The 144179-nt window shown below is 36.7% G+C and overlaps 1 protein-coding gene across 1 annotated transcript; it reads right to left on the minus strand.

The window, feature by feature from the left end:
• Nucleotides 1-23207: 23207 nt before the first annotated feature.
• On the minus strand, nucleotides 23208-113661 carry MTX2 (metaxin 2). The gene is made up of 10 exons (XM_027866065.1): nucleotides 113557-113661; nucleotides 74513-74560; nucleotides 73461-73507; nucleotides 43422-43494; nucleotides 39737-39813; nucleotides 38524-38616; nucleotides 37296-37334; nucleotides 36752-36877; nucleotides 35367-35443; nucleotides 23208-26862 (listed from the first exon to the last, which is right to left on the minus strand). Exons 1-10 carry the CDS (start codon nucleotides 113594-113596, stop codon nucleotides 26679-26681), a joined length of 804 nt encoding a protein of 267 aa, XP_027721866.1. The 5' UTR covers nucleotides 113597-113661; the 3' UTR covers nucleotides 23208-26678.
• Nucleotides 113662-144179: the final 30518 nt, after the last annotated feature.

Consider the following 144179-nt stretch of genomic DNA (forward strand, 5'->3'; position numbering starts at 1 on the left):
AAGTGTGTATAAATCTATACTTTATAATGAAAAGTATGCACACACATTTTAATTAGTTATCTATGTACATGTTGTATCCCTATCAAGAAAAAAATAACCTCAAGGGGAAGGACTATCATTTTTTGCAGTATTTTTATCCTTAGTACCTAGGTGCAATATCAGATGTTTATGGCTTGTTGAATTGAATTAAGGAGGGTAACTCCACACTTTCTCCTGCCCCTCCCCACCAAAACCAAACAACAACAATGATGACATTCAAAGGTTCTCTGTCCTCAAAGCTTTATGAAGTTTAAGACATGGTGATTCTAATAAGGTATCCTGTAAAATGGGAGAAAAGTGTGACTTTAAAATGTTTGACCAAACTACTGGAAGAACATTTTTTCATTCAATTAAAAGTCCCTAGATTCTCCAGATCAGACTTAAAGAAAACTCCAGTATTTTTCTCTTTTACTTTTATTTCTCTCAAAATATGGCTCTCTTTTTATGAAGATTGGGAGAGTCAAAAGAGGAGGGTGAACGAAAAAAACCTTCTCGATAGTCTCAAGAGGGTGTATTGGAACATCAAATAGCTCTTAGAAAACCACATTGTGATGAATTAAGCATAAACAAATCAGAAACATATGAATTTATTGTCCCATAAAATACACATGGCCTTATATAGCTCCCCATCCCGCTTCTCTTTTAATGACAGGAGCAGGGGAAACAAAAGAGGAGACATCAGTTTATTTTGTTCTTGTCCTCTACCATTAGCCATTTTTGGTCACTTGTAAAATATTTTACAAAGAAAGACATAGAAAATTCAACTTAAGGCATGCAATTTTAAAGGGAAGCAAAGTCAGTTTATAAAGCAAAGAGCTGTACATAGACTAACCTGAAGACATTTTTTTACTTGAGTTTAAATGTAAACTGACTTATAGTTTTGCATAAGGGAATAATGAACCTAAGTCAACAAGACAGTATATTGGTGGCCCAACATAAGTTAATTTCTAAAACTGAAGGGCCCTCCAATGTCTGAGAATAGCTGACAGTTAAAGGAACTGCATCTTTATTTGCCACTTCTGATTACCTGTGTGTCCTTCAATTAACAGTAGGATGGTAAGAGAGATGAAAATGGAAGCATACATGTTAATAATTATATAATTATAGAAAGCAAGTATCATGGAGTTTGTGAGTTTATATTTGTGGGTTTTTTGAGATGTGACAACCAGACACATGGGGGCTTTTCCTGCCAATTTGAATTTCCATGTTTAAAATGGATGATGTCAAGATTGGTAGAGCTGAACTGAACACAATTTCCCCCCTTTTTTGCTTTTTGCTGGTCACGTAACCTAAAATTATTGGGGACATGGATATTCAAGGAAGGACCATATGTCATGTCAAAGAAATAAAGAGAGCATTATGAATTGGCATCATGGAAATAAAGTCTGTTTTCCAAATATCTTGGAGTCTTTTCTAGGTGGCCACCCCACTGTCACCTCAAGATCAATATGTTTAAAATCAAACTCTTCAGTCCCTCCCAATAGTTCCCGCTTGGTACTTTTCTTTTTCTGTCATCAAGGATCAAAGCTTCAGAATCATCTTTATCTTATCCATCTTCCTTAATCTCATACGCCTCTTTCATTTCTTTACCATATTCACCACCCTAGTCCCAACTCTCATCTGCTCTTGTATGTTCTCCCTAACAGTAGTCTAAACCCACTGCAATCTATCCAAGCACCAATGGTATAGCTAATGCAATCTTGGGCCACATTAATAAAGGTCTAGTAGCCAGAATGAGGGAAGCCAGGGCCCTACATACCTTACACTGGTCAGACCACACAGTGTATACTTTGTGAAAGCTTTTAAGAGCTATTGACAAACTGTAGGACATCCAGAGGGAGGTGGGCTAGATGGCAATGGGACTGTGCACCATGCCATATGAGGATCAGGAAGGTGAACTGGAAATATTTTCACAAAGAAAAGAGAAAACCTAGGGGAAATATGATGATACATCTTCAACATTTGAAATCGTCATATGGAATAAGAATTGGATTTGTTTTGCTTGGCCCCAGAGACAGATCTGGGAACAAAAGGTTGGAGAGAGGCAGCTTTAGACTGCCTTGGGAGGCAGTGGGTTCTTTCTTACTGAGAGTCTTCAAGCAGAGGTCATTTGTAGAGATTTCCATTTAGGTATGGACTGGTCTTGAAAAATGACATCAGAGATCCCTTCTAACTCTAAAATTCTATGATAACTTAAGGCAGGGTATATTTCATATTGGCACAGTGTATAGAGCAGTGGGCTTGGAATCAGGAACTTCCTGAGTTCAAATCTGGCTTCAGACACTTACTAGCTGTGTGACCCTGGGCAAGTCACTTAACCCTGTTTGCCTCAGTTTCCTCATCTGTAAAAAGAGCTGGAGAAGGAAATGGCAAACCACTCCGGTATCTTTGCCAAGAAAAGCCTAAATGGGGTCACAAAGAGTTGGACCCAACTGAACCAACTGAACAACAGCAACAACAATCCCTACAGAATCTTGCACAGGATGGGGAGTCAAAAAAAAAAACAAAAAACAAAATTGTGTTGAGTGAGGAACTTTGATAATTCAGGTCTTTATATTTAGAAACTTTTTTAAGCTTTTCATTATAACCCCAATATGAAGTATTTAAAAACCCAAATGTCCAGATGTTTTTATTAAGCTATATTTTATTCTCTTCATATAATCATATGTTTACTTTGTGCTTTGGCCTCTAACCTCTATAAGGTTTCCAACTTTATATAGGGAAGTCTAGCTGACAAAAGAGCTAAATGCTTCTGGACTTATGAATTTAACCACTGAAGTTAAATTGAGCCTTCCTTGGACTTACAAATCAAATTTTGACTCAGGATTATTTTATTCCTTGGCCAGTTGAGTTAGTTTGGGTAAAGAGTAGACAGTGATCATTCCCATAAGGTAACCATAATTCAGTATGGTATGGTGGAAAAAATGATTGACTTGGAGTCAAAAGTCCTTCAGTGGAGTTCTGGCCAGTTTTATTACCTTAACCAAGGGTAGGTCATTTTACTTCTCAATCTCAGTGGTAAAATGAAAATAATAATCTTTATATTACCTGAGAGAGGAGTTTTAGTAAACTTCACCATACTATTTAAATGGGTGCTGTTATCTACTCACAATTAAAATATAATATTATCAATTATTTAACTGTTATGACTTTAAGTAACAGGAAAATAGTTATGGAAATGGTTCTGAAATCTTTTTTATTCCTATAATACATAATCACAGTATCTTTACATTTTTTTAAAATGCTTTCTTTAAAAGAATACTAGGATGAATAAGCATAGACAAGTCTGACATTTTGTTTTGTCACTGAGTGGTTTTCATCTCCTATTCTTCAAAAAAATAAATACAAAAATGAACAAACTAACTTTTCTGTACTCACTGATTTGCATCTTTTGGAAAGTTAAAAACTCTCTCTCACTCTTTCTTTCTCTCTCTCTCTCTCAAATTTAGGGAGTCTTTGGCAAAGAGCATGGTACCATGGACAGAGCACCAGGCATGGAGTCAGGGAGACCTAGATTCAAATCCCAACATAGAAGCTTGCTAGTTGTGTGACCTGGAGTGAGTCACTTAACTCTCTGTGCCTTAGTTTTCTCATCTGTGAAGGTGAGGGAATTGGACTCGATGACCTTTGACAGTCCTTTTCAGCTCTAAATTCGATGTTGTGATGTTCTACAATCCCTAGCATCATCTGTATACTTAGAACAATGTCCATTCAAAACAAGGTGCAGAGAAGTTTAAAAAAATACTTCGGATCATAAAATCACAGAGTCAGCAAAATAATTCATAAAAAATACCACCCCCCGCTCCCCCACCCCACCCCTGCCCTTCTCTGAAAGGGGAATTGACTCCTTTTTAAATGATAGCTTCCACCATGGTAGTAATTTTGAAGTTCAAAAAGTACATGATGATCATTGGTGTTGAACCATACATTAATGTGTCAGTTATACCTTATGTACCTACTTGGAAACTTTAATTCAACATCTTAAAGGTAATTTTAGAGCTCTTTAGAGAGGTGTCCAGACCTGAAATTTAATCAACACAGTGATCTCTTGGGGTAGAAACCCTCCACTAAAGCATATGGGCAACTTGTCAAATTAACAAGTATTTATTAAGTGCCTACTATGTGCCAGGTGCTATGCTAAGAATTGGAGGTACAAAGAAAAACAAAAGACAGTTCCTACCTTTAGTTACTCACAATTGGATGGAGAGGATAACACACAAACAACTAGGTACAAATAAGATGTAGATGGGATAAATCAGAGATAATCTCAGAGGGAAAGCCCTAGTATTGAGGGGGATCCAGAAAGGCTTTTTACTTTTGTAATTTATAGTCTTAGACCAGGGAAGTGAAAGGTCAAGTGACTTTACCAGGTTCATTCAGGTTCTACAAGTCAGAGAAGAGACAAACCCAGATCTTTCTGAAATTAAGGCCTACCCTCCATCCACTGCATTAAATAAAAGAAATGGAGTTTTTTTTTTCCATAAAATCTTTTTATGGGACACAAATACCTTTGGCAAAGCCTAATGTTTTGTCTAACACAGCTTCAAAATGCAGGAAACTTTTCCATTCCTGTCCTTTAGAACTGGAATTAAAAATACAACGAAATGTCAGAGTGACATTGTATCCTTTCAGAGATGGAGAAAGAATAAAGAATGAAGAGAAGAATGATATGCATAGAAATATTGGACAGAGAGAGCTGGTACTTTTTTTCTTACAAGTCCCTCTTTGTATTGGTAGGACCAGATAATGAGTAGCACTTTTTCTTTGTAACAATTCATTAATCAGAGAAATGATCCTTGCTAGTGTTTAGATGTTTTACTTAATTTGGTACCTCTGGCCTGCTGCCCCACTAGTGCCAAAATTATTATTTCTCACCCAGCAAGTGATAAATAACAACTTCAGTCATGATTAATACCATGAATCCGTCAACTTGACTAATGCAAAAAAAAAAAAAGAAGAAGAAGAAGAAGAAAGAAAAAAAAAAGAAAAAACTTGAATCCTCCAGAACAAGTGGGTGATAATTGTTATGGGAGCCTTTGGAGCTCTGCTCGGCTTACAGGGGAAGGAATCTACAGGAAATGAAGCGTTCGCTAGCAGTCCAGCTGATCCTAGGAGGCTTCATTAAGCCCATCTCAGCAACATTTTCCATTGGTACCCCAGTGTTAAGCTTGCTCCCTCCCAACGCTGAGTTTTAAGTATCTTCAAAAAGAATCAACCACCAACTTATTTTTTGTCCATAATAGCAAAACACAGAATAAAGAAACATTAGCCAAGCAATTGCAATACCATATATACTTTAAAATTTTCAAATATATTAACTCACTTAACTTCATAAGGGTGGAGACCACTTCATTTTCATCTTCGTGCCCCCTTTGTGCAGAGCCTTGCACATAGCAAGCACTTAATAAATGCTTGTTGAACTGAACTGAACCCAGTGAGATAGTCAAGGCAGGAATTATTAACCAGATTTTAAAGAGGAAGAAACTGAGGTACAGAGAGAGAAAACCAAGAAGTGGCAAGGCTAGTACAGGAACCCACATCTTATTCCAAATTTAGGACTTTCCTCCACTATATCACATCATTTACTTCTATTCAATACAACAAACATCACTACATATAAAACACTGTAATGCTGGTAGCCTGATACACATAGGGAAAAGTGTCATCTTCTACATTAAGGAAAAGATCATATCCTTAATAATGCATACAGAAAGGAATTGTCCTGAAGCCCACAGCAAAATTACCCCCTCTCTGTGAACATAAAGAAAATGAGTATGTTAACAGTGGCCAGCAAGTAAGCCATATGGTGCCATCAACTCAATTATTATCATTTAGCATTAGAGGCCAACGCTGCGCAGGCTGCTCTGTAAAACAGAATTAAACTATTGCCCAGTGGACTGAGGGTCTATACTGACAAGCCATGGACATAACTAATAGGTAAAAATACACCTGAGATTAGGATAAAACCCAGCACTGATCTCATGACAGTAGGAATCCAAAGGCAGTCAAAGGAGTAGCTTTATGAAATAACCAGACTTTTAAAAAATCTTAAAAGGAGTCTGAATCTATATTTAAAAGTGAAGAAAGAACTACAATAAGGGAAGAATCCTTTCCCCCTTCACTCCTCCTAATAGTGTAACTATCTTGACTACCCATCTCCCTTCACCTGTAAAATGAGGAAACTGAACTAGAACAGGGGTTTGTAAGCTTGTGTGTGTGTGTGTGTGTGTGTGTGTGTAAGGGAGCCTTTTGGCAGTCTGGTGAAGTCTAGGGATCCCTTTTCAGAATGTTTTTTTCAATGCATAAGATAAAATAAATAGGATTGACTATGGAGGAAACCAACTGTATTGAAACAGTTATCAAAATATTTTAAAATCAAGTTAATGGATCCCAGGTTTAGAACTCCTAGCCTAAGTGACTTCTAAGGTTCCTTTAAGTTATAAATCCCGAGATCTGATCTCTGTACTGACAATAAATCCCACCATTCTCCCATGTTAATATGGAGGTAGAAAAAAAGAAAAGAAAGGGAAATAGTAAAAGAGAATTACATCTTGGGATATTTCAGCATTAAAAATTGACAGGAAGGATTCAGGTCCTCAAAATATAAGATAAAATATAACAGCCTCTCAACTAAACTTCTACCCTAAATAATGACCATCAAGGCTTTAAGGGTTTAGAGGTTAGAGTTAAGTAGACATTAGTTTATTCTGTCTATACTGAGGGGTACATATCCAAGCAGATGGAAAAGGTTGGAGCAATAAAGGTGAAGGAAGAGATGGGAAAGAAGGAGTAGTTCTTATATATTATCTGAATGGTAGTAGGCTGTATAGATCATCGAATTTAAGTTTAGTGAGTTTGAGGTACTTTAGGAATCCAAATTTCATTTATGTAGACCTATGAGCTCTTGAATATTAGTACTAGATGCTCTGCCTCTCAAAACATTTCTTGTTTAAAAGTCCAAGGTACCCAACTATTTTTAAAAACCTTTAACTGAAGTTTGGAATTGAACTTTGGCTTAAATGACCAATGAGTCACTAACAAATAAAAACAAAAACAAAAACAAAAACAACACCATACTTCTTACTCTCTTACTAATGTGCTTTTCCTAGGAAACATTTTCTTCTCTCAATACTTCTCATTTACTATTTATAATTTTTACAAATTTACAATGTCTTGTTTACTAAATAGCTATTGTTAATACATTAGATGGAAAGATGATGAGTGACAGATAAAACAGGTGTTCAAGCTTGGTCGCTGCTACTTGTTTGCCTCAAAAAATCTAAGGGCTGTATTTCTGTTACATCCCAGTTATAGTGACTGAAAATATGGATGGATAAATGAATGAATGAATGAAATGCATTTTAAGTGCTTGCTATGTGTCAAGCATTGCTAAGTACTGAGGAGACAAACAGAAAAGACAGTTTCTGCTCTCAAGGGGTTCACCATCTAACTGGAGAATACAAAACACACAGGAGAATTCAACTGCAGGTCAGATGAAAAGGTCCGAAGGTTATTAAGTGTGCAGCTAAAAGGCTGAAGTCCTTAGGATATATCAAGGTATATGTCCCACAGGAGTAGCCGACCACCATTGGGAATGGGGTAGTACATCCCAGGGTCATAATGAAGAGGGGATTCTTGGGATGCATAGCAGAATTTCATTCAAACACACTCGAAGATTTAAGGGAACCAATTAACTATCACCTTCATTAAGTGGCTGCAACCTCATGCTTAGACTACCGGGACATTGCTCTAACTGATCTTTTTGCCATAAGACTTTTTTTTGCTTGTTTTTTTTTTATTGTTGTTGTTTGTTTGTTTGTTTTGTTTTGTTTTTGGCTAGGCAATAGGGTTAAGTGACTTGCTCAGGGTCACACAGCTAGTAAGTGTCAAGTGTCTGAGGCTGGATTTGAACTCAGGTCCTTCTGACTCCAGGGCCTGTGCTTTATCCACTGTGCCACCCAGCTGCCCCTCACAGGATGTTTTAAGGGAGAGATTGATTATAGCTAAAAAAAGGCCATCTAAAATGCTAGGATATCATTTCCCTCAGTTTCTTCATCTATAAAATGGGATTTATTAAATTATTATTAAATCTATAAAAAGGGCTATTCTGAGGCTCAAATGAGAAAACTTTAAAATGCTATGGAGATGTAGTTGTCATCACTGATAAGGATATTGGAAGTAAGACAAAGCATCGTGAACCTGCATCCAGAACATTCTGTGAGCCTCAAGATGGACATAACCAAAGCTAGAAAAAGTCTACTACGGTGACCAAGGCAATGGAGGCTTTTGAATATGAAGATAATCTAAAAAGAAAATGACCATGCAGTCTGGAAAGATATATACATATATATTATCATGAAGCTTATTGATAGGACAATCCAATCAACCAATCAATAGGTCTTTATTTAGTGCCTACTATGTGCCAGGCACATGACTAGATTCTAGGTATACAATAAAAAAAATGGAATAGTTCCTGCTCTCAAAAAGCTTAGCTGAGATCTCTAACTGGGGAGACAACATGTGTGCATATAAGGAGAATACACATTTATTAAGCACCTACTATATGCCAGGCACTATGCTAAGTCCTTTACAAATATTATCTCATTTGAGCCTCATAACAACCTTGTGAAGTAGATGTTATTATTATCTCCATTTTGCAGATAGGAAACTGAGAAAGATAAAGGTTAAGTAACTCATCCAGGGTCACACAGCTAGTAAGTATCTGAGGTCGAATTTGAACTCAGGTCATCTTGATTCCAGGGCTAATGCTCTATTTATTGCACAACCTAGCTGAAATATAAAGTAAATACATAGCAGTTTTGAGGAAGGAGAGGAGCATGAGTAGCTTGAGGGGAATCAGAAATGGCTTCATGTAGCAAGTGGCATTTAAGCTGAGATTTTAATGAAATTGGAGATTCTAAAGGCAAAAGTATAGGACTGCCCTCCCAGCAAAGGGGACAGACAGCCTGTGTGAAGACCATCTTATGTGTGAAACCTTAAGAAGTCATTCTGGCTACCCTAAAGAATGAGTGAAGGTAATGTCTAGGATAGAAACAGTTACAGTAGGTTGGAGCCAGGCTATAAAGAGCTTTAAATGCCAAACAAAAAAGTTTGCATTTTATCCTAGAAGCAAAAGGGAGACTCTAGAGCTTTCTGAGGATGGGAGGAGGATGCCTTAAGGTAGAAGACCAATTAGGAAGCCATTGTAATAGTTCAGGAGATAGGCAATGATGGCCAAATCGTGATGTAAATGGAGAGAAGGGAATGGTGCAAAAAATATTTATGGAGGTTGAGTCAATACTTGGCAAGTAAACCCATGAGATGGGGGAGAATGGAGTTTTTCAAAAGTAACTGCCACCAGGGACTATCCATTCCAGTTCCCTTCTATTTGTAGGTAATAATGGACTGCAGAGTGCCATTTTGCACATAGGAGGCCAATGTTTTATCCACAACTTTTGTGAAATAAGGAGGTTGAACAGTTGGTCTTCAATTTCTCCACCAACTCAAACATTAAGAATCTGTTTGAAGAAGATGCTATTAATGACCTGGCTATACAGTGTCTAGGAACATAACTAAAACCAGCAGTGTTCTTTCCACTGCAAACAAGAGGGGCCAATCTTCAGGTCTGAGGCTGGATTGGCTGCTGAAGTTGTTCAATCCTGAGATGTTTAGTCTTGCCTGTGATACCTCCCAGTGCTCTAGTGCCTTCTCTCACACATACCCAAGGATGGAACCTCGTATTCCCTTGTCATGAACCTTTCTTCCTTCTGCCTTGGTTTTCACTCCCTCAGATTTACCCCTGTAAAAAGGAGTAATAAATCAACAAACACTGACTATGCACCTGCTATGTGGTCCTATGGTTGTGGCAAAACTCAAATAAGACAGTGTATATAAAATGATAAGTAAATGTGAACTATTATTATTATAGAAAAATCAATTTCATCTTTTTTTCAATGGAGTTGAGGGAGAAACAGCCTTTGGACAAATCCTTATCTGATTATTCTTTTATTTTTAATGATCTTTGGACAATTGCATAGGTGGCTAAGAATAATTCCTTTTAGTAGTTGTGGGCTTACTAGAGGGAACCTTTGTTCAACTGCAGCAGCAGAGAGGATGATGGGGATGATGTCTACACCTCATCCTGTCTTCATGATTTTGATTTCTTCTGTTATGTCTCTAGGTTTTGAAAGCTCATTCTATGAAGTTTGGAGTCATTGAGCATTTTTTTATGGTGGCATCAATCTAATGTCCAGGAATTTGCAGGCAATAATTTGGTCTGTGATAATGCTTCAATTCCAGTACAGTTTATTGGTTGAGTTCTCAAGGGATATTTTGAGATCCTTATTTGTAGTATTGAGATTTGTTCTCTTGTCAATCCATGGAAGATAATGTGCTTCTGATGTAGAATGCATCAAGTTATATCTTGTGCAGATATTAAACTTTCACAGCTTTCAGTGATGTGCCGCCCCATTTCTACCTTTTCCCTGCATAATTTGCTTTAACCCCTACATTCAGGCTCTTTAATAAGAACTCCTATGTAATTTTGGTGGCCATGACCGAGCCCTAAATTGTCATTATTATTAAGGCAGAATGAAGAATCTCTAGTTGTTTTTTTTTCTTTTCATCCTCCCTCTTCTCTCAGACCTTGGAAAACAAGAGAATAACCAAAAACTACAGTGTTAGATTATGAGCTTGTACAGAGGACTCACTTCGTTCATTTATAGTCATTTCAATTTAATCAATAAACATTTATTAAATGTATACCATGGACAAGGCATTATATCAAGGGTGGGGATTAGGAGATGGCTCCCCGTTCTAAAAGAGCTAAAAGTTTAACTGAAAGAAACTCATGCTAGGCATGACAACCTCAGAGTCCAGTTCACTCTATATAGCAAAGACAGCCTTAGATAATTTCCTCATCTCCACAGGGAGAGGGAATAGCCTAAGCAAAAGCAGGGAAGCAGGAAAGAAAGGTATGCTGCACATACAGTGATACTGCATGTAAAAGAGTACTGGAAGATAAGGCAGGAAAGATTTGATGGGGGGATGGTATATTGAGGAAGGCACTGAATGCCAGAATGACTAATCAACAGAGCTGATCACATGTTTATAAGAGAATTTATACAGCACAAGCCTGTTAAGCCACTTATACTTTATTCAAAGAACACATAATTCTCAGAAAATTGTTATTTCCCCTGACAACTAAATGCCTCATTGTGCTTTAATAAAAATAGACCTGCTTAATTCAAAGTCTATTTTTTCCAATCCCTTGTGTTTCAAATTATTGAGATAATATAACTTAATATAAATAAAGCTACATATATTTGAATAGGAATTTACATCTAAAGAACATTAATTCTACTTTGAAGTAATCAACTAACCAATAAATTAATCATTCATTGTCATTTCTCATACCAAATGTAAAATAGCAATTTTGAAAACTTAAGATGTGTTAAAGCTATACTAAGAATTTACCTATTAAGAAAGGGCAATGAACTCAAGACAATATACAGCAACTCTAGAAGAGCTAAGTTCTACTTCACCAATAACTATGTCAAAAGCTTACATACGCATGGGCTCCCAAGTATATATTTACATGAAAGACCAGTTACAGTCTGTCACATCAATGACCCACAAGCTGAATGGTCCCGAAGTACACAGCAATTATGGTATTGCTTTCACTTCCATAGCCTCCAAGGAGGAAACTTCTTTGAATCTGAGTATTGCAGAGGGATTCAAAACCACTTTTGTGTAAAATAAGCAAATCAGAGTGAGTTGATAATAGTGTTTGCCAGTACTTTAAATGTTTCTAAGTTAGGAATATGAGGCCTTCCCCTTTAGAAAGATGAATATTTTGGAGTAACAACTTTTGGAGTCAGAAAAAATAAAATGGAATGATATTATCAAAATAAAAAATGAGTGACAAAATATGAAAGAATATTCCAAATCATTAAGGATAAGAGAAATATAAATCAAAACAACTAGAGATTTCAACTCCTACCAGTATCCTGACAAGATGATGACAGATGGAAATAGTCAATGTTGGAGAGGTTGTGGAAGGACAGGCACACTAAAAATGCATTGTTAGTGGAGCTGTGAATTGTGTAAAGAAATTAAGAATTATACAAAGAAAGTGACTAAAATGTCCATTATTCAACCCAAAAGTTCTACCACTAGACATAAGGAGGTCAGTGACAAAAAAAGTCACATATGCGTGAGCGCACACACACACACACACACACACACACGGTAACAATGTTTTGTTTTGTGGGAACAAAGAACTGGAAACAAATAGATGCCCACTGATTAAGGAATGGCTAAATAAATGGTGGTACCCAGATGTAATGGAATCTTTCTCTGCTGTAAAAAAGTAATGAACATGATAAATACAGAGAAGCATGGAAAAACATTATAAAGTGATGCAAAGTGAAGTAAGAATTAGGAAAATAATGTCTATAATGACTACAACAATGTAATCTAAAACAATATAAACAGAATATGATTTGGCGATTGAGAGGGTAGCTCCAATTAAAACTTCAGGTTATAAACCAAATAGCAGAAAATTTTGAAGAGAAAGAAGTGGAGACATTGACTAGACATGGATTTTTCAGCTTAGCTGAGAAGGGGAGGAGATAAGGTAAGAGTAAATAAATGTTAAGATCTAGTGATTTTTTTGTTTGTTTTTTAACAATGGAGACTTGGGAATGTTTGCAGGCATCAGGGAAAGGGCTAGCAGATAGGAAGAGACTGAAAACTAAAAAGAGAGAGAGGGGACATAAGAAATAAATTGACCAACCAACAAAAATTTATTAAGCAATGTACCTGGCACTGTGAAAGGCACTGAGGATACAAGCATAACGAATGAAACAATCTCTGCTCATGAGTATACATTCTAATGTAGGAAATAATAAGTATCTACATAAGCATATACCGAATAAATATAATGTGAATAAACACAAAATTATTTTTTGTATTTGTATGAAAAAAGTAGTTAAACACAAGTAGTTTGGGAGGGAGGGCACTAGTATTTGGGGGGAGATCAGAAAAGGCTGCATGCAAAAGATGGTGCTCCAGCTGTATCTTAAAGGAAGAGAGAAACTCTTATGAGTCAGCAAGAGGCAAGGAGAGATTGCATTCCAGGCACGGGAGGGTGCCAGTGAAAGGCCCACTGTGGGCTGGGTACAAGATGAGGAATAATGTCCAAATGGGTCTGGAAAGGGGTTGGGTCAGATTGTGAAGAACTTAACAAGTTAAGAAAAAGAGTTCATTCTGATTTAGGAAATCCTGATTTAGGAAATCTTGATTTAGGAAAATCAGTTTGGCAGCAATATGGGATGGACTGAGGTGGAGAGAGACTTGAAGGAGGGAGACCAATTAGAAAGGTATTAAAGTAATCTAGGTAAGAGGTCAAGAAGGTCTGAACTAAGGAGGTGACTGAGAATAAAGGGGCCAGATGGGAGAAATGCTTTGAAGGTAGAAACAGCAAGATTTGCAACTGATTAGCTACGTAGGGTGAAGGAGAATGAGGGGTCAAAGAAAATGCCAAGACTATGAAACTGGGAGACTGGAAGGATAGTGGTATCTTCAACATAAATAGGAAAATTTGGAATATGGGATGCCTTAGTGAGAAACAGGGTTCAGTTTTGGACATGCTGAATTTGAGTTATGTTCAGACAATGATCCATGACAATTCCAAAGGACTCATAATGAAAAACGTTAGCCACCTCTGGAGGGAGAATTGATGAAATCAGTGTAGAATGAAACATATTTTTTGGTCAATTTTTAAATTCTTGATTTTTTTGCAACATGGCTAATATGGAAAAATGTTTTGCATGACTTCACATGTATAATAGGTATCACATTGCTTACCTTCTCAATGGGTGGCAGGAAGGCTAGAAGGAGGAAGAAAATTTGGAACTCAAAATTTTAAAAATGTCTTTAAAAAAAGAGAAATGTCTTCAAGACGTCCAATTTTAAATGTTTAATAGGTGATGAAGGATTGAAGCTCAGAGAAGAGAATGGGCAGGCCTAGACATACAGATCTAAGGATTCATCTTTATAGAGATGATAGTTAAATCCATTAAGATTTGATGACTTTATAAAGAGAGAGTATAAAGACAAAAGAAGGCCTAGGACAGAACTCTGCGGAACACCCAGTTAGATGGCATGACTGAAGTGATAAGCCAGCAAAGGAAACTGAGACATGGAGGAGAATTTGGAGAGAGAGTAATAACATGAAAACCCAGAGAGAAGTGGGTATCAGGAGGACAGAGTGGTTAAATGCAGCAGATAGCTTGAATAAAATAAGTACTGAAAAGACCATCAGATTTGGCGATTATGAAATCATTAGTAACTTCAGAGAGAAGTTTCAGTTAAGTGATGAGGTTGGAAGCAAGATTGCAAAAGGTTTTCAGGAGAAAGGAAGTAGAGGCAGTGATTATAGATAGCTTTATCAAGGAATTTGGCTAAGAAGTGAAGATACAAGAAAGATAGCTTGAAGGGATAGTGGGGTCTAGGGACAGTTGGAGATGGATGAGTTGTAGGCATGTTTGAAGTAAGTAGGGAAGGAACCATATGATAGGGAGAGGTTGAAGTTGAGAGGGAAAAAGTGAAGTTGAGAGGGAGGGTGAAACAAGAGAGAGAGCACACAGAGAGAGAGAGAGAGAGAGAGAGCACACAGAGAGAGAGAGAGAGAGAGAGAGAGAGAAGGTCTTGATAAGGGCCAAGAGGTATAGGAGAAATGAGACATGTGGAAAGATAGGAAGTTATGCTTAGAGAGAGAAATGTTAAGAGTTTCTAGTAAGTGAATGGGACAATAATGGATGAAGAGAAAGAGAGAACAGACAGCTAGAGTTGGGTTGTGGGGCATTCTTTGCCTGTCAAGGGTTCAGTATCATTGGGATAGAGAGAAGAAGAATTTGTAGAAGTATGAAGCAAGGCAGCGTCCAATGGATAACTCAAACAATCAAGTATTTATGAATCATTTACTATGTACCAGGCACTGACTACATGCTGAGGATTGAAGATACAAAGAAAAAGCAAGAAAAAACAACAGCAAAAATAGTGTGGCGGTGGCTCAATCAATCAATCAATACTTGTTAAGTGTCTACTATGTGCTAGGCACTGTACTACACTCTGGGGATACAAAAAGAGGCAAAAGGCAGCCCCTGCCCTCAAGGAATGTACAATACAATGGAGGAGAAAACAAGCAAACAAATACAGATGAAGCAAGCCATCTACAGGACAAATAGGAGATGATTAATAGAGGAAAGGCACTGGAATTAAGAGGGGTTGGGGAAGGCTTTCTGTAGATGGCAGGATTTTAGTTGGGGCTTAAGGAAGCCAGGAAGGTCAACACTCAGAGAAAAAGAGGGAGAGCATTCCAGGCATGAGAGACAGCCAGACAAAATGCCCAGAGCTGAGAGATGCAGTGTCTTGTTTGTAAAACAGCCAGGGGGCCAGTGTCATTGGATGGAAGAGTATAAGTCAGTAAGAAGGCTGGAAAGGGGGAAAGGGATAGGTCCTGAAGAGTGTTGAATGCCTAACACAACGTTTTGTATTTGCGCTTGAAGGCATTAATACAAAGCTACTGGAGTTTATTGAGAAGTGGGGGCAGGAGGCTGAGGGGAGGATGACATGGTTGGATATACACTTTAAGAAAATCACTTTGGTGGCTGAATGGAGAATGGATCGGAGCGGGGAACAACTTGAGACAGGCAGACCACCAGCAGGCTATCACAGTAAACGAGGTGATGAGGGGTGAGAGTGTCAGAGATGAGGCACTGGAGTGACATTAGGAAGGTGAAATCAAAAAGCCCTTATCCACGGTTTGGATATGGGGAGCAAGAGACAGTAATCTAGAAAGAAAGACTCCTGAGAAAACTTAGGAGCCTGAGGGAGTGGAAAGATGGTGTTGCCTTCTATAGTATTAGGGAAGATAGGATGCAGGGAAGTTTACAGGGAAAGAAACTAAGTTCTATTTTGACCATATTGAGTTTAAAATGTCCGCTGTTCATCCAGTCTAGAGATGTCTAAAAAAGGCTTTTGGAGATGGGACATTGGAGGTCAGCAGAGGCTGGGGTAGGAAAGGTAGATTGAGAATTATCAGCATAGAGATGGTAATTAAATCTGTGGAGATGATGAGATCTCCAAGTAAAGCAGTACAGAGGGAGAAGTGGGCTCAGGACAGAGCCCTGACAGGCACCCATGGTTAGAAGGTGTGATCCAGAAGAGGATCCAGCAAAGGAGACAGAGAAGGCAGGGTGAGAAAACCACCCAAAAACCTACAGAAAAGAGTATTGAGGAAGAGAGAGTGATCAACACCGTCAGAGGATGATTCAAAGGTCCAAGGTCTTGTGTGGCGCCCTGACCTTGAAAAGGCAAGGGAAAATGTTGCTGCCGAGGAAGGTGGTGGTGGGAAGGACCAGCAAGGACAAGTATTGATTGGAAGAATGCTAAAGAAATAGTGCTACATAAATGTAATGGAATACTGCTGTGTTGTAAGAAACAAGAAATAAGGGGAAGCTAGGGGGCGCAGTGGATAGAGCTCAGGCCTTGGAGTTAGGAGGACCTGAGTTCAAATCCAGAGAAAGGAAGGAAGGAAGGAAGGAAGGAAGGAAGGAAAGAAGAAAGGAAGGAAGGAAGGAAACAACAAATATGAAGAATTCAGTGAAGCAAGGCTGACTTCTATGAACTGATACACAGCGTAGTAGGAAACTGGGAAAACACCCACACTGGCAACGTAAATAAACAGAAAGAACATCAATAAAAAAGAAACTGGGGAGAGGATTCTGGGAAGATGGCGGAGTAGGTCAGAAAACTTTCAGCTCTCTAAATTTCCTCCACAAAAAAAAAAAGACAGAACATCCATCTCAGCGTCACAGAAATAAACTCGATTGGTAAAGCAGTAGTCCTCCTGAGACAACCTGAGAAGTCTCAGGGGAAAAACTTGACCTCCAGTGGCAGAGGGTCAGCCAGAACAAAGTGCAAACACCCCCAGGCCGATTCTGTGGAATCAACAAACAACAAGTCCTGGGGGCACCTGGGCGGGAGAGGCAGCCTCAGCCTTAGAAACTTTCATTTTGCAGGGTGGGGAGTGAGGCCTGAAGGACCTTCCACTGCCCAGACCCGTCCCGGGCTGTGGCTGCGAGGGGAAGAGTTACCACACACCTGGTGAGGGCAATAGCAGAGGGTCAGGGACCCTGTGGGCTGTAGGCCCTTGCAGGGGGGCAGAGTCCCTGGTTTCTGCTCCAGGGCAGAAAGGACAGATGTAGTTTGCAACCATTGGAGGGATCCCATTTGCCGGACAATGTGGTCGGGGGCCTTAGCTGTGGTTTAAGTGTGGAGAGGAGGGCCTAAAATTGGGCCCCAAGATCTCAGAAAAGAACAGTAAGAAGCACCAAGAAGGCTTGGGGCATCATTACCCATATCTTGAGACTACAACTTGATGATACTAATAGCTGCTAAAAATAAAACAAAAAATAAGTGAAAATGAGTAGGTAAAGAAGAAAGAACCCAACCATAGATAGTAACTATTGGGATGGAGAAGATCTGGGCTCATATTCAGAGAAAGATAATGAAGCTAAAAAAAAAGTCACTCTTTTCACTGAGGAAGGTAGAAGGGTCTCCAGCACAAAATGACACTGTGTCAGCAATATTATTCAATATAGCTTGGAACCATATAAAACACCTAGACAGTATAAAATATCTGAATATATACCTGCCAAAACAGACACAGGAACTATATGGACATAAATATAAAACAGCTTTTATTCAAATAAACTCAGATCTAAATAATTGAGGCAATATTTATTGTTCAAGGTTAGGTAAAACTAATATAATTTTTAAAATGACAATTTTACCTAACTAATCGATTTATTCAATGTCATCCCTATTAAATTACTAAAAAATTATTTTACTGAGTTAGAAAAAATAATAATAAGTTCATCTGGAAGAGCATAAGGTCAGGAACTTCAAAGAAACCAGGAAAAAAGATGTAAAGGAAGTAGATTCAGCCCTTAAACTATATCATAAAGGAGAGCATTGTTGAAGTGTAAAAAAGGATAATTTCAATTATTTTAAATTAAAATTTTCTTGTGTAAATAAAACCTATGTAGCCAAGAATAGAGGAATAGAGAAAATTAGAGGAAAAAGCTTTCATAGACAATTTCTCAGATAGGATGTGACTGGATTGGAATACTGCTGTGCTGTAGGAAATGATGGGCTGGTTGATTTAGAAAAACATGGAAAGACTTGGGACCTATGAAGGAAGATGCTATCCACCCTCAGAGAAACAGATGGCAAGTGGAAATAAGTATAGTACAGTCTTACATATATGTGTATGAATATAATGCATATATATTTATATGTTTATAGATACCTGCATTTATATAAAAAATTATCACTACACTTAATTGTAGCCTTCTTTGGGGAGGGGTCGGGGGGAATAAAGTAAAAAGTGCATAGCAGAGAACAAAAGAAAACCAACAAGGAAGCAAAGAAAAGCTGGCAGCTTTGAGAATGATTTTATTATATAGGTTCTCTTGAAATGGAAATTTACTGTTTTATATTGAATCTTCTCATGTTCTCCTCATTTTGTATTTAAGTTTAAAACAAAAAAAGTCTATATTAAAAAAAAAAACTCTACACACTGTAATTATAATGACCATGCTTGGGCCCTGAAGAATTGAGAAAATCAGCTTCCTCCCTTCATGGCAGGGGATTTGGTGTGGAATATTTGTCAGACACAATTGACATGGTTTTGTGAACTGCTTTTTCTTTTGTTTCAGAAATGGATGATGTAAAAATAGAATATTCTTTTAAAATACTTGGGGTTCTGAGAAGTTAAGTGAATTGCTTATGGGCACACAAGTCAGTACTTGAATCTGGAACTCTAAACCACCTACTGTATTGTGCTGACAGCTAAAATAAAGCAACAATAATCAATAGTTCCCTATCTTATTCATTGTTAACTATTATTCAGTTGCCAGAAGTGGGATTATTAGGGTATTTCAGACAATCCTGGCACCACAGACGATGCTAGAAATTATTGCCCCTCTGAACCTCAGTTCAATTCTATTACACTGAGTGAGAACTCTACAAAAGAGCCATTCTTAGCCATATTACAACTTATATCAATAATTTTCTTCCTCCACAGCTCACTAAAGATAATTCAGGCATCAACAGGAATGTTACAGAATGAATTTTCATTAGGAAATCTTGGTCCAAGAACATCACCTCAGTACTTTTGTTCTATGTCCAGGTCCCACATATTACAAGTTAAGCTCTTGACCTACCACCCTGTTATTTCTGGGTATTCACGTACATTGGGCATAACTGTTGTCACTAAAGGAACGTCACAGAGAAATGAGATGAGCCAATCTGACTGAAAGTATTAGGCACTTTTATTTGGTGCCTAAGTGAAGGCCAGGGAACTTCATTGGAGACACCCAACTCAGTATGGGGAAGGTGTGTGTGTGTATGGTTGTAGAGTACTGGGGCAGTCCAATTACCATACATCCCAGAATCCTCCAAAGCAGAATAGGAAAAGGCATGGAAAGGATATAACCAAGAATGTAACTAGGATGTTTCTAACAAGATGGTGCTATTCAGGTCCAGGAATGAGGAAGAGGAGTCCACAATGATATTTAGATTGCTCCCAGGATTTGGCATATGGTTCCACCAAGTTCTTGCTGGTAACTTCTAGACCCATCTCCCCTCCATGCTTCAGGGGGTTAGGGTTAGCACAGGGGTTTAGTGTTAGGGTACTGTTCAGGAAAGTCTGACTGGTTTCTTGCCTCTAAGAACACAGATAAGAAGGCATCAATAATCCAGGAAACTGGAAGTTCCTGTATTGTAAGTTTCCTGGTATAGAACATCCAGATTGGGTGATGGGGGGACAGAGAGGTACAGCAACAGGACAGGCAGGAGGGATTGTGGCTACTCCACAGAACTTGTTGGACAAAAACTCGATCACCCAAACCAGTGTTTATCCCACATAAGCAACAAAGCAAGTAGAAGAGTATCAACCTTTCTCATTATTATTCAAGCTCCACCTTCATTTTGACTCCACAGCCAAGGACCTTGAAAGAATTAGGCTCTAAGAAATTTTAAAGAAACTGAAAATGGAAGCCAAACCATGCTGTTGGTATGCCCCCACATCAGATGCCATCTCTCTAACTGTGAAACTAGAACAGACCAGTAGTTCTTAATCTAAGTACTACGTACTAAGCAGGTTCGTGAACTTGGATGAGAAAATATTACATCTTCATTTCAATATAATTGGCTTCCTTTGTAATGTTATATATTTTATTCCTCAAAAATATTGTTTTGTGAAGGGGTCCATAGATTAAACCAGACTCCCAAAGTGGTCCATGTCATTTAAAAAAAAACAAACTATTAACTAGAAAAAGTTTTGTAGGGTAATAAAATAGTTATGTGGTCATACAAAAGGGAAACCTGCCTTCAAAAATACTTTAAAATGTTAGACAACCAACTCTACTTTACCATGACTGATCTCTAGACCAGTGTTCCAGGATACAAACAGATCCTTTCTCAACTTAAATAGGAGGGACAGGATCTTCACTCTCAGTAAACTGCTTAGTTATCATCCAATTTGCCTTTGTATGCTCAGATACATTATCCCCACTGTAGACTCTATACAATGTCTGTTTAGACCTTGTCTGGGATTTTAAGAGTCCAGCTCAAAGTTCTATTCTATTTTCAGCTGGCTTTCTGATTGTTCTGCCCTTTGTGGAAAAAAATTTACAAAGATATTCACAAACGAGTGAAAAACTTGCTTATTCTATCACGGAAACTATCAGTTTTTAAATTGGCTAAAACAAGTGTTTCAAATCATATGCATTTAAGTGTTATGCACAGATGGCAACTCATGAGACAAATTATCTTTTCTTTCAAACTAACACACCAACAATAAGCTGAATAATAATATCCTTAACATTTTATTTGTTTCTCTTTTCAATTCTCTCTGGTTTTATGGAAATGCCAGCTGTATCCATCTACCTATCTACCCACCTATCTATCTGTCTATCTGTATGATGCTGTATTTCATTAATGTCAATTTTGTTGTATTGAGAACTACATTTAATACAGATTGAACACCATTATAACAAACCACTAAAATGTATTCCAGGAAAAAGATTTTAGAGATATAAAATCTAGAATAAGCAAGCAAATGGTGTCTGGTGTCCCAAAAGTCTTAGCACAAGTTCAAACTATTAAGGCTTATTTAAAATTCAAAAAATCTGCATAAAATGTATTAATTTTTCCAGCTCTAGTAAGTTATAACATAAAACTGGTACTTTAAAAAAAAAACTTAAAAAATAACTATTAAATTAGTTTCAAAATGTATACTAGCTGGAAGACCATATTTCAAATAATTAAATTATAAGCATACAATCTAAATGTTTTGTCATGGCAATGACCAATATTATTGTACTATATGAGAAGCCTGCCTCATCAAAACCAAAAATTGAGTCTTTAAGTCTTAATAACCAGAATATCTCACCATTTAAATTAATAAAATAATCATTTCCTACGCTTATCAAAAGTTTTAAAAAATACTTAGGTACAATCACTCTATTGAGAAAAAAGTTTCCTTGTCTCATTAAGGAAGAAAGCAAATGAGTTTTCTAGTTTTTTGCTAACTGGAGTCAACAGTTTTTGCTATAATTGGTTAAATGTTTCAAAATAGGGCATGTCTATTATTAAATTAATATGTAGAACAATTCTTGCTTAAATGTAAGAATACCACTTTACATTTTTATCATGTGTTATAATTTTCTGCCAATATATCTTCTCTGTCCCCCAATAAAATCCACCATTAGACAAAGGTGAAGCACAGCCCAAATGAAAAATCCCATCACTGACTGTGTCTGCATACACACCACATTCTGCATTGTTAATCTCCCACCTCTCCACTGAGAAGAAAGAAACATGTGCTTCATCTGTCTGTCCTCTAGAATCAAGATCCAATGCATTTAACCAGAATTCAGCTACCTTACAGTGTTACTTGCATTTACATTATTGCAAGCCATTGTCTATACCATCCTCCTGGTTCTGATTATTGTGCATTAACTCAGCCAAATGTTTGTTTCTCCGAATTCCCCTTATCTGTCTTTTCTTACAGTACAAGAATACTCACAGACCACAATTTGTTCAGCAATTCCCTCAAATCGCAGGATCAGAGATTTAAAGCTGGAAGGCACCTTAGAGGCAAACCCCATCATTTTACAGATGAGGAGAACGAGACTTGGAACACTTTGGGTAACTGGTCCATGATTATACAAACACTTATTGTCAGAGGCTGAACGTGAACTTAGGTCTTCCTGACTCCAAAAGCAGCAAATTAAACATTATACAACACTGCCAATCATTGGATACACACACACACACACACACACACAGAGTATCTAGCAGGTATGCATATATGTGTATATATACATAATAGATATATAAAAGTTTTTAGTATATATACACATATGTATGTGTATATGTATGTATGTATGTACATATTTGTATTATAACTTGTTATTTAACCAGAATATTCAATCAACCAATACATCCTAAACAGGGATCCCAAAATCTTTGCACAGGTTTAAGCTTTAAAGCTTTGGGGTCACCCTGTATACACTATTTGGCAAAGTAAAATTTAAAAAATTATCACATATATGGTTTCACAGTGAAGCACACTGCCTTCCACTCAGAGGAAGGTGCAAGTTTACTTAAGAGAATGTTAAACATATAAAATGTCAAACCTATCTGTATAGAGTAGATGCCACACCAAAAGAAACAGAAGTTATATGCCTATTATTGGGCAGTCCAAGATTTACAAAATCATTTTGAGGTTATTCTGTAACATGGTGAAAGTGAGTATTACAAAACCTTGTAACAAATTAGGAATGCCACTGGCAGACTTCATGAAGTGTTAAAAAACAGGTGGAATATGTGTGCAACCCTTTGAATCAGTGACAATCTATCTCAGCAGCTGGTTTCTGTAAAAACTAAAATCATTAAGCAAGACATTCCTGTGGTTTAACCTGTAACAAGAGGCTCAAACCTCTCCTATAAAATGATGATAACTATATACAACAGATGGCAAAAAAGTTTTAAATTATTACATGAATGACACACAAAATCCTTCTCAAGAATCATGGAAAAGGCATTTTATTCTTAGTTATTTATTTTCATCTCAAAAATGACAGTTAATGCCCAATAAAAAGCAGGTATTCAGCAATATCATTTGCTCATTACAGATTTTTTTTAAAAGTTCACACACTGCTATTCTGATTTTTTTAATATTGATATCTGCATTTTTGGTAAGCATGATAAAGATCTGGGTAGTGAATATAATTATGCTCTCAGAAAAGACTTTCGCTCATGTCCCTATTGATGTGACTTTTAAGGATACCAATCCTCCCCAAGGAAGTCATAGCAATTTCCAAACATCATTCTTAAAAAAACAAACAAACAAACAAACAAACAAACAAACAAACCTCTTAGGAAATAAGTCGGTCACAAATATTATCCATATTTTATAGATAGATTGGGCATAGGCAAATTATAATAACTCAAGTTACATGGCTGTATGGAAGATTATCCACTAACAGAATAGACTTTTCGATTCTGTTTGGTGCTATAGCTACTTCATTAAACCTTAAAAAAATAAAAAGAAAAATTACAGCAAAAAACACATTCAGAAGGAAAATAAGTTAAATTATACAAAAGCAAGACACCCTACACTAGGAGACATAGAGATTTTCATCCAATTACACTATAGCTCTAGTTACCACCTTTAGTAGGACAAGAAAGTATTATATGAACAGGGCTCCAGACCAAATGACTAAGAGTACACAGGGTTAAATGTCAATTTAACATAAAGCCTACATAAAGAATGATCCAAACACTTGGGAACTTAAATAGGATGGATGGATCATGTATGTAATTCTAAATATTATTAAGCACTTCCTTTTGGGAATCCATATAATAATTTACAAGCCATAACATATAAACATGTATATGAAAAGTCAGAGAAGCCAAAACACGAAACAATTGAGTATGCACTGACCTGTTACTTTTAAAATACTGTGTAACTACAAATATTTTAAAATGCTAACATTCCAATCATAAGGTATCTTCTAGTATCGAATAAATTTGAAGAATTCAAATCACCCGTCACTTATTAACAACAAATAGTAGGTGCTTACCATGCTAAGAAATATTCCATTAACCATCAGTCAATTAACATTATCAGGAACAAAAAGTCATAAATGAACTTGCACATTTCCCATCTATTTTCCCCAAATTTTGGGTATCTAAAGAAGTATTAACTAATAATTTGGCTTTTATTACTACTAGATGATCTTAGATGAGTCACCTAATCTCCCTGGGCTGCAGTTTCCTCATTTGCAAAATGAAGGAATTGAGTCGATGACTCCTAAGGTCCTGCTCCATTCAAAAGCCATGCTGCTCATCCAAAAGTTTACAGCAATCAAAAGGCCACCAGATAAGACTTTTAAAGGAAAAAACCTTCACAGAAATAATTTGTATTTGGTCAAATAAGAGGGAGGAATGAACTTAGAAAAGAAAGAAGTTAAAAAGTTAGGAAATCATTAAGTCGGAAGGAAGGAATTTTTTATCATCTACTATGTGCCAGGCACTATGCACTAAGGTCTTCACAAATGCCATTTCATTCATATAAGAAACCCAAAGTACATTAACAACGTTGTGTGTATAGTATCTCTTGACTACAATAATTCTTTTCCTTAGTGTTCTACTCAGTATCCTAATGAGCCACTATGTAAAATCACAAGTTAAAATTCATAAAATAGGGCAGTATGCTACTTTTAGAGTGTATTTCAGAGTAACCTCAAACATTTGACAGGGAGGGAAAAAAAAACCCAACCGAACACACGTCTAGCTTTTTTTTGTCAGCAACCAGAATGGGAACAAGCAGCGCTGACTTTTCAGTGGTAATTTTTAGCTACTGTGACTTGGCTTTAAATGCTCCAATTTAAAAGGTAAAGGCGGAAACTGAATCACCACAATGGGATGTCAAGGTTTCCATTTTCTAATGCATTTTGCCTTGATGGTGATTCACCTTGACAGAGGACAGCCACAAGACCTAAAGTGATCCATAGATAGTAAGTCTTAAATAAGAGCAGAAATCTCAGCTTAGAATAAACAGCCACTGTCTCCAAAAGCTTTTTATCTTACACGAGAAAAAAGAGAGCAAACTGTAATGATAATGATAAAAATGCATCTTGTGCTAATATTGGTGCCTTTCTACCCAAAAAGCATCAAGAAAAAGCCTAGGTTTCACATACTACACGATACAGAAAGAATATCAAAAGTACAAAAGTACAAAAGATAAAAGATTATCAAATTAATAACATGGTGAAATTCAAAAAAATCCTTAAAGAATAAGGATTTGTAAAAAAAAAGAATTAGACAAAATAGGTTTTAAAGAAAAGTCAGCATAAACCAAAGTAACTGAGGATTGGAAACTTTTAAAAATAAAGAAGGCTTAAAAAGAGTTCAAAAAGACTGAACAAAATGGCATTAGAGACTAAAAAAAGATTTCAAAGCATGTGATTTTGGGGGGATTGGGGAAAAGCAACGAGGGAGTTACAGTATGTACCTAGAATGCATAGTAAAAACAGAACTTTCTGAAAATATTCATATGATAAAATTTCCCATCAATAAGAAGGTTTTCCACTGGGGGAAGAAAACTGCTGCCAACTAATCCATTCCAGTGTTTTGTTTATTTAGGGGGGGAAAAAAGCTTAAACATAAAGCAAAAACCTAAAACAGAAAAATAAAAAAGACTACATAAAAACCTAAAACAGAAAAATAAAAAAAGACTACATAAAAACCACTTTCATGATTATTATCTGGCTTGCATATAATATACTTAATGGTCTCTTGCAACCACACTGCTACTTTTGTGATTAGTAATTTTAAGAGGAAAAAATCATCAAGAACAATTCTTAACAAAATATGAGGTCCCTTCCAGCTCTAAATTGATGGTCCTCTGATCCTAGTGTCACAGAGTCATCCCTTTATCAAATGTACTTTACCTGCTTTCTTGAAGTTTCTCTTTTCATCCAACTGATTTCATACAAGAATTACTTTTTAAAATGTTAAACTAGTATATGATCTCAACATCTTGTAAATAGGCAAATTTTCTAAGTGTATATTTATTCAGTCCTAAAATGACCATTTTTTCCCATGGCCAATTTTGTCATCTAACTAGCAAGATCACCTTCAGTGTCTAGTCTTTTGTTTCTGCCCTGAGAAGAACTTAAAGCACTTTTTCAATTCACATATATAAAGCTGACAGCAATTGGGAGGGAGGGAACTTGTATCAATGCTAAAGCTTTATTTTTATGGGCATACATAGTTCAAGGAAACAAACAAACATCATCTAGGATACAATAGAGCAATTCATTACTGCTTAATGTGTACATTGGCTACAAAATACATATAAAGGGTCTCTTATACAGCTGCTGGTTTCTAAAAGTTGTGTTAATTTTTAAAATTCTGATACTATTACAATCATGAAGCTGAACCAAATTTAAGACGTAGGTTTTTCACTGAAGTAGTTAATCTAACAGGTCTCTCTAGGCCAACCTGAGAGGGATGCGTCCTTTTCCATTTTCTCCAAAGTAGTTTTGTTCAATTCTTCTACAGAAAGCAAGGAGGTTGCTGTAATTTTTCACCTTTTCAGAGAGTTCATCGTTAGTCAACTGAGTGGTAAGGATTGTGAAGAGATGGCCAAACACTAGGGCATCAAGTTCAGTTGGCCTAAAAAAACAAGGAAAGTGTTGACAAAATGCAGCATATCTTACTTCCCAACATTTTTCTTAACATATTTCCACTGGCTGTTTTAAATATCAAATTTAAACTACAATGTAAAAAAGTATGAATATTTGTTTTTCATATCCTAACATGTTACAATGGCAGATTCATTTATTTAGCTTTGAAAAGTTTCTTACATAAAATTATTCACAAATTCAAAAATAGTCACAGAGAGGAGTAAGTAGGTCTTAAATTAAGTCACAACAAAATTGGACTGCATTTTACTTTGTTTTGCTTTGTAGTATATTTTAAAAAGATTAACCAGTTCTTTGATTTGTTTTGTGCAACGATACTATTCTGAAATGAGAAAACACATTTAGGCTAAAAGTTCATCAACAATTACATACATACATACATACATACATACACACATACATAAAATCTGAGTGTAATACATAATATTAAAAAAAAAAAGCCCTGTATTACTCTGGCTGTATCACTTTTAAGGACTTTATTCCAACTTTCTTTCCTCAGCACTTTTACTATCATTTCTTTCACAGATATTTTCCTCACACTTAACATGCAACAAATACTGTCCTTTCATTGTTTAATCAACTCAATAACCTAATATCAAAACATCTTCCACTATTAATTCAAACACCACCTCACCCCAGACATTTTCCCTCATTTTCTTGCTTGATAATGAATTTTCCCCTCAGACTTTATAAAGTACTTGGTTTTATAACACTCTAATGCACTTATGTAGTATAGTATTGTATATTATAGCTATCAGCTGATGTCTTATTCTCCCCTCATAGAATATAAAATTCTTAGAGACTGTGCCTAATTTATTTTGTATGCCATATCCTTTGCATAATTGGTGTTTAATACAGAAGCTCCTGGCTAATTTGGAATAGCAAAGAAATGTGTTGTCCCTTGTGTGCAAGGATGAACCTTGCTGAACCAACATCAGTAAGGTACAGGCACCCTATATATTCATAGGTCTTCCCAATATTCTTCTATCTGTGCCAGCTTCATTTGACAATGATAAGAATAAAATACGTAAGCATGCTTAAGAGGAAAGCTGAGACCATGAGCTATTCCCAAGTGGTCCCTTTAATTTAGTTAGGAAGCAAGCTACAGTACATGGAGGACTGGTCTTAGAGCCAGGAAGACCTGGCTTAAAGTCCCACCTTTGACACATCCTGACTGTGTAACCTAGGGCAAATCATTCAATCTCAGCGTTCTAGGCAATGCTCTAAGAAACAAGTAGCAGAAAAGGCACATCAGTAGAGGGCGTTTCCTCACCTAGGAGTTCCCTATAACAATGAAATCAAAGGTACAATTCCTGTCCTATCCTAATTAAGACAATGATTTAAATCTGTGGGCTACAAAAGATAGAAAGGTGAAGATGCAACAAAGGATTAATCCCTGAAAAGAATCAAAACTACATGGGGAACAAAAGCATAGGAGAGAAGACTGGGAAAGTTGAGGGAAGTATCTCAAATACTGATTTTCATATTTCCCCCAAATATTACTATAGCATTTTGCTTTATAGATTCAAACCCAAGGGAAGCTGAACTCAACTTCCTGCAGCCCTCAAAGGAAGGACCTAGATTATGACAAAAAATATGAAGTGTTTTCAAATTAGAGAGAGCTGGAAATGTATTTGAAATGTGCAAAATATTATTTGCTAGAAAGATCTATCTATATAACCCCAAAGGTGCTTAATTATGTATGAACATGACATACAAAAATTGATCTGATGCTACATAGTTTTTGCAACTTTGTGGAAAGTTACTTTAGAACATTTTCATAGGAAGTAGAACAGAGTTTACTGAAACAAACTAAAGCCAACTTTATTCGCATTTGTATGCCACTATTGTGGATCACATCCTACTCCAAAACATCAAAGCAATTTCTGCAAGTGTTTCATTTCAGAAAGTGCTCTATACATACAATGTACTCCAGTTTTCTTCTTTCATAAAATGTGCATTTCCAGCCAAATTCTGTCTTTCACCATTTAATAAACTCAATATAGTGCTGTTGCCCTTTCTCATTATCTTCTCTACACCACACAAAGTTAAAGGAAAACACAAGAAAACTCTTCTGCTTGCCAAAGAACATTTGTTGACTAAAACTTGGATGCATAAAGCAATCACTTTCTAAGAATTTTTAAACCTTTCAAATATATCTCATTTATATTTAGAAAATTTACCAAAAAGATTCTGAGATGACATACAAATGTATTTGTTCCAAGCTACCTTTCCAGCCTTATCTTTAAGTACTCATTTTCACATACCTATATTCCAGCCAAAGAAGACTAAGGGAAGGGTATAAACAACTATTGAGCACCTACTATAGAACAGACACTGTGCTAAGCACTTTACAAATATTATCTCACTGGATCCTCACAACAACCCTGCAAGCAGGTACTATTATTATTCTCATTTTACAGTGAAGGAAAATGAGGTTAAGTGACTTGCTTAGGGTATCACAGTAAAGTGTCTCAACCTGGATTTGAACTCAAGTTTTCCTGACTCCAGGCCTAGCGCTATCCACTGCTCCACCAACTATTAGCTATTTCCCAAGTAAATTCTACAACGTCCTTGCTTTCATGTTTCTGCCCACATTCTCCAATGATGGAATGCCTTCATCTTCCCCATTTCTACCAGCTGAAATCTAACATCATTCAAAGCTGGGTTCAAATTCTGTCTCTTCCATGAAGTTTTTTTCTGATCACCCAAACACATGATCTCTCCAAATCCTGAATTCTCACAACACTTAATTTTTTATTTACATTACAGCTGCTGGTATGTATCTTATTTCTCCCCTACCTTATATCATCTGTTCTAATCGCCTGCTTTAAATATCAAAATTTAAACTACAATGTTAAAAGGTAGCCTCTTTCTAAAATTTCTCAAGTACAGCATTCAACTTTCTTCTCCCTTTTGGTCAAAATGTCTCTTTCCTGAACTTCCTTGATTCCCCCTATCATGTGGGCTTTGTTTCACAAACACCTCATCGCCATGCCCAAATGCTTAATTACCAGTATCCTGATTATACATAAGCCCTGAATATTTCCTTATATACTTTTACAATCCATTGGATGTTAGTATTGCTACATCTTCTATTACTCCAATATTTTATGATGTAAGTCCTTTCGACTAAGTAGTTCCTTTCCACAGCTGGTGTCCCCTGGGATGTGTTCAGCATATTGCACCCTTTCTTTCTCCCCAACAAAGGGTGCAAACCACTCGATAGCTTAGTAGCTAGTCTTCATGAGTTGCTATGGCCAAAAAATGTCCTTACCCAGTGACCAAAGAACTGCTGATGTTTATTCTTTCTTTTTTCTTTCCTTTACCGCTCCTCTGCTTCCCTCTCCTTTCTTTCCTACCTACTGCAGGAGCGGGACCTCCTTGAGCCATTTCTTTCCTTTTCTAAATTGGGTAAAGTTACTTGTATAACACCTGTTTCAAAAGTTTTTCCTATAAAGGCTATAAAACTATTGGTTTCTTTGAGAAGGAAAAAAGTTAAGAGGGTAATAGTTTTAACTGTTATTCCATAAATACCTTACAGAATCAGGAGAGATAATGTGAATTTACCTTTGATCTATGTAAAAGCAATGAAGAAAGGAGGTGAAGAGAAACGTATTTCTTGTCAGAACTATCTTTAAATTTTTTTTTTTTATTTACAGTTCTAAATTTTTTCCCTCCTTCCACTCCCTCCCCTACCCATTTAGAAGGTAAGAAATTATATTCATTATGGGTGGCAGCTAGGTGGCGCAGTGAATAGAACACCAGCCTTGGAGTCAGGAAGACTTGGGTTCAAATCTAGCCTCAGACACTTGACCCTTACTAGCTATGTGATCCTGGGTAAGTCACTTAACCTCATTGCCTAGTCAAAAAAAAAGAAAAAAAGAAAGGAAGAAAGAAAGAAAGAGAAATGATATTCATTATGTAAGTGAATTGATGCAAAACATTCAACAATAGCCATGTTGAGAAAAAAAAGAATGAAAAATACACTTCAATCTCTATTCAGTGTCCATCAGTTTTCTCTCTAAAGGTGGATAGTATTTTTCATCATGAGTCCTTTTGAAACTGTTATGGATCACTGAATTGATCAGATTAGCTAAGTCTTTCATAGTTGATCATCACTACAATATTGCTGTTACTGTATACAATGTTCTCCTAGCTCTGCTCTCTTCACTTTGCATCAGTTCATATAAGTCTTCCTAGATTTTTCTAAAATCATCCCTTTCATCATTTTTTTTTTTGAGGTAACTGGGGTTAAGTGACTTGCCCAGGGTCACACAGCTAGTGAGTGTCATGAGTCTGAGACTGGATTTGAACTCACATTCTTCGGACCCCAAGGCCAGAGCTCTATCCACTGTGCCACCTAGCTGCCCTATTTATGCAGTTTTATAGCCCTTTGGGCATAGTTCCAAATTGTTCTCCAGAATGACTGGACCAGTTTCCAACAGGGCATTAGTGTCCCAGTTTTCCTACATCCCCTCCAATAGTTGTCATTTTCCTTGTCTGTTATGTTAGCTAATCAGACAAGTGTTGGGTGTAACTTCAGGGTTGTTTTAATTTGCATTTCTCTAATTATTAGCAATTTAAGCATTTTTTTTCACATGACTATTGATAGCTTTGATTTGTTCTTCTGAAAACTGCTTATTCATACCTCTGACCATTTATCTATCAATTGGGGAATAACTCTTATTTTTATAAATTTGGCTCAGTTTCCTATATATTTCAGAAATGAGGATTTTATCAGAAAAACTTGCTGTAAAATCCCTCCCACTCCAGTTTCCTACTTTCCTTCTAATTTTGGCTGCACTGGTTTTGTTGCTTGAACTATCTTAACTGTTATTTTATGAAGAAACATTACAAAGAAAATCTTATGAGGAATAAGGAGAGAGACTACATGAACGAGAGTTTGAAAGAAGCTAATGAGATGCTTTCCAGTTTTGGTTGGAAATAAACTGAAAAAGACAGAGAGAAAAACATGGAAATAGCTTCTTTCTTTCTGAAATTACTGTAACCTTTACCTTGTAAAGAGACTTCAAGAGTCTGAATGAACAAAATAGTACAGGCCTATGGTGTCAGAAGGAGTCACTTGTTGTTGTAATGGGGGGCTGTGGTGACTCTAGCTGTGATCTCACAACTAATAAGTTGTAAATAATTACCTATGTCTTTATTGTACATTCAGTAACCTTAGTTTTTATTTAATCATGAAATTAAGAGATTTAATACATAAAAAGATATGAGTAACAATACTGGGAAATAAGTTTTCTCTAGCGTATTACATAAAAAATATTAGACTGGTTGGGATGGGAGCTCTGAGCTTAGCTGATTGAGAGATATGTTGAAATTTTAGCAATTATTGAGGAAATAGCTATACCTACTCCTGGATTATCCTAGCATTTGAGATGATAAGATTAAATAAGGGAATGAAAGAGGTGATAAGAGATGATACAGAAGTAAAATTGGGTCAGCCCAAATAACCTTGCTTCATTGACTTTTACTCAATACTCACAGCACTAACATAAGGGGAAAATTTATCTTCATTTTACGGAGGAAAAAAAGTAGTACATAAAAACAGTCATCTCCCTATGGTCCACAGTCAATGACAGAAGGAGGGTTATAATTCAGAATACACTGAAACTCAAACTTGGTCTGGTAATTTAGCCACTAAACTACCATGTTTTCTACAACAGGAATGCTTTAAGAGAAATTCTAGTTTAGTAAAGTGAAAAGATAAAACCACTTACTTGTTAATCAAGTTTATCTACACAGTATGATTATCAAGCAACTTAAATATACTGTGTACAATTCCTACTTTCTTTACCAGATTTTAACCACAATTTATAGTAGATGGCAAAAGGATATATGCTTGTCTAAACCTGGCCGAAAATAAAATTATTCTGGTGCTCCTGAAAGTAATTCATTTTCACATCAACCAAAAATCCTTCAACTCCTTAAAAGCAGGCCTTCTTTTTTTATACCTGTTCTGAATTCTGAATCCAAAGCTATCATTAAGAATTTAATTATAATTATACCCCATTATGATGAAATAGATATTTTGATACTTCTCTTAAATCAACTGCCAACTGATCTCTGATCATCAACTTATTTGCCTTTGAGTTCTAAGGATCAAACTGCTTGGGATGGTTCTCTATACCTCCCACCAGGATGCTGTGAATAACAAAAACAACCCTTCAGAGGAATGATGCACTTCAAACAGTAAAATACACCCCTTCTGGGTCTTTCAACTCTTAAGAATTCCTAAATTAGTAAGAAAAGGAACTACAGAGTAGCAACATTTGGTTTCTTTTGTGTTGGGAACTAAGCTAATGGAAAGAATTGCATAGCAAAAATCAAAGAACAGTGATTTCTTCCCTAGAACCACATGCATAACTGTAGGTTGTACCTATCAGGTTTTCTTAATTTGAACTTTGTGACCTTTCTGCTTCAGGGATCAATAGGCCCTAAATTGCATTTTAATATTTCTAACATATATCTTGTTTTGCTTGTGCTTCAGGTTATATATTTTAAATATTTAAAAGCTGGCCACAAAGCCACACAGACTAATAGAGTCTCCCAAATAAATGTTTGATATATACATGAAAATGCAACTTACAAAAAATGTCAATAATCAAACAGTAAAACTGTGAAAAATAAGAGTAAGAAAATTCAGTGAACTAGAATTTTAAAACAAACCCTTGGGTTTATGAATACTAACTCAATTTAGACACACTTGATCATAAAACCAGGTGGCAGAATTCTCCACAATATAATGACATATTTTAAAACTGTAATTCAGGAAGGGAAAAGAGAAAATTATATTCCATATCTATATAAGAAAATGATTCGTTGAAAAAAAAAGCATATATAAAAATCCTTTTACAATAAAACATGAAATTTATAACATCTGTATTTGTAAGTTTGTAGTCCTTTATCTTCACTTCTTTGTTGTATAAACACTTTCATTAACTTTAAAAAACTTTGATGGCAATAAATAATGTTGTTCCCAATTTACATAAGAGAGAGTGAGTGAGTCAGTGAGTGAGAGAGTGTGTGTGTGTGTGTGTGTGTGTGTGTGTGTGTGTGTGTGTGTGTGTCTTTTTAGCTTGCGGTACCTCACTATACAGAAAAGTATCATTGGGTTTTACCAGAAGGTGGGAGAAAAGCAAACAGCAATTTCTTCTTACAGGTACATTTTTTCGTGAAAGCTTATTTATTTCAGTTTTGCAATATATCTTACTCAGTTAACTGATCAAACTACATTTATATCAAGGATAAACTTTAACATGTTATATATCAGATCATTTTAATTTTACTTATAATCAATAATTCTTTAAAAAATTCTAACTATGACTTATTTTCCATAGATATGGTATTTTCTATTATTTGTTGCTTAACAACACTGAAGCTGTTAAATTAAAGACAGCAAAGAGATACATATTCTGCTCATTCACAGAATCTCATTGTCGGAAAGGACCTCAGAGACCACCAAGTCCAACCTGACTGACCAAGAATTCCCTCTACAATCTATCAAACAAGCAGTCATTTCAGCCTTGGCTTAGAGATCTCTCCGGAAGGGCTGCTTCATTTTTGGATATTGTTAATTGTTGGGAAGTTTCACTTTACATCAAGTCAAAACCTCTAATATGCTCCTGGTTGCACTCCCTGAAGCCGAGCAGAGAAAGCTGAATCTCTTTTCCACATGACATACCTATTTTCAAATGTGTGAAGGCAGTTTAATGAGGGGTTGGGGTGAAGAGTGAGATGGAGAAGTGGTATAAGAGAAAAAGTGAAGGTTCTGGAGTCAGGCGACCTGGGTTCGAATCCCGGATCTAGAATATCCTACCTGAATGACCTTGGACTAGTCATTTAAATCTCCCTAGGCTACAGGAGGGGGTTGAACTAGAAAATATCTAAAGTACCTAAAAGGTGTAAAGGACTTCATCTCAGAGGCCACGGAGTGCCACTCCCTTATTGTACAGATGAGGAAGCTGAGGGCCAGGAAGGCTGACTTGCCCAAGGTCACACAAGCAGTAAGCATCATAGAAGGGATTTGATCTTCTATACTCTTTCCCCCCAAGTATTTTCTTCTCCATGCTAAATATCTCCACTTCCTTCAACCAGTCTTCATTTGATATGATTTCAAGGCCTTTCATCATCCCAAATGCCCCACTCTAGGTTCTCTCCAAAGCATTTGTCTTTGCCACTACTGTTATTCCTTCTAGAAAAATTCACCTGAATATTTTGAGCTCTGTACTAAATAAAAGTGATACTGCATTATAATAAACTTCAAATTAATATCATACTTCTTATAGCCACCCATAATTGTCCTACATTTGTAGCTTATTTTCAAAGAAATTAGAGAATTTTATTCTATATGTACCAAACATATAGATGACATTATAACATTTCTATTAATCATGCCAACTTTTTGCAACATAGTACACTTTAAGCACAGTCACATGAAATAAAATTACTTACTGCTTATTGAAGAAATAAGGTTGTGTTCCTAGTCTTTGAGAAAGAGCTTGACAGCACTGGTCTACATCTTCCAAGACCTAGCATATTAAAAAAAAACCAGAAAAATAATGCTTTAATTACCTAAGCAATGACATTTTATCTGTAAAAATTCTTTCACATTATATTCTATAGTGGAATTCTGAATGAAGAGCAACATAAATGTAAACATAAATAGAAAACATATATATTTATAGAAAAATATTTTATGCACACACACATATATGTACATATGTGGTTTATGTGTCTATCTATAAAATTTAAGCCAAACTATATTCTAAATCCTCCTATGGAATGGAGGTGATTTGAGTTTCTCAAAGGCTCTGTAAGCTTTGGCTAGTCCAATCAAGCTGCAAAGATTTTTAAATACAGGTCAAGCATAGACCAAGACTACCCCAGCTAAGTCAGAAGAGGCACTTATCTCCAAAGAGTTTGAAATCAGGATGTCAATCTTTTGGACAAATCAACTAAGTGAATCCAACTACTGAAGTATAAGAGAGGTTATAATTTATGTCAGCGCAAGGGGAGGCATCCACACTAATGAAATCACAGCTCTGTTAAGGCACTGACGTCCAGTCCATCCATATCCCTAACATAGAAATAGTAGTTTAATAATACGGAGCACTCTGAGAGAACAGTTGAGAAATGGCTGCCTTTAAATGCCATACACTGAAATTCAAAAATTTAGAAATATTATCTCCAGGTAAATGCTATTTTTTCCAAATATTGCATATCAGATTAAGCAACAGGAGGAATATTTATTCACAGACCAATATACTTATATTATTCTGTGTACAATCTTGACATCTTTTCCCATCTCATATAACAGGTCTAGTTTACCATCAGTTGAACATGTCTGAATCGTTTTTCCACTGTTCCGATAAATTTTCTTTGCTCCATCCTCACTCCTGTAACAAACAGCTATTTCTGATGCTGCTAGACAAGGTTAAAGGTAACCATGAGTAAGGACAAAGTTCATTTGCCAACACAAGGACTGAAAATATTATATTGTCTGGGAGTGTTTACAAATACTGCTAATTCTTCTGTCCATTAAGTCAAAGGGAAGGAGGAAGATATGTTCAAAGTTGTATGACTATGTCAAAATACATACAGGATGTCCCAAAAATCTTAGTGCAGATTTAAGTTATTAAAGCTTAACATTTAAGTGTCCCAAAATAGCTTAAAAGTACACTAAGACTTTTGGGACACACTGTATTAAGGAGTAAAGAAATATGAGAAATGATTTCCTGGTTTTACAATGTTTTAGTATTTTACATACAAAAAAGAATCATGATGTCATTGAGGATCTTTTAAAATACATGAAAACTGTAGATATTTACTGGACTGACCTGATCCAGAGTCTTGTTACCCCATCCAATGGCTTTCATCTTGCGTTTGACTTCCCATTGCTTTTGATAAGCCAAGATGTGGTTCAGAGGCCAGGGATAAGGAAATCCATATCGAGAGTGAGTGATCTAAGTCAGAAGTAATTTTTAAAGGGAAATAACATTTTACTTCTAGAAACAAAAGCTTTTTTCAAAAAGAAAATTCTGGGAATATTGTGTATTTTGAAAGCTGATTCTATTTGTATAATATTGAACATTCTGTCAGGAATGGGAAAACAACAAATACTACCACGTTTCAAAGAATTAAAATTTTAAACCATTCCCTTTAAAAATATATAAACTTTTATGTACTTTACAACCAGTTATATCAAACAATGACACATAGCTTCCTTAAAACGTATATGCAAGCAAAATTAAAGTAAGTGAAAAACTATATCACTAATGGTATAAACCACAATGTTTCATTTATGAGCAGGGACTTGCAATTGTGAGCAAAAGTGTTTTCTCATTAAATTTTAATTAAGATAAATGTTGCAGAACCACTCACCTCCCCTACTGTAGCTTCATCACACCACTGAAGATACAACTAGGAACAAAAGAACATTCACTAAAACTTTGCAACACCAAAGAAAAACTAAATGAATAAAATGATTTCTTACAATTATACTTTTTATAAGCTACATCTGTGGGGCTTTTCCTCTGGGCTAACACTTCTAAATAGTCATTACATTCAAAGGTGATACTTTATAAAAACTATTTCTTATTCACAAAGCATATCTCTAAGGAGTTTAAACTGCTTTACAGATATTATTTAAGAAAACCTCAAAGAATCTCTGTAAAACTATGAGTAGATTTAACATAACAGAGAGGCTCAAACATGGAAGGGGCTTCAGAGGTCACCTATTAAAACTCCCTCATCTCACTGATGAGAAGTTAAATAACATGCCCAAGGTGACACAGGTCAGAATTTGAACCCAACTCCTCTCACTATATCCAGCAATCTTTCAACAGTGCTGTGCTATCCTATACAAAAAAATTTTTCACAGCAACTGTATTTGTAACAGCAAACTGAATACCCTTATTTCTTTAAAAGCAGAGAAATTCAAATAAAGCCAAGCAGCAAGGTATTTGTGGAAGTGGAGAGAACTCAAGTGTCTTCCCTACAGACTGTATTGGTCTACCCTAGAGTCTAATATAGGCCTCTAGATATCAACTGGCTAAAGTAGTGATAGAATACCATCCCTGTAGTCAGTAAAATCTGAATTCAAATCTGGATTCAGACACTTCCTGTGTGACCCTGGAATCTCTGTTTGCCTTAGTTTCCTCATCTGTAAAATGGTGATAACAAGAGCACCTGTCATGGGTGGCATCAGGATAAAGTGACATCACATTTGTAAAGGACTGTATAAATGTCATTATTGTTATTATTGTTATAGCACACTTGGGATTTTATAACACTTGCAAAAACACATTTATCAACTTTTTAAGGAAGGTTTCACAAAGAGGAAGAACTTAAAGACTTTTTATGAGCCAAACACTTTGCAAATTTTATGGAGCTACATAAATGTGAGCCATTATTACTACTACCATTAGAACTAATAATAATAATAAGCTTACAGGCATTTTTAAATGACCTAATTTTTCAAAACCTGGCCTATTTTCATCACTTAATTTAAAATAAAACAAAATAGATATTACTTTTTTTTTACAGGAAAATAAGGATATTTTCAGTTACCTTCTTACACAAAACCATACAAAGTTATTATTTATTATACCTCTGCTGTCAACAGCATATTATTGACTAATTCCATGTAGGCTTTCATTTCTGCTTTTTGGACTTCATCCAACCCATCACTAAGAGAATGGCCCTAAAGGGAATTAAAAAATTTTTTTAAAACATTATATTGTATTAAACTATATTAAAACTTCCAGTTATTTTCCTATTTGCTTATATAGCATCATGTTTTAACATAGTTACAATTATAAAGTATATAAAATCTTTACTATGACACCATGGATAAAACCTTATATTCACTGATGCACAACTATGCAAATTAGTTTCAGATACTTTCCTGTCACAGGAATATATGTATCTTTTAGCTGAATAGCAAAATAACTTAAATACTATAGTAGCTTACATTTGCCAAAATGTCAAATCTATCCACAATGCAATTTTTGGTTATTCATTTACTTCTACCCCTCTCCCTTAACAAAACAAAACCATAATGGTTATTGAATCCTTAGATTAATACTTGGGAAACTTGCTAATAATACTCTTCATTATAGGCTACAATTCACTCTAAGTAGGTGTAGCTTGGCTTGCCATCCAAAATTTAGCAAGTGAAATAAAGAAAGCAAATTTTGTTAAAAGGTGATTTCACCTATAAGGCAGCTCAGTGTACTTACAAATGGAAGTCAAAGCACTAAATATAAATACATAGTGCTTAATGCACAAATGATGCTTTTACAAGGACAAGAATGCAAGAAGCAAAGGCTTTTATTAGCTACAATTTTAAGGCTTAAGCATACAATGCATCTTTTCTAAAAGTACCATACCTGTTGCCAAGAAATAAAAGTATGATACAAAGATGTGTTAGAGCCGTATTCTTAATGGAATTGGGAGCCAACCAACGGCAAACATACATACAGCTTACAGTCCAAATTGAGTAAATTTAAGGTGAAGTAACTAAGGATGGATAAACTCTCCTATTTAGCAAATTTGACATTTTGTAATATTTCAATACTTTTTTAATGACCGAAGCTCTTATAAGCTACAGTAAGTTAGAAAAATATTTACAAAACTGCCATTTACCAATAATTTATAGTAGGAAAAAAATTAGTGTTTTAGAAAAATTTCCCCACTAGTTTATATTGACATTTCATAAACCTAGGTTAAAATCAATGTAAATGTTAAGACATGCTAAAGAATGATGAATGACTTATTTAACAGTAACTGTGATCAAATGCATTTAGTATCTTTTTTATTACCTTGGCTTTTACGAATTGGACTATTGGACCAAGTTCTGATACCACTTGATTTCCCACATGAATAAAAGGTACTTTACCTGTTGAGAAAAAAAAAAAGATTATTTTGGGGTAAATTAAAGTTTATATGAAAAAATTAATGCATTAATATACAAATTTGTTAAAATGGTGCATTCTGAATTCCATAAAAATTTATAATGATTTATCAACTTTTGATAAAGCCTATAGTTTTGAAAGAAAAAGAACAAATTGCCTGAGTCTGAAGTTTGACATCCACATTGTCTCCCAGTGCTGTTGTGAGGATCAAAAGAGATAACACATGTAGAGTGCTTTGCATGTCTTAAAACACTATGTAAATGTTAGTTGTTGTTACTGTCATCATCATCTTCTCTTCCTTTTCCTAGGCAATCTGGCAGATTATTATAATCCAAGAAATTGAGACTACTTCAAATCACTGGGAAAGGCATGTATTCAAAAATACTAGGCAAGCTCAAAAAAAAAAAAAAAAAGAAAGAAAAAAGATAATATACTATATTGGCAATAAATCCTCTCAGAATGCAGGCATGTTCTGATAGTATTCTTTATGATATGATTTAAAAGACATTTTTAAAACCTTCCATTTTAAAATTCCTACTGATTCTAAATCACTGAAACATGTACCAAGAATATTTAGTATCATTTATTTTTAATACTCTATTATTATGTCTCATAGTCACTTTTTCAAAGTCTATTAATCTGTGAACTGAATAATACAATATATTCAGCCAATGTGGGGGTGGGGGGTGAGGGGAAGAGAAAGAATTGCTATGGATTTTAAAAAACTGACCACCACATCAAACATTTAGTACTTTATTTCAAAGCATATCAAACCTAGGTAATAGTATTAGAATTTATATGAACAAAATATTTACCAAAAATGAAAAAAAAGTCTGCCTCAAAGGCCAATGGATGAAACCTGCTGTCAGACCTAGTTCAAACAGAGTTCACAGTAACAGCAGGCTCCTTCATGCTCCCTTTCAATAGATTTGTTCCTCTCTGGCTCACAGTCAGCCTAAGGGTAATGGATGAGGTGCACTGCACCAACAAAAGCCTCATCTGCATCCACAGCATAAAATGCATTACAAAAGAAATGCAGGGCTTTTTTTTAAACTACAACTCAATAGATTTATTTGGAACATACTTCCACTGTGGGCCAGTACAAGGAAGTAGTTTGGCGTTCCTGCTCCTCAAATAAACAAATCTTATTAGAAAAAAAAAATTCTTGTTTCTACTCAACAGGAAAACTTATGTCTCACTTGAAAATTCCTATACCAATTTAAGCTATAAATATACCACATCCTTCTCTGACTTTTATGAATGAAAATAATTTATGAATGAAAGGGTTCTATGAACAGGCTAAACTGAAAGTAATTTCCCAGTGAGCTTAATTATAAAATAAAATTTAATTTTTTTATCCCTGCCAAAAAAATAATTTGAGTCAATAATTACAACCAAGGATATGTGGGGAAGATGAAATACATTACTTTTTACACCACCAGCTTTGTTTAGAACTGGAAACAAAACTATTGCCTGATTATTTTGCAGGTATCTGACATCTACACACTGAGGCTGTCGTTGTCTGGCACCAATCATGTGACACTGTCTGAATTATTCTCTTCACAAAAGAAAACTCTGGGTGTCATGCTTTTCACAGGATGTAAAATAAGAGCTGGTCTTGCCCTGGTTTCTATTTAAAGTGTTCCCTCCATTTCTGTACAAAGTTAACAAGATCAAGACACCAAGGAAGTTTGAGGAATCATCTCTATTAAAGATCTTTAAAAGGACAGACATTCTGATTATCTGCACATATATAACCTATATCAAATTGCTTCCTAGTTTAGGGAAGGGGAAAACCTTGAAACTCAAAAAATTTTAAAAATGAACGTTAAAAATTGTCTTTAAAAAAAAGACAGATGTTCAAGATAAAGTATAGCCTTCTTTAGGAACAGGGGGATGAACTAGATGGCTTCTCAAGATTTTTTTCTACTTAATTTTAGTTACCGGTGTAATAGTCTCTTCCATGAGAACCTATGTTATCGTCTTTAAAACATTAGCTGTCCTGGAAAGGTCAACTGGAATTTGTGCTCAAAGGACCATTTACAGATAGAGTCACATACACAATACTTTCCACCTCACCCATACTGCAATGCCTTTCATAATGGAAAAAAAAAATAATAAAAATTCATTAGAAGTTATTACCTTGAATGTTGGACCTGAAAGTCAGGAAATCTAGATTCAAATCCTGCCTCAAGAACATCCTTGCTGCATGATCATGGGAAGGTGGTCACTTACTCTCTCAAAGGTACAGTTTCCTCATTTATAAAATGGAAATAATATTACCCTATCAACTTTGTAAGATAGTGAGGACACCGTACCACTACAAGTATGCAAGTATTTATTATTGTTGTTGTTATGCACTTATACCACTACAAGTATGCAAGTATTTATTATTGTTGTTGTTATGCAAGTGCTCAATAAAATGTTTGCTTAAAGATATCTCTGAGATTTGATGACAAAAATTACTGTTAACGCATGAGTAGTTCAGGAAATAAAAACATGGAAGCTACACTTTAAATGTGGGAATCTTACAAGTAGACAACTTTAAGTCTACAACTATAGATGGTATTCAAATGGAATGCTGAAGTGGGAAGAAGGTGAAGGGACTATTCTCATTCTCATCTTATTTATTTTATTGCTACACTTGGGATAGAAATGATATTTAACACTGCACTTCATTCAGTTGTCTCTACAATGATAGGATACTGTTTTTCCCAAAAAGCACTGCAACATATTTGCATCAGTTGGTTACTACCATCCATGAGAGATACTTCTATCTAGGTGTAACTATTGCCATAGCAAAACCAGTATTATAATAATCACGTCAGCTGCATTTGGAATTCATTTATTTTGGAGAGCACACAGAACTAAACTAGACTGTATTTTTTAATTAAATAAAGTAAGATGACTTAGCCCATGCTGTGTAATAGCATTTTAAACGATAAATATTATTTCTATTTTTGTCATTGTATATCTCAGAAACGACAACAGACATGAAAACACCAGAAAAGCAGCAATGTTAATATAAAAGCATCCTAAGAGCTACTATCTAAAAAAGCACTTTCAGCATTCAAAGAAATAAGAAAGATAGGACTAGAAGCCATGAGTTTTCAATTGGTAATTTAATGTAAGATCTATGCCAAGTCATTTTAGTTATCCTACTTATTGATGTTCTTCCATCTGTAAAAGAGTAGAACTGAACAGAAGTCTTGAATAGATTAATATTTACAAAATGTTCTGAAGATGAAAGACCCCTGTGTAAGGGCTAAATGTAAGATGACAAGGAAGATTTGAAGAATTTAGGGACCTAATTACTAGGTTACACACTCCCTTAACACCTAATTTTTTATAGCAATTTATATAGCATTCTAAAAATGGTCTTAATTTAAATGAGCAGACATTACCATCCTAATTAAGATTCTTGAGTTTAAATAAGGTTAATTTTATAACTCCAAATAATAGGGAACTGTAGGATAGTCCAAAAATTACAAGAGCATTAAAAGGATATTCTGTTTTTTTGTCTGGATTCAACAAGAATATTATTAACACTTTAGTGGTTTATTTAGTACAACTAAAAGAGCATATCACTTACCAGATGGAGACATGTATTCAGCATTTGCTCTACATACCACTGTGATGGGGAGCTCGCACATTTGCAAAAAGGCCTGGAAACCCGCAGAAGCAGAGTAAACACCAATGAGAATTATCATTCATTAAGGTTTCCTAAAACAAACTTCTGGCAGAGCAGTCACAGTTCAAACAAGTAGCACATTATAATATCTTTTTTATGGCAAGAAAATAAAATATGTATTGCTTTATAAAAAAAAAACAAAAAAACAAAAAACCACAATTTATATGAGCGTTGTCAAAACGATATGAAAAGATCCAGCAACACAATTTAGTTGTGAAGCACCTATTTTCCAAACACAAGCAAAATGTCAGTTTACTATTAAAAATCAATATTGCTACTCAGATACCAAGAAATAAGATAAAGCATTCTCACATCCTAAGGATGTAAATGTAAAACTGTGCAAATCTATTTTTTTAATCAATTTTTGTTATTTTAATTGTTCATGTTTAATTCTCTCTTCTTTAGCTCATTCTACTTCTCAAGTCTGAAAACCATGAAAAGCCATTGCTTGACTCCTTTTCCCCTTGAGTTGTGACTGATTTTCATTTTCTCTTGCTCCTCCGCACCCACTCTTAATGATCTTCCCAAAATGCTGACGATTTCTGCTGCTTCAATTCCTCTAATTTAATCCTTTAAAATCTGGTTTCTTTACCCACTAGTTCACTTAAAAATGTTGAAGGTCAATAACAACTTCCTTGCTGAGGCCAAGGTCCTTCTTTCATACCTTTTCACAGCCCTCACTTATCTATCTGGCCTCCTTGTCCAGGGCGATTCTATTCAGTTCTCTTTCCTAATGTTTTTGTCTGTCCCTGGTACAATACATGACTTCTCTTCACTTATCAAATACAGCAGTCCCTCTTCTTTTCTTCCTTTAAAATACTTTTTTCTTTTTTGGTGAAGCTCATGCTTCCATGTTTTCAATTGCTACCTATAATTTAAAAACTAAACTCTCCAGGCTGAAGAAAAATAATAAAAATGTAAACTAAGGTAAAATAATACACTAATTTATGGCTTCTTTTGGTCCCAACCTGTTACTTCACTGGTTTAGGACCCGCTCCATGAGGAATCTTCCTCTACTAATGCATATAAGTAACTGTTCTGAAATGCAGGGTCTTGGAGTTTCTTGAGCATTTTTCAAAGAAAGGAATCCAAGCTATTAACAAATATATGAAAAAAACTCTCCAAATTACCAATAATTAGAGAAATGCAAATTGAAGCAACTCTGAGTGTTTTACACACAGCAGACTGGCAAGGATAATAAAAAAGAAAAGAAAAGAAAAGAAAAGAAAAAGAAAAACAATAACTGTTGGGCTTGAGGGAGAATAAGCACACTAATGCACTGTTTGTGTTATTATGCACTGATTCTGCTATTCTGGAAAGCAATCTGGGGCTATACTCAAGAAGTCACTAAATAGGAACTATCCCAAGAAAATCAAAGAAAGGAAATAAGGTCCCAAAGGTATAAAATTAATTAGCTGTTTTTGTAGGAACAAAGAACTGGAAACTAAGGGGGAGTCCATACACTGGGAAATGGTTAAACAAATTATGGTATACGAACATAATGGAGGTTTCAGAGAAACCTTGGAAGACTCATATAAAGTGATGCAGAGTAAAGTGAACAGAGCTGAGAGACCAATTTATGCAATATTATAAAGAAACACAATTTTGAAAGGCTTAAGAATGCTGATCAATGCAATGACCAACTACAGTTTTAAAGGACTGATGATGAAGCATGTTACCCACTTATTCACAGAGGTTTTACAAAGTGATTTATATCTCCTTTTATCTTCACAATAACCCTGGGAGGTAGGTGTTATTATTATCCCCATTTTACAGATGAGGTAGCTGAGGCAGACAGAAGTTAAGTGACTTGCCCAAAGTCAAGAATAGAAAGAAAAGGTCTGGAGGAATGTCAAGGATCATTTCCTCTAATTCTTTTGGAATATGCTACCATCACCTAATATAATACCACAGGCTTGAATTCAAATAAATGTTTCAATTATTAAAGTCAGTTAACTTTAATAATACCTCTTAATTCTCAATCAAATTAAAACTTTTGATCCTAGGCTTAAGGTCTCCTATCAGTGCTGGCCCTGATGTGCCTAATTATCTATGTCTTTGTGGAAGATGGTCTTTGTGAACACCATGTCTGAAAAATTCATCACCCCCACAGACAACCTGGTGATGAGTCTCTCTGCACTTAAGGCTGATTCTTAGACAAAAGATAGACAATTACTGGGCCCTACTCAAAGCTTTTCCAATTTGGTATGACCTATAAGAGTTTGTACTCTGTTGGCATAACCTTGAAGAATCCAGGATCACCTCCATACCACAATGAGGCATAAAAATAGGAGTTTAATGGAAGTATAAATATATCTGATAAAAATTGACATTAAAAATCAATAAGCAATTAACCCAAATTTATAAATGTAAGGTCTATTCCCCAATGGATAAATGGTCAAAGAATATGAACAGACTGTTCTTAAAGATGGAACACAAATAATCAGTAACCATCAAAACATTTTTTCAAATTCTCTTAAAATCAGAGAAATCCAAATTTTAACAATTCTGATATGCCACAATATATCCAACTGGCAAAGAAAATTTAATGCTATAAAATTCAATGCTGGTAAGGCAGTGGAGAAAGAAACATGATTCCACTGCTGGTAAAACTGTGAAATAGTACAAACTTTGTAATGTAATATGGCAGCATATAGCAAGAGTTACAAAAATGTTCATGATTACAAAAATTCTCTCATAAAGTGATTCCAATCCTGACTATAGACTATTTTTTGAAAAGAAAAAAATATGTTATCAGATTCAGAGTTGGAAGGGACCTCAGAGGTTATCCATCTCAATCCCTTCATTTTACAGTTTAGAAAACTGAGTCCCATTGAGGTTAAATGATTTGCCCAAGGTCACAAAGCTATTAAGATCTAGAATTCAAACCCAAGTGCTCTCAGACTCACAAATCCTGTCATCTTTCTCTCTTCAGCTACCAAAGTGATTTTCTTAAAGCTCAGGTCTCTTCTTCCCTTCCCCCTCTGCCCCTGCCCCCCACAGCCTTTCCCCACTCAATAAACTCCAGTAGTTTCCTATTATCTCCAGGATCAAATACAAAATTTTCTATTTAGCATTCAAAGCCCCTCATAACTTTGTGCCCCTTCTACCTTTCCAGTCTTCTTACACCTTACTCTCTTGCCATATACTCTTTGATCCAGTGACACTGGCTTCTTGGCTATTCCATGAGCAATAGGCCATCTTTCAGCTCTGAGTATGTTCTTTGGCTGTCTCCCACACTTGGAATGCCCTCCCTCTTCATCTCTATCAATTGCCTCCCCTGACTTCCTTTAAGTCTCAATCAAAATCCCATCTTCTAAAGGAAAGTTTTCCTAACTCCTCTTAATTCAAGTGCCTTCTTTCTCTTAGTTATTTCCTATTTATCTTGTATATAGTTTCTTTGTAAATACTTGTTTGCTTGTAGTCTCCACCAGTAGATTGTGAGCAGGATCCCTGTGGGCAGGAGCTATCTTTTGCCTCTTTTTGTATCTCCAGTGTTTAGCACAGTGCCTGGAACATGTAGGTACTTAAAAATGTCTACTGACTAATGGACTAATTTTTTTCATAGTACCATGTGCTGTACAAAAATACCCATAGCCATTTTATCTGTAATAGCAAAGAACTTAAAAGAAAACCTAAACCCTCAAACTAGAAATAGCCCATCTATCCAACAACTGAGTAGTAGTTGAATAAATTGTGCTAAATGAATATAATGCTATTATTCTCATGTCATAAAATGTTAAATATGAACATCCAAATATGCAAAGACTTGTTGTTTGTCCTTCATTTTCAAAGAGGACCAATGACATAAAGCAGATTGAAAAAAGCAGAATCAGAATAATATATATAGTGACAATGACTAAAATAAATAACAATAAATATTTATGCAGACAGAAGAGACAAGAAACAAACATGGGATCAAATCAGTTTTTAAAAATTATTTGTTCAAGTTGACAAGACATTTTAAAAACTGAGCATAAATAATTTAGAATTTATAATTTTATATATAATCCTTTTGATTTTTAACAAAATGTTGACAGTTACAAAGGTGATGGTTTTGTTTATGGTTACCAAGTTTAATATAATTTTTAAAACATTTTTCATAGGTCACTGTGATATTTCAGTTGTCCATTAGTTAATAAGTTCTATAGTTTGTAAAATTGTAAACCGAGTATCTTCTTGCTGATACTACCATGTATAGTGGCAATGAACCAATAAATAATCAGAAATGCCATATTTCACAAGCAAATAAGATGCTGAACTTGATTACAAAATAAGTCTAGGACACTTAATCCCTAGTTTTTTTTTCTTTTTTTAAAAAAGCAATTGCTGTTTAATTTTGTCCAATTAAAAAACCCTGCAATTCTTCCTATAGTAGGACACCATAAACTATATCATTTTAGTCAGGATGAGTTAAATATATGCTGTGTATGTCTTCCTCATCTTTTGATTCAGAAGAGCATTTCTGATTCACAGAATTCAAAAAACTAAAACTTATCAGCATGTTTTTTACAATAACAGCAGTATCACAAATATAGCTTTCTATTTAAAACTTTTGTTAACCTTTAGGGGGTCAGGGAGGGGATGCTGTGTGCACATCTGTGACTTAATCAGCATGGGAACTTCCAGTGAATCAACTCCCTCTACCAATACGTATCAACAACTGTTCTGCAACTTAGAACTTTCAGGCACTGAAAGGTTGAGTAAGTGACCTTCCCAGAGTACAAGCATTTCTCGTACTGAGCTTCATTTTATTGCACTTCACAAATACTGCATTTTTTTAAAAAAACAAATAGAAGGTTTGTGGCAACCCTGATTTGAGCAAGTCTATTGGTGTCATTTTTTTTTTATTGGTGCCATTTTTCGAACAGCATGTGCTCACATCATGTCTCTGTGTCACATTTTGGTAATTCTCACAATATTTTAAATTTTTTCATTATTAATATATCTGTTATGGTGACCTGTGATCAGTGATCTTTGATGTTACTATTATAATTGTTTCAATCAACAAATATGTGTGTTCTAATTGCTCTACTGACTGGCTGTTCCCTGTCTCTCTCCCTCTCTTTGGGCCTTCCTATTCCCTGAGACACAATACTGAAAGTAGGCCAATTAATTATCCTACAATGGCCTCTAAGAGTTGTAGTGAAAGGAAGAGTCAAATTGGCACAGTCACCCCAACCTTCAGCAACCATCACCCTCATCAGTCAGCAGCTATCAACATTGAGGCAAGACCCTCCACCAGCACAAAGATTAGGACTGCTGAAGGCTCAGATGAGGGTTAGCATTTTTTTTTTAGCAATAAAGTAGTTTTTTGAGACATAATACTGCCGCACACTTAACAGACTAGAGTGTAGTGTAAATATAACTTTAAAAAAAATAAAATAAAAAAATATAACTTTTATATGCACTAGGAAACCAAAAATTCATGTAACTTGATTTACTGCGAAATTTGCTTTATTGCAGTGGTCTGGAAACAAATCTGCAATATCTCCAAGGTATGCCTGTACACCATTACTGTAAATTACTAAGGATCCCTGGTTTTAACTATGTTCATGTACCCATCACCAATACAGATCACAATCCCTTAATGGTTTAGTAGAGCATTCCGTGGGCTGCTGTAGCTAAAAACCAAAAAAACACAACTGTGTGTGCGCGCGTGTGTGCTCGAAGAGGGGGGAGGGGACCTGCAATGTTTCAACCTTTTGGCGATGCACCTCTGCAAACTGGGCCTTTCCAGCTTGGCAGGGCCTGGCATAATATTCAAGAACAGAGCTCACATTAAACCACAGTCAAGACATGAGAGTAGGGTTTAAATAAAGGGAGTAAGGGAAAAAGACACATAAAAGCAGGATTGTACTAAGAATTAAATGACAGGAACAGCTACACGTGGCACAGTGGATAAAGTCTAAGTCTGAAATCAAGACCTGAGTTCAAATCCAATCTCAGACACTTGGTAACTATGTGACCCTAGGCAAGTCACTCAAACCTCTATTTATTCAGTTTACTCATCTGTAAAAAGGGGATGAGAGCAGGGAGGTAGGTGCTTTTACCCCCCATGTTTAACCCAATGCTGTTGTGAGGATCAAATGAGATAATAATTGTGAAGTGTTTATTAACACAGTGTCTGGCACATAGTAAGCATGATATTAAATGTTAGTTATCAGTAGCAGCAGCAGCAGCAGTAGTAGTAGTAGTAATGGTAGTAGTAAAGAGGGTCGAGGTTATCAGGCTTGGGTGAGAACAAAATACATTCCAAAACTAAGAGTTGCTTCCATTGAATTCTTGGAGAAAGTTTTTCATTTATCACTATAAACTTCATGATAGGTTTTTAAAGTGAACAAAAATAAAGTTCTCAAATAAAAATGAATCTATAGTTCTGAATACTGAACAATCCTTCCAAATAACACTTTTATGATGTTTAGAAAGAAACAAGTGTAATCTAATAAGCAGCACCATCATCAAGATTATCAGTTTTTCAATGTAACATATGAATGGTATATCAATTATAACGATATTTTTCCATCTTTGACCATAGAAATAGTCATTTATTTTTTATATATACCTGAACCCAAAACGAGCCAACATACATTTTAATTACGATAATCAAGATCACTCAACTTGTTCCCACACTTTGGATGGGTACTTTAATGCAAACTAAATGACTGACAAGATGAAATAATTGTGATCAAGGATTTGGCACACCCTACCAGAATAATGTTCAATACCAATGTCAATCACTGCTAAAATCAGACCTCCTCAAAGAAAAAGCTGACATCTGGAAGTGATTAGGCTAAATAGAATGAAAACAACTTGCATTAATAGAGTAGGTACTATGGCATCCTGTGGGTGCTCAATCAATATCTGATGATTATATGAAAGACCATAATGCTTCTAATTCAAAATGGGACAAATAGCAACTAATCTGAGGCTTCTTTCATCTACTGTATAATTGCCAGCATAAAAAAAAATTACACTATTGTTACTGCGCCTGCTTACACAAGGCATAATAAAAATACAGGGCTCAGGGATCAAGGAAGTATCTAAGTAAGTTCTGTCTCAATCACCAACTTGTGCAGGGTAACAGCTTGGACAGAAAATGAACTATCTACATGAATTAATGCAGAGTGAAGAATGCAATATAGTTATCCCTTCCACATCACAGGGATTAGGTATGTGGCACCTCCACAATCTGGAAAATCCATGTAAAAATTTTTGGCTCTCCCTTTGTACCAGAGAAGTCTGAATTCTTACGGTATTAAAAGATAAAATATGTTGATGTTATACAATAATATACACATATTTCATGCATTTCTGAGTTTCTAAACTTTTTCTGTGTCATTTGCTGGCCTTTGTATCATTTATGGCTTCAGCAAAACTCCCCCCAAATTCCCATTTAATTTCTTATGCCAGCTCACAATATATCTAAACTGCAATGGGGAGAATCATGATGTAGAAAGTCGCAATGTGGAAGGGATAACTGCATACAGCAATGGCTACAACACACACACAGAAAGAACCCACACACACACAGACACACACACAAAATCAAAAGTGAATGTTGCAAAATCATAAACAAGTTTGGCTTGAAAGAAGAGACATAAGAGACACTTTCATTCTATCCCTTTGCAGAGTTGGGAGGTCCACAAGTGTTGCACTCTGAATGTATTTTCAGACTTTTTTAATGTATTTATCAGCTATGCTGATATAGGATGACTCTCTGGGATGGGAAGAAGGAGGGATACCGGGGAAAACTAAGATGCTGTAAAAAACAAAATACATTAAAAAAAAAACCAAAACTTTTTTTTCAAAAGAAAGAAAATATAAAACATCCTAGATCAATTTCAGTCACATCTATACCACACTGACTTACCAGGTGTCCATGAAGATCAGGGCAGAAATGTTCTACCACTCAGGGTTGCCCATGACAATCTATGTATTGAAATGTTAGTCCACAGTGACAAGCAGAAACCTATTTCTTGGGCAATCACTGGACAATAGATAGAACAACGTGTAGAATCTTCCTGCATGATCACTTGACAAATTACGAGCTCCACAAAAAGTAAAGATGGCAGCAGTACTAGAGGCAATTTATCATCTAATGAAATGCTGGGCAGATCACACAAATGAGTATGATGAGCAAGAGATCGACAGCATGCATTTTAAGGAGGATCCTGTGGGATCAGAATGGGGGCAAAAACTAGGTAGAATAAACTAATGGTCTAGTTGTTTACACAAAACTATAAACAGCAAACACAAGACTCTCAATTTGGATACTGAATGGATCTGTTTATCATATTTAACAATGACAGACTTCAAGGTGAATTATAGAAGAATTAAAAAAGAATGAGCATAACTAACTAGAAATATGAATAAAGGAAAATTACGATGAATGTTTTTTAAATGACAGTATCATTACTTGAACTGTTCAGTCAACATATTTATGTGAAGACAAGATAGGTAAGATAAGGCAGAAGAATTAAGTAAAACAATTGTGCTCTACAAATATCTATTCAATATACTTGAGTACCTACTGTGTTCAATAGGTAGGAATCATGAAAATGTATCTAAGACATGATCCTGAACACTAAGAACTTAAAACCTCAAGGGATTACTGTAGTTTCTTATCTTGAAAGACTTCACATCAGAAAATTTCAAAGAGAATGGGTAGCAAAATATCTTTAATGAGTTTTACCCTCCAAAAACACTTGACTAGAAATAAAGACCATTATGTCTGAATCAGATGACTGAAAGCAGTATCTAATGAGGATCAGAGAGGAAGCATACTACACACCTCTTGATAGAAAGAGGACAATTTCAAGATACAGAATGAGTCATACATTTTTGGACATAGACAATGTAGAAATTTGTTTTGCTTTACTATGCATATATGCTAAAGGGCTTCTTTTTCTTTTTTTTTCCACTGGAGGAGACAATGGGAGATGGGAAAGAAAATAAATGTTTGTTAACTTTAAATTTCCCAGAAAAGCAAAAAGCAATAACTTTAGGAGAACACATGAATTCTCTTCTGACCTTTAAGAAAGAATGCAAAGAAATAACTTAACAATGATAGGTCTCCAAGGAGAATGTGATGAAACAAAACAAAACAAAACAAAACAAAAAAACCCACTGAATAATGTACCATAGTAAATAACATAAGAAAACTACCCAGAACTTTTGAACACAGAAAATGAAGTGATAATTGATCAAGTCTGCAGATCACTGCCAAAGAAAAACTCCACTAAATTTCATAATTGTAATTAATCAACTACATTTTACAAGCAGCCAGGAGATCTAAATTTACGAATGAATGCCTATTTTAATAATTCAGGATTACTTCACATTCATGAAAAATCATAGAAAAAATGTCAAGGATATTAAAAAAAGTTAAGCCTAATCTCAATGAAAAATATGGGCCTAAAACAAGAGAAAGACAACTGAAGTGTTCTTCAACAAGAACAAAAAGGTGACCAGATCATACTCCAAACAAAAGAAACAAAAAAGGTAAATAAGTAAAAATTATCACAAAAACACTAAATAATGAAATCAATTATCCCACATTTATACTTTTTTTAAAAAAAGTAATAGAAATAAATTGGATCAAGGGTTATATAAACAATCAAGGCACAAAAAGGTCCTAAAAGAGCTAAAGATTTAAGAAGAATCTTAAAGAATCATGAGAAAGGAAAGAGGTAAATCTTAATATTCTACAGACAATTACATGCTTTCCTATAAGTGATTCAATATTGGATATGGGAAGGAAAACAATAAAACAGGGAGTCATGAGGATAGCAAAGTAGTTAAAAGAGAAGTAAGCTAGGGGTGCAAACTCACCCAGTCTGAAGGTAAACAGAGAAAGGAAAGCAATTTCTTTGTCTCAAAAAGAGTGAGGGCAGTGGGCAAACAAAATAAAATCAAGGGAGAAGAGATATTGGGGTGGGGATATTAGAAGGTGGGGCCCAACCACGAAGAGGCTGGGACCATGAACTTGACCTTTTAAAAAAATACACTATATATGCGTGCGTGTGTGTGTGTGTGTGTGTGTGTGTGTACAGATAAGACTATTGCAATATAACTGATTTCCTTTGTAATCCTATTTATTCTATTTTATGCATTTAAAAATATTCTGAGAAGAGGTTTGACACTAACAGAAGAGTTTATGACAAAAAAAAGTTAAGAACATCTACATGAAAGCTAGTATAATTTTAAAAATGGCAATATCACCTAAATTAATTTATAATCGGTGTTGTACCAATCAAACCTACCAAGGAAGGTACTATGTAGTTAGACAAAATAAAAGTGAAATTCATTTAGAAAAAGGGTTCTAAATCTGGGATCCATGGAATCCCAAAGGATCTACAGATAAGAGTTCAGGAGGTCTGTGAACTTGTATGGGGGGAAAACAATACATTTTTATTTTCAATACCCTGCAACTGAAATTTATCATTTCCTTCGATTATGAATGTAAGTAACAAACATTACTCTGAGGAGTCTACAGGCTTCACTGTACTGGCAAAAGGGCCCATGACACGAACAATTTGAAGAGCCAATGACCTAGAGGAACTAGAGGTCTAAAACCTCAAGGGAAGTCAACTTAAAAGGTAGGAATGAAGGGGGACAGAAACAGTGCTCCACATCTCAATTATTATTACAATGCAGTAATCATTGAAATTGTTTGGTACTGATTTTAAAACAGAAAAGATCAATGCAACACAGAAGGAATAATCAGAAGCAATAAGAGTCAATAATCCATTGTTCAATAAACCCCAAAACAACTATTTGAGGAAAGATTTCATATCTGCCAAGAACTACTGCAAAAACTAGAAAGTAGTCTGGCAAAAAACAAAACAAAAAAACAGCCGTGGACCAGCATCTGACACCACATACCATAATAAATGGATACTCATCTGATATAAATCGTATAAAAATAAATGAAGGAAAATGAACGGAAGAATCTTACACTACTTTGGCTAGGTCAAGACTTCTTTGCTTATATGTGAAACTGAATTTTTATTACATACAAGATTTTTTTAAAGAACATTCACATCCAACTCTTTGTAACCCCATTTGGGGTTTTCTTGGCAAAGATACTGAAGTGGTTTGCCATTTCCTTCTCTGCCTCATTTTATAGATGAGCAGCCGAGGCAAACAGGGTCAAGTGACTTGCCCAGGTTCAGACAGTTAAGAAGTGTCTGAGGTCACATCTGAACTGAGGAATACGAGTCTTCCTGACTCCTGGCCCAGCACTTTATCTACTGCACCACCTAGTTTTGTCACAGATCTGTCCAATGAAGAGGTAAGAGGGCAGAATAAGTGATCCTTAAATCACACACATCTATCTGAAGGAAGAGAGGAGAACAAAGTCCTTGAAAAGTTTATCTTAGGTTAAAACTGGGATATATATTTAGCAATGGAGGGGGTAAAAGAAAGAAAAAGAGTGTAAGAAGAGGAGAAGAAGAGAGAGGGAGAAAGTATGTAATCATACAAAGTCTAACTTTGTTGTGATGCCAGTGAAATAAGAGGGATCAAATACAATGCTGGTAAAATAATGAATGTGCCAAGTTATGTAATAAAGTGGAGGAAAACCCAAGTTTAACAATTATATTCCAAAATATAAATGGTTTATAAAAACGGCTTGGGTGCTGATGGGATACGGAGATTCAATAATATTCTACCTATAGAAAACATATAAAACATAAGGCTACATACAGATTCAAAATGAGAGGCTGGAAGAAAATTATGCCTCAGTTAACTGTGACAATCATGATTTCAGACAAAGTGGAAGTAAAAAGACAAAACATATTATTAAACCAGGAAACTGTTACTATGCTTAAAGAAACTAGAGATAATGAAACAGTATCATTATAAAACACACACACATATACACAGAGTCTAATCCTCAACATTCACATATTTGAGTCTTCAAACATTCACATGATTTTGTGAATAACCCCACTTTTACTTGCGTATTGGCAGCTGCACATATTTGCAGCCATGCACGGTAGAGAAAAAAATGAGAGGTGATGTGAGCAAGTTTGTTAAGTGGCTGAGGAATGAGGAGTTGTATTTGATGACTCAGGAAGGCCCTGAGGACAGCACAGAGGATGGCAACAAACAAGATCCCAAGATTGTGCCACTCAGTTTCTAAGCTTAAAGGGTAGCTTGACCTAACTGACCAGCTGGTTAGAGCCATCCAGGTTGCTGATCCCATCATCCATTACAGCCTCATGATTAAACATCAATTCTGCTATGCTCTCATACTTCAAGACCATTAAGGATCTCAAATGGTCATGAAGCAGACATTGCTGACAGATTATTTCAAGCTGGTATGTCCTTCATGATCTCCAACAACATCCACCAGTCTTCATAAGGACAGAGTGTTACAGATGATGTCAAGACCTCACCAGTCTCCATATCTTCTGACAGAAGTGACTACAGTCCCACCAAATTCTCTCTTGGTTTTCAGAAGGCAGCCAAGAGTAGAGAGGCTAACATGGTACACAGTACAACACACTCACACCACCATCTGACACAGTGGAAGGTAAGATTCAGGTTAAAAAATGTTTTTGTTTTACGAATCTTATTTGCTGTATAGTGTTTATGGTACTGTAGATTTCATGTGTTATAAAAAGTGAATACTGCATGAAATCAATGTTGATTTTTTATTGAGATGTTAGCAGAAGAGATCACAGAAGTCTAGGGAATTACTAACGAGAAAATGTTCTGCAGGTTACCAATTGTATTTTGTGTACTCTAATTTATGTATTATTTCATGGTTACTGTGTTAGGAAAAATGGGTATTATCAGAATTAATATTTTGTTATAAAGAATTATATGTTGAACAGTTTTTCATGGCCATGGGAACCTAACCCCCTATTTCCCACAGGTTCAATCTATCAACATTTTCATTTTTTACTTTTGCACTGTTTTCTAACAACATAATTATCCCCATGAAAGTGGAAGACTGACTATATGTGCATTAAATGGAATATCCTCTAAGTAAAGGAAAAGAAAATCGAAATAAAAAAGGATGTAGGTAATAAGTCTAGAGTTTATTAAATTATTAAAATCTTATTAAAATCTAAACAGATTTTAACTCTCCTCTATCAGAACTGGACAAATTTAACAAAAGGATAAACAAAAGATTAAGGCCTTGAATGTTTGTTCTGCTGAACACAAGAAAGCTGGAACTGCTTAGGAGAGTTCCTTGCAAATTTTGTTGAATTGAATATGCAAATTGGTGAATGGAAATATTAAATAGTTTACTTCTCAAATATGCACAGGGAATGTACGAAAGCTGATTATGTTCTGTGGTTAAAGATTGTTGTTGTTATTGTTTGTCCTTCATTATCAAAGAGAACCATGACATCAGGGAGGCGATGCCATGACGTGCAAGTGAACTGGATTTAAGCGACAGAGGGCAGTGCAAAGTCTCATTAATTAAACACAGAAATGCAGTCATTTTAACTATTTTTGTAGACATTAATACAAAATAATAGTAACTAATAAAGCAAAGATGAGCAAAAGAGGCCGACCTAAATGGAGACTGATTTTCTAAATAAGCAGGTCATGTTGGCAAGAAAAAAAAAATACCCTATCAATAGTATAAATGTTCATCCACTGAAAAGATGGTTCACCAAATTGTGGTAGATGAATAAAACAGTATACTAAAGAATAAATGAGAGACAATCAAAAACTTTATTAAAGATAATGACAAGAGAAATACAACATACTACAGCATGTAACTAAAGCAGTAACTAGAAGCAAACATATTCCTGAATGCTCATTTTAATGAAAGAGGAAAAAAAAAAGAGATAAAAAGTTTTTAAATTAACAAAATAATCAATGCAAAACAAAACAATCACAGGAAAAGAGGAAACTTTTAAAATTAAAGGTAAAATTAGATAAAAATAATAAAATTCATAGGGAAAAACAATGGGTCAAAATTACCAAGTAACACGTTACTTGACATATATGCATATATATAGCTATGTATCTATGTATCTATCATCTATGAGGTCTGCCAATCCAAACTAATGGGGCCATTCCCTCTTCCTTCATAGATATACAGATATAGCTGTAGATAATAGGGAGGTTAAATTGAATTATAAAGTAACCATGATCAAAACTATCTGATACTAGATTAAAAAAACAAAGCAAAACAGAAAAATGGATTAATGAAACATTAGATAGTCAAGGTTTAGAACTAAATGCTCATGGCAGTATAGTTTTTGTTAAACCTAAGGAAGAAATTCACTGCTCTGACACACAGGTGCTCTCATCAATGTGAGTACTTTCTCCAATGGAACAAATCAAAATTCATCTCCATCTCATCTTGTATAATTCCTGTGCTTATCTTCTTATAGATCTTCTATCAGTCATCTATTCATCACATTGGGGGCCTTTTTCTCCATCTCTTGACATTGCTTAGATACTCGAAGTACATATTGTTCATCCCTCATTATGTGACCAGTCCATCTCATTTTCTGGTCATATACCTCTTTGACGATATCATTTACTGTGTGCTCTTCATGCACAATTCTTCGTTGTTAATATGCTGCACCCTACTAATACCCATCATGTGCCTTTCTATTGACTTTTAAGGAAACTACAAATTTACTTCCTTGTAAACTGTCATACTCACATGTTTGTTTTATGAGAAAACACTATTCATACTCTTCCATCATTCTCCTTCCTAAGAATTTAAAAACACATATATTCTAAACTGGTGCTATTTAGTTCCTAAATTTTTCTGGTTTCCTTGTTACAACAACTGATCTAAACCTGTTACACCTTCCCTATGGAAATGATGATGTTTTGGTCAATTTACTCATGAAATAAAGCCTCAGAGATGTTTAAATTTGCAGCTCTTATTGCTAGTAATTTAGAACAATCTTTCATATGGTTGTTAATAGTTCTAATTTTTTTGAGAACTCTGTTCATAACTCTTATCATTTCTTATAGGAGAATGAATCCATTTCTTGTTTCTTTATGAACACGGGAATATACTCAATCATTTTCTGAATCTTCATATTCACCCAATTTATTTAAGTGCATGACCAATCATAAACTAACTAAAACAAGGCAAAGAAAAATCCAAACCCTACCATTAAGCAAAATAAAATAAAGTGACTGTGAATGCCATTATCACTATACTCTTCTTTTTTACTTGCCAGTTGATAAAAGAAACAATGTTTTCATGTACATTATGCAGACAGGGTATACAAATAGTGCTTAATTTGTGAATTGTTCTTGTTTGAAACTTCATTTAATAGTGGAAATCAACATGGATGCTCTTCTTTGGGGTCTATTATTTTTCACTCAGGCATCATTTCATATCAGTCTTTATATATTTCATGCTTTTTTATATTAAAGTATATAAACTACTTCATAGTGTAATGGATAGCACACTGGACTTATTCACAAGGTTCAGGCACAGCCTGACATTTCCTCAACTGTAAAACGGAGACAATAACAGCACTTACTTCAAAGGCTAATAGTGAGGATCCAATGAGGAAATACACTTAAGTACTTTGCAAATGTTAAAGTGTTATATAAATGTCAGTTATGATCATTTTTAGTAATCATATTTCATTACATGAATACACAACAGTTTAGACAACCTCCAATTGTTGACATGTCATTTATTTCACTATTTTTCTCTTAAGATAGTGCTAGTTTGAAAGTCCACCCCGTCATTCATGGTTCACCAATCAGGGTCGATTTTCATCTGTCAGGGGCACCTCCTTTTCCAAAGGTATTTAAGCATTCAGTGATCTCCATAATCTCCATGTCTTTGGTTACTGAGAGAAACCACTGACCTTGATTTATTATCAGCTAGCCTAATTAATAAATTGATCATTAATTACCCAGGAAAAAAATAAAAATAGTGCTAGTGACCTATACAGGAGTGTTTAAGAGATCAATATTTAAATGTTTTTAATTTATAAATGGTTTGGGTAACAATTTAGGGTTCTCAGACATTTTCTTCTAATTCAATCTTCTAACATTGCTTATTGTTTTTTAAATACATAATTAACGTTGGCAAATTTGACTAAAATATCATTTCCTATTTGCTTTCAACCAAGAAGTATTTAGAGACATCAAAGTCTGTTCTTTTTGCAAGTGATCACTAATTTTTATCTTCCTACTGTAACTTAGGGCTATTGTGTCAGACTTGACCCCTTGAAAAGTAATTTATACATCCTCACTAAGGCACAATGAGAAACTGATGGCAAACTGAAGGGCTCCCAAGTTTTTAGACAACTGAGATTATCTTTCATATTGACAATGAAGCCTTTTTCTTCATCACTACTAAATGTGAGTGGGGTAGAAAAGAGTCCTGCCGAATGCTTTTTATGTGTTCCATGCACATGTGCTGACTATTGAACAAATAGTGTGCTTGAGCTACACACTTAGTAAAAAGCGACTGCCAGGATTCAGTAGGAATGCAGGACCTCCCATGATTTTGAGTACTACGCAACCAAGAAAGTTTTCTATAGCAATCATTTGACTGAATTGTGCTGGGTTTTATTGCTGATTGCATTTTTTGGACTCATCAAACACATCAAATTGGCTAATGTCACCTGTATTTGGGGAGAGATTAAAATGAACTCCTTAAAATGAAAAATTGATGTTAAAATTTCGTATCGTGGTAGACCATTATTTTCATGTGTTGAAAAAATTTGCCTTGAAAATCTGTTTATCATAACACATATATACAGAGATTTTTAAAAAGCAAGTTAAGACATTTAAATAATAATTCAGAATATTAACATTTTGGTACATTAACACATTTTATAAGCTTTGGAAATCATGCCTTAATGGCTACTAATCTGTTTGGGGAGAAGGGGCAAAAACTGCCCACTCAACCAATGGCAATTAAGTGAGAACAATTAATTCACTGGATCGAGAGAAAGGGATGTGAGATACATGGAGGAAGTAGAATCAACAAAGCCTAGCAACTAACTGGATATAGGGGGTAAAAGAGGTGTAATGACTCTTAGGTTACAAATGTGGGTAACAAAAAAGTAGTGATACTGTCAACAGAAACAGGGAAGTTGGAAAGAGGGGTAAGTTTAAGAGGAAAGACAGTAAGTTCAGTTTCAGACAAGCTGATTTTAAGATGCCTTTGGGATGTCCAGGGAGAGATGATCAGCAGGCAACTGGAGGTGTAGGACAGGAATTCAAGAAAGAGACAAGGGAGCCACAAAGATAAGGCACCAAGGTGATGTCTGCGGCAGTGGAATTAGGTCATCACAGAGGCAGGAAGCTACAGCACCAGAGAAGGCACAGACTAAGCTAAGTGCTGCCATCAGCCCCCAAGGAAATTCATGAGGAACATGACACCCCCACTGAGAATGTCCATGATTCTAACCATGACCCACAAGTGGATCTTTGAAGAATATGAGGAAGATCTCTTTAAGATGACAATAAAAATTAAAAATTAGAATATGCTGAACATAAGGAGAAAGGAAAAATAAAACTCTTCAGATCTGTGCAAATCACTAGATAACATGGTTGATGGAGATGACATCTAACACAAGAAGTGACAGGTCTAGGTGGATGACAGTCCTCAGCCTAAACTGATGGTGATTTGATTCCAATGCAAAAAAGAAAAAAATGCCCATAAGTTTAAAGGCAAAATTTGAACCATGCAGAAATGAGATAGATAGACAGAAGAGAAAGAGGACCAGGCAAAAATAGCAATGCTGACAATGTTGCTGAAAAACTAGAAGAGCTTTCAGTAAAAGATGACAGCAAAGAACCTGAAAGCCAAGAGTTGGAAAAGACAGAGGCCAAGGAAAAAAAACCAGAAAAATTACAATAGATCACTTTGGCCCTATGTTTATTCCTGGTTTTTTCTTTAAGGAACATTACATAAAGAATCAAATTTCAACAGTCAGGTTATTTTTCCCTTTAGAAGATGCCTTCAGCCAATCCATCCCTCAGTCATGAAAATATACCATGCTATTTTTCTACGGTGGAAACACTTAATAGTTTATCAGAAAGAGTGAATAAAATATCTGAAAGGGGTGGAGTGAAAGGATGGAGGGAAAAGAGATAGAGAAAAAGGGATGGAGGAAGAGACAGAGAAAGAGAGGAAAGGAGGTAGAAGGAGGGGGAAGAGAGACAGAGACAGACAGATAGAGGCATTTACTAAGTGCTGGGAATACAAAGATAAGTAGAAAGAGAAGCCCTATCTTCAAGGAACTTACATTCCAATAAGGGAAGACAATCCAGAAGACAATTAGATGTAGATTTGGGAGTCATCTGCAAAGAGATGATACTTGAATCAACAAGAGGTGATGACTCACCAAAGGAGAGAGGTCAGAGAAAGAAAAGCAGAAAGCACATAACAAAATCCTGAGGTGCACATTTGCACAGGGAGTGAACCATGGATGTTGATCCGGTGAAGAAGACTGAGAAGGATCAGTCCAAGAAGCAGAAAGAGAGCCATGACAGAGCAGTCTCATGAAATCAGAGAGGAAAGAATATCCAGAAAGAATATCTATTATAAAAAAGACCATTGCCATCAGTAAAAAAGAAATCACTGGTGACCTTGAAAAGAGCAGTTTTGGTCAAGAGGTGAGGCCAGAGGCCAGATTCCATGGTGTAGAGAAGTCAATGGGATATAAGAAAGTGGAGGCAATGCATAGATGGGTTTTCATAACAGTTTGGCTAAAACAAGGAGATATGCAACTTTAATATAAAGGGATGCTATATTTGAGATAAGTTCTGTTGAAGGATGGGGAAAATCTGGGCATACTTGAAAGCATCTGTGAGAAACTCATAATCAGAAGCTGAGAAGTAGGGAAAAGGGACAACTGAAGTGGCAAACTCCTCGAGAAGATGGGAGGGGTAGGAATCAAGAGCACAAAAAGAGAAGATGGCGTTGGCAAGGAGAAGGGCAACTTCATCCTTGAAACTAAAGCAAAGGAGGAAAGAAAAAGGATGATGCTAACATGATCTGAAGTGCAGAACTGGGAAGGTAAAAATGTTTCAGATGCATGTACGTATGTCCACTGTGCTAAGCACTCAGGATACAAAGAAGGGCAAAAGACAGTCCCTGCCCTTGAGGAGCTCAAAATATAATAGGGGAGACACAAGCAAACAAATATGTACAAACAAGTTATACAAAGGATAAATAGGAAGTAATTAACAGAGGGAAGACCCTAGGGAAAAAGATGAAGAATTCCATTTTGGAGATATTGAGTTGGAGATACCTCTGGAGGTATCCAGAATCAGATAGACAGATGTTCAGTATTTTCTAATTTCTAAAAATTAGAAATTACAGATGAGGGATTGGAGTTTAGAAAAGATATTAGGGATAGATACGGATACTGGAAACAAAACACAAAATTCCTCTATCATTTACAGTCTTGCTCCAATGTATTTTTCTAGGCCAATTTCAAATTACCCACTTGTCGATGTCACATTTCAGCCAACTGACCTATTTACTATTACCAGTACACTAGAGTGATCTGCTAAGCCAGTGCCTTTCTATGCACAGGTTGTCCCCCATGCCAGGAATGCTCTCCCCACGTCTTCTCTGATTTGTTGAATACCTAGAGCCCTTCAAAGCATGGCTCTGGTTCTACTTCCTACAAGAGACTTTTCCTGATTCCTCCCACTGGTTAGTGCTCCCACCATTCCAAAACTACTATGTACTTAATTTCTAAGTACTTTTATATTTCTGTCTATATAGAAGTTGCTTCTTCTCAATAGAATATAAGTCACTTATAAGCAGGGATTGTTTCACTTTTACATTTGTATCCCCAGGACCTAGCACAGTGGAGGCATATAGTAGACACTCAATAAACGCTTATTGAATTGTTGAATCTCAAGAGAGAGGAAAATTTAGCCCATAGAAGTTAATGAGATGAAAACAGGAGACAGTTTAAAGAGAAAAAGTTGGCAGAGTCCAGTCAATATCCTTACTGACACCTATATACAAGAAGTGAGATAGACAAACGAGGAAGGGGGCAGGCGAGGGAGGGGGGAAGAGCAAGAGACAGAGACAGAGAGAAGCCTGAGGTGATGGCAGAGTCAAGTGAAGGTTTTTTTAAGGAGGGAGAAGAGCAGGAATGATTGTAGGAAGCAAGGAGTCATTCATTAGAGAGGGAAAATTTAAGATGAAAGAAGGAGTGATCAATATGGCATGCTCTAAGAAGAGAAGAAAGGGGATGGGACTAAACGGTTTAGAAGGATTGAGACAAGTATCTCAAGGGTCTTTCACTTTGGTTTATTTCATAATTTGGTGAAACTATTCCCAAACGTCTACCAATTTCTCATATGCTGCCAAAGATTGAAAATTCTGAAGCAGCTGAGAATTAGTCATACAAAGGCCTTGACACCTTACTGTAGGATTTACTCGGGGGAATCCTAGACTCCATTACTGGATCAACCATCTAAAACTGAACCATATTGTACAATAGTTGATATTAGCTTTCCAACACCAAGTCCCAAGTATGTCTAATTAAACATACTAGTTTTCTCACTCACATTTCTGCCTTTTAATCCTAGATCCAAGAAGAGATTTGCAGCAACAAGGACTAACAAAATTAGCCAATGAGAAGATGCTTTCTTCTATTTAAATTTCTCAGAAACTGGCAAAATTGAGGGACACCATATTATTTAAAGCTCAGCAGTATGTACAAATTATGTTTGCCATTTTAAGATATAAATCAGGGTAAATTTTATGGGCAAATTAAGTTGTACAAATATTTTTCATAGGATCATAAATCTACAGTAAGAAAGGACCTCAGAGGCCACTCGGTCCAAACTCCTACGTCTGAGTAACGTGGTTTTAAATCTGTAATGGGTATTCAAAATATATATTTCATACACTTCCTTTTCCTCTCCCCACCAAAACTTCATTTTAAAAACAAAACAAAAAGTTCACCTTGGCTTCAATTGTTTTAGAATTTTAAATATCTCTCTCTATGGACATTACTACAGTATTATTTACTGAAAAGGGACTAATCAAGGAAAGGGAGCATTAAGAGTGCTTTACTGCAGCTGCCACTCAACTTGCTAGGCCCTCCCGAGCTGCCAGATGCTTGGAAATGGAAGATTACAACAGATACTTTAAGGCATGGGTGTGTGGGTATTAAGACTTCAGAACAAAAAGTCACTCAGAGAGTGTCCTTTCCTTTGGACTTTCTGAGCCTCCTGAGTTAACAGCCTTTTATGAAGTTTAGGGAGAACCTAAAAATTAATGCAATTTTTTTCTCATGGCATCCCAGCTACAATCAATGAGAAGATCCTACCACGATAAAAGTATATTTAAAGAAAAGGCATTAGTGAAAACAGGTAGCCATGGCTAACTGGTGGACCTTTCTGTTATCTAAAACAGTGGCCATGATTCCCTGGCTGGCATCAAAGCTATTTAGATGTTTGTAGCATGAATAAAATATGAATTCAGATTTAGTAAATGCATAAGAGGGAGAAGAAGAAGAAAAGAGGGGAAAGTAGGTAGCATAAAGGATTGGTGGGAGGAGAACATGAATTGCAAGAGCATTAAAAAGGCACTGTCTACATAGTAAAATGAGACTACAAATGATTACAAATATTAAGCATGTCTGGCAAGCAAGAGCTATTCAGTTTCCAGGGAAAACAAATAAGTTGACAGCATTCAAGAAATAAATTTAAGAGAAAACTAGTGAAATAAAAGCCAATGCCTAGTCACATCTTAAACAAAAAGAATCAATAAGCAAGCAGGTTTCTGACAGGAGTGAGGGAATAAGGTCCACAACAGCAATAAAAATTTTACCTATGAGGAATAATTCAAATATCAAACATCTACTGTGGCTTCATCAAGGCTCAAAAGTAATAATAAATAAAATAAAAATTCTCAAAATGGTAGAACAGCAGAACCCTGGCTGAAGGAAAGAGGCTTAGGCTACATAGCTGCTGACAGAGAAGGAAGCTACTGGTAGTAGCTTAAGTTAAGTTTGCCTTTCTTAGATTTAACTGAAGCATAGTGCCTAGACAATATTAGAGACATCCTAGACTTGTAGCTTTGCCACGGTAGAATGATTCATGGAATGAGAAGCTGAGTTCAACAGAACCCTGACACTTACAATCTGTGTAACCAGGAGCAACTCAACCTCTCAGAGCCTCGATTTCTTCATCCATAAGGTGGGGATAGCACTGCCCATACAGAAACAACCTCACAGAATTGTTGTAGGGCTCAGGAGATATATGTAAAGTACTTTGCAAACTGTAACACTGGTATTATTAGCATATCTCATGCCACTTTTTCACACTGTATATGTACCCCTTAACCACAAAGTTCAGCGTCCTTGCATAGCTCATTATAGCAGTGAAAGTAAGGCTTCCACACTTGTTATATATGTACACAGCTGAGAATTCCAACCCTCTGTATGAGCTTTAAAATGAGCTACTTCTTTACCAGTCAAGAAAGAAAAACAATTTAAGCTGAGATAACTATAAAGAAACCTAATTATATTTATTTTGCTACCTTGATATCTTCTTGAAAGAAATAGATTAACAAAGAATTAGTATATGCTCTTAAGTTTCTTATATCTGTCTTACAAGTTATTCTAAGTACACTCCCAATATCTAATAAAAAATAATGTACTAAAAGTAAAAAACCATCTGGAAAATAATAGACAACTAAAAAGTGAATAAACATATTTTCCACAAACCAAATTAGAAAAATAATTTGTTGCTTTTAAAGAATAATAAAAAACAATTGGAGCTCTGCATTTCACTTTAAAAAAAATTTTTTTTAACCCACAGAAGAACACAAAGGAACTAATTAATTGTAAATAAAAACTAAAGATAAAAGCAAATGTATCTAGGTGTGCAGAATAGAAGGGAAGCCATCATAAAGATTAGTAGTTAATTGGTTTATGGATGTTATGCTAAAAACCAGAGCACCTGCTATAATTCGGAGGTACCAAAGCATCACAGGGGTTAAAAAATATGTAACTGGAATAATATATGTTATTAAAAAGAAATAAAGATTAAACTTAGAGAAAGAAAAACAACTGCTGAGGAGAAATAAACAGAAAAGGCAATTCAAAAGGTAGGAGAAATCTTTAAAAGAAAAAATCTACAGACAGAAAATTTTGCTACGGGCCACAAAGAGACACCACATCAGAGAGCAGGATTCCCTTTCTTAACACAATTTTCACTTGGAAATTACATCTGAAAGGCAAGGTTCAATTTTATTAGTTGTGGGTACAATTCAACTTGCAGGTATGAGTCAAGTCAAGAGCACACCAACAAGAGCAATCAGTGAATAAGGGAATCAATATAGGCTTCCCACAAAAGGCATAGATAGAACTAAGTTATAGTTTCTAAAATGGAACATAAGAGTTCCAAAATGTGTGAATGTAAAGACAAAAGATGAAAAATTACATACCACTACTGTTTTTTACAGATCTCCCAACACAGACATATAAAAAACACTAAGTCTTGTTACTCAGGGGTTACTATGTAAGTGTGAAAACTACTTAACCAAAACTAGTCAAGTCATTATTGTGCAAAAAAAGATAAGTGTCATTAACTTAAAAACTTACAGCTAAACATATCATAACTTAAAGGGAAAATACACTAGGTCTTTCTCCATGTCTAGTTTTGATAAACTAAGAGTAGCTCTTAAAATGGAATAATTTAATAAATAGTCCTACTTTCTCTTTTCCCCTTTCCAATTCTCCATGCAACATTGTTTGTTCTAAGAAAGTTATATGACAATATTCTTTTTTTTTTACATGGAAACTATCAGTATTACTTGCAAATATAATGTGAAACAATTCTAATTTTTAAAAGACTAATGTCATATTTCATCTTAATGTCAGATAGTTGTAATGATTTATAGTTTTAAATTTTAGGGGCTTATCATAGTTTTCAAATGAATTTAAACTTCTGATTATAAAAATTACCCACAATTCTCACTGTAACTATATAAAAATTATCCTTAGACAGCAGACCTCAAATTTTCTTCAGAGACAGATATCCTATTCATTTCATAATTAACTCTGAAATATCTTGCATAATAACTCACTGTGGAATATTTTAAAGCATAAAAAATGCCACTGTGGAAGCACAAAGTAAAAATGGTTTTGCGTTTTCATTCATATTCTGTTTCACCAGGACACAAAGGAAAATCTGTGACGACAACTAAAGAATTATTTTCCACCTTATTGAAGAGACATGCTTTAAAATTAAAAACCATGAACAAATCTATCTACAAAATAATTCATTTTTTATATCAAACAGCTGCAGACCTTGTAATTGAAATAATGTGTCTAAGGTTACAAATGAAAAGTGTTAGGTATCATTCTTGAAGTGACAGATTAAGTTCCTAATCCAGTTATGGTAATGGCCACATTTGTAGTTTAACATAAATTAAGACCTTAATTATATTTGTGGCTATTTTAAACAAAATAACAAATTCCTTTGTACCTGTGAATGTAATTTATAGCAAAGCCAGGTTCATTTTCCAAGCCAATCTATTTCCCACTGCAGAAGAACCCTGTTATAATGGTATAATGTAATTCTTGTTGTAGAATGTTGAAGGAGTAGATTCGCTGGTAGCACAGAGGAGGTTTTGAAGATAAATGAAGATGCTATTCATTCAGGGGTAATTTCATCTTAGAACTATATGAAAGATGTTTCACTCACATGTGGTAGCTGTATGGCCTGGAATTTAAGTGTATTTTCGGCTCAAATGTAGTGCTGCTAGATCGATTATGTTGATACTGTATATCTAATAATGAGGAATTCTAGCCTTTTTCTGTTTAAAAAATGGGCTGTCATTTTTTCATTTCACTACTGTGTCTTTATTGTTCTTTTTACAACAACAAATTAAAATTTGGCTTGCTGTTTACTTTATAAACAAAAAGTATACAGCGGTAATACTTACTTAAAACCCTCTAAGAATTCTTGACCAACAGAATCTATTTACCACAGAAATAATCATGTATCTATATTATGAAGTCTTTGGGAAATGTCTTTAGTTTTAAATTTCAGTGATACCTTAGGATGTGATATGCAAATTTTAAGTTACTTTGTTCACACATGGTAACTATCAAAGGGGAAAGAGAAATATCTGTTAAATTAGATTCTACACATAACCAACCATAAGCACAAAGGCTCAGTTATTTTTTAAATAGTTCATATTTTATACATATAAGCCAGCTCAAAGCTAAATCACAAAATGCTTTGTTATATCAAGTATGCAGAGATGACATAATAAACATTACTTCAGCTCAGGAATTTGAATTAAGTGAAAGCAAACAGAAAGTATCCATTTGGGGGCTCTCACATAATGCTGAAACTGAAAGGATGTAAAACCCCCTACCCTATTCAAATTTTCCCTGAAGCTTCTTTAGGTCTACTATTCCTATCCCCTCTCCAACACACTATGAATAAGAGGATCAATATATTTAAAGATTTAATGCACTTGACTTAGTTTCTTCTCTTTAAGAGTAATTAGGGAGTTTGTGGGAAGAGACTGAAGAAGAGAAGAGTGAGGAAGTAATGGTTAACTCAGGGGAAAAAATTAATTTCACCCAAAAGAGAAGTGGTTCCTTTTTACTTTCAGGAAGTTATGTCAAATTTTATTAATATTTTAAGGTAATGTTATGTTACTAGCTCCTACTTTAAAATATATTAATTTACATAAACGTGTGATGTCAGGCCAACTTCTATCTTCAGTTGTTATGCATACATACCCCTACAATTCCTATGAAAAGCCTTATTTAAAATAGAAAAGTACCTGACCAATATATGTCAGGAAATCTGAAAATATTCCCTCAGAAACTTTTCAGTTGTCTCTTCAATGTCATGACCTAAGTTTATGGGACTGACGAATACATGTTGTGGATCATTTCTGCAAATGTTATGGTTGATTCTTATAAACCCCTTTTCTAAAATGTTGTTTTTTCCCCTCATATACACGTGCAATGATAGGAATCAGGACAATTCTAGAAGTGATTATGACAGTCTGTTTGGCTTGCCTAAGAACTGTCAGTCTAACCACTGAGTATCAGTTAAGAAATGACCCGTGATTAAAATAAAAGCAGCCAATAATGGTGAACCATTAGAATACAACCATTTCACCACCAATTAATGTGTCAACAAAAAGGCACATTTTGCTGAAAGGAAAAAAGCAAGACTCAGCTATTTCTTTATCGGCAGGTCTGACATGTTCATGTTCATGGCCCTTCGTTAATAGGGCCTATAAAAATGCTGACTTTTTTTTTAAACGATTCAATTGACTAATATAAGGTAAAGAGTTAGTTCTTGTTGACATCTCCTTTTCCTTTTAGGAGAAAGGATATTTTTTTCAGAAAGTTAAAGGAAAAGGAAACTAAGTGGCGCATGAGCTTTTTTCCTTTCTAAACTTAAAAACTCACCAAAGGAAAAGTTTTTCCCTCCATGCAGTATTCCAGTAACGAGCATTACAGATTTTTTAAATATCTTTACTATATTGCTGGATGTTTTAAAAGTCAGGCATTCTGAACAATCCTCATATGTAACTATGTTCAAATCCTTTTGAGTATTACTTACTCTTCAGGATTCATTTAAATGAATTTTTAGTTTTAAAAAAATTAATAACAGAATAAAAAAATTATCTTAAAACATTACTTTTTCATTCCACCATAATCTGTAAGGCACACATACAATTTTTTCTGTTCAATGAAAGTTATTTATTCAAAACCTAAACACCACTACTTTCATTTTTTAAGTACTTCTCATACCTTCAAAGAGCTCTCCTACCTATGATTTAATCTGAGTCTCATAACAGTCCTTTGAGGCAGGTAGAGTCAAGTATTATGCCTACTTGACAGATTAGGAAAATGAAAGATATAATATTAAATACTTTTCAGTGCTACAAATAAACACAAAACGGTAAAGGTAAATTTTCTAGAAAGTTAAAAATTAATGTTCACTATCTGTTGGATAACTATCCAAAGGCCTAAGAAAAATTAGTGTAGCATCTATTTGCATGTTTGTGAATATATAAGAATAAATAAATAGAAGGCTAGGAAAGACATTTATTTCCATAAACAGAAATCCCTTGTCCCTCTGGATGCTACCTTTGGGCTATCTCACTACATACTTCTGTAAAAACAAGAGGAGAATAAGAAAGAAACATGGTAACTCGGTTATATCCATTTTTCAACCAAAAGAGCTTCTGGCATTTTCACAACTTACTACTCAAAAAAAAAAAAAGGCTCCTGAGTCTAAAGAGCAGACACCTTAAAGAATTTAGTTTTATTGAAGTAAACCTTTAAAAGCTATTATTTATCCATCTTTCTAAATCAACAGGCTTCGGTTAATAAAAGATGATTTTTTTAAACTAATAATAACACCACACATTTAAACTGTTCTTTAAAGTTTTCAAAATGTTTTCTTCATGACAACCTTGTGAGGCAGATAATATCAGTTTCATCATTAGAATTTTACAAACTGAAGTTCAGAGAGAAGAAATCACCTGCCCACAGTCACATGGCCAAGAAGTTCTGAGATGTGACTGAAAGCCAAGTCTTTTGGCAGTAAGTCCAATGCTAAGAAAATAGGGTCTACACTTCATTTTCATTATCAAAAATATTTTCTCGAAAGTGAGCTGAAAGCCAGAGGAAAAAAATGGCAGCAATGTACCATAAATGGGTCTAGTGTGTGTCTCTTGTCTCTCTCCTTCCCATCCTCCCTCTTTTTCACCCCTCTCCTTCTTTCTCCCCCTCCTACTCTCTTCCATTGACCAAAGGAACCAAAAAACTCTAAGGTACTAAATACACAGCTATTGGAATCAATATACAAGGATTATTTCTTAGTCACACCAGTGCCATGAAAGCACAGGGGAAGTATTATGTGGGAAGAACATGCTAGGGAAGTTACTGAGTTCCTTTTAAACTGAAATCATAAAAATTACTTTAATCATTAAAGATCTGACCACTTCAATTTCACAGGTAGAATAAATATCAAGTCTATGTGGTAAGTGAATTTAAATTTCCTGATGGTTAAACTGGCAGACTATTAAATTATTTGATGCTTGATAGTTTGTTATCTTTTAGAAAATAATCAGGCATTTTATGGATACCTGTCATATTGTTTTGATCAGTTCTGCACATCACAAGTGAGTCGCTTTACTCATTCTTCTAAATCAATCCTGTTCTACTCTACAGAAGAAAATTACTCCATAAAGTTTAAATCAGATATCTGCAAAAGTCACATTTATAGTCATGGCTACTATCAGCTGTCAAGCCAAAGAATATTGAAGAAAAACAAGAATTTTTAATATATTCTAGTTAATTTATCATCTAAGTGACACGTGTAGGATAACAAAATTAAAATGGTAAAATGGTTAAGTAAAATTCTACATTTAAAAAGTAACTGTTTTTCCTGTTTGGTTTTAAATCAAAACTGAACTGATTTTTTTTATTTTTAAAGGAGCAGGCCCAGCGTTCAAATGAATGAGACGCAGAAAGATATGAATGGTTGGATAAAGTCAATGTGAAGATCAAATGATCAACCACTCAGCAAAAATGCTTATTTCTCTCCATTTCAAAGAATTATTTAAAACATAAAAATATGGGTGGACACTGCCATCTTGGGACTTTTCTAAATAAACAGACTTATTCATTTATCTCAACACAAAATACCTTTGTGATAAAATGTACTGCAGTATTTTCCAAGATGTTACTCTTTAGCTAAAATATCCATTCTTTTTAAATATGACAAGTGGAAAGTATAATGTTACACTACTCAAAAAATTTCTGATGTCAGGTATAAGCCAATGTAGATTATAAGAGCAATAAAAACAAAGTTATAAAAGTCTCAATAGAAGCACATGTGGACTTTGTAAAGATTCTCTATATTACAACTGAAATCTTGTTAGTTAAGATGATACAATATAAAGCACTGACTTTAAATGAGGATACATAAACAGCCAATTGAGAAATTCTACTCATTCAAAAAATTACACACACAAAAGAAATACATTAATTAGCATATCATCACATAAAACAATAAAAACTTATTTAAAGGTATACTTTGAGTTCTTAAAAGAATGTAATATATTTTTAATTAAAGAATTACTACATAACTTTTCCTACTCAATACATGTATGCCCAATACCTTTTTACTTTTCATTTTCTAAAGAGTACTTCCTTCCATCTTAACTTTCTCATATTTTCATATTAGTTTGCTAGTTATCTTCACTTTTTGAAAATATTTTTCCTTGATCATTTTAAATTACTTAATCCAAATAAATGGGGCCGAACCTAAAAATAAAATACTGTAATTTGTATTGACCTATATTATGAAACTCATTCCTCCCTAAAAAGTTTTTTGTAAAAGTACACAATTTCCAAGTACACCATTACTTTTTTCAAAAGTACAGTCTGAGGATTACACAACCAGGGATCTTGTCCAATATAATTCTGATAGGCATCAATCTGTAAGCAATGTGTACATAAGGAACAATTACAAATGAATAAAGTTTCTTCAAGATATTTCAAGCTGGATTAAAGACAGAATGAACAGGAAGATGCCTAAAGATGTCTAAACTACTATCCACACACTTTAATCTTTGTAAATATTACTATTTAAAAAAATGAATACACTGTGTACTCTCCCTTCATTACTGTCATCTACCAATCTAGACAGAAAAGCTGTGCTTTAAAAATAGGATGGTCTTAAATAGGTAGTAAAAAAGATCATGAAGGTCGAAATTTAAGATGACAAACATCTGCTAAATAAAAAATATTAAAATTTAAAATTCTACTTAATACAACTGTACCAATAAGGCAGTATTATAAAACTATATCAAATCATATTGGAAATTTTTAAATATATAGTGCTAGAGTATTTGAAAAGAAAAAAACTCATCCCAACTTAAAATGAAGTAAATCTTCAAGAGAAATTTAACACCTCCTTTTAAAATAAATATTTATTTACCTGAACAGCAAGAGAAGAAGCATTATCAGAAAGCAAAATTTGTTCCCCTGTAGGAAGAAAATGAAAGGATATCCATTCAAAAATGTGGCTTCTAAACTGATAAAATACAGTCATTTTTTATAAAAATTAATTTTAACCTTCTTTTGTAAGAAAAAAAATTACACACCAATGTCATCGTATAATTACAGCAGTGCTATTATATGATGATGGTTTTCGGTTATATTACCTGTGTATGAATATAAAATGTAACAAGATCTTTCCTTCAGAATTGCTTTATCATTTATCTCATCTTATCAGATATATATGTACATAATATATATGTAATTAAAAATCCCTCCTTCAAAATAATGTTTGTTTTAAATTTTCTAGGATAATTCCTTTGTACTCAATCAAAATTAAGTAAAATAGCATCTGCTCACAATTCCTCTAGTTAAAAGTAAAAGCATTCAGAATCCTATAAAACCAGCTTGCAGTTAATATTGCACAGTGTGTCTAGGTCTGTCACACAAAAGAAAGATGACAAGTTCGCTGCAATAAAAATTCCATGCTTAGAAGACTAGGGCCGCTGCCTATTAGTCTTCATTACTTTGCAGTCTTCTGACAACTGTAGCAGGCTGCTGAGCCCCAAATGGGGTCCATAATGTGATCTGATGATATATGAAGAGCTGCTAAAGGGAGCCTGAACCATCCTAGCCTATACATTTTAACAGTTCCTTTTTACTGAGAGCCCACTTTACCACAAGACTTCAAAAATCTGCTGCCTCAGCTATTGGTGCAGTAAATCTGCCAACGGTGCCTGCAACCACATCATTTTACACTGCCTACAGCAGCCAATATAATGAGTCAATAATAAACCAAGGACCTTATAGGCCATGAATACTTGGTTTATATTGGCAAATGCAAGTTGAGCTAAAAGTTACTCTTAGGACATATAGAAGGGAGTCCCTCTCTTAATGTTCTGTTTCTCTTTGCTGTTAATCATACTGAATGAGGTTTCTTTTAAACGTATTTTAACAGGAATTCATTACAAATTGCAGAAATAACACACCCACCTTTCAGCTGCTGATAAAGTGTAGCATCTTCAGGCCAAGGTTCTGTAGCTGTAGAAGAAAAAAGTTGGAATTACACACACAGGGGAAAAATAGATCCCAAACCAAATTAACAAACGGGTATTTGCCTATAAGAGTTACAGGCAGTTGTCAAGGTTACTTTAAATATGGCAGACTTTCATTACACATTGCATTCCAGGTGATAAGGTAGGATGCATAAGAATGTAAGATGGGATGAATGCAGGAAAAGAAAGGTTTTATCTTATCCTCAAAAATTAATGTAAAATTTTATAAGGTCTACATAAATACTATCATACTCATAAAACCACTGTTACTCCTTTCAAACATAATCAGATCCACATGAGAGGTACAAATGCATCTTATCACGTTACATATTTTTCCCCATTGTCCCTAGCCAGTATTATAATGAAATAAAGAAGAGACCTTTTAAAATATTCCAGAACATTCCATTGCCCTCCCAGCTCACGAAAACAAGCTAAGACAAGCAGAGCAGTATGAAGAAGCAACATGTAATCACAAAGTAAAACACAGTAAAATATACTTTTAAGCCTGAATTTAACCTTAGCCTTATACCTTTAATCTCTTTTCTGATAACTTGCTGTAGCCAAATTATAACAGCATTAAAATCAAACTGAATCCAGAAAACTGGGCACATCCACATGATGATGCAGTGAAGCAGATAATATTATAAATTATTTGTTGATGTTGCTGATAAGACACTAACAGATTTTTTAAAATTCTCATTTTTAATTATAACAACTATAGCGAAAACAACCACTATTAGCAAAAGAGATGTTAAATGACCATTTTCTAAGGCTATAATACTTCAAATAAATATTAACGAGCAATTCCTTATTATTCGTGTACTAGTCTTGACAACATATCACCAAATTCTGATTTTGGTTATTCAATTCTGATTGATTTGTCTTGGGAAATATTATGTCCATAGGAGTCATTCATAAAAGCACTGAAGTAAAAGAACAGTTACTATAAATATATTTTGGGTCACATTTAGATAATAAGTACACTATTTGGGCTAATAACCTATGCACATAAGTAGGAGAAGCAGCATGGTGGTATGGACAGAGATCTGGCTTCAGTTCTTCAGGAGCTCAGGAGCTTCAGTCCAGTATCTGTCCTGTGCTGGCTCTGTGATCCCTGTGACCTCGGGCAGTCACTTTGCTTCTCCCTCAGTGCTCCCTGTCACTCTCTAAGACTGAATTGAAGAGCAAGTGCCCACCTGCTTTAGAAGGAATTTTTTCACTGAGAATTTCCTGTACTAGTGAAATCAACAGGTTCAGACCCTACCCCACCTCCAAAAAAAAACATGCCTTTGCCCTGGCCAATCTCCACACCTGAGATGCTCTCCCACCTCATCTCCAACATCTCAGAATTCCTGGACTTCCTCAATCCTCAACTCAAGTGCCACCTGCTCCAGAAAGCCTGTCTTGGTCCTCCCCTCATCCCACCTACCCAGCTGCTTGTGCCTTCCCTCCATGGTTATTCTGTGCCTGCTTTGTGTGTTTCTTCTATACACCTATTTTACGTATGTGCTGAAACCTATCAGAATGTTCTCTGAAGACATAGGCTTATTTCAACTTATGTCTTTATGGCCCTAGTGTTCCACATTTTGCCTAGAACACAGGAGGTGCTTAATAAATGCTTGCTGATTGATTCAATTCAACTAATACACATTAATCATCTATTCTGTACAAGGCAGATGCCAGGTGATAGAGTCCCTCCAAAAAAAAATAAAAGCTCCATTCTCAAGCAATTTTTATCTTGTGGGAGAGACATACAACATGTCCTTGTCTGAGGACTGCGTCAAAATTATTCAAGGTGGGAGGAGAAAGAACAGGGGCCTTCCCCTTCAAAGATAGGAGAAATGACAAACTGGGAGCACACGACAGCTAATGCACATATGTAGTCTTATGCAAGGCTGAGCCTGATCTTAGGACTCCTGCATACCTGCTTCTGCTTTCTTTCTTTCTTGATTAGTGCTGTCCAAACATGACGGCTGAAACAGATGTGTCCACTGTGAGAGGCAATCTTGTGAGTATGAGCGATCAGAAGTCCTCAGTCCCTCCCTCACTGAAGCTGCCTGGTGGCAAGGGGAGCATCTGCATCAGATAGTATAGCCACTGAAAGCCTGACTTGGCAGAAGACATGGACCTGGAGCATGTTATTTGGATGGTGTGGCACTGAAGTGGTGGTTGTTGATTGTGCTAGGCATATAAAATGCCTATTTAGCAGTCCCACAGATAGATTCATATTCTGAAGTTTAAATCTCCTGGGAACAGATACTGTTTCTGTTTTAAGTCTCTGTCAACTGGGTGCCTATGAGAGAACCTGAGTGTTTAGCACTTCTCTTGCATAGAGGAAATAAACAGATGACTTATACCGGATTCCTATTGTACATTATTACCTTTCTATTTCCCTTTTTGGGGGAGACATTAGACATAAGCCCAAATTTAATTTTCCCAAAGGCCCCAGAGTTGGGGGGTGATGATGGGGTATAAAAAAACCAAAGAGTGGAAAAAAGAGCCTCACTTCTCTTATCAGGCCAAGCAACCCCTGGACTGAACCCAGGATGCACCTGTGTGGGTACAGAACACATGTCCCTTAGTAAAGAGGGAGAGGATGCAGTGCTCAGCAGTGGCTACAGGTATCAAGGGACAGAGTAATTTTTGGATTACATTTATAAAAGCACTTTACCACCAACGAGGCCTTTGGGAACATTACTTAAAGCTTAGCTTTGGTTTAGGTCTATGGTCCTGGGCTTTGAGTCAGAATCCCAGCTCCATAAAAATTCCAGCTGTGTGACCAAGCACAAGTCATTTAACTCTGCTGAAACTCAGTCTTGTTATTTGTCAAATGCATGCTGGTTACTTCACAGGGTTGTATTTTTGCCTTGTTGTTGTTTTTACAAATCTGGACCTGTGATTTCATTGGTACAAGGAGCTGCCAGTGAGGAAATTCCTTTTACCAATGTAGTTCACTACCTTGTACAAGCTCAAGTCTCAGACAGTTGCATGGGACACTAAACGTTTAAGTGGTGATTTGCACAGAGTCACATATTTAACAGGAGTCAGAGGCAGAACCTGAATCCAGATAGTTATAATTCCAGGGCTGTCCTATGAATCCCACCAAGCTGATCTCAATAAGATAATATGTATTAAAATACTCTATTTGTAGTAAAATGCTTTATATAAATGAAATCTTTTATCATCAAAAAAATAAGTATAATGGCACTGAAAGAATACACAAGGTAAACTGAGAAGAGAGAGCTAATAACCAGTAGACCAATTTTGCTAAGTTGGAGGCCTCTGACCTTAGCCCTGAAGGCCAGGGCTGGGGGATGGCTTGGGGGATGGCTTCACAAAGGCAGTAAACTTCAGGGAACAGCTAACAGTCCATTTTAACTGAAAGATTGAGCTGGTGAAGAAGAGTCATGGGAGATAAAGCTGAAAAGAAAATGCTGAAGGGCTTTAAATTCTAGGCTAAAGAATTTGAATTTTGTTCCATAGAAGACAGAAGGCCACTGAAGGTCTGTGAACAGAAGAATGACAAGGTCAGTCCAATGACAACAATCATTATATACCTGCATGGATATTTCATTACAAAAGTTTTCATTCAAAAAATGCATCTCAAACATTCATGAAAACAAATGTCCTCGTCCTTCATTAGTATTATTTCATTTGTCTTCAAATCCTCCAAAAGATAGAAAAAATGAAAAAGGAAAAATTTGTTCAAGAAAATCAATAATTTTTTAATACAAGAAGAAAACAAAAAAAGTTTAGGAGAATATACTAACAGGAAATTTTTTGTTGTTAAACTTTTTTTAAAAGAATCTCTAGCAGTTCAGTTTTATATGCAATCCTTTGTTTTTTTCATATATTTAAATATTAAAGTTTGTTGATGATTGTTAGATTAAAAAAAATTTTTTTAAGTTTTATTCTAGAACTGATTCTTACTTACAGGAAGGAATTCATTGCTGGGCCAGAAATGGAGGAACCCTGGGAGAAAGCAGCCACTACTTTCAAAGTGTCAGAGACAAAATTTCCTAGACAAAAGTTGGGTACAGTTTAGTGAGTATTGTAGATTTTGTGAAAACAAACTGTAAAGGATTCAGAGGAAGCTAAGTAGGATTTCATGGACTAAAGGTCAACATAGAAAGACAACCCAGGAAGAATGGAAAATTCCCAGGAGTGAAATCTGAAGACACAAAGGGAAACAATGCCAATGAAAAAGAAAAACTGGAGTTTTCTGAAGAGACTAATGTGGATGCACAAGGAACTCACCATGCAACTTGGATTTTATAGAGGTTTTGTAAAGAAGATGGAGGGCAAGTAACAGATGATGAATATAAAGGAATAATACAGTTCTGTAAAAGTAGTGTCAGATGTGCTAAATCTCAGAATGAGCTGAGGCTGATGGCAAACAGGGATTTTAGAATTACAGTAGGAGAAAGGCAAGCATCAACCAAGAGACAGGACCACTGGTTGGGGTGACAGACAATAACTGACAATGGAGAGAAAGCAGAGGCAGAGTCAAGAGGACAGAGTAGCAGGAAAACTCACGGCCAAGATCCCCTTTTTCTTCTCCACAAAGATTCAGAAAACCTAATACACCAAATTCTGATCAGGAAATTAAAAAAAAAAAAGTCACACAGCGAGTCATTTTTCTAGTCCAGATTGGCTTGGGGAAACAGAGAAATCAGCAGACTTTAGGGACGAGGTCTGGTCAGAAGCATGCTGCTGCAAGAGAAGCATGAGACACAGAGAGCTAAGACTGGCCATCAGGGAAAGAAGCATCCCAGTGAACCCCTGAATCAGCACACAGTATCAGAAAGTGGGCCATCTGGCAGCTCTGTTGTTCCCTACCCAGCTCCAGGTGACAGACACAGGGCAGACTGAGGAGGGGACCTGTACCTAGGGGTGTAGGAGAGGTGCAACAGCAATCACAGACTCTAGCTGTATACTGAGCAGAGAACAAAGTCAGAAGCAAACAGCAGCCATGTGGCTCTGATTCCAGGTGCAGAGTAGGGCCTCAGTTTTAGACTCAAGCCCAAGCTGAAGCCTGCAGTGGAATAACAAGGGCAAGAATCCCAGACCAAAAGAGTCAGTCTGGCAGTTTAGTCACTGAATCCGCAGTCTCCCAGAAGGTGCTAAAAAGGGGCTCGTTCCAGTAGCAGTCTACCAAAACTTCCAACCAGGGACAAACCAAGAGACAAAACTATATGCCAGTGAGTTTGAAATTTATAAATACCCTGCAACTGCCCATTAGAGAGACAGTGAAAATGATCTAGAAAAGAAATGATCATTACAAAGAGCCAGCATGGTTTCCTCAAGAACAGTTCCTGCCATACTAATAACTTTATTTCCTTTTTTTGACAGGATTCCTTAACTAGTAGACCCAAGGAAAATCTGAAAATAGTTTTACCTAGATTTCAACAAAGTATTTAAGAAAGTATTTCATGTGACTCTTTGGAAAAGATGGAGAAACAAGGGCAAGATGACAGTACAATCAGATGAATTTGAAACTGCCTAAATGTTCAGACTTGAATCAGAGTTTTTAATTATTCAAGGTCAACTTTAAGAAACCTCCAGTGGATTCATGGATCTCCGGGATTTGTGCTTGATTCTGTGCTATTCACCACATTTATCAATGATGTGGATAATGGGCTAGAAAGTATTTTCATCAAATCTACAGAGGACACAAAACTGAGAATAACTAACATAGTAGACAACAAGATTTTAAAAAAAAAAAAGATCTTTACAGGCAAAGAACTAAAAACAAAGTAAATGTCCATCAAGTGAGGAATGGATCAACTATGCCACATGCATGTAGTGCAATGTTACTGTACTGTAAAAAATTATGAAAATGATAAATACAGAGAAACATGGGAAGATTTACATGAATAGATACAAACTAAAGCAAGAAGAATTGGGAAAACGCTACACAATGACTATAACTATACAGAGTTAAAAACAACAACAAGGAACTGAAGCTGAATAAGCTGAATGTTATGAAATTATGAGGACAAAGCTGAGCTCCAACGAAGAGATATGAGAGACAATGGGTATAAAAGACTATATAATGGCAGACTTGGCTGATGTGTTAGTTAGCTTTATTAAACTTTTTATTCTCCCTTTTTTTTACTGTTTACTTTAAGAGATGGATGTCTGTCTGGGATATGCTGAGAAATATAAGCGATACAAAACCAAAAACTATCAATAGAAATTGGAGGGAAAAAAAAGATCTTGACAGACTAGACCATTGGGTTGAAACCAATAAGGTGAAATTCAACAAAGATAAATGAAAAGTCTTTTACTTAGGTTCAATGAATCAACTCCATAAGGTCAAGGAAAGGGTAGGAACTGAAAGGCAACAGTTTGTCTGAAAAAGACCTAGGGTTTTTAGTAAACTGAAAGATTAATATGAATCAACATATAGTAACCAAAAAAGCTACTACTTAGGCTACATTCCTCAGACTATATGTGAAGTACTGTGTTTAGTTATGGGTATCATAAGAGGGAGATTAATAAATTGGAAAGCATCCAAAAGAAGGCAAACAAGAGGGTAAAGAGCTTTTAAGTCAATAAGGAACAGTTAAAGGAAACAGAGATGTTTAGCCACGTGAAGAGAAGAATCATGGTGAACACAACTGTTTTCTGTAAGGGTTTTCAGGGCTTTTGTGAGATAGAAGTATTAGACTTGTTTCTGTTTGGCCTCAAAAAGTGTTTGAGCCCGCAAGCCCACTTTCTTTCTTTTCTTCCTGTTGCTGCCTGGGAAACTATCCTAGATTCAATGCAACTCAACAAACACTTCTTAACCACCTACTATGTGCAAGGCACTAGGTACTGGGAGCAGTTCGAGTTTTTTATTTGGGGAGCGTGGAGGGGGAGAGAAGTGAGCAGGACCTTTAATTCCATTAGTATGGAGAATTTCTATTGAGGAAATTTCCTCTATCAATACAGATCAGTAACTGTTCTCTAACTTCTTGTCTTTGAATTTACTGGGACATAATAAGTTAGGTGATTTGTCTGGAGTCATACAGACTATATACAGTCTATATCAGAGGTTAGTTTTGAATTCAGGTTTTCCAATTCTGTACCAATTACAACAAAGAGTCTCAGCTAGAAAGATTCAAACACAGAAACAACAACCTACATGACAATAAATCCTGACTTGGCATTCTAGATCAGCAGTTAAAGACCACCAGATAGATAGATATTCAAGGACTGAAAACCAACAAACTATCTACATTGCATAAAAAGGACAGACTAATTTAAATAATTTGTCAGTAGTACCATTAGCAGAGGCAGGGGACCAAGTATAGAATTACAGATTTGGAAGGAACCTAGGGCCATTTCATCCAAGCTACACCTTAACAAGAATTACCTGAACAACACAACTGGACATTATTGGACAAGTAAGCCATCCAGCCTTTGTCTGAAGAACTCATGTGATAGGAAACTCACATTCCATGAACAGCTCTAAGTTTTTCCATATAGCAAGACTAAATTTGCCTCTTTCAGCTTTTACAAATCCTATTCTGGGACCAAACAAAACAAGTTTAATCATCTGCCACAAGAGGCAGCCCTTTCAATATCATATGAAGTCAATTATCATAGAATCCCTTCACCCTAGCTTTCTCTTCTCCAGGCTAAACATTGCCACTTCCTTCAGCTCTACTTAATACTCTGGCTCGTAAGTCCCACCAATGCATTTCTATTTCTATAACCAAATATTCACAATGCTGACACCTTATGATCTTAAAAATAACCATTTACTTAACAAGTAGGCAAAATAAATAATATCATAGGTACTCATATGGAAGCAAATGCATAAATAATATTTGAAAACTCTAAACTTCAGTTTCCTCTTTCCGTCTTAGAAACTGTCCATAAAAAGTTCCCTGGTGAAAGTAATTTCTGTGTTAAATAGAAGCTTCCACTTCAAAGTAATTGATCCATGTTATGCTTAACTAACACCTCCCAAGTCAACACATTTTAGCCAATAATGAAAATAAATTATATACATAATAAGGGAAGCATAGCTGTAAATTTCAAAACAGTGAAAACTATCTGACCTGCTGAGTGACTTCTCTAATCCTCTTTTTCAAATCAGTTCTTCTACTTATAGCTTCAAACTTAGTAGGTGCTCAATAATGTTTATTAAATAATTTAAAATGATAAATGCTTAATAAATGATTGGTTGAGCTTGATCAATTATGATTGAGATGATGTAGTTGTGAAATCTGTGTTTTTACCTCTTTCAATCTCTTTTTGGGTTCCTACTCTGAATCACCTCTTTAAATCACCCTGGTTTATGATTAGTCAAATTTTCATCTTTTTTCTGGGATAAGATATTTTACTTCTCCCATAATCAAATAACAGTTATGGTTTCCAGATCTCTCCAATATATTATAGCTTATCGCACTCAAAACTCAGAAATAACTATCTCAAAATTCTGGGTCAGAAATGAACTGCTTCAAAAACTTTCTCTTAAAACTCTGGGCAACAAGATACCTTGGCAACAAGCCTTCAAGAGAGAGGATTATCACACTGGCAAAATATTATTTGCATACCAGAAGAATCATTTTATGTATAGGAACAGTATAGTAGCCTGAGATAAATTACCTCTAGAAGGTGAAGAATTTGCTTCCCACATATTACTAAGAGATACGTGGGATTCCTGTCACCTTTAAAGGCAAGTAAATCCCTATATTACAAATGTAAAGACATTAAACCTGGAGAGTAAATAAGGAATGTCAGAAAACAAAATTACAGTCATACATAAGTGTCTATGTGTATGATTATAAATTTAATCTATTTAAAGGTATTTCACAAATATTAGGCCCTTAATTTAGGGAGGACTGGGGGTGGGAGGTGGGGGGTGGGGAGATATAGAAAGTGGTACTAGTCCTATTGTCATTGTACTAATGACCACTTATAAAGGATATTATGGTAGGAATTCCTTTCTGGCAGGACTAAATGGCTTCTGAGGTCTCTTTCAACTTTAAAATTTGGCATTTCTATGCTTTCTAATGACAGCCTACCACTGCCACAGAATGAAGCCACCACTTAACCATATTTATTACATGGGACAAAAGAGGATAGAAAGTGGCCCTATGCTGAAAGACTGCATGGGGCAAAACACCAGGGTGCTTGGTTGGGGATGGAGAGAGAAAAGAGAAGCAGAGCAAAACGTGTTATAAATTACCTAAAAGAAACTTCACCTACTTCCAATTTTGCCAGGTTTGGCCTTGGCTTTCTTATGGTCTGCTTGGTTTTCTTCACTAGCAGCCTTCATTAATAAGTTGATTTTATTCTCAGAATTAAACTTGGAATGCCTTGTAAAGTTACGAATTTAATACAATTTAACATTTATGAATTTAACACTAGGAAGATGTTTAGATGATTTAGAATATGAGTCAAATTTGATAAGAACCTCTCTCCAGAGCGAAAAAGTGCTGTAAACACAAATGCTTGGAGTGAGCAGTAGTGGGATAAGAAAGTGAAAAACCAAACCTAGATTTGTGAAGGTCAGGTGTGAAAAATATACACTATTGGATAACCCAGTTTATAAAATGATTTATTTTGATTCAAAATGTACAGTGATGGTAGAAAGTGGATTTTTATAAAGATGCTTTACATCTTGCAAAGATGAAAATATACTATAATCTATATAATAAGGGAAGCATAGCTGTAAATATTGAAACAGTAGATAATTGAAAATTCACATAAAAGTCACACACACACGCTGCTCCATTAGCACAGAATTTATCTCTTTTAATACTCAAAGTTGCATCTATGCCCTCAGTCAGCTACTTAATCTGTGTTAAGAAAAAATTTCTACTGCAGTAAGAAAAGTAAAATATTTCCAGTCCTTAACCATCCATTCTCACAATGCAATTTTGACACTGGCCAGTTGCAGACTTTGGCCACAATTCTTGAGCCAAAAGGGACCTTCAGAATCCTCTAATCTACCCTCCCCAATTTTACAGATAACAAAACTGAGACTCAATGGAAAAGTGGCTTTTGCATGTTAAAACAGTGAGTTGGTAGATAACACTTGTATAAAAGATGAATAAACACACAAACATCCCCCAAGCCCTGAAGAGCAATACAAAATGATTTCCCATTTTCCCCCTTTTTCAATCAGTGTTGCTTATAGAAAATCAATTGTCCTTACTACTAATTCACTACAAATTGTTTCTACCTCCAAACATTTAGGCAAGTAGCAATCTGCTAGTCTGACATAGGTGTACAGGGATATATTGATGGGTCACTTAGGGTTCCTTAAGTACTTCTACATGCCTAGAGAAGACACTTCCAAATCAAGTTCAGTAATAAGTCATTCCTATGACAGATGCTTTATCCCATTCAATTCTGGAACTAACAACTCTGAATGTCTATGACCTCATAAACAAGTCACAATACAAAGGCCCTACTTTGACTATCTAATCTAACAGGGCAAGGGAAAGGCCATGGAAAGATGCCCTTCATAAAAAGTTTTTTTTCTTTTAAGCACAACATTTTTAATATATAACATGATTCTTATGGCATATGAATGTAAGTGAAGACATAATTTGTAGAATAATAGGCACTAATATTACACGCTGCTTCAGTTCTGTCATAGTTCTAATCCATCAAATTGATTAATGTTATAATAACTCTACACAAACCTATCATTTGTGCACTAATGAAGTCAAATCCAGTTTATCCTTAGGCAACCAGATTCCAAAGGCCCAGAGATGTCATCTCCATCAGCTTACCAAGCCTACTTGGAGAGTTCAAGCTAAAAAGGATAAGAAATCTGTGTAGCTGCTTTCTAAATATGCAACACTTTGCCAAGAAACTCAAATATTAACATAAAAGAATAAAAATGCCCACAGTATTAAAGAAATGTTTGGCAACTCTTTAAACAAAGACAAGATTTCAGGAAAGAAATAACTTGACTTTAAGTGGGAGTTGTAAGTAAAAGAAAGTGGACACACAAGCTACATAGCTCTAAAATAGAGCATGAAATTAACCTTTAGTACAGGTTCTAAAATTTCCAGACTTTTAAAACCGAGATTAAAGAGACTTAATCAATCACAGCTAGCATTTTTGAGTGCTTAAGTACTTTTGTACTTAAGTACAAAAATACCAAATTTGGTATGCTTCAAAGATACAAACTACGTATGACAATGCTAAACAAAGAAGTTCTAAAATTCGTAATGAGTATGCTTGATTAAAAGGCTAATTTTTTCCTTTTTTTCCCTAAAAATAAATTCTGTGTATTTTTAAAGTCTTATATTATCACTATCTGGCAATCATACTTCAGAAACAAAAACAATTATCAAGAAAGGCCAGTAAAGATTACAAATGAGATAACTGACAGGATGCACTTTCTTCTAGGATGCCAATACCAAGCTCATAGACCCATGACAAACAGCTACATGATTTCCATTTACAATTTGCCAACATCTCCAGTCAGTTATTTCTGACAAAGTGATAAGCAGATGAGGAGAATGAATGAAGGACCCTACTCCACCCCACCCCCAAGTTCCTAGGCAATGGGAACCTGACCCAGCTGAAAGGGTAAGTGGACTATCTAGTCACAGTAGTTTCAATTCCCGACTCTTTGGGAAGCAGAGGTATTCTGTCAATGGTTGCAACCCTTCAACCAAAGAGCCAAAGAGGTGCCTAGAACTGCTAGCCAAGGGTGGGGAACCTGCGGCCTTGAGGCCACATGTGGCCTTCTAGGTCCTTGGATGTGGCCTTTTGACTGAGTCCTAAGTTTTACAGAACAAATCTTTTTTATTAAGGGGATTTGTTCTGTGAAGTTTGGGTTCAATCAAAGGACCAAACTTGAGGACCTAGAGGGCCACATGTGGCCTCGAGGCCACAGGTTCCCTACCCCTGCAGACAATATCTGAAGTGCCAAAGATCATTTTTGACCAATTTCTTCTATTTGTCACCTGAGACAGCTTTGGGAATTAGGACAGCAAGTGGTTAATTGTGGGAATTGAGTGAATCACACTGACTCATCTTGTGACTCAATTCTGGAGCTAGTTCAGTTCCCTTTCTATTCAATTCTGGTCTAGTTCGAATTTCGTCTTGTGAGAAAACTTTATTCAATTGTGGGTATTGACAGAAAATCTTACCATATTGTTTGAACTTAGCCCTGAATGGCTGGGAAACTGGAGCACCTCTCCCCACTGGTTAGAGACCCTTAACGAAGGACCTAGGTTATGCTGACCAGAAACTCAGTCGAACCCAAAGATTGATACAAGGAGTTTTCTCACAATTGTACATCTTAAAGCAATTCATATGTCTTATCCAAAAGGTGGTCTCATACTGATCAATCAGATACTATTTCCATGTTCATTCGATTGTTTACAGACCCTTTCGAGAGTGGAACATCTCCTTTTCTGATTTCAGGGATCTGCACCTGTTCACTCTCCCCCTCCCAACTTAAAAAGTCCCCAATCTTTCATTCAATTAGAAATCAGATTAATGTTGTACTATTTCCTTTTCATTCTGATGAATTGTTTTTAATGCATAAAAGTCTTGTTTCCCCCCTCCCCACACCCATCCCTGTATTCAGGGTCCAACCCTAAGCTGAGGAAGGCTACTGGTCCTTATGTGTTCAGCAATTGGTATGCAATGTTTAATAAATCGACATGCTTGGAAGTTTGAACCTTTGTTTCCTCAGTCATTTCATCTTTCACCTGCCACAATCAATGAACAAGCACTTTATTAAGCACTATTATGTGCCAGCTGCTGTGTTTGTGTTAAGTGCTGGAGATACAAAAGCAAAAATAATTCCTTCCCTCAAGGAGCTCACATTCTCATGGGGCAGACAACATGCAAGTAACTATGTACATAACAAAATATATGCTATCTCAGAGGGAAGGGACTAGTAGTGGAGAGACCCTAAACAGAGCTCTTACAGAAGATGTGTTCTAATCTGAGGTCCTGAAGGAAAGAAGAAGGCTGATTGTTAGAGATGGAAAGCACTCGGGCATAGAGGACAGCCAGTGAAAAAACACTGAGATAGAAGATGGACTGTCATGATAGAATAACACAGGCCAATAAAGCTGGATTGCAGAGTTTGTGGAATGGAATAAATAGTGGAACAGAATAAAACATAATTAGACCGGAAAGGTAGGAAGGGGGTTAGGTTGTCGAGGGGCTTTATAAGCCAAAAAGAGGACTTTATATTTGATCCTAGAGGAAACAGGGAACTGGCGTTTACTAAGTAGAGAGGTAGGGATTCATCAGACCTGCCCTTGAGAAAAATTATCTTGGCAATGGAGGATAGACTGTTGTGGGAAGAAACTTGAGCCAGGGAAACCAACCTGAATGCTACTGAAATATACCAGATGTGAGGGGATGAAAGCCTGCACTAAGGTGGCAGCTGTGTAAATGGAGAAACAGGGCATATACGAGAGATGTAAAGGGGTGTATACAAGAGATGCAGATGGAGAGAAGGGGCATATACAAGAGATGTGGATGGAGAGAAGGGGCATATAAAAGATAAGGAATGGAGAGAAGGGGGTTTATACAAGAGATGTGGAGGCAGAAACAAGCCTCAGCAACAGTTTGGATATGTGATGTGGGTGTGAGAAGTCTAAGTAGACAAGCCTGTGTGATTGAGAAGATAGTAATGCTCTTGATAATAACTGGGAAGTTGGGAAGAAGGGGTGGGGGTTTGGGGAGCTCTGCTTGGGCCATGTTGAATCTGCGAGGGCTCAGAGACATCCACTAAACTCTTTTTCTAATAGCTCTACTGTATAGAGAAGTATTTAGCTCCCAAGAAGCTAAGGGAATAAATTCCTCTATTCTGTTCCTGGTCAATCATTATCAAAGTGTTGAGCCAAACAATTCAAACCAGAATTCAATTCAACAAACATTTTGTTAAGTATCTACTTCATATAAGGTGCAATGCTAGTACTAGGGACACAAAGAAAGAAACAAAACTGTACCTGCTGTCAAAGAACTTACTTTCTACAAAAGAGACATCCAAGTGCAGACAATGACAAGTAGTTACAAATCAAGAGCAAGAAAAAGATTGGGCTAATAATGAGAAGAATCAGGAAAGGCTTCCTGCAGAAGGTGGCCCCTGAAGCTGTGCTCTGAAGAAAGCTGAGGAAGGAAGGAAGGAAGGAAGGAAGGAAGGAAGGAAGGAAGGAAGGAAGCTGAGGACTCTACAAGGTGGAGGTAAAGAAATTAAGGGAAACATGTGAGAAGGCACAGAAAGAAGAGCTAGAATATAAACAAAAAAGGCGACAGTTTGACTGAAAAAGAGTGATGAAAGGGGATCATATGAAAGAAAAAAAAAGGAAGATGGAAACGAGTGCTGGGCTGAAGAACTTTTATTTTATCTGAGATGTAAGAAGGCATCACTGAAGATCTCTGAGGGGATAGGTGGGAGAAGGTAATCTATACATAAGATAGATGTTTTTAAAGTACAATCAACAAGATTTAGCAAAGGATTGGAAATGGGAACAAAGAGTCAATTGGGGCATGATATGAATGATGTAACAGCCAGATCTGTTTCAGGAATACCAATTTAACAATTGTGCGGAGACTTAATTGTTGAGAGAAAAGTTGTGGGGGGCGGGGACTGGAAGGGTAAGGTTAATTAGGATTAGGAGAATATAACAATAACCCAGGGGAAGAGATGATTCATCAACCACAAACACAGAGCAAGGCACAAAAGGGAAATATATGAAGCCATAGCCAGTGGGGATGGATGAATCAAGTGAGGATTTTTTTGAGGATGGTGGAGCCATAGACCTGTTTGTAGACAGCAGAGAAGCATCCAGTGGATGAGGAGAGACTAAAGGTTAAGTGGGGTGATGGAGGAAGCAATCTACTGAAGAAAACAGAATGGAATGGGATCACTTGCACAGGTAGAGGGATTGGCCTCTAGAAGGGCCACCTCTTTATATGAAATGAGTAACGAAGATAGACACAGAAGGCATCTAAGTGATGGGAGATGAGGAGGGGAGAAGTTCTCAGTAAATGGCCTCCATTTTTCAGTTTAATATGAGGCAAGGTTCTTAGCTGAGCCAGTGGGGAGATAGGAAGTTATGCAAGGTTTGAAGAAGGATAAAACCACTGTGGTGAATAACACAGTGGGTCAATTAGGGAGGTGTAAAAGGACTGCCTTGACACAATGAGGGTCTGGTTGAGATTAGGCAACATAAATTTGGTGTCAACTCAGCGCGGATTTTCTTCAGCTTTGTTCAACAGTACCTGAGTACTGAGTGCAAAGGGGAGTAATCTAAGGCTGAGACTGGCTGGACAAAATCTGCCACAGGATAAGGGGCCAAGGGATCTTAGAGAAGAGGGCAATCAAAGAGAAGAGTCACCATAAGGAAGGGAGAAGAGTGTAGCCAGTGTAGGGTGACAGCCTGGTAAAGAACTGAGGAGGAGAGGAACTGGAGGGTAAGGTGAGGACAAGGAACAGGGTTTAAGGGTTGCAGGCAGTGGGAAAGGCAGAATGACAATAGACTATGACCACATAAAGAAACATCAGAATTCATGAACATGGAAGTAGTTCATTTGTGGGTGATGCTAGGATGAAGGGTATGATGATCTCTATATGTTGCAGAGGTGGGCAGGGGGGAGGGGAGTCATGTAAAATGACTAAGTTGAAGAATTGGTAGTTTAGGGTGATGTCTGAGTATCAATATGTATGTTGAAGTCTTCTAATATGAAGGCATGAGTTAGGAAAGAAAAACCATGAGCCAGGCACTGAACTTACTGAGGAAAGAATGAAATGCCCTGGAAGTTAGAAGACAACAGCAACCAGAATTTTTATTGGGTATAGACATGGACTGAGGAAACTTCAAAGAAGGAGAAGTTACTGAGTGATGGTGAAAGAAGAACTTGGGAATGGTAATGGAGAGCAGAGTATTCCAACTCTGCTACCTCAACCACCAAGTCGAGGGAATGAGTGAATGTGCAGCCAGGGCTACAAAGGGTGGTCAGGAAAGCTGTGATCAAAAGGGAGCCAGGTCTCAGTGAGAGACTTTCTATCTTCCAGAAGACGGTAGAAGTGGGAATGGAAAAGATTTAAAATGAAACCAGGTTTGTTACCTATTATTGTTTTCCAAGGAGCACAAAGGAAGGGGTGGATTGACTTAAGAAAGGGATATGGCAGGGGAAGTATGGAGAGGACTGAAAGGAACAGGAATAAAGAATCAGTCAATGGGAAGAATGGGATCTGAATGATGACAACCAGTGGTTCAAAATCATTGAGATGAGAAAGTTATTACCAAGTGGGAGTTTGTTAACCATTGAGGAATGAGTTCAGGTAGATTATCAATATCCCTAGGGGTCTGGGCTCAGGGTAGTCCTCTTAGGACCTTTAGTAGCTAAGAAGAGGGGGACCTGTAGAGGTGACCATATAGAATTGCATTTCTTTCCTTCCCTTGAAGGCAGAAAAGGACAAGGCAAGCCAGGAGACCAGCAAGGGAACGAGAATGACAGAATGGCATTTCTCTCCTGCCAATGAGGCGGGAAGGCAAAAGCAAAGAGATCTGATAGATGGCATCTTCTCAACCCTTTACAATCTGGCTTCTGAACACTAACTCAACTGAAACTGCTCTCTCCAAAGTTACCAACCACCTCAGTTACCAAATCAGATGGTTTTTTCTCGGTCCTCATCCTTCTCAATCCATCTGCTGCATCTGACACAGTTGACTACCCCTCTCCTCTTGGATACTTTCTCCTCTCTAAGTTTTCATGACACTATTCTCTTCCAGTTCTCCTCCTACTTGCCTGATCAGGTTTTAAATCTCTTACTGGTTCATCATTTTTATCATGCCCATCAACTCCTCACTCTCATTTCCAATCTATTACCAAATCTTCTCCATGCTACTTTAAAAATATTTATCTTATACAACCCCTTCCCTTCTCTGACTCTGCTGGTGCAGGCTCTCCTCACCTCACACCTGGGCTCTTCCAGCAGCCTGCTAGATGGCCTCCTTGCCCCAAGTCTCTGTTTGGTATTCAAATTCCTTCCTAACTTTCTAGTCTTCTTAGGCCTTAATCTCTTCCACATACTCTGGTTCAGTGACACTGGCCTCCTTGCTGCTCCTTACACAAGATACTGGCTATCCCCCATGCCTGGTATTCACTCCCTCCTTATCTCTGACTCCTGGCTTCCCCAAAATCCTCAACTAAAATTCCACCTTCTGCAATGAAATAATCTCCAATTTATGCTGTATACATCTTGTTCGCACACAATTCTTCGTATGTTGTCTTCTCCATTAGATTTTGAGTTCCACAAAGGTAGGGACTGCTTTTGCTTATCTTCAGAGCTTATTACAGAGCCTGGTACATAGTAGGCACTTAATAAATGCTTCTTGACTTGACATGAATGTTGCCCAAGACTCTTCTTCTGGTTCTCTTTCTACCATCTCTTTTTTGGTGAACCCACCAGTACTCATGAATTAAACTACCATCTCTAAGATAAATATTCACAGACCTATATATCCAGGGACAGACTCTCCCTTCAGCTTCAAACCTGCATTACCAACAACCTATTTGACTATTCAAAGTCAATGTCTCCCGTCCAACTCAAAAGTTACTTTCTCCTCAAACCCAGCTGATCTTCCAGACTCCCTATTTCTTTCAAAAATCACCATTCTTTCAGTCTCTGAAGTTCAAAATCTCAATATTATCCTGGAATCCTCCCTCTGTCACTGCACAGATCCAATCAGTTCCCTAGTCTTGCTGTTTACCTTCAAGACATCTAGCCCCTTTGCTCTATTCAGTCACGACCTTCGTTTATCTTCATCACTCTTGCCTAGACTACTGCACTATTCTCCAAATTAATGTCCCTGTCTCAAGTCTCTCCTTCTACCAGCATCCTACAAATTGATCCCAAAGTGATTTTCTTAAAAGAGATTTAACCATGTTGTTCATAATCAATAAATCATAGCCAGCATTTATAAATAATTTATAATAAACCCCAGTGGCTCTTACTGCCTCCAGGATAGTTTTTAAAAGTCCTTCACAAGCAAGTCCCAACCTATGGTTCACTGTATACCCCTCCTCCCTCCTGCACTCTGTGATTTTGCCAAACTGGCCTTCTCTCTGCTCTTCAAATACAATCAATACATACATTCACATACTTTCAATCTCCATGCCATGTGTGGAAATGAATTCATTTTTCAATTCTGCCTCATTCTCCCTTCCTTCAAAATGCAGATCAAGCACCTTTCTTCAGGAAGCCCTTCCTCATCCCAGTAGCTAATGCCCTCCCTAACTATGTTATGTATAATTACCTTGTACTTACTTGTATTTATTCTCCTTATATTTATTCTGTATATACTTATATATGTGTACTTATCTCCCCCATTAGAATGTAAGTTCCTGGCATGTCATGACAAACAGCAATCTCTATTTCTCTCTCTCTCTCTCCCCTCCCCCCACCTCCCACATAAGGTATCACTCCCTTGAAACTTCTTTTTTTGTTGTGTTTTGTTTTTTTTTTTCCTCTTAAAGACCAGCCTTAACCCCAAATTACTCTGGTCCCAAAGCAAGCCCAACTTGGTCACTGTTTGGGGCTTGATTGGGTCAGAATGAATGTAAATAACAATTGTTTCAGTTTTGGTCAGAAACTCTAAGGGTCTTCCCCTCCCAGATCTTTTTTTTTTCTTTGAACAGGCCATTCTTCGCCTCATTTTTATTTTTATTTTTTTGGCAATTGGGGTTAAATGACTTGCCCAGGGTCACACAGCTAGTAAGTGTCAAGTATTTAGTCTGAGGCTGGATTTGAATTTAGGTCCTCCTGACTTCAGAGCCGGTGCTCTATCCACTGCGCCACCTAGCTGCCCCTCTCTGCCCCATTTCTTAAGCCTTAATCACTGAATAGGCAATGCCTCAATCAAACTGAGACCTGTTAAAGCTTGAAAAGGTCAACATTCCCCCACTACATCCTGGGCCATCTCCAGTTGTCCTGATCCATATCTGGCCACTGGAACCAGATGGCTCTGAAGGAAAAAATGAGTCTGGTAAATCTGCAAAGCCCTCCCTCACTTAAATCCAATTCATTTGCATGTGATGGCATCATCTCCTCGATGTCATGGTCCTCTTTGAGAACGAAGGACAAACTGCAGCAAGCAGCAAATTTCATCCTTTGTCTTTGTATCCCCAGCTTGGTATATGGCAAGAAAAAAGAAAAAAACAGTAACGTACTTCAACCTGCACTCTAAGTCTATCAGTTCTCTATCTGGAAGTGGACAGCATCATGAATCCTTTGGAATTGTGGCTGGTCATTGTGTTGATCATTTACTAAGTCTTTCAAAGGCAATTATCTTTAAAATACTGCAGTTAGTCTGTTCTCCAGGTTCTGTTCACTTTGTATCAGTTCAAGTCTTCCCAGATTTCTGTTAAATCATCCCATTGATCATTTCTTATAGCACAATAGCATTCCATCATTCATAGCCCACAACTTATTCAGCCATTCCCCAACTGATGCGCATCCCCTCAAGTTCAAATTCTTTGCTACCACAAAGAGGTGCTACAAATATTTCTGTACATGTGGGTCTTTTTCCTCTTTCTTTGATCTCCCTACTAGTGGTATTACTTCTTGAAGACTTTAAAGCAGAGGCTTGAGGATCATCTGTAGAGCATATTATAGTGGGGCTTCCTTTTGTGTATGGATTGGGCTGATTAACCACTGAAGTGTCATCCAACTCTCAAATTCTGTGTGACCTAACAATACCACCACTAGGCATATACCTTTAAAGAAGTCCAAGATAAGAGGGAAAGGTCCCATACGTACAAAAATACTTAGAACAACATTTTCTTGGTAGCAAACTAGAAGGAAAGTGGGTGTCCATTAATTAGGGAATGGTTAAAGAAATTGTGGTATATAAATACAATTAAATAGCATTGGGACTGAAAAATATGAAGAACATAAAGAAACAGGAAGACTTGTGTGAACTGATGCAAAGCAAAGTAAGCAAAACCAGGAGAACAATTTGAATAATTTCTCCAATATAAAGAAAAACAAGATAAGAGGCCTTCAGAACACTGATGAATATAACAATTCAAGATTTCAAAGGACTGTTAAACGACTGACAGGACTTCCTGCTTCTTGGTAGAAAGTAATGAACTATAGGTGTTCCATAAGGCACATATTTTCAAACATGGTGAAAGTGCTGACTTCTCTGGCTTAACAGTACTTATTTGTTAAGGGAGAGTTCTACTGGGGGAGTGTCACTGGATAGCGACAGTGATGTTTAAAAAGAGATGAAAGTCATAAGATATTTGTTTTTAAAAAAAAGGCAGTAGGTGAGGAAGTGGAAGCAGCAACTGCAGATGATCTTTTCTAGGCATCTGGAAGTGAAAAAGGAAAGAGATAAATAAGATGATAGCCTGAGGGGGCAGCAGGGTCAAAAAAAAGGCTACTACCTAGATATCTTCAAGATGGTACAAAACATTTTCTGGGAAGTCATTAAAGTTAAAGCCAGCAACTGATTACAGAAAAGAGACACAAATGCCATCCATAGTGAGAAACATCTAAGCTTTTTCACTTGTCTTTCATCCGTTTCCCTCTGAAGAATTTGGAAATGTGGAGAAGCTAGGTGGAGAAGAGGTTGGCTACGAGTTAATCTGTCAGGAAGATTTGCTCTACTTGATGGTTATGGACAGGACCTAACACCATGTTTTAAAATATTCCTTAGAGATTAATATTATGTTGCAATTTTATGTTATTCAAAAATAAGCCTCAATTAATGAGCCAAAACTGCATTTATTTTGGAACTAAAGTAGTTAAAAGATAGTTTTTCCATTAGAAGTAATCAATAAGGAAAGTATAATTAAGTTGGTAATTATGAAGTCTGAACACCAGCCAATTCAACACACCTATGTGAAAAGAGAGATCAATTTTAAAACGGTACTCAGAAATCAATTAGATAAAAACTGACCAGGTTCCATAAGTTAACAAGGGTCAAGAAAACAAATTCTTAGTGTCAACAACTCAATGATTCAGAATAGAATATGTACCAATTAAAGAAAGAGCTTTCAGTTTACTCATGGTATGATTGTCATTTCCTCAAAATGTCTTTATTTAGCCTGTGTACTACATAGTTATTAAAGTGATTTATCATTTTTTAAAATCAATTTTCCCCAAAAAAACCAGAAGATAATAGTAGAGGATTACTCAGAATTAGTAGACAGAAGATGGGCCCCATCACGGCTACAATCCCCAACTGTTTAAAGGATGTATTTACTATTCTATTTCCACTAAAGCCCTATGCTGACACTTCATTGTGGCATGGAAGTAAATTAATTTTCAAAGTGTTATGCTATGTCTTCCCAACCAGAAAAGGTTTCAAGAATATGCCCAAAAACAAATGATGAGTGTGTTGTCAGAGAACCAACCTAATAAATGTGCAAAGGTTCATCACCAGAAATCAGCCTGCCACTAGGCAATTAATTTTAGTGGGGGCAGAGCAACTCATATTAAGTATATACTACTAAAGTAAATGTAGACATTGTTATGACAGTAGGTATACCTACAGACAAAATCAAAGATCTTCAAGAAAAAGTGCTGTCTTTCATATGTGAAGAATAGAATAAAAATAACGCTATGATTGACAGAGCATCTTCCTTTTCACAACTTTGTGCTATTTCCATTTTACAGGCGAGAAAACAGGTTCAGAGAGGGTAAGTAATTTGCCCGATGTCACATAGTTAGTGAGCATCAAAAACAGCATGCACAAACAGGGCTTCTGACTCCCCCAGCGTGGTGTTCTTTTCACTGTTCTGTGATGCCTCGCCATGTTTTAAGTTGTTTTATCAGTGGTAGGCACAAATTTGTACCCGTCTGGGAGATTTTCTCAGCTGGTTTTCCTCGAAGCCAAAAGCAGGCATTTGTAAAACAGCTGACTTAAGTTCAAATAACAATCTCTGGCCATGGAATAGAGAGAAGCTAGCTAGCCAAGTTCCACAGGTAACAGATTCCAACAATGGTCTATCTTACTGAGTCACAGACCCAAAATAACCACCCACAACCACAGCTAGATCCTCTTAGCAAGTGGGACTCTAGAAGTATGATACCCAAACAGTTCCATGTCCCTTTATCCTAGGAGAAAAGGAAGAGATGGAAGATAGGAACCTCATCATCAAGAAAACTCACTGTCCTTCAAGATTACATTAGCCTTGGTACTCAAATATCAAAATCCTCAATATCCTCTGCCCCTCTGATTGGAGGGATGGAGGGCACAGCAGAGCAAAGAACTTCTCCCAAAGCATCCATTTAAAGAGGGCTACCAAAAAGCCATTTCTTCACTTCCCACCTGCTGTACTCCTTTACCTTCTCTTCCACCTTCCCTCCATTAGATTGCAAACTCCTTGAGGGCTGAGACTGGTCTTTTTCATATCTGTATCCCCAGATACTAGCACTGCGCCTGACATATAACAGGAACCTAATAAATGTTTATTGAATGACTGATATGTACTGTCTCTTAGATCAAGGATATGATGCAGGGCCCTCCTCTCTCCCAGCCCCCAAATATTCCAAAGCACATCTTCATGCCTCAGGAAACCAGTGATTATTCCTCCCCAACTGGGTAAACCAGTTAGCTTTGCCAAGGTACATGAAGGAAATATCACAATCCATTATGAAGGTACTTGAAATCTTGATCACCTTCTATACTTCCGGCACAGAAAAGTATTAGAGAAGACTTTTCATTACAACTAAATGCAGCTTAGGGCTGAAAGCATCCCATGGCACAGAGGGCCATACCCTCGCAAAATCGGCACAGATCCCCCAGCAGGCATTCTTTGAACCAAGGGCTTTAAAGGGGCTGATTTCAGGATGTGGTCAAAAAGGTCACTCCTGTCACTCACATAACCCTCATTTTTTTTATACATAGAGCCTGGGGGAAGAGAGGAGAGAGAGGGAAGGAAGAATCAGTTTTTGCTCAGTAATTTGCTCAGCATCATTAGGCATGAATTTTCAACTTTTCTTCTCAGAAGCAATGTTCAATAATTTCAGAAAAGTAGACTCCTACTTGTCACAGAAGTAGCATTCTGGTAAATTAAGCACCAAGGAACAAGCTGAGAAAATTAATGAACATGAAGGGAAAAATAAGGGAAAGAAAAAAATCCTAGAATGATGGCTTTAATATTGGCAAAATGACAAATGCATCTGAAGGTAAAAATCATTCACAGCTTATATGGAACAATCAAAATAAACGTCAAATTAAAAAGAACAAAGCTAAACATATAATGATAGTGTTCCCAAGCCATCATTTTAAAATAGTTTAGGGTTTTTGGTTCTATCACAGAAAACACTGAGGTAGGATTAGAACTACTGGCTTATTCTTCTTCTAGTATAAAGTCTTCTCACTCCTGTACTTTACTTTGATTAAAATATTTTTACCCTTGTACAAATGAGCACATATACAACATTTTTCTCAAGAGGTATGTAGGAAATTTCCCCCCAAATTTTTTTTTCTTTGTCTCTGTATACTGAGTTCCAGCCAAGTCCGTGGCAGAAAATAGTGGGCATTTCATAAATACTTGTTAACTGGTTGTTTCCAGAAAGTAAATATAGTCTCCTTTCACTGGATGAGGTTCTAAAGCAGTTATTAAGGTAAAAAATCAGGTATATTCAAAATTTATCCTTGAAAATCCCTCAAATTGCCCATAGAGTATTTTTAAGCAGTTGTAGTAGAAAAGGGGTAGAGTCTCTTTAAAAGATGAAAGTCTGTATCAGATGGATCTGATGGTTGCTACGGAAACTAGATTCTATTTTTCAAGATGCGCAGCTATTGACTAGGAGAGTTAAACAAAACATCATTAACAAAAATTAGTGAAGGCCCTAGAAAAGGCTGCCTGTAACTACTGCCTCCATTTCCTTTCTTACCATTCACTTCTCAATCCCTTACAACTTGGTTTCTGATCCCATCATTCAAATGAAAGTGCTCTCCACCTAGGTTACCAATAATCTATTAGCTATTTAATTCAATGTTGTTATCTCAGCCTCCATTTTATATTTCACCTCTTTGAAGTTTTTGAGTACTCACCCCCTCTTCATCCTAGTTTCTCCTCCCCTGGTTTCAGAGGCCTGGCTTCCTTTTGGTTTTCCTTCTATCTGTCACTCCTCAATCTTCCTTGCAGAATCATCATTCCCCTCCCACCAACTAAGTTTAACTAGCCCCCAAGGATCTATCTTGGGCCCTCTTCTCTTCTACACTCCCTCCGGAGTAGTAATCTCACCAGATTTGAAGAATTCTATCATTTCTATGCATATGGCTCCCAATCTATTCGATCCAGGGAAGGGAAGGAAATAAGCATTTATGTAGCACCTACCATGGGCCAGGCATTACACTAAATGCTTTACAAATATTACTTCATCTGATCACAACAACTCTTCAAATTAAGTACTGTTATCATCCCCATTTTACAGCTGAAGAAACTGACTTAGCCAAGGTCACACAGCTAGTGTCTAAAGCTGGATCTGAACTCAGGTCTTTCTGACTCTAGGCCCAGTGCTCTATCCACACAGACACCCAGATGCCTAACCAGCCCTAATGGCCTGAATTCCAAACTATTATTAAACAGCTGCCTGCTGGATATCTCCACCTGAAGATCCCATAGGCTTTTCAATTCCGACATCTCCAAAACAGGACTAGTTGTATTTCCACTCAACGCTTTGACCATGCCTCCTCACTTCTGCTGATGGCATCACCATCTTTCCAATCACCAAGGTTCACAACCTCGGAGTCATTTTTGACTCTTTCCTTTCCCCCAAACCCTATAATCAATCGCTTACTAAGTCTTGTCAATTTTACTTCTACAATACATCTCAAGTCCATCTCCTCTCCACTAGCACGCTCCCCGCCTTATTTCAGGACCTATTACCACAGTGAAGATGCTGCAACAGCATCTCCACTGGCCCTTTCCAGACTCTAGGATTTCCCATCTCCAATCCACCCTCACTAATTCCAAATTGCTATTACTAAGACAGATCTCAACATGTCATCTTCTACTCAAAAAACTTAAACGTCTCCCTTTTGGCTCCAGAATAAACTACGAGTTCCTCTACCTGGCATTCGAAGTCCTCCAAAATCTGGCACCCACCTATCCTTTCAATCTTGTTTCTTACTACTCTCCCTTTTCATATTCTTCATTCCAGTCCAGCTGATCTATTAAGCTGTTTCCCGCAGATCCCACTTCCTTTCTCTGGGTCTTTGCACAGAGGATCCAGCAGGTTAGAAATTCCTCTCTTATGTCATAGGATCACAGACTTCTAATTGTAAGGGACTGGTAGCCCTCTAGTCCAACCCTCTCAATTTACAGATAAGGAAACCTGAGGAAAGGACTCACCCAAGATCTCCCAAGATTAAGTGTCACAGGTAGGACTTGAACCAATTTTTCAATCCAGTGTTCTTTCCCACTTCACAACACAACATTTCACTTCACAACACAACATTTCACTTCACAACACATTTCTAAGAATCTCTAGCTTCCTTCAAAGCACAGGTATCAAACACCTCCAACAAGAGCCCACCCAAACTAGATCTGGTCTCACCTACAGTCATTATTAGCATTTTCTCCCTCCAGGCTACTGCGGTGGGTGAAAGATGAAATGACTGAGGAAACAAAGGTCCAAGTTTCTAAGCATATGGATTTATTAAGAAATGCATGCCAACTGCCCAACAAATCAGGTCCAGCAGCCTCCCTCAGCTTGGGACTGGACCCCAAATACATGGGGAGACAGACTTTTATACACTAAAAACAAATAAGACCAAATAATTAAAAGAAAACAATTAACCAGGAAATAACATTAGGTAATCTGATTCCTAACAGGATGAAAGATTAAGGACTTTCCAAGGTGTGTAGGGGAGAGTGAACCAGTGAAATTCTCTGAAATTAGAAAAAGAGGTGACCCACTCCCTCCAAGTGTCTGTGAACAACCAAAGGAATAAGAAAACAGTAAATGACTGATCAATACGAGATCAGTTTTCAGATAAGACATATGAGTTGCTTGAGATGTACAATCCTGAGAAAACTCCTTATATCAGTCTTTGGGTCTCACTAGGTTTTTGGTCAGCATAACCTAGGTCTTTTGTTAAGGGTCTCTAAACTGCAGGGAGAGGTGGTCCAGTTTCCCAGCCATGCAAGGCCAGGTTCAAACAATAGAATAAGGTTTTCTCCCAATTCCCACAACTGAATGAAGTTTTCCCACAAGACAGAATTTGGACCAGACCCATAACTGAATAGAAAGTGAACTGAACTAGCTCCAGAACTGTCACAAGATGGAGTAGTGTGATTCATTCAATTCCCACAATTAACCACTTGCTGTCCTAATCCCCTCAATTCCCTCACTACTTTGCCTATACTCTGTACTCACTTGTGTATCCCTCCCCCAAGTCCTTGATCCATAAAGTAAGCTCCTCCAGGGCAGAGACTATTTATCTGTTTAACTTCAGTACAAGAGTACAATGCACAGTACAAAATAGAAGCTTTAAAAAAACGTTTGTTGAATTGAATTGAGATAATCTAAAACCACAAGGGGGGGGAATTTCTACTTATCTAAGGCATACAGGTTTCTTTGGCTATAAGATTCCCTTTGTAAATATTCTTTAAGCTAAATTTTTAAATTACTTTTATTCCTTGAAGCTATACTTATTGATGGTAAAGGAAGTGAGCTCAGACACACGGCCTAGATCAAGGAGAAGCCAGCTTCGGACAATCCGTCGGGGACAATCTATAGCATGGATTCATCACAGTTGAAGATTGAATAACAGCTTATACTGGGGCTAATGTCAAATGCTTGTTCCTAGTTCTCTCTCAAGAACTAAAATCAGAAATTCTGGTTCTGAAGCACTGTAATAAGAAAAACTATAATAATAATACTATTCTAAGAATCTAATAGAAAAACAAACATCAGTTTTATTTTAACATTAAGTTTTATTTATGTGATATATTTCATAACATTTGTAAAGACGATGAAAACCACATGCAAAATAATTGAGCCCAAAAATATTCTCTTTCTGCTGCATATTCAAAAGAAAAAAGTCAGCTACGGGTCAAATTTTTAAAAACTCATCTGCCAATATCATTTTAGAGAGATGAAACCCATTGAAGTTCTGCCGTCCATTCAATGTTTAATTACTAACATAATTCACTTATACAACAACTCACGTAAAGTACTTAAAGCCAGCTGCTCTAAGCTGAACCAAATATTTAAATATGGCGTCTGTAGGAAAATCCAATTGTAAAGGCTGAGGAGAATTCACAGATCTGGATAAATATATAAACAAGATGTCTGTTTCTAAAAAAGCAAGTAAAAATCCACACAGAGGTTTGGAGTCATGACTTCATGATGAAATTTCTTTGGCTTACATAAAAATGCTTCAAAATAAAAATATATAATCAGCACAAAAACATAGCTAAGTGTGCAAGCCCAATGAAATGCATTTTATGGTTTCTATTTTGCTAACGCAGTTACAGCTAATGGAAATTGCCATGACAAAATGATTGTTTTTATGAAAAGAGCCCCCTTTATTACTAACCAATCAAATTTCATTTTTATTACTGATGTTAAAAAGTTCAAAAACACAATTCATTCTTAGAGCATACAAAAATAAGAAAAGTGTTCAAAACTAGAGATTCATTTAAAAAGCAATAAAAAATTAAAGCATATATTTCTTTTACTGGCAGAGCAAATACTTCTCCACTACACATAAATGTGCTTGTTTGGATTTGGTTGCTTATTACATAATTCCTTGTTTTTCAGTGATACATCCGTTTGACAACTGCTTATCAAGATATAAATGTTTCCAAAATGGTTTAAATGTATAAGAATACAGTGGTATTCTTTTTTTCCAGCTTTCATTATAATTTATAACAGGCACTAATTTAAGTATTTTAGCAAACATCTAAACCTCAGGAAAGCAAGTCCTCAAATAGAAGGAAAAAAGAATTTTTATGGTGTACTAATTAACAGACATGCTTATTCTAAGCTAAAGAAATAAGCTGGGTTTTTTTAAAGCTATTGCTATAGTAAGAATATCAAAGTTACAAAATCAAAAATTAACACCGGCTTAACTACTGACTATTTCAAGACCAGGTATCTTGTCTTTACAAGGGACTTATCAACTAGCAACCCTTCAATATTTTATAAAATGCAGCAAACTCTGTCTTTCAAAATCTAAAGGTGGAAAAAGTTCTTTTAAGCACTAAAAAGCAACCAGATTGGTTTTCACTGCTGTCAAAGTACTTACAGCAAAAAAAACAAAAACAAAAACAAAAAAACTACAGCCTAAAATCGCATTGACACATCTTTTTAATTTGTCATGACTTGCTCTTTTCCCTTCATCACTACATGCAAACCTCCCACCACCCACCACATACATCCTTTGTCCCCCAGAAGATAAGGCTCATAACTAAATACTACAGTTATACATGAATGCATTAAATAAAGATTCTGATTTCTAGCTTCTGGCTCACTAACTCTGAAAAGAATACTTTCCCTAATTCTGGAGAATTCTCAGAAGAATAATAGGAAAAAAAATATATAGAACACCTTTGTTTTCAAGAGTAAGCTGAATCTTGCAAGTTTCTAAGTATTCTTTCCAATATTCTGGTGAAAAGATTACTGTGATTCAAGTATTCAGGTGGTGTTATATAGTTGCAATGTCCTTTACAATCATATTCATTATTCCTCAAAAACCTCTGTGAATTTAAGTCTCACTACCTTCACCAAATTTTCATCTTAGATCAAGACTTTTCCAGATTTTTGAGCTTAACAGACCTTCTAATCTCATTTTCACACTCAAGTCTTCAATTACTAATGAAATTACTAGGGTGGGGCCCAACTATACTGGGAGAAATCAACAAAAATATCATGCTTCCTTTGATTACATTTTCTTTCACAAGATTTTATGGCTCTATGGAATACAATTTCAAAACCACCTTCTGAGATCATACTATAAAAGCAAGTACCCAAAGCTAGAAATGGAATGTTAATCACCTACATGTTCAAGGTACCATAAAGAATACAAGAAAGCTCCCATACCTACTCTTTTCAATCTGTTAAGGGAAACAACTGTGTATACAGTAGGAAAAATGCAGGACTAGGAATTAAAAGATCCAGAGGTTCTAATCCTGGCTCTAACATTCACCTGATAAGTATCCTTTGTATAGGTTACCTAATTTCTCTCAGCCTTTACTCTTATCTTAAAACAAGGTTGGACTAAATGATCTCTAAGGTCTCCTCAAGCTCTAACATGATACATAATTTTGTTTCGTATGTCTGCAACTATTACCCAAATTATTAAAATGAAGAAACTGTGGCACAAGAAGATTAAATATTATGATCAAAATGCAGCAAGTCCTTGTGAAATAACAAGAAATATACTTCAGGGGTGGTAGTAAAGGAAGAAGAGAATGGTGCCATGGATAAATGGTTAAAATTTATGAGCAGACATTTCTCAAAGAAATACAAATTATCAATATACACTTGAATATTATCCAAATTCTCTAATAAGAGAAATTCAAATAAAAACAAGCTAGATGTTAATTTATTTCTATTAAATTGACAAATGTAGTTTTAAATTAAAAATTAAATGGTGATGAAGGAACAGTTATATCAGTTATATGTCTGACAACAGTGAACTGGTACAATAATTTTGGAAAACAAAATGGAAATATAGTGCAAGAGTTACAAAGCTGTTCATACCTTTTGACTCAAGTAACCCCATTGCTAGGAATATAATATTAATATGATATGATGACATATAATGTGATATAATAATATAACATAATAGCGAAAGGTCAGTCAGCTAATAAGCATTTATTCAAGTGTCTACTATGTGCCAGGCACTGAGCTAAACACTGGGTCACCGAAAGACAAAAACAATCCCTGCCCTCAAGGAGCTCACAATCTAATGGAGACAAGACAAGCAAACAAATACATACAAACAAGCTTTATGTTTGACAGAAGGCACTAGAATTACAAAGGATTGGGGAAGGCTTCCTGTATAAGGGAGGATTTTAGCTGAGATTTGAAGGAAGCCAGAAAAACCAGGAGGCAGCGATCAGGAAAGAGATTAATTCAGGCACAGGGGAACAGACAGCCAGGCAAATGGGGTTAAGTGACTTGCCCAGGGCCTCACAGCTAGTAAGTGTCAAGTGTTTGGTCTGAGGCCAAATTTGAACTCAGATCCTCCTGACTTCAGGGCCGGAGCTCTACCCACTGAAACACCTAGCTGCACCTCCCCCCTTTTTTTTTCTCAGTAGATCTGAGAGTCATTAGCACAGACTGAATCCACAGGAGCTGAAAAAGTCACAAAGGGAAGTAGTAGAGAGAGAGGGAGTGGGAGGGACCAGGACAGAGCCCTCAGGACATCCATCCATGGTTAGTAGGGGTCCAGCAAAGGAGACCAAGGAGGAATGGTTAGATAGAAAGAAGAGAACCAGGAGAGTAGTGTCACAGAAACCTAGAAAGAAGAGAGTATCAAGGAGAAGAGGGTAATAAATGGGGTCAAGAAGGATGAGGACAGAGAAAAGGACATTGGATTGTACAACTAAGAGTACACTGGCAACTTTGGAGAAAGCACTTTCACTGGAAGATGAAGGGGGAAAGGTACATCAGCTTTATTCTTAATAGAAAAAATATATAACCAACATGTCAAATGATTGGGCAATGGCCAAAGAACTTGTGATTTACTGACATAATAAAAATTATTATGCCATAGGAAAGGCAAATATGAATAATAAAACAAATTTGTAAAGAGAAAGAAACTGACTATATCTATGTAAAATGTTCTGTTGTTCACTCACATCATATTCTTCATGACCCCAAGGACCATACTGTCCATGGGATTTTCTTGGCAAAGATACTGGAGTGGTTTGCTATTTGGATTAAGACAAACAGAGGTTAAGTGACTTGCCATGGATCACAAAGCTAGTGTCTAAGGCAGAATTTGAACTCAGGTCTTCCTGGTTCCAAGCATAGCACTCTAGCTACTGTGACACTTTGCAGCCTCTATATAAAATACAGTGCCCAATCCCCCCCCCAAAAGCTGGAGATTAAAAGGGCATAGGGAAGCAAATATAATGTTTTTAACTTGTTTTTGGCTTTTTTTATGAGGCAATTGAGGTTAAGTGACTTGCCCAGGATCACACAGCTAGTAAGTGTCAAGTGTCTGAGGCTGGATTTGAACAAGTCCTCCTGACTCCAGGGCTCTTAATTTTGTTAAAGTTAATATATACTTAAAGCAAACTATTTAGAGTTTACAGTTTTATGTACAATGGTTTTTAGTTCTGCAAGATTTTAATATTTTTGCTTTTGATGGTCAAGTTTAAACAACATTTTTTAAAAGAAAACAATTGAAACTCAAATTAGCCTACGAATCAAAAAGGCTTAATTAATCACTTATCCTCCAGCACCTACTTGCCAAAATGAGTAAAAAGTGATCCTGAGGCTTAATGGCAGCCTAAATTCTGGCATGTACCTACTTACCAGGGTAGTTTTCAAGACTGGCAACGTTGGACAGGATTTGCATACAAACTATGAATAAACAAACTGAGAAGGGAGGAAATCAACTGGAATAAGAGGGCTGTCGGGCATGTGACACTGACTAAGAACTACTGGCAAAGATGGAACATGGAAGGGGCTGCCACCCAACAGCCAGCAGATCAGTAGACAGAAAGCAGAAACCCAAATAGCATTGGGGAAAGGCTTCAAGAGCCAGACTCATTCCTGCCTAGCATCCATTTCACCATATACATCTCCAGTGAAAAACACCTGGAGGGCATCAACGATCTGCCCCCAACTCATTCTCTTTTACAGAGAGCAAAATAGTTTTATAATAAAGAACAATATGTCTAGAATTTATCAAAGTATACATTCTTATTTAAAATAAGTAACATAGAATACCACATTATAAACTTCACTTACATAATTTCAGTTACCATGCACAGACAAAACACTCAAATAAACTCAGAACAGTTTTTAAGTCTTGTCAAATTCACTATTAGGGGCAGAACCAGATAAAAGTAATAAACTGCTAGGAGACTGCAGTACACAAAATGGAGCAAGAGGGTGTTAGCCTAGAGGGACAACCTAGAATGACACTAGGAGGTGCAGTACATAGAACACCAGGCTTGTAATCAAAAAGACCTGGGTTCAGATACAGCCTCAGACACTTCCTAGCTGTGTGAGTCTAGGCAAGTCGCTTAACCCCTGGTTTGTATCAGTTTCTTCATCTATAAAATGGGGATAATAATAACTTACCTCCCAGGGTTGTTGTGAGATCAAATAATAATTGTAAAACACTCAGACAGTGCCCAACACATAATAAGTACTATATAAAATCAAGACACAAATTCAGAAGAAAATGATGTCAAAACAGCTACAAACAAAGAAAATGTGAATTGGACACAAGCCCAACAGGAATTCTTAGAAAAGCTCAAAAATGATTTTCAAGATCAAACAAGAGTAGTAGATGAAAAATTAGGTAAAGAAATGAAAGCAAGGTAAGAAAATTATGAAAAGACAATTAATAGCTTGGTAACAGAGATACAAAAAATACTGAAGAAAATAACACCTTAAAAACCAGAACTGGCCAAATGGAAAAAGAGGTACAAAAGCTCACTGAAAAAAATAATTCCTTAAAAATTAGAATTGGGCAAGTGGAAGCAAATGACTCCATCAGATACCAAGAAACAATAAAACCAAGTCAAAAGAAAAGATTATGAGCTCCTAGAGAGCAGAGATTATCTTTTGCCTTTCTTTGTATCCCCAGGGCTTAGCACAGCACTTGGCACATAAGTATATGTTTAATAAATGTTTACTGACTGTTGCCACTTAGTCAAATGACCATTAAAAAAAAAATTCAATCCCTTACTTGGGAGCCTGTCTTAGATAAGCAGAAAGTAAGCTTTCATAAAAAGACAAAAATCAGCAGGATCTGTTCCATTCATCTTTTAATACTCAGTGCCTATCACAATACTTTGAACATGGCAGGCAGTGTTTGATGACTTGTACATCATTTCACTGGCTGTTACAAAAAATGAATTTCCTAAAATGAAAAGCACCAAATTCAGACTCTGTTACCCTAAGATTGAGTTTACCCATTTGTAAAATGAGAGGGTAGGACTAGATATGAAAGGTCTAAAATCTACCTCTAGGGTCTGCCAGTTCTAAAATCCTATCATTCTTAGCACTGGATATTTCATTGAATCTGTGATGTCAGGGATGTGTGTCTTCCCTCCTCACGTGCAAAGGGCAGTTCATCCATACAGTCTCACTATCAACAATTTATGTCCATGTTCTCCCATGAATCGTCCAGCAGACTGTTGTTGTTTGTCCTTCATTTCAAAGAGGACCAACGACATCATGGAGTAATAGCTTGACTTGTAAGTGAATTGGATTTAAGTGAGGCAGAGTTCCACAAAGTTGTCAGCCTCACTCTCTCTTCCTGAGTCATTGAAGTCCAGTGGCAGGACAAAAATCAAGATAACTGGCAATGGCCCGGGATGCTGTGGATGACCTTGACATCTGCAATGTCTGACCAAGCTCTAAGCAGAGATTTTAAATAAACTAAAGATTCTAAGATGTAATTGTAAGAAGGAAGTGTATGCCAGACATGGGGAGAGAGCCTGGGCAAAGGCACACAGATAAAGAGTTGTATGCAAGGAAGCAAAAGGAGGTTAGTTTGGTTGAGCTTGAAGAACGTGAAAGGGAGTAATATATAAAGCTAGAAATGTGGTTACAGAAAGATTCTGGACGGGATGATCCAAATATGTTAATTTATTGATGAGGAAACCGCAACACAAAAGGTTACATAGGAATTAAGTAGCAGGATTAGAACCCAGGTCATCCATTAAAAGCACTGCACAATTACCCAAATGCAATCCACAGTGCTCTCTGCCTCTCTTCAGTTCCAGGCCCAGCTCACTACTTATACAATCACAAAGTGTCTGTCCATGATGAGCTAACTCAAAGGGCTACCACTCAACTACATATAATCTGGGCAATAACCATCCTTTATCTACTTGATTTATTCTGTGTGATTATTAGGTCACAGATCCCAATGAGAAGGACTTATTGCAATCAGCACATGTTATCCACAAAGAATAGGATCTCACCATCTAAAAGGAATTCCACAACTATTTGAACTTCCAGTCATTCAGGTTTGCAACCTTAATAATCCTCAACTCCTCATTCTCCCTCAGCTCCTGTAACCAAGTCCTGTAGATTCTATCTTCACATCCTTCCTTTCCCTCCCCTTGTTTCAACTGAAATACAAGTGTAAGGCTCTTTAATTATTTAAAGGAACCACAAATTCAGAGTTCATATAGTCACCTTCAAGTCTCTTAATTCAGAGGTTCTTGACCTTTTTCTGTGTCACGAAACCCTTAAGTATCTGGTGAAGCTTTTTCATTTCTTCTCAAATGAGATAATATTTGTAAAGCATTTATCTCAGTGCCTGGCACATAGTAGGAACTTAATAAATGCTTGTTCCCCTCCTGCCTTCTCAGAATAAATTTTTAATACATTCATAGAGTTACAAAAGAAACCAATTATATTGAAATAGAGCTAAACTCTCTTCTCATCCAAGTTCATATCTCCCACAAAAAAAAATTCCATAAACTCCCTTACTATGGACCCTGGTATAAGAATTCCTGCCTTTGGGGCAGCTAGGTGGCAAAGTGGATAGAGCACCAGCCCTGAAGTCAGGAGGACCTGAGTTCAAATCCGGCCTCAGATCAAACACTTGACACTTACTAGCTGTGTGACCCTGGGCAAGTCACTTATCCCCAATTGCCTTTAAAAAAAAAAAAAAGAAAAAAAAAGAATTCCTGCCTTAAGTGCATTTCTTAAATCTATATTATCAATCAATCAACCAACATTTATTAAGTGCCTACTATGTGCGAGGCACTGTGCTAAGAGGTAGAGGATACAAAAAGAGGCAAAAGACAGACCCTGACCTCAAGAAGCTCAATCTAACAACGGAGACAACATGAGAACAAGCCATAATGGAGAACAATCCATAAGAAGACTGGAAATGTAGGAGGGGGCTAAGTTACGAAAGGCTCTGAATGCCAGACAGCATTATTATTATTGAGTGGGGAGTGGTGACATGGTCAGAATTAGGAAAATCACTTCAGTGGCTGAATGGAGCCACTCTGGTACTTTGCCTCAATGTGAAAAGCAATACAAAATGGTGGAAAGAGGACAAAACTAGAAATCTGGAGGCCAAATTCTGATTCTGGCTCTGACACCTGCTGTTCAACTTTGGACAAGGAAGTTCTTGAAGTTACTTGGACGAGTTCCTCGAGGGGCTGTAAAATGGGGCTGAACTAGATTATTTCTAAGTTTCCATATGACTCAAAAAGTCTGATACCACAATTTTTTTCCTCAATTAATTAATGCATCAAATGGTCCCATGCAGCATTCTGAACTCTTCATGATTAAAATAATGACACTTGAATATTAAGTACTACTCTAACAACCTATATTTTTTAAAGTATTTTTCACCTAGATATCACTAAAAACACAGGAACCATTGAATTTAAGCTTGTAGAATAGGCTTTCTGGACTCAAAGCATCAAACTCAAAACCTTAAGGGAACATAAGCAAATCCATGATACCTCTTACCAACATTGAATTAAACGTTCAGCCTTAGTTTCTCTCCTAAGATTTAGTCTTACAGCACCAACCAACTACTGAATGAACATTTAAAAGTAGGATGTCCCCTAGTGTCTCCAACTCAACAAATCCAAAACAAAACTCATCTTTTCCCCCCAAACCAACTGCTCCTCCAGACTTCCCTATTTCTGTTGATGACACTAATAACTTCCAATCATTCAGGTTTGCAACCTTAATAATCCTCAACTCCTCATTCTTCCTCAGCCTCTGTAACCAAGTCCTGTGGATTCTACCTTCACATCTCAAACCCAGGCTCTTCTCTCAAGTCAAATAAGTACCATCCTCAAAGGCTCTCATCACCTCTTGCCTTTAGTATTGCAAATAACCTCCTAATTGATCTTACTACCTCAGCTCTCCCTTCCCCAAGCCAAGTTCCAAAATCACCAAAGTGACTTTCCTAAAGCATACAGATCTTCGATATCTGTTTGGCATTTAAGACCCTTCACAACCTGGCTCCAAATTACCTTTCCTGTCTCATAACATATTACTCCTCTTTAGTCTACAGTCCAGACAAACTTTTCCTGTTCCTCAGAGGACAACTCCCTTTTCATCTCTGTACCTTTACACAGGCAGTCCCCAATGCCTTCACCTCCTTCACCTCTACCTTTTAGAATTTCTAGTTTCTTTCAAAGTTCAGTTCAAATGCCACCTCCCACATGAGGATTTTCCTAATTCCCCTCTGCTAATGCTATTTCACTAGTATTAATATGTATATTATGTGGGTATATATGCATGGATATGTACATATAATATGTTATGTTGTTATGTATGTAAATGTTGCTTTCCAGATTATAGAATGTAAACTTGTTGAGAGTAGGTAGTTTTATTTCTGTCATCATATCCCCAATGGCTAATACAGAGCTTGGCACATAATGGACACCTAATAAATACTTGTTGATTGGTGAATTCATCAATCAGTTGACTGATGAAGAAATAAAGAAAAATGCAGCAAGCTAATTGCCAGGGAAGAAAAGCAGTTAGCAAAAGCACTGAACACCCTTCAGAATTTTTTACTCTTCAGCCTGGAAAAATGAGAGATTTATTATTAAGGAATACTGGAAACATTTGAGAAAGTAGACCTAAGCTTTAGATGGTGACATAATGGAGTGATTTAACCATACCTCCAACAAAATATCTTTTGTTTAGACTATGGATGTTACTATTTGGCCTCTTAGTCTTCAGTAATAACACATATATAGGTCCATTAGCCACCCTGAGTTGGAGGTCTATTTTTATTATTTTCACCACTATTTTTATTGAAAAATTTCATTTTTTGAAGTACCTTCAACTACAATGAAAGAGACAATATAAATAGGGAAATAAAAAACTGTAGGTTAAAAGGGAACAATTTCTATAAATTATTAAAATTAGTATGAGAGAAAACCCCCAAAACACTGGATCACATTTTTTTTTTAATCATACTTTGGGATATATACTGTGGTGGGCTGGTTTTTGTTTTTTTTTAATGGTGGTAGTTGGTCAAAACATTCCTGTAAACTAAAAAGTTGCTTGGAGTACCAAACAGTTAAATGACTTGTCTATGGTCTTAACGCGGTATGTGTCAAAAGGAGTCTCTGAACCAAAATTTTTCTACCTCCTAGATCTGACTGCCACTCTACACTGGTTGGTATACAATATACAAGCAATAGTGGGAGTTTATTGTAGTAATCTTTCCTGTCTCTTGGAATACAGCAAGTAGACTCTGAAAATCTAAAAAGTGACTTCCAGAATGGAAAAATTATAATTTGATGTTTGTGTAAAGGAAAAAATGCTTATGAATTCCTGCTTTAATGAAAAATTACCCAATTGTTTTTTGTTTCCTGTAAATACAAAGAGAAAAATACCTATCACAGCAAAACAAAAACAAAAAAACTTAAGGCCAAAGTTAAAATAACAGTAGTCACATGTATAGAACAGATTGAAAAACACTTTGGAGAATATTATAGTACCTACATTGGGACTTTGAACTTAACCTTCTGATTTTAAAATGAATACCCATTTGAAAAGTTATATGAACTGATGCAAAGTAAAGTGAGCTGAACCAGGCAAATATTGTATACAGTAACAGCAATATTGTAATAATGATCAACTGAAAGACCTAGCTACTCTGATCAACATAATTATCCTTGACAATTCCAAAGGAGTCATGATGAAAAATGTTAACCACCTTTAGAGAGAATGAAGTTAACCCTGAGGGTCATTAAAGCATATTTTCTTTCACTTTCTTTATTTTTCTTGCTTTTTTCTGCCATACACCTAATATGTAAATACAATTTTCATGATTTCACCTGTATAATGGGTATCATACTGCTTGCCTTCTCAATGGTGGGAGAGAAGCTGAAGGGAGGGAGAGTTTGGAACTCAAAAAAGAATATAAAAAAAATGTTTTAAATGAATACCTACTTATGGAGTCAAAGCACTTCATTTTTTTTTTTTTGCAAAAATACTTGTTAACCATCTCTCCAAGTTCTCTAAGTGCTTAATCAATTCCACAAACATTTATATGGCTTGAACTATGTGCAAAAGCATTGTCTGGGGTGCTAGGTATAGAAAAGACTAAAAAAATACATAGAAAAGGCCTCTGCCCTCAAGAAACTCATTTAGATTTTCCCCATTCCCTATTTCAATTTTATGCATTTGATATTTTCAAAGCTTTTTCGTTTTAATTTCAATTTTTTTGGCCTGCAAACGGCTATTTCAGATTCCAATCATCAATATCTACAAAGGGCTGATTAATTTTGTTCGGAGGGTTCGGTGAAAAGACTTATTTGGAGACGGTTTAGGAGTCTGAGAACCCAAGTTCAAATCCTGCCTACTCATCCCAACCTCTGCAGAAGGAAGTTTCCTCATCTCCGCCTAAGTGGAGCTGGATGACCTTTGATGACCCCTACGGCTCTCTCCGGGGTCCACGCTTCCGCTCCTCCACGGATCGGTGTATTGGCCAGTATCCCAATAAGGACATTCGCTAGACGAGACCCCACCTCCACCGCCCGGCCCGGGTTCGGTCCAGCCCCAAGCCCCACCCCTCCGGGGGGGCACCGCCCGCAGCCGCACGTCGGGGTCAAAGGGCAGGGGCCGAGGGGGTGCGCCGTCTGTGACCTGGATGCCCACCTCCCCCCCCGTCCCAGCTAACATGGCCGGGGCAGAGCGATGCCCACAGTCCCTCCTTCACTCTCAAGCCTCTTGGCCCCCGGAGGAGGCCGGGCCTTGCAGGTCTCCCTCCCTCCCCCGCCCGAGCCAGCTCCCCCGGTCACCTCCCGGGCCCCGCGGGGGGCCGCTGCCCGCCCCACCCCACCTCCGCGGCACCGGCACGGAAGAGCGCGCGCTACCTGCGACCTGGGAGACCAGGGCTTCGGCCACGAGGGACATGCCGGCGGTGCGGCCCGCGTAGGCCTCGACTCGCCCCGCCGCCGCCGCCGCTCCTCCTGCCCCGCCGCCGCCTGCGCCTGCTTCCGGGACGCTCGCTGTTCCCTCCCCCAGCTCCGGACCGGCCGGGGAAGTCGCCCAAGGTTACAGCCCGAGCCCCAACAGGAACTTCCTGCGCAGCGCCCGCCGCACCGCGCGTGCCCGCCCCTCCGCCGCCGCTGCCGCCGCCGCCGATCCTTCCGGCCCCTCAGTTTCCCCCTCTGCGAAAGGAGCCGGTTGGCTCACGTGACCTCCACGGGCCTTTTCTGCCCGCCACCTCGTGAAATGTGAACCCCTGTGCTTGGCGTTCAGTGCCGGCCAGATCACCTTTCCCAGGCGCTCCCCCGTTAGATTGGAGCCCCTTAAGACTGTTTGCCTTTCTTTGTAACCGCAGTGGTTAGCCATGCCTGGCAAACGGTAGGCGCTTAATAAATGATGATTGGCTTAACATCAAACCATCTCTCCTATACATCCTCCTCTTTGCTCTGACACTACAACCAACCCTGGTGCAGGTTCTCATCACCACATGCCCAAGGAGTGCACAATGGTCAGAGCACTGGGCCTGAAGTCAGGAAGATCTGAGTTCAAATCCTGACCCCAGAGGTTGTCTAGTTTTGTCACTCTGGGCAAGTCACTTCACCTGTGTCTGCCTCAGTCTCCTCATCAGTAAAATGGGGGATAACAACCCCTGAATAGAAGGGTTGTTGTGAGGCTGGAATGAGATGATACTTTCAAGTTTAGCACAGTACCTGGCACAGAATTGGCACTATATAAAATGGTTGTTCTCTTCCCTTTCACCCTCCCCGCCCCTTCTCACTCTGGTTGCTCTCCTAGCTTCAAGTCCCTCTCCTCTCCCATCTATCCTCCACCCAATGTCAAATGAATCTTCCTAAAGCCTAGGTCTGACCATGTCACATGTACCCACACACTCAAACTCCAGTGGCAGACCATAGTAAACTAGCCTCTGGGATAAGAACTCACTGTTTGGCAGAAAAACTAATTATAGGGTAACATCTTACTGTATACCAAGATAGGGTCAAAATGGGTACATGATTTAGACCAAAAGGGTGATACTATGCAGAAAAACTAGTTATAAGCCAACATCTTACTGTATAGCAAGATAGGGTCAAAATGGGTACATGATTTAGACATAAAGGGTGATACTATGAGCAAATTAGGAGAGTAAGGAATAGTTTACCTGTCAGATCTATGGATAAGGGAAGAATTTATGGCCAAAAAAAGAGATAGAAAGCATTATGAAATGTAAAATAGATAATTTTGATTATATTAAATTAAAAAGGTCTCATATAAACAAAAACAATACAACCAAAATTAAAAGGAAAGCAGAAAGCTGGGAGGCAATCTTTACCCCAAGTGTGTCTGATAAAGGCCTCATTTCTCAAATATGTAGAGAACTCAGTCAAATTTGTAAGAATACAAGCTATTCCCCAACTGATAAATGGTCAAAGGATATGAATAGGCAGTTTTCAGATGAAGAAATCAAAGCTATCTATAGTCATATGAAGAAATGTTCTGAATCACGTTTGATTAGAAAAATTCAAATTAAAACAACTCTGAGGTACCACCTCACACCTGTAGGATTGGCTAATATGACAGAAAAGGAAAATGATAAACATTCGAAAGGATGCAGGAAAATTGGGACACTTAATGCATTGTTGGTAGAGTTGTAAACTGATTCAACGATTCTGAAGAGCAATCTGGAACTATGCCCAAAGGGCAACCATTTCATCCAGCAATACCACTACTAGGTCTGTATCCCAAAGAGATCATTAAAAAGGGGGAAGAACCTACATGTACAAAAATATTTATAGTAGCTTTTTTTGTGGGGACAAAATATTGAAAACTGAGGAGAAACCCATCAGTTGGGGAATGGCTGAACAGGCTGTGGTATATGAATGTAATGGAATACTATTGTGCAATAAGAAAAGATGAGCAGCCAGATTTCAGAAAAATCTGGGAACACTTGCATGAACTGATAGGAAGTGAGATGAGCAGAACCAGGAGAACATTGACGGTAACAGCAACATTATGTGATGATCAACTATGAATGACTTAGCTCTTTTCAACAATACAATGATCCAAAGGACTCATGATGGAAACTGCTATCCACATTCAGAGAAAGAACTGATGGACTCTGAATGAAGATCAAAACATGCTATTTTCACTTCATCTTGGGTTTTTTTTTCTTTTTGGTCTGTTTCTTCTTTCACAATATGACTAATATGGAAATATGTTTTACATGAGTGCACACAGATAACCTATATAAAATTGCTTACCATTTTAGGAAGAGTGGAGGGGAGAGAGAGAAATTTGGAACTCAAAATTTTGTAAAAATGAATGTTAAAAATTATCTTTATATGGAATTGGAATAAATAAAATACTATTTTAAATAAACTCATTCCAGTGGCTCCCTGTTACTTCCAGGTTCAAATATAAAATCCTGTGGCTTTTAAAACTCTTAATAGCCTGGCCCCTTCCTATCCTTCTAGTCTTACATTTTACTCCTTTGCATAGTCTCTTATCCAGTGACCCTGGCCTTCTTGCTATTCCTTGGATAAGACACTCAGTCTCTGCATTCCATGCATTTTCACTAGTTGTTCCCCTGGAATTCTACCCCCCCCTCATCTCTGCCTCCTGACTTTCCTGGCTTCCTTCAATTCTTGGCTTCTGTGAAAGGCCTTTCCCAATCCCGCTTAATCCTAATGCTTTCCCTCTGAAATTATTTCCAATTCATTCTGTATATGTACATGTATATGTATTTGTACATGTTGTACATTTGTACTTTTTTAACGTTGTCTCTCCCGTTAGATTATGAACTCCTTAAGAGTTGGAACTGTCTTTCTATCCCCAGAGCATAGTACAGTGCCTGGCATATAAGTGCTTAATAAATGCTTCTTGACTTCATTTGGCCTTGAAGGCAGGGATTGTTTTATTTTTGACTTTGTAACCCTAGCACAGTTCTGGCATTTAGTAGGTTGAGGGTCGATTGATCTTCCTTTAATACCTTCTTACCTCTGCCTATTGCAATCCTTTGTTCACTTCAGAGCTTTACTGAAGTCCCAACTCCTACAACAATCCTTTTGTGATTCCTCCAGTGATTGGGCCTCTCCAGCCCCAATCACTTTGTATTACATATTTTGAATGTCTTTATCTAGGCATTCCTTGTTTTCCCTCCACCTTCCCAGTAGAATGTCAGTTCCTTGAGTTCAGAGATTATTTCCATTTTGTCTTTTTGTCCCCAGCACCTAGCATAGTGCTTAGCACATAGTAGGCATGGAATAAATGCTTGCTGAACACCATTGTAAAGAAAAACAACTTTAAAAGACTTGGGAATTTTGATCAATGCATTCATTGATGGACCATGACCCCAAAGGATGGTAATGTAAGAAGCTTCCCACCTCCTGTTAGAAGGGTAATGTGTTCAAGGTATTGAATGAAAAGTAACATTTTGGAACATGGAGGGAGGGGAGGTTTGTTTTATTACTTCTAATCAAATATAGCAGAAGCAACCTGTGAGTAGTTTGAGCTGTCTGAATGGGCCAGCTGGCCAGTTCCAGTTGGGCAACTCAGTCTGTCCCCTCCTATCCCCTCCCCTCCTCCCATCCTCTCTCCTCTCCTCTCCTCTCCCTTTACCTGAGGGTGTTCTGCCCAAAGGAAGTTAAATTTTGATGGCCAAAAAGCTACCTAATTAACTTGGGATTTACTGGCTAGATTTCTTTCTCGAAGATCAAGCCTTAAACCTAATTCACTCTGGATCTCATGGATTGGACAACAATAGGTCCCACTTAATGGTTATTTTTTGGACCCTCCTGGCCCAGAGTGAATGTAAATGGTAACTCTTTTCTCTTTTGGCCAGCAACCCAGAGAATCTTCCCCCTCCCAGTTTGATTGATTTATTTATTTTAATTAAAGGGACCATCCCTTGACTCACTTCTGAAAGAAGCCTATTCACTGAATGGGCGTTGCCTCACTCAAAATTAGAACGCGAAAAGATGTTAGCTTAAAAAGGCCAAGGTCTCCCACTGTATCCTGGGCCAACTCCAGTCCTCCTTATCAATATCTGTCCACTGAACCCAGATGGTTCTGGAGGAGAAAGTGACACTGGTGACTTTGCACAGCCCTCCCTCACTGAAATCAAAGTTAATTGCAAGTCATGTCATCATCTCCCTGATGTCATGGTCCTCTTCGAGAACAAAGGACAAACCACACACAACCCATTAGGGTAAATTTGAGGAATGGGACAACTACTCATCCTGACAAGTTCATACTTTCACAGGTGGCACTAGGTCCCCATTGGTTCTCCCTGGTGGACCTTCTTGCCCAATTGTGTTAGCTTTAAAACAAAACAACAAACTATTTGTCTTGCCTCTATTAATCAGATATCCACTTAGTGCTTCTTAAATTACTTAGATAAAGTCATAATTTCAGAACTGGAAGAGCTGAAGTTTCTCAAGGAGATTCATTCATTCAAAAATGAGTATATGGGGCACCCAAGGAGGACTAGCACCTCTGGTGTACTAATGCTAGTGCCTTCCCTTTGAGATGGGCTTGCCAAGCTTTTTTCAGGGCTGCTCATCTACCTTTTGTGTCTGCCTGTCACCCAACTCATCATTTTTTCTTTTTTTTTTTTGTAACTTAAGGGTTTGATTCTATTGAAAGAAATTAATTGATTATTATCAACAGTTAACTGAAAGCATGGTAAAATGTTAGTCTTAATAAAATTGATGTAAGAATAGGAACAATCAATGAATCCCTTAGCAAACCATAACCAACTTTGTCTTGCCATTGGAAGAGTGAGGCTATTGACTTTGCAAATCTTTACCTCACTTAAATCCAATTGATAAGAAAGTCAAGACATCACATGTCATCACAAGACAGGTCATTGGTCTTCCTCAAAAAGAAAGACAAACAGCATTTGAAGAGGCCACACCTGGGTAAAACTGTCTCAGTAAACTGACCAAACCAGGTTAAGGGTAACCCCCAGGCCTCAAACCCATCAGTGAGTTAGGAAGATGTCTACTCCAAACATGAAAAGACTTCCCCTGTCAGAACGGGCAGATGAGAACAATTTGTTCCAACGAAACATGAAGGCTGCCAAAGCAGGCATTGTTGAACACTTAGAGTTTGGTCAGAAATGGAAGACACCAAGGTCATCCACTGTATTGACTTTTGTCTTGCCACTGGACTTAGATGACTATGGAATAGGGAGTGAGGCTGACTTTGCGCAACTCTGCCTCACTTAAATCTAATTCACGTGAAACTCAAGACATCACCCATTATGTCATGATGTCATTGGTCCTCTTCAAAAATGAAGGAAGAATAACAACAGTTAAGTATGTTCAGATAAGGCATATTTGCCTCTTGCCTTCATAGAACTTACAGTTTAGGCAAAAGAGATGACACAAAATACACACAAAACTTTTTGGGGCATATAAATTAGACCGTTTTGGTATGTAGCTAATCTTAAAAGCTTGTTGGATTTTGAAGTAGCCAAGTGTGGCCTAATAAGAATTCAATGAAGGAAACTTCGATGAAGGTTTATAGGAGTACATAAGATTTAAAGTTGAAAGGGAAGTTGCAGATTACCTATTTCTTCATTTTACAGCTAAAGATATTGAAATAAAGAAAGGTTCAGCAACTTGCCCGAGATCACAGAGATTTTTTATAGACTACAATATGGCCACAGGGTAGTATAATGAAAAGACTATTGACTTTGTGGTTTGAAAACATTGGTTCAAATCATGTTACTGTTTCTTTTTATTAACTAAATGAACTTGGTCAAAATCCTCTCCAGACTTCATTTTCTTTACCTGTGAGATGAAGGAGTTAGACTAGATAGCCTATAAGATCCCTTTTAGCTTGATATAGAAATGTCAAAAAGAGTCAAGATTCCTCCTCCTAACACCACTTCTAATGAGGAATAGCAGAATACTTCAGTTATTTTTTGTGATAAACCAAAATGAAAGCCTATGATCTATTCATTTTCTGCACAATTAGGAATTATATTACTTTATGAAAATAAAGAGCCATACTAACATCCCCCCATTCAAGAAACTCCAGATGCTCCTTCTCACTATCATGATCAGAGACAAAATCCTCCGGCATTCAAAGCCCTTCATAACCTGGCTCCATCCTACCTTTCCAATCTTCTTACACCTTACTCCTCAGTGTACCTTTGACCTAGTGACACTGACTTCCTTGTTGTTCCTCACACTTGGAACTCTTATCTCCTGGATCTGGGCATTTTCACTGGCCTTCATTCACCCTATGCCTAGAATTATCTCCCTCCTCATTTCTGACTCCTGGCTTCCTTCAAGTCCCAGCTAAAATCCAAACTACTATAAAAAGCCTTTCCTGATTCCCCTTAACTTTAGTGCCTTCACTCTGTTGACTATCACCAATTTTTCCTGTATATATCTTGTTTGCATATAATTGTTTGCAGGTTGTCTCCACTATTAGACTATAAGGTCCTCAACAGCAGAGATTGAGGGGGAGGGAGAGTGCCTTTTTTTCCAGAATTTGTCACAGTGCACTTAGTAGGCACTTAAATGGCTGTTGGCTGATTAACAAACAGCCAGTGTTACTACTGGATTTGGTTTTTTTGCTATTCAATGACAGATTATGTGTTGTTGATATAAAGTATTTATTAGTTCTGGACAAACTTGTCTAGAAAATTGGAAGAGATTACCTTATATTATTATTTCTTCCCCTTTTTTAAGAACTAGAGACATTCAAAAAGTGTGCCAGATGTTGGCCATAATAACTAAAATATAAGTGAAAGGACACACAGAACAGTTAATTTTTTATGTCTGGGCTTTATATATTTTTCTGCCCATACAAAATAGAGCCATCATCTTAATAAGAAAAGGAAAAGAGGAGTCCACAAATAGAGGATGGATCTATAATTATTAAATAGAAATATATCATTTATATTTCTGTTGTGCTTCATGATTGCCATTCCTAGCAACATTGGTGCAAGATAAGAATACATAAGGTAAGGCTGACCCATTTTTTGGTTAATCCCATTTTTGGAAATAGGGAGGCATTAGAGGAATGAAATAATATAGCCAGCTATACTAGATTCAGATTAGATTCCAATTCCTGTAAATAATCTGGTTTCTATACTTACTCAATCCTCTAAGGATCTGTAATTTCATCAGTATGGTTACTGACTCCCTCCACTGATTCAGATCATCGACTTTCTATGCAAACTTTACTTAGAAGAAAGTTTCAGAAGTTGCCGTTCCTCAAAAAAGAAAAATCTACCATTCTTTGGCTAAATTTCAGACAATGAGCCCCTACAAACCAGATTTCATATAGCAGCTACACTGGTCATCACCAGGATTTTATGCAAAGTCTTTCCAGCTTGGTGTTACAAGCTAGTGTTGACATCAACTGGCATAGCCTCTGAGAACCCAGAATTACCTCCATGTCATAATGAGACAGAAGGGGAATTCAGTGGAGGTTTCTGTATCAGTCATACATACAATAGCTATCTACTAATGGGGCAGCTAGGTGGCACAGTGGACAGAGTGCTGGACCTGACCTGAGTTCAAATCTGGCCTCAGACACTTTCTAGCTATATGACTCTGGGCAAGTCACTTAACCCTGTTTGCCTCAGTTTCCTAATCTGTAAAATGAGCTTCAGAAGGAAATGGCCAGTATCTTTGCCAAGAAAACTCTAAATGGGGTCACAAAGAGTTGGACACAATTGAAATGACTGAACAACAACATCTACTATTAGTGGTATCTCAAATGTAGTTAAAAAGCTCTCTCCCCAGTCATTGGGATCCAAGAATTCAATTCAACAATGATATATTGAGTGCTAATTATAGCTAGATTTTTTTTTTTTTTTTTGGTGAGGGCAATTGAGGTTAAGTGACTTGCCCAGAGTCACACAGCTAGTGACTGTTATGTGTCTGAGGCCAGATTTGAACTCAGGTCCTCCTGACTCCAGGGCTAGAGCTCTATCCACTGTGCCACCTACCTGCCCCGAGTACTAATTATGCACAATAAAATTTGCCAGCCTCTGAGACTACCTCTGAGAAGGAAGGAATTTAGTAATATGATATAAGGTAAATGAAACAAATGGCTATTTATAAAACTTATGTACATTTTTCTAAACTATTTTAAATAAGCATCAAACCTTAGAGTATTTGTGGCTTTCTAGTCTTCTTTTACTTAAAAATGAAATAGTAGATTCAGTATTTTTTGGCTGTCAATAGCCAATTTAAATCAATTAAAGTTGAAATCATATATTATGGCAAAATTAATCCTCAATATGAACAAAACAGAGAGATGCACGTTGGGCAAAATTCAAGTCAAGTCAACAAACATTTAAATGCCTGCCACATACAGGAAACTGCTAGGTACTAGAGACATAAAGTCAAAAAAGCAAATCACAGTGCTTACCCTCAAGAACGTACATTCTGTTATATTCTCCTCCTAACCCTGTTCTTGGCCTTCTATACCTCAAAATCACGCCTGTACCGATGCTTTATACTGGAATTTCCCTTAGCACCTAGACCCCTCTCTCCCTAGATCATCCCAACTCACCGTGGAATATCCTTCTGCAGGAGCCAACTTTCCTCTTCCCATTGGTGAGTTCCTCCAGGATACTCCATTTTGTGAAGGAGTACAAGCCAGCCAACCTTCCTTCATAACCCTCCTAACCCTGTTTCTGCCCTTTTGGACTTCAAAATCATGCCCCTTGCTGCCAGGTAAATTCACCTTCCCCCTTTATCCATTAAAATATTAGCTCCTTGAAGGCAGGAACTGTTTTCCTTTTTGCTTGTATTTGTATCCCCAGCACCAGCACAAAGCAAACATTTAATAAATGATTAGTCATTCCTTCCTCCCTCCCTCCCTTCCTTCCTTCCTTTCTTATTTCCTTCCTTTCTCACTTCTCTCCTTCCTTCTTCACTTCTTTCCTTCCTTCTTCCCTCTTTCCCTCCCTCCCTCCCTTCCTTCCTTCATTTCCTTCCTTCCTTCATTTTCTTCTTTCCTTATTTCCTTCCTTCCTCACTTCTCTCCTTCCTTCTTCACTTCTTTCCTTCCTTCCTCACATTGCTGCTTCCTTCCTTTCTCACTTCCTTCCTTCTCTTAGGAGATTCAGCTTGTAAACAGAATGAACTGATGATAACTTGGGGAAATCACAGAAGGCTTCCTAAAGGAAGTGGCACCTGACTTAGCAGTGAAGGAGCCCCAAGAGACTCCACATAGAAGGCCCACTTCAGAGTTCAGCAGAGGTCTATTCGGCTGGAACTTTGAACTTGTGAAGGGGAGTACTGTGAACTGTTTGAAAAAGAAGGCTGTGGCCAGACGCTGAGGGACTTTAAATGCCCACTAGAAGAATTTGTAGAGGCAGGTAGATGGTGCGGTGGATAGAGCACTGGCACTGCAGTCAGGAAGACTTGAGTTCAAATCCAGCCTCAGACACATAACACTCTCTAGCTGTGTGACTCTCTGCAACTCACTTAACCCCAATTGCCTCACCAAAAAAAAAAAGAATTAGTATTTTATCCTGCAAGCAATGGGCTGCCACTAAATATTCTTGAACAAGGCAATGACATGGTTAGACATATTCTTTCTGGTACACCTCCTACACAAGGATTTTGCTGGGCCAACTCCCCCAACCCCACTGATGTTAACACACTTTGGCTCCTGACATTCCTTTCTATTTATACTAATCTGTAAATATTTTGTATCCCTCTAATCCCAATAGAATATAAGATCCTTGATGCTAGGGACTTTCACAGTGGTCTTTCTATCCTCTGCACCTAGAACAATTCTTTGCACATAGTGAATTCTTAATAAATGTTTGCGGAATTGCACTGAATTCATGGATAGGAGAGGGGGAAAAACCTAGAAACAGAGAGGCCAATTAGGACAATAGTACAATAGTCCATGTGGGAGGTGGTGAGGCTCTGAACCATGTCGAGGCCATGTGAGTGGAGAGAGTGGTACAAATGCAGGAGATGCTGTGTTGGTAGAGGGCAGAATAAAAAAAGACAACAGCTGGCTGGATATATTCAGTGAGGAAGAGTGAAATGCATAACCCTCACATTATTCACTTGTGTGATTGGAAGGATGCTGGCGAAGCAGAAATAGGGATATTTGGAAGAAGAACAAGTTTGGGGGAGATGAACCTTTAAATTTTGGTGCATGTAGTAAGCACCACTAAATGTGCCAGCTGGGTCAAACAGGATGAGAAGCTGGAGATCAGTTTTGATCTGCACAGATGAAGGAAATGCCCACATCAATGTGATACCAGATCCATTGGAAGGCAGTGTGAAGGAGTAGAAAAATTCATTGGGTTTGAAATCAGAGAACAAGGGTTACTATCTGGGTATTGTGGCTTATTATTTATGTGACCTTGGGCAAGGTTACTTAACCTCAAGCGCCATTATTTTCATCTGTAAAATGAAGAGACTAGACTACTCAGAGGCCCCATTTAGCCTGCAAAACTCCTGGGTGCAGCCAGAAACAGATTAAAATGTATTCAGGAAATGTTTTAACAAAATAAATGAAAATATAACAACATAGATAATGTTAACTTGTGGTTTTCCAAGTCAATGTGCAGCTCTCAGGGATCATTTCTATTTGAGTTTGACAGCACTGAACTAAAAGATCTCTAAGGTCCCTTACAATTTCAAACCTGTGATTTATACTGACCAAAAAAACCCTTAATTGACCATGAAATAATCAATTTTGTCATATTAACAAACCCTTAATGTCTTCTCCAAAGATTATCTCTTATAGACATTTCAAAAAATAAAATATAATTCTTCAAAATAATTTTCAGGTCTACAGAAAATGCCATGCAGCTACAATATAAGCTACCTAAAATACTTTTAATATTTTAAACCCTATAATCATATGATCCTATCCTATATTTTATTTAATAAGGTTGTAAATATTTATCATGATAGTTGTATTTTTCCAGTCAATGAATATAACAATACAAAATCTAAATTGAAGGCATGAAAATGCTTGTGTGTAAAAACAATTTTGTACAGAAAATGGGTAGCATCAGTTGGCAACAGATTTTGTTACCACAGCCATGAAGTTATTAATTCCAGATGAATTGTTATATATTTGTTACATTAGTACTTTACTTGAAATGCAATTTTGTGATTGTCTTTCTTGTCTATCGTATTTATACCTTATAGATTCCCCAGCACTTTTCTGTTTGAGAACATCCCTCTTAAAATTTTCAGTGGTTTGTTTTCTTGTGTTTTTCTTAATTATGGTGATCTTAAACAGATCTTCAGTTTTAAATCTGCCAGCCAGTCTCATACAGATGCACAAATATATTTATTCTGGTTGGCTATTTATTACAGAGACAGCTTGTTTGTAGGCATTCTCTGGACATCTGCATTTTATTTTATTTAATTTTTAGTAATAAAGACCTCCCACATTATATATTCTTTCCAGTCTTAATTTGCCTCTGTGGGAAGCAAAAGAACTGTCAGCCAGGGAAACAAAGTGAATCCATATGGACCTGATGATTCCACTTCCCTGAATCTAGTGAAGGAAGGGTGGGAATAAAAGGTACCACCAGGAGATCATATCCTTTTCTTCTAAAAAAAAAAATCAAAACTTCTTGAATAATAAAAGGTTCCTACCTTTTCCCCCTTTATGAAAGACTAAATCTCTAGTCCAGTGATTCAGCTAACAGATATGGCCAGGAACTCTTATTTAGCTGTGTTTTCAGTAGAGGGACCGAACCCAGAATTTACAATTTCAAAGAAGAGCATTAACTTCTCCTAAGAGTTGTATTTGTAATATTGCCAGTATACTTTGACATCAATTAATTATTAAGATGTACAAACAAATGATTAAATTCATAATAACAAAATTTTATTTAAAAAATTAGGTCCAGTTTTCTACCCCACTTTATCAAAAGTTGAAATAGTATAAACTAATATAAAAAGGCCCTTATATATAAAATCTCCTGAGCTGGAGTGGAGGGGACAGTGTGGGGAGGGAAGAAGGAGGGAGACATATAACGAATTCTCACAATCGCAGTGTTCAGAGTAGTTTTCTATACATTACTACATTTCATCCTCACAACAATTCAATGAAGTAAAAACAAGACAGGCATCATTATTCTCATTTTATAGATGAGACAATTGAAACAGAGAAATTAAGTAACAAAAATTTCCTTTTGTGTGTGTTTTCAAAGGATTTGTTATTGAACCCTATGTAACGGAAGTAAAATGTTTTTAAAATATAAATAATTTGAAATGAAATTCTGTTGCCGGTTTCTTGAAATGAAATTAAAAAATTATAATAATAGGGATTTCTTCATTTATTGTATAGTCTGGACCTAGGATTTAACTGGTATAGGGAACTCATTGTGAAAAATATCCTCTACCAATGCAGATCAGCAATTCTTCTGCAACTTAGTGTCTTAGAGAGTTGCCTGGGGGCAGTGAAAGTTTAAGTGACTTACCTACCATCACACAGTACTTATGTGTCAGAAGTGGTACTTGAACCCATTCTGGTCTTCCTGATTAAGAGGTTGTCTCTGTTTACCATACAACATTGCTCCTCATAATACTAGATATTATTCATAAATAGAATTTTTTAAAAAGTATTGATATATAATAACATTTCAAAGATAATGTGACAGCTTTTTAATTATTCCTGTGATAAGCTACAAATATATTCTTAAAACTTTCTTTAATACCCCTTATATTGATTTTAATCATCAAACATAAAGAGTTCAGAAAAAAAACAGCATTATGTAAAACATTTTAAGCTTAGCAACACTATCAGGTCTTGTGGTAAGAGAGAGAGTGTCTTGTGGTAACAGAGAGAGTGCCTTGTTCAAAGAAAGCACAGGCTGCATTAAAATGCGGTACAATGGATCTAAAAAGACAAAATTCAAAGGTGAAGTAGTGCCACCTGTCTGGTAACTCCTCTTAGCTTATTGTCTATGAGCTATATTATGTGCAATGTCCTATGTTTTGAAAATAAATGCTAATAGTTGAGATCCTTTACAATAAAAAGAGACACTACTATTTTTGTTATTTCCTTCTTAGTGCCCCTGCTCCAACGAGCAGCTGAAGTATATTACACAAAAGTGGGCCAATAGGTCTTTTTCTCCTGAGTGTCCACCTGTGCCTATGATAATAAAGCTCAAAATTTCAGAATTCTATCAATGATATAGAGGGTCTTTACTAATAAGCAAAAAAGTGCCATTTTAGAGGGTTGTTTAGTCCATAGTAAAGAATTCCATCCTGTCTTTACATTTGCATTATATGTATGTTCCAAATTATGTCCATATAGGCAATACAATTCTGTATCTCTTGTGATTAGTGCTTCCTCCTCAAATTACCTTCATTTACTTATCTAACAATTTGTTAGATATCCACTTTCAGTTGGCATATAATCTCCTTGACAGTAGGAACTAGACGGTTTTTTTCTGTCTTTAGTACCTAGCACAATGCCTTACACATAGTAGAGGCTTAATGAATGCTTATTGTGAATTAATCAGTCTCAGAATAGGCCAGATGTGAGGAATCTAAATAAGTGACAACAGTGGAAATGGAAGGGATGGCAATAAGAGACATTATGAAAGAAGAATCATAGAGTTTAGTGATTGATTGAATATAAAAGACAAGAGTCAAGTATGACTTCATTTCAAGTCGGGGATGGGAAAGCACTAATGAGACATTAGGAGGCAGTTATGGTTTCGGAAGTAGGCAAGAATTGAGGAGGTTGACACATTGAATTGGATGGTATAGAAGGATGTAGACAAGAGTAAATGCCTAGTAGGAATTGGGAAGTTTAGAACTGGAACTCAGTAAAGCTGTCAGGAATAGAGCTATAGATCTGGGAATCTTTCGCACTGAGACAAGTATTGAAGCCATGAGAGTAGATAAGATTGAAAAAGAAAGTAGGAAAAGGAGAGGAGATGGCTTCACACTTAGGACACAAAGGCATAGTTATAATAGTCAGAAAAATCAGGTAGCCATGACAGTAGAATGTCAGAGAAGGTCAGAGAAATTTTCAAAAATCTCATAGTTAACTTTGTCAAATGTTGCAGAGAAGAACTAAAAAGAAGCTTTCAGACTGGGTGATTTAGGAAGGAGGTCACTCATGAGGACAGTTGTCACTGGATGATAAAGATGGAAGCCAGATTGCCAAAGGTTATACAGGAGTATTTGGATAGTGAAGAAATGTAAGGAGTGGGTATACTCAGCTGATTCTCTGAGGGCTTTAATGCTTAACAAAAGGAAATCACAGCCAGCAACATTTCCTTAGCATCCTAGCCCTACTCCAAATCATAAATTAAATTTATGAATTAAACTGAAATCTCACAAGTGATGAGATGAACTGATGCTGGTAGATACAATTGTGCCATAATAGATTTATTTCCATTTAGATAAAAAATTTGTTACAACCAGAAAAGTCACCATCTGAAAATTTTAAAAGACAAATACTTAAAGAGAAAAAAAATCACTACTTTAAAGATGCTTCCTTTATTACTATTTTATTTTTTAAAAATTCCTCCACTCCAAATATCTTGCCATCTGCCCTGCTGGTGTACCCACTCCCTATCTGCAATAGCTCCATCCAGAGAAAGGAAAGGAAAAGAAGAAGAAAGATTGTTACTCCTTGGACTGATACAGTCCTCAGCCCCTTTCTATGCCTTACAAGACAGTCTTCATGAATTGCTGTGGACAAAAAGAATCATCATTTGGCAGCCAACCATCTGGTGATGGTGGTGGACTTAGCTAGGACCATACAAGAGACATACAGAGCATTATAAAGCCCATACTTAAAACTTCTTCAACTTGGTAGGGCCTGCCAGAACTTACCATTCCTGAGCAAAGCCTTTAAGATACCAAATACAAGGGTCACCTCTGTACTTCTTTGAGATATAACAGTAGAACATTAGTCAGTCAGTCAATAGCACTAATTAGGTCCTTACTATGTTTCATATTATGGGGTTTACAACAGATTAATCTTTCTAAAACACTATTTTCATCATATACAAATATCCTAATTTCCCAGGATTCCCCAGTTCCCCCCGCCAATATTTTGAGCATTCCTCAGTGCATATCTTGTGAAATTATCCTCCAAATGCACCTGGTCCTCTCACTGCTCACACCATTCCCTCCATGTCAAATGTCCTCCTTCTAACCATACTGTCTTTTATCTATTCCAATCATACTAATCATTTAAAACCCAGCTCAAATTCTGTCTCCTACAGCATTCCCTTATAACTTTAGCAAGAAGTTATCTCTCCCTCCTCTGAACTCACATAATACTGTATTAGCATTACATTCATTTGACACTTACTATGTATATACTATGTATAGTTAGGACCTAATTTACAAACAAGTTATATTCCTAATGCATTACCTTGAGACACTTTGACTGACTAGTGAAACTTCCTCCCACAATTTACCTTATATTCAAGGTATTCTGTGCCCACTCTAAACCATATTTCAGGAAGTCTCACCAATGTATTTACTTTTGCTAGTCACTCAGAAAGCATAATTGATTCAAAACAAAGTTATTTAACAAAACAGCAGAGTAAGAAAATTATCACTAGAATATTTCTTTGATAGACCTGGGTACCCATCAGTGGGAATAGTTTTTGGACACAGAACTGGCCATCTTTGTAGAGGCCATGGGCATTTAAAGCAGAATGTGAATTATTTAGGCAAGAAACCATTTTGATAAAGTTTCATTTAAGGAAAGCAGTAGCTGTGTGTGGGCTTCTACTGGTACTTGGCTTCTTGACATTGGAAGAGTGGAGAGGGGACCAGTAGAAAAACAACTTCTAACAATTGCTATGAAGAAAAAACTGTCACAGGCAAGAAAATACAAACACTGCCATAACAATATTGATAAAAGGTCAATTTCACTTATGAAATTCACATTTTCATTCAAGGCTATACCAAAATCATTGTCAGAAAAAGACCAGGTGAACCTGTAAGATCTTGGCATTTTCATCAGACTGTTAAACACCCACCTAACCCTCTCCACCCTTCAAATATTTGTTATTTCTAGTGGGCCTAGAAGTCTTATTCCCAATTGAGGGAACAATGAACTTTGATGAATATGTTGATATACTGAGAAGCAGAATTTTGAGAGAAGAACAGAAATTTCCAAATGGAGGTGGACTGCTACAACAAAACTATGCATCATGCCACACATAATGAAAAGTTAAGAAATTTATCTAGGAGATGAAAATAAATCTACTTCTATGGCTTGTAAACTCACTTGATTTAAGTTCCATTGAATACCTATGGATCAGAATCAAGGCTATACTTGGAAAAATAAACTCTTCATCAAATGGACACTTGCAATGTGATAAGGATGGTTTTTTGAAGAAAATGAAATATGTGTTAAAATCTTATAAACTCAATGCTAAATCATGTAAAAAAAGTGGTTGTAGGAAAAGGAGGACATATTGCTTATAAAATGTTCTTTAAACATGTAAAAAGTTATAAGGTTAATTGTATAAGTTGATATATTTAATTATTTTACTTTATTTCAGATAATATGCATATCACTGCAATCTATATGCTCAGAAGGTATTTCCTCCTGTTCACCACAAGTCTCTGTCCCAAGCCTCTTTGTAACTTAGGGTAAGGAATTCCCCTTTAGCTTCTGTTGTTTCCTGATTACCTACTGGCAACTCTTAAAAATCATTTCAGGGTTGTCCTTTTAACAACTTGCCAAGGGCTATCTGTGTCTGAGACCCCTCAGTTTTCTGCAGCACCACAGGGCTGCCATAATAAAAGAGGAGGAAAAAAGAATGAAAAATGTCAGCTGTGTCCAGGGTAAGGCATTATCATCCTTTCCCCAAAAATTCCTGCCTATATTATGTATATGTGAGTAGTTATAAGCCTCCCAGACTTCAAGCCACCCTATACTAAAAATTATTTATAAGATATAACTCAGAACAAATTTTTCCATAGAAACAATTTTGTAAATAGTACTTAGATTCCTAAATTAGCCCATAAAAATAGTGTAGCTATATTATAATATAGTAGAGTAGTAGCCTGGGTAGTAGCAGTCCCCCCCTTATACATGTGAAGAAAACTGAAATTCCCAGAGAGTAAGTGGTTTACCTAAGATCACTCAGAAAATGGCAGAGCCAATATTCCAACTCAGGTCTTCTGATTCCATGTGCAATGCTTCCCACCATATTAAAATACCTATCTTGAAGGTACAAAACACGTCTTATACTTCTTTATGTCACCTACAGTACCCAGCCCAGCACCTTGCACATGGTAGGCACTATAAATATCCAATGATTGATAGATAACACTGTCAAAGTTGGATTATGATATATACTAGCTATTAAGCTTGTACCTAGAATGAATAAAAAAAAATTGTTAACTGTTGACTGGAATGATGTGCTACAGATAGACTAAGCAGTAAAACCACACAGTTTATTAACTAATGTAACATGAATGCTCTAGCCCCATTCTCTCAGGGTCTAGCCACTAAATCACCACTCAGAGTTCTAGGTTGTCTGAGGGGTTTGTGGATACCTTTCATTATTCTCATCAATTTGAGCCCCACGAGCTTTATTCTCACCATTTTTAGGGGGAACAATAACTAGCACCCCAGTTCCACTTAACCATTTAACACTGGCTTTTACAAAGAGATATTTACTTCAGGGGCAGCTAGGTGGTGCAGTGAATAGAGCACCAGCACTGGATTCAAGAGGACCTGAGTTCAAATCTGGCCTCAGACACATAACACTTACTAGCTGTGTGACCCTGGGCAAGTCACTTAACCCCATTGCCTAGCCCCCCCCAAAAAAAACACACAAAGAGATATTTACTTCAAAGATAGAGCAACAAATCATCTTTCTTGTGGGTTGAAATTCCAAAGATCACTTCCAAAGATCATTCCTTGCTCCTTGAGGGATTGATGCTGCACTTGCTGAAAACCCAGCCTGAATCCCTGAGCCTCACCCTCCTGGCCTTTGAAACTTTGTTTTTGTTTTTTGGTTAGGCAATGGGGTTAAGTGATTTGCCCAGGGTCACATAGCTAGTAAGTGTCAAGTGTTTGGTCTGAGGCAGGATTTGAACTCAGGTCCTCCTGAATCCAGGGCCAGTGCTCTATCCACTGTGCCACCTAGCTGCCCCTGAAACTCTGCAGGTCATAGACTCTACTCCCTGCACCTAGAAAAGAAAAAAGAAAAGAATGAAAAGACCAAGAAAGCCCTTCATTTCTTGGGAGGCCATGTGGCCTCAGAGGAGGACATTCCCATGACTGTTTTCTTCAAACCATCACAAAATTAGAGCAAAGCTGAAGGCAATAAGGCAAAGAAGAGGCAGAAAGGAAGTCACCAAATCTAAAATGCCTTTGAGTTTCTCCAAAACTGATCAAAGAACTTCCCTTTCACCATGTGGGTCAGCCAACCAGAACCAGCCATTGTGCATGCCCCAGTCTCTCCAACTATACTTCCTTCACATGTCATCAAGATTCTTCCAGAAGCAGCTCCCTACTATCCTCCATGTGGAGAGTTGCCATCTCAGGTGGTCTGGACATGTACCAGAAAGGCACAAAAATAACTCTGCTAAATACATTTTGGCAATAATTCTTGTTTAATACTAATTAATGCCTTCTTATTGATTTGCTTCAACCAAACTGACTCTATCTCAAACACATCTTGAATATTTTTGCCTTTTCACCTTTGATCATACCATTTCCATCATTAACTAAGTCATAAATACCTTCTTCATCTTTTAAAAAGTTAGCTATAGTAAATTCTGCTTCCTCTATCAAATCTTCTTCATCTACCCTAGCCCTCAGTGAACTTCTAAACTCCTATAGCAATTACATGTTCCTTTAAGAACACACTTTTGGCAATTAGCATATGCTACCTTGTTTTACAACATATATATATATATATATATACACACACACACACACACACACACATATGTATAGTGTTTGTATGTATACATATATATATATATATATACATACACACACACACACACACACACACACACACCTTGTTTTTCCAACTTAACTATAAGCCCTTTGAGAGTAGGGACTGTGTCTTATAACTTTTGGTTTCCCATGTCCTAAAACAAATAATAAACAGGAAGAGGAGAAAAGATGGGAAGGATGACATAATAGGTACTCAATAAATCATTTTGATTGATTGATACTTCAGCTATATTATTTGTAGAGGCTGTTTGGGAAATATGGACAGCTAGATGGCAAAGTAGATAAAGTGCCTGGCCTAGAGTCAGGAAGACTCAGTTTCATGAGTTCAAATGTGACCTCAGACACTTCTCAGCTATGTGACCCTGGGCAAGTCACTTCACCCTGTTTGCCTCACTTCTTCATCAGTAAAATGAGCTGGAGAAGGAAATGTCAAACTACTCCAGTATCTTTACCAAGAAAACCCCAAATAAGATCACTTAGAGTTGGACATGATTAAAATGACTGAACAACAACAACAAATGGAAAATACAATAATGGAAGATCCCTGGTTCTGAAATAAAAGGACCTGGGTTTAATTCCCACTTCTGACACTACCTGTGTGACCTTGACTAAGTTAAATAATCTCCCTAAGCCTCAGTTTCCTCACAGGTAAAATGAAGTTAGACTAGTCAACTTCCTTCAAGTCCCCGCTAAAGATACCACCTTCTACAGGAAGCCTTTCTCAATTCCTCTTCATTCTAGTGCTTTCCCTTTTCCCTGTTAATTTTTTCCCCCATTTTTCCTGTGTATAGCTGGTTTGTATATATTTGTTTGCTTGTTGTCTCTCCCATTAGATTGTGAAGTTCTCTGGGGTAGGAAGCCTCTTTTGCCTTTCTTTGCATTCCCAGAGCTTAGCAGAATGTGTGGAAAATAGTAGGTGCTTAATAGATTCTTCTTTGGATTCTGAAGTCTCTGCTAGATCTATGATCCTATGAAATCCTTACTTGACATCTATCCATTTATGTTTATAATGATAAAGTTCAGAATTGACTCAGTAACTGAACCAATTACAACTATTCTTTAGGTTTAGCTACAATTATTTGTGTAAAAGTTCCCCTCGTTATTATTTATGAAGTACCCTACCTCTAAATGCAGCAAAGTGAGAGAAATCATCAAGACTGAAACTGATTTCTGTGACTTGCTTTGAACTGTTTCAAAAGCAAATTAAAATGCAATTAAATTCTCTGCAGAGTTCCTGGGCCCTCCAAAGAATTTCTGTCATGTAAACATAGCTTCTCTGATCCTGGAAAATCAGTGATGACTCTCATCCATTTTTTCAAACATTCTGGATAAAATGTATATTTATTATATGGAATTAAATCAGTGACAAAAGTAGGATGCTTTATGAAACAACAGAATACTTCAAAACATGTAGTGCTTAAGGGTATTTAAATTAGGGTACACACTAACATAGGTTTAGTTATGGTGGAATACCAAGTCCAAAATTTATTATAAGAACATTAGGTACGTTGAAAAAAAGATTACTTAATAGGTGAAAATGTCTTTAATAAAGAAATTATTTTTTTCTCTCATTGTTTAAGCTAAAATGTAATGGGAAATGAATTTTACTTTTCAGATTATTGATTCAGTTCTGTTGTTTTTATGTCTACAGGGAGTAAATTCACATTTTGAAAAATACCATAACATTAAAGTGTGTATACACTACTTAGATGATGTATCATAGATATTATACAATAACATCTGGGAATATTAAACTTTGCCTTTACTGGCAATACAATTGGCATCCTTAATTTCTAGTGCAGATGTTTTATACTGATGTGTTTTGGAAATATTTGAAGTATTCTCAAGACATTACTCTGAGGTTTCTGCAGTGGTCCAGTTTCCTCTTTTGAAGTTTTCTATACAATAGGAGGCATATATCCAGTTTCCAAAACATGTTTTGGAGGGAACAAGGCTAAGTTCAAACTGATCCTTGGCATTTTATAAATCGTCACTAAGAATTTGTACCTAATTCCTATTGTACTATGTATTGTTTCTGTTAGCAGTGACTTTTATGATGTTATTCTGCCATACCTACTTTTCTGTCCATGCCTGGGATTGAAAATCATTATAAGGGTGCTCAGAGAAGAGAACTCATCTTTTCTCTCAAGGGCACTATCATCCTTCCAGTCATCCAGATTCACAACCGAAGGATAATTCTCAACACCTAACTGTACTTCACCCCAAATATCCCAACATTTGCTGAGCTTTGTTGGTTCTACATCCACAATACGTCTCAAACTGTCCATTTCTAAATAGTCATATGAAAACCACCACCATTATGTCTCATCTACATTGTTATGGTGGCCTCTTAATTGGTCCCCCTTCCTCAAGTTTTCCCCTTCTCTAATCCATCATCCACATAACTGCCAAAGTAGCCTTCTTAAAGTGCAGATCTAATCATGTCACTCACTCCCTTACTCAATAAACTACATTTTCTCACTATTATCTATGGGCCCAAATACTGATTCCTGTATAAGACATTTAAAGGATTTCACAAACTGACCCAAACCTATGTTTTCCAGCCTTGTTACACATCATTCCCTTTCACTAACTCCAAAGTCTGATCAAATTGGTCTTCATGCTTTTCCTTTTACACAGTACTTATCCCTCATCTCCAAGTCTTTGTGCAGACTATTACCTTCTTGCCTCCACCACTTATTACCCCTAATTTCCTTCAAAGCTCAGCTTATACACCACCTTCTGCATGATTTCCTAAACTCTTCAGTTGCAAATACTTCCCTCCCCCATTTTTAAACTATATGTGTGTGTACACATATTATAAGTTGCTTTCTTGAATAGAATGTAAGCTCCTTGAGGAAAAGGAATGTCTCATTGTTGTCTTCATTTCCTCAGTGCTTGGCACATGGTATGCACACAATTAAAGGCTTGTTCATTAATTGGCTCATGACTTTACACGTGTATACACACATTAACATTATGAAATTTTTCAGAATGTAAATCTGCTCCCTGTAAACATAAAAATAGCAGAACTGAATCAATTATCTGAAAAATAAAATTTCATTTATGTATTAGTTTAAACAATGGGGGAAAGCTAAGTCCTTTGTTAGAGACATTTTCCTCTGTACTAAAAGAGTGGTTTTGTCCCTTGATGTTCTCTTCCACGTAGACTTTACCTTTTGCCACTCTTCCTGGTTCAATGAAAGAGAAAGAGGTGTTCTCTCTTCATTCCCTGGTGGTACTTTGCACTATTGAATCCCTGTTTACTCCATTTGATGTCCTTGCCATCTGTCAGTACCATAATTTCTAGATCATCTCCTTATACACCTACTAGAACTCATTTCCTCTTTCAAAGATTATTTTGTCCTACTCTTCATTCCATCTCTAACCATTGTTTTCAGATCTAAACACATTGAACCCCTTGACCTAATTGTTCCTCAATGTTCTCAGCTCTTCTATTTGCCATCTGAACTCCATACTGGCCAAACAGCAGCATTATCTTGTTATCACAAGCCACTACTAGCCTCCAAGCTGTTGAACTCACTATCTCCTTCTCAGACTATAGCCATAAGTATTTTTTCCCATGTCCTAAAACCAATTGACCTTATTCTTCTAACAACATTTATTGAAAAATGCATTTACATCCAACAAATACCTAAGAAGAGACAATCACTGAAGATTCAGATGAAATTTGATAGGTCTAAATGTAAAGTCCCAAACTTGGATGCAAAAAATTAATTTCACAAGAACAAGATGAAGCTGCTCTGGTGGTTGAGGTCCCTTACTGATATGCTGTCCTGCAATAGGTATGGTATTAGGCCATTAATCCAGTTTTAGATGTGGCAGCTAACAGGTCCAGGGTGGAAGGCTGGGGTGGTACACTGATTGAAAGGAATAATTAGAGAGCTAAAGTTCAGAGGCTCATAGTTGAGGAGAAGCTTCATGATAGAGCAACACTGAACTCTCTTTCTCCTGCTGCTATGACTCAAAGACCATTGAACTCAACAGCCATTATGGCTCTGGTTGTGTCTTTCCCTTGTGATTCTTGCTTTCACCTTGGGGTGTTTCCTTTAACCTTCCCTTGTGTGATTTAAAATGTGCTAAAAATGTGTTTTTTTTTACTTAAAAAAATAACTTCTTAGATGAGAAAGTCATGGTTAGACAACTATGGGCAAAAAATTTTGTGTTAGTGGACTGTAAGTTCAATATGAGTCAACAGTGTGACAGGAACACCAAAAAGCCTAATGCAATTTTAGGCTGTATTAAATTGAAGGACAGCATGCACCTAGAATAGGGAAGGTGATAGTCCTTCTGTACACTGCCTTGGTCAACCACAATCTGGAGTGTGGTTCACACACTGAGAAAGTAATTTTCCTAAAATGCTTATCTGACCATGTAATCTACCTCAAACCCCTAATTACCCCTACACACACCTAATAAATTTCAATGGTTCCCAATTGTGTTTAGGAGCAAATGTAAACTCTTGTGTTTTGCTCTTAAAGTCCTTCATAACTTGACTCCAATCTCTCTTCTCAACCTTATTATACATTCCTCCCCTTCTTGTTCCCTACACTCCAGCCTAACTTTCTTTTGTTCTCACATACCACACAACACCTCTTGTCTTATATCTTTTTTTTCTTTCTTTTTTTTTTTTTGCTGAGGCAACTGCATTTGGGGTTAAGTAACTTGCCCAAAGTCACACAGCTAGCTAGTAAGTGTCTGAAGTCGAATTTGAACTCAGGTCCTCCTGACTGCAGGGCCAGTGCTCTAGCCACTGCACCACCTAGCTGCCCCCCCCCATATCTTTGTACTGTCTGTTCTCAATGCCTAGAATTCATTCCATCTTTACTTCTGCTTCTCAGAATCCTTTATTTCTTTCAAAATTCAGCTCAAATGCCACCTTCTACATAAAGTTTTTGCTGGTTCCTCCAGCTACGAGTGCCTCCCTACAACAACAACAACAGCAAAAATTGCTTGTATTTGTGCTGTCAAAATTTTGTATACAATTATGCGCACATGTTATTCTCCCCCAATAGAATATAATCTCCTTGAAGGCAAGCACTGTTTTATCTTTGGTTTTGTATCCTCTTTTGTCTGTGTCTTTGAGACGGAATGCCTCATTCAGTGCCTTCGAATGAAGTAGACACTTAATAAAAAGGCTTCTTGATTAGAGAAGTGCCCAGACTGTTTGTTTGCCTTTCACTGTATGGCCACCTTAGCACTGTACCTGGCACATAGTAGGCATCTAATAAATGCTTAGCTTGATTGAAAAAAGCACATTGATTTTCTATAGTATGTTGATAAGAGGGCATTGGATGATGAGACCATGTTAGAACCATGTAAAAAGATCAACTGTAGGAACTTGGAATGTTTAGCAAAAAGTAGAGATTTGGGGGGAATCTAATAGCCATTTCCAAGTATTTCAAGGACTACCATGTGGGAAAGGAATAAGATTGGTTCTGTTTATCCACAGAGATTACAGAAGCAATGAGTAAAAATTGAAAAGGGAAAAATTTAGGCTTGCTGTAAGAACACATGTCCTAACCATTAGAGCTATTCCAAAGTGGGATGGGTTGCCTTTGAAGGTGATGAACCCTCCCTCACTGGAAGACTAAAGCAGAAGAGGCTGAATGACCACTTGTCAGTGTGTTGTAGAGGAAATTCTTTCTGAGGTATGACTTTTAAGCATCTTGGTTCCCTGGAGGGAGATTTCCTGCCAAGTAAGCTTATACTGAAGCTGCTCTTCTCAAGCAGTTCAGCTTTGAAGTGATGTCTTCTGAGAAGGGTTTCTGATAAGAGATTTCATAAATTTCATGTTGAATTCAAAGGAAGTTCTAACTCCAAAGCTAACCATACTGGTTTGGGAGCACTCTATCACGGAAACTCCCCTTTTCCCTCTGAACTCTTATTGCCACACACTCACAGAGAGTCAGAGGATAAATGATCTCTAACAGGGCTTTTTATCTTGACTCTGTGTGTGTGTGTGTGTGTGTGTGTGTGTGTGTGTGTTTGTGTGACAGAGACAGACACAGAGAGACAGAGATAGGAATAGAGAGACAAAAACAGAGAATGTATGGCAGACTAATGAACCAATAAAAAACTTTGCCTATGTCCGGCACCTACTCACACTCATAGATACAGACAGATTTAACCTTGGAAATGCATTCATTTGCTAACTTTCATGGATTCAAATCAAGTCTTAAAACTTTCTCCCCTTTTCCCTTAATCCTCCTAGGAGATAGGAAATGGGGAAAGATGTTATCTCTGAATTTGGCTCAAGCTTTCCAGAAGAGATTACTCTGCCTTGTGTACTTTTTGAGGTTGCTGATACGGTTCACACTGTAGCTCAGCTACCTTCGAGATTAATTTCTGCACTTGATTCTCAACTGCCTTTGTCCACTTAGAACAAGGGGACTCCTGTTAACCCAACTACATTGGCATTGGAGCTATCCATCTCTGCATTTTATTTCTGACAATGGAACTGCATCTTCTCTTTTTTCCTATATTTTACTTTCCTTCCCATGGTTCTTCTGGAATTGTCCTTTTTAGCATGTCTTATGACACAATAGTATTCCATTACATTCATATACCATCATTTGATTGACCATTCCGCAACTGATGGACACTCCTTTGTTTCCAATTCTTTGCTAAAAACAAACATGTTGGTATGTATGGGTCTTTTCTCTCTTTTTTTTATCCCTTAGGTGAATAAAGTTGGTAGTGGTTTTGCTGGACATGTACAGTTTAGTGACTATGGGCAAAGTTCCAAAGCTTTTCCAGAATGGTTGGACCATTTCACAGCTCTATCAACAGTCCACCAATATGTTTGTCTTCCTCCAGCTCCTCCAACAGTTGTCATTTTTCTTTTCTTTTCTTTTCTTTTTTTTGTTATCTTTGCCAACTTGATAAGGGTGAGGTGGAGCTTCAAGTTGCATTAATTTGCATTTCTGTAATTATTAGTTATTTAGAACTTTTTTCCTCCTTTTGAGATTGTATTTCTTCTTTTGAGAACTTCTTGTTTATGTCCTTTGACTATTTATCTACCAAGGAATGGCTAATTCTTATATATTTGAGCCAGTTTCTTTTGTATCTCTATCCTGGGTTCTCCAAGATAAGAATGGCAGAATGAAAATTCTGGCAGGTTCCACCAAACTGGAAAGGTATTTGTTGTCCAAAGGCCAGTCTATGCACACAAGTCTCATAACCAGATCATTGGTCAATAGATCAAAAAAAAATTGTGGCCATAGACAAAATACACAAAATTAACAACAAATTTTAAAATGGCCATCATCCCTGTGTGCCCCACTTTCATGTCTGCATTTACAGTGTTAGAGGGTAAAAAAGAAAGGAGGAATGATAATAAGAACACCATCTTTCTTTGTCCACAAAAATTAATTAGATACTTTTAATGTGTGACCTTAGTCCAATGACCAAGTTTCTTAACTATTTCAGCCTTACTTGATCCTCTAAACTCCTTATTGCACATGCATCACACAATTTAGCACTTAATTACGTATGGTCTTCTATTGTTCTCTTATTGTTCCATATATCTCAATATTATTTTACTAACTCAATTGTAAAGGCATAAAAGGCAGGGACCATATCTTATACATCTTGTACATTCTTCATGGATTCTAGCACAGTGCTGAGCATGTAATAGGCCTTCAATAAATAAATATTCATTTCAGTGATTGACCAATATTCATTAGAACTTGGTGATATTGATGTTCAACATGCAACATAGGATGTTTGTTGTGGGTCCAGGACTTAAATGGTATTGAAAATTGGAAACATTACAGTTTAATAATTTTCAGTTTGTTCTAGAATTTGATGTTATATTGATATAACATTGCTAATCTGCTCCCCCTCCCAAGAAAAAGCTATCTATTATTGGTCACTTGACATAGCATTGTATAGTTGGATGTCTAACAGAATTCAGGGAGAGCTTCCAGCTCTGCTGTGTCAACAGATGTCTTTGTTCCTGTAATATCTTCTTCGGTACAGGCTAGTGAATGAGGCCAATCTTTGAGCACAGGATCGTTCTTGCTCTGCCATTGATATCCTGTGCAATCTTTAAAGTTGTCTTCATGCATCTCAATTTTCTCATCTGTTAAATGGGGATTAAAAAAAATACCTGCCATACCTATCTCACAGGATTGTTGTGAAGATCGAGTGTGTAAATGTATTTATTGGGGGGGTGGGGAGCCTAGGCAATGGGGTTAAGTGACTTGCCCAGGGTCACACAGCTAGTAAGTGTTATGTGTCTGAGGCCGGATTTGAACTCAGGTCCTCCTGACTCGAGGACCGGTTCTCTATCAACTATGCCACCTAGTTGCCCCGAGTGAATGTATTTGAAAAAATATAGTGTTAAAAATGGAGGGCACTATTTTACTTTCAAATATAATTTCAGATTGGAAAAAACAAAACTAGAAAAACACTAAAATAAAAGAGCCTGGATACATAAGATTTGAGCAACACATCTTTATATATGAAGAGAATATTATTCTGACTGTCTGTGGCTCTACACCTTGAATTGTTTATCCTCTTCCTATATTTTGGTATGCCATCTGTCAATTTTTCTTCCATTATAAACCCACTGGGCAAGTAAGATATCTTGCTTAATCTTTTGAACAGTACATCTATGAGTAAATGTCATGAAAAATAGCAAACACCAACTGTAGCTGAAGTCTTCAAAAATTCTCCAAAGAATATCCTTGTCCTGACTTGTCACAATATGCCATGAGCCATAAAAAAGAGAAATAGCTGTAAATCTGCTCAGCTGTCAAGAGCAGGATGAAGAAAAGAAAGATAATATAAGAAGAAAATAGTTAATGGAGACAAATTAAAGAAAATAAAGAATTCTGGTATGACTTGAACTCCTGCTGAGGTGGTACAATCCTTGAATCACATCATGAAGTCAGTAAAAGTGTGTAGGTGCTGGAGAATGGGGGTGATGAGCCTAACCCCATTACCTAAGAAAAGAAAGAGTAAGAATGAATGGTCATATCTCCAGGAAAACCAGCTTTCTTCTATCATAGACTGGGTCTATAGTGAATGTTTATCTTGGAAGATAGTTGAATGTCAAATAAAAAAGTGATTTATTAAGAAGACTTGGTATTCATGATCTCAAAGAAATAGATAATATCAAAATGTGAAAATATACCATTTTTAGACAACTTATGAATAGATCATGGACACCTGCAAATCCTGTCTTGCCTTGTAATAATTCTTTCCTTTGAGAAGAGATATTTCCTCTGGAGACCATCAAGACCATTAACAGCCCAAAGATTCCTTGGGGAGTAGTCTGGGCCAGCTCAGAAAATGAAAGAATGCTTTCCAAGGGTGAGAGTAAACAGATATGTACATATACCATTGGCCTGTAAGCCTACAGCTCACTTTTCTAACATGCTTTATGCTTTACGAAGAACTTTGCACAGGAAGCTTGTGTGGTTAGTAGTACAAATATCATTACCCTACTTTACAGATTAGTAAACTGAGATTGACATAGGTTAAGCAAATTGCACATGGAGGGGGAGGGGGAGGGCCTCTGTGGTAGGGGGAAGCATTGTGTGTTTCATGGTAAACATGAAAATATTCAGGTGTGTTCTTTACAATTACTTTGGAGGGATCATTATTGGAAAATGAGATGGTCTGACTTGGCATCTTATTGTTATGATAGTTTAAGTATTAGTGAATGTAACTACTGCTACTCTATTTTGAAACAACAATCTTATATTAATTGCATTGTATTTAATCACAGTCTTTTTATCATATACAACTTCCCATATAACTACTAAAATAGTTATTTATATATATTTTTTATTGATCCTTTTAAAGTGTGGCTAGATTCCATGCCCTAATAAAGGAGATATGTTAAAATGAAAATGAATTGATGGCTTCTTTATCATTGTTTCTTTAGCCCCTTCAAATTGACATTGTTTGGATAGATTTTCCTTAGGGCACTATTATCAACAGAATAATACAAAGTTTTAGTGTAATGAAAGAAAAATCAATGTTAGTATGATCGTCTATTTCTCTATCATATGCCTGAATTATGGTTAAAAGGCTATGACACAGAGAAATGTGCAACAATTTTCCATAATAGATTAAACTTTTGAAAGTACAGGTTGATTATTATTTTTCTCTGTCATCCATTTTTGCTTTGATGAAAATTGTAGAGTTTTCAGCAATGTAAAGCCTGTTATCTATAAAACCCATTTTAATAAGTTTTTACTCATCCCTTGACTATAAAATCATGCAAAGCCCTGTTCAAGGCTGCCTCTTCCATAAAGCCTATCCTGATCCCACCAACCAAATATGATCTCTCCTTCCTTCAAAGTCCCATAGCACTTTGTACTGCTTTGATGACCCTGATTACATCCTACCTTGCTCTGGTTATTTATGCATTGTCTTCTCTCCACCTTGCTTCCCAACCCCTTGAGGTCAATACATGTTTTTTTGATTATTTTCTATTCAGAAAAATATTTACTTACACTCCTTATTAACTCTGGTTCTGGAGAAATCCACATTCAGAGCTACCATTTTCACTGCAGCCCCATCCCCAAGTGTGGGCAAGTGCCTTTTGTTTCCCAGTTGAAAACAATAACCTATTCAAACAAGAAATGGGCTGCCTCCAAAGACAGAAGTGTTCCCCCACACTCAAGGTCTTCAAGCAAAGAATGATGGCCTTTGATGTGGATGCTGTTGAGAAAATCTCTATGGGTTAGATTAGACTAGGTGGTCTTCAAGTTCCCTTCTAGTCCTGACAACTATGATTCTTTGTCTTTATGAATGCATTTTATTTGTCTTTGTACCCTTTTCAAAGTATATCAAAAACAAATATTTAATTCAAGAGATCACAGATTTCACAAGATCACAGATTTAGCTCAACTTCCTCATTTTACAGAGAAAGAAACTAAGTCCCCCACTCCCAAATAAAGTGACTTGCCCCAGATCACACAGTGACTAAGCATCAGACCTGCTATTCCAACCTGGGTTCTCTAATTCCCAATTTAGCACTCTTTCCTTTGCAACATGTAACTTCCAGCTGAGGCCTACAGTGATTGATTTCTAAGTATCTTCTAAAGTTAGATTTGTCTTTTGATTTCAGAGTCAACATTTTATCCACTGTACTAGAAAAAACTGAATGAGAGTTGAGGTGACTTGCTTGAGGTCAGACAGATTATAAGTAGCAGAAGCAGATTCAAACCCAAGTGTTCTGATTCCAAATACAGTGCCTTTTTTTTTTTTTTGGCAATGGGGATTAAGTAACTTGCCCAGGGTCACAGCTAGTAAATCTCTGGGGCTGGATTTGAATGCTTTTTCCATTGAATTGAATTATATTGGATTGGGTTGGAAGATAATTTACTCTTCTTGGGACTCCAATTTCCCCATCTGTAAAATTAGGAGGTTGGACTAGATGAACTTTAAGAAGCTTTCCAGCTATAAATACTATGATCCTATAATTTTCTTCCATTTACTCTTTCAACTAGCCATAGAATTTCAAGACTCCTCTTGGTCTTGTTCTCTAAATGCCAAATTTCTATAACAGAAATTCCTTTTCCGTTTTATTTTATTTCCTTCA

Source organism: Vombatus ursinus, unplaced genomic scaffold (assembly GCF_900497805.2).
Source record: "Vombatus ursinus unplaced genomic scaffold, bare-nosed wombat genome assembly UNPS02014779.1, whole genome shotgun sequence".
Taxonomy (NCBI): Eukaryota; Metazoa; Chordata; class Mammalia; order Diprotodontia; family Vombatidae; genus Vombatus; species Vombatus ursinus.

What these genes read in the sequence shown, in the direction of transcription:
- MTX2 (XM_027866065.1), bottom strand. Translation starts at nt 113,596, where the DNA reads ATGTCCCTCGTGGCCGAAGCCCTGGTCTCCCAGGTCGCAG. An exon ending in TGAATACATGTCTCCATCTG is followed by an intron (nt 39,814 to 43,421) that starts GTAAGTGATATG and finishes TTTTCTCAACAG; the next exon opens with GTAAAGTACCTTTTATTCAT. An exon ending in ATATGCTGTTGACAGCAGAG is followed by an intron (nt 37,335 to 38,523) that starts GTATAATAAATA and finishes TTTTGTTCCTAG; the next exon opens with TTGTATCTTCAGTGGTGTGA.